The 144,179-nt window shown below is 37.2% G+C and overlaps 2 long non-coding RNA genes across 7 annotated transcripts; one reads left to right on the forward strand and one right to left on the reverse strand.

Annotated features, from left to right (window-relative positions):
* Nucleotides 1-39,061: 39,061 nt before the first annotated feature.
* LOC144306605 (uncharacterized) lies at nt 39,062-87,233 on the reverse strand. 6 transcript variants are annotated; one of them, XR_013373688.1, is made up of 10 exons: nt 86,995-87,233; nt 85,088-85,263; nt 81,401-81,576; nt 63,944-64,101; nt 63,474-63,653; nt 57,764-57,849; nt 52,199-52,990; nt 50,212-50,393; nt 44,701-45,033; nt 39,062-39,226 (listed from the first exon to the last, which is right to left on the reverse strand). It is a non-coding gene; the product is annotated as an uncharacterized LOC144306605 (long non-coding RNA). The 6 variants fall into 6 exon arrangements; XR_013373690.1 differs by lacking the exon at nt 85,088-85,263; XR_013373691.1 differs by lacking the exon at nt 63,474-63,653.
* Nucleotides 87,234-87,316: 83 nt separating this feature from the next.
* Nucleotides 87,317-110,629, forward strand: LOC144306645 (uncharacterized). Its single transcript, XR_013373741.1, has 5 exons — nt 87,317-87,449; nt 99,399-99,555; nt 104,948-105,034; nt 105,749-105,881; nt 110,192-110,629. It is a non-coding gene; the product is annotated as an uncharacterized LOC144306645 (long non-coding RNA).
* Nucleotides 110,630-144,179: the final 33,550 nt, after the last annotated feature.

Consider the following 144,179-nt stretch of genomic DNA (forward strand, 5'->3'; position numbering starts at 1 on the left):
TGTATAGTTTTTAAATCAGTTGCAAAGACTTAAAAACTGCTACACTCACGGTTGGGATATTTGGTTCAGATTAACAGGAAAAGAATTTTGGCTGAAATAGAGGAACACATATCCTTAAAATGAACTTAAACCTCATTGATATGAAAAGCAAATATCTAATACTAGTTTCATTGATTAAGGGTGGAGCATATCAAAGCAATTTCCTTCTGAGAATTGGTTTGGCATTCATTTATATGACTGATGTTTCTCACTAAAAAATCCAATATATAAATAAGATAGATTTTAACTGACCAAAGCTAGAAATCCCAACTTGGAATCTAGGTATTTCCAGGTGTTGAACATTTCCATCATCTCTGCTTTTCTGTAGGCAGCAGTTGTCAAAAATAATTGACTTCTTTTGAGTCACCAGGGACAAAGAAGTACCCTCTTAGAAAATGAGAACAAAGGAGATTGGTAACCACTTGGGTGACCTGAGTAAGTGTGTGTGATGAAATGGGTAAGGAGAGCAGTCAGTGAACAAGAGAAAAGGTGTTTGATTCCTGACCTGGATGACCCTGATGTCAGAAGACCATTAAAGGAGCTTCTTCCACCAGAGTTTGCCTAATACCAATTATTCAAACATTTTTTTTTATTTTTCATGACTTTTCCCTCCTTTTAATACTACAGAGCTAAGTGACTTTTCTATAAAAACAGAAGAGATGAACAATTTTACATGGAGACAGTGTTTAAAACTAGCTTTAAAAACATATTTTTATGACTCCTTTTTATACTTGGACATGGTGAGTTTTGAGTTAAAATAAAGGCATTTTTGCTGGATTAATTAAACCTGATATTTTGTTTGCTTATTTATTTTGACCACTTTCCTCACTAAAACGTAACCTCTGTGAGAAGAGAAACCTTGTCTGTCCTATATTTTGACAAAATCCAGCTAGAACTGTATCTTGCTCATAGGGAGTTTGTCAATAAATATTTGTGAAATGGATGTGAGTGAATAAATGAATGAATTGATTAATTAATCCTTAATTTTGAAGCATGCACTCATTTTTCAAGTATGTATTCTGAATTTCTACCTACATAATACAGAGGCACTAGTGCATTAATCCCAGATTTCCTTTCTAGAATACATTGTAAATGTTCTGTGTGACATTCTTAATGGTGTATTACAGTTAGAATGATGCTGAAAAAAATTATGATCATAAACAAGCCTTTTGGTGATTAAAAAGAGATAGAGATGTGATTTGCATTTTTATGCATCTGAAATGCAAATATTCTTGCACTTATGAGTCATCAAGAGAAATTAATGCAAAATCATTCAAGAGCTTGATTATTTTTTTAAAAGATTATCCAGGTAATTGTAAACTAATTGTGCAAATAAAACTATTCAAAATGGCAGGATTTGCTATTTATTGCAGAGGTAAGCAAAGGCTACTCGTTAGGTTCATCTTCTCTATCCCCTGAGTTCATCTCTCACCTCTCTTCAATTTAGATGGATAATTGCTCATAGACACAACTTTTCTTTTTTCTTGGATATGACTTGAGGCATCATGTCCAGAATCATTCAGAATATCAGTTTGGTTTTTAGAAAGCACATCCATGTATAGTCTGAAGAGCACTTTATAAAGGAAGATAGAAAATACAATGGGCCAAATACATACAATGATTCTATGCATGGTTCTAGAGCTAATTACAAAATCAATGGTGGGATGCCTGGGTGGCTCAGTTGGTTAAGCATCTGCTTTCAGCCCAGGCCATAATCTCAGGGTCCTGGGATTGAGTCCCCACATGAGGCTTTCTGCACAGCGGGGAGTCTGCTTTTCCCTCTCCCTTTGCCCCTTCTCCCCCTTTGCTCATGCTCTCTCTCTGTCTCTATCTCTCTCTAAAATAAATAAATAACATATTTAAAAATATCCTTGGTGGGTGAAATCCAGACATCATCATCACCCTTACTTTCATTTCTTCCACTTCTTCTTAATTGGGTTCTAGGGTGAGAAGAATGACAGGCTGCCCAACAGTTCACAATGGGGTAATGTTTTGCAACGAAGCAAACTCAGAAGGAAGCCTTGAATGATCCGGTGATGTCAAGGCAACCATGTTTAAGACAGTGAGGGCTAGGATAAAGGAGGTAGTTCTCCCAAGTGGTGGCTCAGAGAAAGGATCTACCTCAGACAACACAGCAATGGGCTTCTGAGCTTTGGTGGGCCTGCATGTTAAGGCAAAACTCCCACTTGGACCACCATGAGGATACATGCATAGAAGGTGCTTTTACTGTTTATTGTCCCAAGATGTTACTTGCATAAAATGACCTGTGTGGAGGGCCCAGAGTCTGCACAACACTCTTTTTACTCTTTATTGCTTAGAAATGCTCCTGCCTAGGATATCTCATATGCCAGGTTTCAAATTCCAAAAACCGACATTGCAACTTTCCTTGAAGATCCCTGCAAATTATCATGAAGGGAAAGCAAAATTTCTTTAGATATTACTTCCAAACCCTATTCAAACCTTTGGCTTGGCTGTTCTTAAACCAAGTCTTCACTTTAGATGAAGTCTTAAATCAGACTTCACATTAGATTTTTTGTGTGGGGTGCATAAACATAGCCATCCCTGAAGTTTCTGGCCCAGCGAATTTGGGAAAAGAACTACTGGATGGTCACACATGGCTGACAAATTCTGTCACACAAAATACCACTAACCATAAATTCATTTCACAGAAATAGTGACCAATACTTTAAGAGGAGACCTAGTGAGATAAACTATGATAGTGAACAGAAAGATCATTGCATTTACATAAGGAACTTATAATAATAATGTTATCCACAATAATCCCTACCATATACTGAGTACTCACTAAGTGTTAAGGACCAAGAGTAGTCATAAACATGTAATCTCATTTAAATGCTATTTTGGTGAGAGGAAGGAATACTGTCTCTAGGCAATAGAAGAAGAGGTTAAATGGCTGGGATAGGGAAAAAATCTAGCAGGTGATGAAAATGGATTCAAGGGCAAATTTGCCCCTGAAACACATGTTCTTTTCTTACACATGTCCTCTCAGTTTTTTTGTTTTTGTTTTTGTTTTTGTTTTTGTTTTTGTTTTTGCAAAGAGGAACAGAGTCACCATAAAACAATGTCATACCAAGGACAGACTCAAGTCATGAACATAAGCTTTGGTTGAGAGACAAGTGATACATTGATTAGTAGGTATATGTACAGTCACCATGTTTTCTCAACCAAAAATTGGGCCACATTTACTGACAATAGAATAGAGGGTTTTGTTTTATTTTATTTATTTTATTTTTATAAGTGAAGAATCTATATTATGAAAAAGCAGTGTTATCTAAGGAAGTCACATGCTAGTTTCTTTCCAATAAAATGACAAAGCAGATTTCTTAAATAAATTACCGAGGGCAGAAATCACTACTGAAAGGTGCTACCCCTCACCCCACTTTGCACACACATAGCACCCTGTGTTGAGTATAAATAGATGCCTAAGGGCCTAGGACTTAGGGCCTGGAAATCTCTCCCATCTATTCTTGCGGGGCTCTGGTGGAGGGAGCAGGGACAGGAGCTGGGTCCCTAGAGCCTGGACCCTGGCAATAAAGGGGATGATTCCTCAAAGATCTCACTACTGCGTACACAGTTCAGAGCTCCCCAATACCTTCTGTTGCTTGTGCTTCATGTTGCAAGTGAGACAGCAACAAAGCTGAAGTATGGGATGAATTTCTAAGCCTAGAAGGGGAGTAGAGTGAACAACTGCCCACTTCTCTCCCCAAGTCCCTCTCAGGCCAGGCTGGGGATCACTGACATGACCAGATATGGCTGGAGCAGAAGAGCAGCACCCTGAGCAGCCCCCAGTGGGCCCTTGCTAGCAGTGGTCCAAGGGCACTGCTGACTACTGGGGCTTCCTCAGCAACTTGACAGGGATGCATAGATCCTAATATGAATGCATGGTGGTTGGTCAGATGTGGCTTGCTTCCTGGAATACAGAGCTCACTTCTGGCCCCTCACTATGCTCAAAGCAGGGGAAGTGGAGGACACCATAGTCTTCCCTGCAAAATATGGAGCTGGCAGGTGGCTCCATTTACTTGGGGGCTTGGTATATTCAGTTAATGATGGTGTCAGTGAGGTCAGCGGCTCTGGCTCCAGGCAGGTAAGACTTGCACACTTCCTACTCTGCTGGGTTCATCAGCTCTATGGGGTTTTCTAGAAAAAAACCCTGTCTTTGCACATGTTCATGCATGAGGAGAAGGAGGGAGAAGAAGACCCCCAGAAGGATGCTTGGAAGGAGGGCATTGTCCTCAGTCACAAATGAGAGAAACAGTCATGTGGCCTCTCCCTTCAGCCACAATGGCCTCAGCCAGTTCTTGAGACAGCAACTGGAGGTGCTGAACCCTAGCTCTCACAGGCTCTAGGTCACTATTGGATTCACTGGGGGAGGAGGCCTCTGTCACAGAGCAGGGGCTCTGGAAATCAGCCCCTTGCAGTGGGTAGGCGTGTGGGCCTGTCTGGACAGAGTTGTGTGATAATCCCTCATCCACAAGCCCAGGGTTGAGCTGGAAGGGTAGCTCCAGACACCCAAGGGCTGTTCTGGCCCACGCTGTGAGTGGAGTGCTACTGTCCCTCTGTGCTCCTCTCCTGCTCCTCCAGGCTCTTGGAGGGTTGCCACAGGCTACTTGGAGCCATTTTGGCAGGACTCCTGGATTCTCTGGGTCATACCACCTAAGGCGTTCTTAACTGAGTGAGCAACAGCCTGGAGGCCCTGGCTCTGGGGTTTCCAGGCATTTCTAGGGGGGGCCCTGCCCATGGATTGAGGCTTACTGCTCTCAAGGGGCAGCCTTATCTGGAAATGGCTGTGCCTGGAGCTGAGGGCCCCACAAGAGGTCTCCGGATGGCTGACCTCATTCTCCTCCATCTGTTCCTGGTCCTGGAGTGACCTCTGGCACATGGAGGCCCCTACTCCCAGCCACCTACAAGCCATCTGCCTGGTGAAGAGCCTCTTCAGCCCACCAAACCCCAAACCTTAGCTTCGCCCAGCTGCCAGCATAGCTATTCAGCACCCACCCCACCCAGGACACAATATTTTAAATCAGACAATTGTGAATGTTCTAGGGCACACAGTCAATGTAAAGAAGTACATGACAAATAGCACATGGGAGGAAGAGACCCCAGATAGAAGGGAAATCAGTAGATAAGAGAACATTCTAAGCTGATGGTCAGTCAGGGTTATGGGATAGATGGGAAGCAGGTTGACTTGAAATATCTGAACATCTTATAGTCTCTCAAGACTCTAGCCATTCCTAAAAACAGAGCACAATGCAATTTTTTTTTCTCTTATAAGTCCTTAAATTTTTCTCTTCACATAAATTTCTCTGAGAACATTTAAAGTGAAGAAATATAATTCAGATATCTTGAGTTCACATGTTTTGAAAATCTAAACAAAACAAGTGTTGTGCTGAAATTACATTGCTTTAAAATGAGATGCGATGCATTTTATACAAAACAAAGCTAGCTGAAAACAACATAAGAATGTAATTTTCTACAAAGTTGTCTGAGGTATGAAGTGATATGGAAAATGGATATCATATAACCTTATTCTGTTTATCAATATATAATTATGAAGTAATTTACAATAATGCAGTTATTGATTTAACTTCACCCGTGTGCCTTCAGAGGATATTTATACTTTAGGAATGAAATCTAACTAAATTATTGGATGAAAATTGCCACTGAGCCATCCTAATTAGAAAACAGATGCTGATGTGCAGATCATGTTTTATCCTGGTGCTCCCCTGATCCCAATATAGTTGCCTTCTTAATAGATGGATGTTGCTGTGGCTTAACAATTGGGATTAGCTCATATCAGTTCTACTGAGGTGAGCCTCATGCTTCTGCATGTGGCAAATAGGAAAACATTCTTTATTTCCCCTGAAATCCTCTGATATCTCACAAAAATCTAAGAGTAACAGTTACAGTTGGACTGCTAACAAACTCAGTATTTGTAAAAGAAACAAGAGAAATAGGAAGGAAGGAAGGAAGGAAGGAAGGAAGGAAGGAAGGAAGGAAGGAGAAAGAGAGAAAGAAAAGAAAAGGAAGAAAGAAGGAAGGAACAAAAGATTAGAGGAAAGGAAGTGAGAAGAGAAGAAACCAAGAAAAGAAAGGCTACTTCTATTTCAAAGAAAAGAAAACACATGGTCTGTCAGGTGTAATCATATCTCACTTTGAATAATAATAATCATATAAGGTTAATATATGATAGGTATTGGGATATTGCCAAGTGCAAGGACCTTCCTATTATGTGCTATTTTACTTACTTTTTCAGTGAGGTATTATTATCCCTCAGTCATGAGATGACCAAGACTCAGAGGGATGAAAAGTGTAAGAGCAGGATTTGAACCCAGGCAGTCTGGCTGTAGATTCCAAACCCTAATCTCTAAGCATTGGTATCTCAGTAAACTTCAAGGTTTGTTGGAAGCAGAAGTGTAAGTGGAAATAAAACTGGAGGGACAAGTTAGAAATTTGAATGCAAATTACTCCTGAAGTGTGAGGAGGATAGTTGGCAACCAGCACCTGAGATTTATAGCCCAAATGTGTTGTACCCCTTGTGTCTTCAATATGAAAATATGTCACCAGGTACCCAGCACAAAGCAGGCCTAATGATTGACCTGGGATGTAGAGATGTACCCATTGTGAAATGATCAAAATAACTTCTCTTTACAAATTAAGAACAATGATGCATTAGGGGTTTAACACCACGTAACAGATTTGAACAAGCAAGCTAAAATGTAGGCTCATAAATGTAATAACTTAAATTAGAACAATAACTTAAGTGAATCCCTAGAGTGCCAAACCAAGCCTTAGTTCCAGGAATATCAGTTCCAAAGTGAAAGGCTCTGGTCAAGCATTCTTCTCAATTTAATTTTGTTATTTTCCTAAAATAATGTGGTCACATTTTTGTTGTATCTGGGGAAGTCAGTTTTATAAGATCAGATCAGACCTGCAAGAGACAAGAATTAACTTATGCTCTCAACCATTAAGAATATCAGAAGGGAAGAGGAACTCTCCTTTCCTAAAAAGGACTTTGGACACATAACACAGCTTTGCTAAGCCGCGGTTAGCAAATAATCTAATTTTAGATTTATTTTATAAATCTAAAATATTTAGATGTAAAACAGGATACCGTAATAACACTGTACAAGAAGATGTGAAAAACAAATAAAATCTTACATTTGAAAGCGAGTTTTCAGGTGCTTCACACCTAGGTACTGGATATCTATTGTGCTTCTTTAGTTTTCCCATAAAGCTTACAGTCAAAGTGTTATAGCTTCTCCTTAAATGATCCTCGATTGTAAATGATAGTGAAGACGTCCATCTTGATGTGTCATTAAAACTGTAGAATGTTATAAGGTAACAAAAATGTTAGATGCTTTCTAACATAATTGTACAGCCAAGGTGAAATCCACCTCTATTCTCATCTTAAAAATCATCAGGGGTAGGAATCCACTCCAATTCTTCTGTCCCAAATACTTCCTTAAGATTTCTATGAGTTTTTCCAAGTCGTGCCCTCTAGCAATATGTAATGAGCCTACCTTATCTTCCATATGAGAGTCTTTCTAAAGGTGCAAAAATTGCTATTGGCATTTCTAGAAAGATTTCGTTTTTCCATGTCAAAAAATATTTTTGTTTGTTTTGCTTCATTAAGAAATATCCTTTTCAAGCATACCAACATGTTATACATACTTCTCTCAGGATACTCTATTTTCTCAATGCTCTTTTCAGACACAGAGACTATCTTCTTCTTTGGACAATACATTTTACTTGCAATATTATTATTATCCAAATAGATTTTTCAGTAGTTATATGCTGGATTAAATTGCACTTACTAGCCAACTAATAATTTTTAATATTGTACCAAGTCTGATGCAATTTAAAAATTTAAAATAAACAAAAAACAAAAAAAAAGAATTTCATATATATCTCAATTACATTAAATGTTACTTTTTGTTGTCTTTCTTGTCTATGACATTTTTGAACTCCATCATCCATTAAATATTTAAGTCTTTTTGTCATCTGTGATTTTAATATTCATTATCTGGAAGGGTCAATTTTAAAGATAATTGTGGTCCTTCAACTTCATAGTCTTGGTAAAAAGGTTCAGCAGACTTAGGTCATTGCCAGATTTGATCATGGTCATAGGCAACAGGCCAACAATATGCCAAGTAGGCTACCAGGTGTGAGAAATACCACCAGGTGTGAGAAATAGTTCCCAAGAATCAGAAACAGAATGGCAGTTAATACCTAGGGTCAAACTTGGACAAGAATCAGAGTCAGGCTGGCAAAATCCAGGGAATGTAAGACAATGAAGAGTAAATTAAAGGGTATTGAGGGAACAATTAATTGTGTTTCCAATCTTAAACCTCAACATTACAGAAGTAATAGGAGAAAATGCAATATATCTGAGTCTTATCTCCAGGAGTTACATCAGATTTCTCATGGTGAAGATAAAAAACAAACAAACAAAGAAAAAAAAACAAACTAAATCTAGCTAAACAAAACAAAACCAGCTTTGTGGTATTTTAGCAGGAGAGAGGAAAAATAATCATTTGGAAATACATCCAAGGGAAAAGTATCCATTACATCAATAAATTAAAGGGAAAAAAATCATATGGTCATATCAACAGAGGAAAAGCATTTGACAAAATCCAATATCCATTCATTATAAAACTTTCAGTAAACTAGGAATACACGGACTTTCCAACTTGATAAAGAACATCTACAAAAACATGTACAGATAATACTTAATGGTTAGAAACTACAAGCTTTCTCCCTAAGATCAGAAATAAGCCAAGGATGTTGCCTGTCATCACTTCAACACTGCACGAGAAGTTCTAGTTAATGCAATAACACAAGAAAATGAAATAAAAAATATGTAAATTGGGAAGAAAGATATTAAACTATGTTTACATATGACATGATTTTCTATGTAGAAAATGCCAAAGATTCAAGAAAAAACACTCTTGAAAAGAATAAGCAATTTGCATCATGCAAGGTTTGTATAAAAAGTTAGTCAATGGATTTTCGAGATTCCAACAATGAATAGTCAGGGGCTTTGAAATTAAAAACACAAGGTCATTTACTTTAGCACCAGAAAAATTAATTACTTAGGAATAAATTTAACAAAATACATACCAGATCCATATGAGGATGACTGGAAAATTCTGGTGGAAAAAAATCAAAGATCTCAATAATTATAGAAGTACTTTATGTTCATAGATAAGAAGATTTGATATTAAGATATTAGTTCCTCCCAACTTGATCTATAGATTCAATATAATACTCATAAAAATTCCGGTTAGTTATTTTGGGGGTATGAATAAATGATTTTAAAGTTTATATAGAAAGAAAAACACTCAGAAATGCCAACACAATTTTGAAGATGAAATCAGAGGACTGACATTACCTGTCTTTAAAACTCACTGTAAATTTACAGTAATCAATCAAACATGCAAACAAAACAAACAAACTACAAAAACAAACAAGTAAATAAATGGGACAGGTTAGTAAGCCCAGGGATAAGTCCCCACAAACATAGTCAACAGATCTTTGATAAAGGAGTAAAAATAATTCAATGCAGAAAGGATAATCTTTTCAACATATGTCCAGTGCTGGAACCACTGGACATCCATATACAAAAATATAATGGCTATATATGAACCCAGATTTTATATCCCTCACAAAAACTAAAAAAGGATCATTTATCTAAATGTAGAATGTAATACTAAAATTTCTAGAAGGTGATACAGGACAGTCTAGCCAACCTTGGGACTGATAAAATTTTAGATGCAATTCCAAAGTCAGAACCTGTGAAAGAAAAGTAAGTTGGACCTGATTAAAATAAAAACGTCTGTTCTATAACTAACACTGTTAGGAGAAGGAAGACATAAAACAAAGAACAGAAGAAATATTTGCAAAACACATATTTGACAAAGGACTCGTATCCAAAATACATAAAGAGGGATCCCTGGGTGGTGCAGCGGTTTAGTGCCTGCCTTTGGCCCAGGGCGCGATCCTGGAGACCTGGGATCGAATCCCACGTCGGGCTCCCGGTGCATGGAGCCTGCTTCTCCCTCTGCCTGTGTCTCTGCCTCTCTCTCTCTCTCTCTCTCTGTGTGACTATCATAAATAAATAAAAATTAAAAAGATACATAAAGAGTTCTTAAACTCAACAAGGAAATAGACAATCCATTGAGAAAATGAGCCAAAGATTCAAACAGAAGTCTTACCAAAGAAGATATACAGATGGAAAATAAGCATATGAAAAGACGCTCAACATTATGTCACTCAGGTTTTGCAAAATCAAACGACATACCACTACATATCTATCAGAATAGCTAAAATCCAAAACACTGATGATTAAAAAACTGCTACCAAACATGGAATAATAGGAACACTCATTCATTACTGAAAGGATGCAAAATGGTACAGAAACTTTGAGGACAGTTTAGCTCCTTTTTACAAAGCTAAACATTACCTTAACATACAATTCAGGAATTGTGCTATTAGACTATTACCCAAATGAATTGAAAATTTAGGTCCAACACAAAACCTATACATGAATGTTCATATAAATGTTATTCCTCATTACCAAAAATCTGAAGCCACCAAGATGGCTTTCAATCTTTCAACAGACTAGTACATAAAACAAACTGTGGCACAGTCACACACTGAAATCTTATTCTGTAATGAAAGGAAATGAGCCATCAAGCCACAGAAAGACTTATTGCTAAGTGAAAAAAGCAAGTCTGAAAAGGCTGGATAGTGTAGGACATCATCTACATGACATTTTGGAAAAGGCAAAACTATAGAGACAGAAAAAGATCATTGTCAGGACTATAGAGACAGAAAAAGATCATTGTCATTGTCAGGACCTCACAGAGAAGGAAGAAGGCAGGGATAAATAGGTAGAGCACAGAATTATTTTTAGAGTTTTTATTTATTTATTTGAGAGAGACAGTGAGAAAGAGCACGAGCAGTAGGGAGAGGGAGTAGCAGGCCTCCTGTTGAGCAGAGAGCCCCACGTAGCATTGGATCCCAGGACCCTGGGATCATGACCTGTGCTGAAGATACTTAGTTGACTGAGCCACCCAGGTATCCCTGAAGCACAGAATTTTTAGAGCCATGAAACTACTGTGTATGATAATGTCCTGGTTATGTATTGTCAAAACCTATAAAACTGTACAACACAAAGAATAAATCCCAATGTAATCTATGGACCACAGTTGATAATAATATGCCAACATCGGTTTATTAGTTGGAACAAATAGACCACATGAATGTAAGATGCTAACAATATAAGGGAAATGGGGCAGGGGAGAGGGGGGATTCCAGAACTCTATTTACCATCTGTGCAGATTTTTTTTTTTTGAAATCTACAACTATTCTAAAAAATAAAATCTATTTTTCAGCAATTGTGTAGATGCAACCAGAGAACTTGATTGTGCGCAAGGTGGTGAAGAAAACAGTCTTGGGTTTGAATTCAATTTTGTCCATCACTAGCTGTGTGGCTTTCAGCAAGTTGCTTATTTCTGAGACTGTTTCCTTGTTAGTAGATTGAGAATAGCACTATCTTTAGTATAGGGTTATTATGTTTATTGTTAAATAAAATAGCATGTGCATATGGGTAACTGACATATAATAAGTGTATAATAGTAGCTACTACTTGGATCCTAAAGGACTTAGAGATTTTAAAGACAGAACAGTAAAATTCATAAGCATCACTTGTGAAGATCATAAAATAATGTCACTTGTAGAGCACCTGCTGTATTTTTATGGGTATTAGGCATTTGTGGAAATAAAGGAAAAAGAAAAAAAAAGACATGTTTTCTTCCTCAAATTAAGACTGATTTTAAAAACAGAAGAATTTTGTGCTCTTCATGATTTTCCCATCTTACCCCTTACTGCAACCATTAAGGAAGGAAAGGATGACAAAAGTAACTTACAAAGAGGTCCTTTAAAATACTCTTATGTGATAGTTTAAGCCCTTGCCCAGGGAAAAACTTAGTTTCTACTTTTCAACTCCACTCAAATGGGAAAGGTGCAGGGAGACTTTCACTTCTATACCTATCTGTTTTCTAAGGCTCTGCCCTGCATTTTATGGAATTATACACACCTTGAGATATAGAAAGGATTGTTTGATGGGATAATTTACGGTAATGGGCTTCACATCTATTTTATGGAATACATGTTGATCACTAAGCCATTCTACAAACTATGACCATCTGAGTAGAGTGAGGTCTTGGCAAATGGATTCCTCTATCATCTTAACTATCATCCCTCAATGTGAATAAATAATAGAGATTATTTTAGATCAAAAGTCATCCATGTTCATGGGCAAAAAAAAAAGTCACTACATATTTATCTCCAGGGCTATAGTTGTAGGTCAACTAGAGGACTTCGTGAGAGCAAATGGGTCTAGCTCATCCTCATCTTTCTGGTCACTGTTGAAATGTAATATCCTGGAGAGTACTCCCTTAAATTCAACCCCCTTATCCCACTCCCCACCACCAGTCTGGCATTTTCTGTCCCTCACTTTTACCAGTTTCTGTCACTTATACTATCAAAATCCAGTTATACATTTACTAGTTCATTTTGTTGTTTGTTTTCACTTTCCTACATGAAATTTTAAACTTTATGAGACTAAGGACCATGTGTATTTTATTCACCAAAAAATCCATAGTTCTTTCCATATTACCTGATGTGGATGGACATCAAAAATATCTACTGGTTGATTAAAGAATAAATGAACTCACAATGGTGCCATATCCAGTTGTTCTACATGGTAGAGAACATATATGTCTCTCCACTTAGGGGTCAAACAATTCAAATTATTAACTTCCACTTATTCTAAGAAGCTGGTAGTCATTTCCTCTGCCTTCAATTTGACCTTTTTTAAAAAATTCCCAAGTTACTGTTGGCTAGACCACGATGAAGATCAAAATAAAATCATCTTCCCACACATATAAGGGAAAACAAAGCTTGGATGTAAATACAAACGCAAAGAAACAAAAACAAAAACAAACCATTGACAATTCAGGATATTCTTTTCCTTGAGTATTTCAATAATCAAATATATAATAAAATGACACTAAGATTATTTACCTATTAGGATCCATTTAGCCAACAGACGTGGTGGCACAGATAAGTTAGTATAATAAAATATAATATGGCTTGATGTAAAGGTTAGAGTGGTTGATATATGAATGTGACAAGACACCGTTATTGGAAATTGAGTTTCTTAAAATTAAAACAAAAAGGTTTGGGATATTAGTAATATTTGTAGTCAATAGTAAGCAGATAAAAGTTTCATAATGACATATTAGTCAAGAATTTTCTCTTTCTAAATGACCAATGCATCATGTAGTAAAAAGTATTTTTTATGATTAACTGTTGCAGGAAAATTTTATCTGAAATCATTTGCTATTATTTAATATAGAAACCCCTCTGATACTATAAGGGAAATCTGACAATGGTGGAGGGTTTTGAAAGATTATTTTTAATATTTGGCATAATAGTCTATAATGGTTCCTATGGCTCTGATAACTCAAAAAGGGGATAAAAAAGCAAAAGTAAAGTTAAATCTTGTCATTTTGCCTTGATAACAATTAACATTTATGGAGGGTTTTTTTATCTGTGAGTTCATTCGTCCCTTGGTTTCTCTTCTGAAATTTTCCCCACTGTTTTTTGGGTCACTAAAATACCACAGTTATTATTTTGGATGAACATGTCCTAACTTGTATTAAAATAAAAACCCCTGAGATAATGACAACACTTTTGGCTTTAGCACTCTATCAGGAAATGAGTTTGTGGGAAGGAAGGGCATGGAAAAGATGAAAGAAGAAGTGTCATTGGTATGAAACTCTGAGCATAGCTCAAAGGTTGGAATCAGTGTGATATCCTTCATGGATATCAAGGAAATGGGAGTATTTAATTGAATTGACAATAATGGTATGGAATGAATTGGGAGAAATACCAAAAAATCACTGATTACTAGTATTATAATAATAAACATTTCCACGTGTTAACAGTTTAAATTACTACATAGAGATCCAATTTCAGGAATAAGACAATATAAAGTGTTTTGTCAAACTCTTTTGCTAATACATATGAAAAATGATGGATAAAACATTTTGAAAATGTGTGATGGGATAGGATGTTCTAGATTCATTTCTCCCATTCCTTATATAACCACATATTATAGGAATAATTCAGCATGTGATCCTAACAGGACTCTAAAAGGAAGAACATGGACGGACTAGGGATTTCAGGACTTAAGAAAAAACACTAAATTGAACACCTAGATTTTCTTTTTGTCCCCCAAATATGGAACAGTGGATTGAGGGGAGGCCTATAATTTGGAACTGCAAAAAGGCATAGAAAACAAGCAAACAATTAAAGCCTGATGTTTCTGGCCAACATACTCAGAAAGGGGCAACCCAGTAGATACCTAACAGGGAGGTTCATTGCTGTTCCAACACCAGTGTCAGCAAAGCCTGTCCAGGAACTCATCCTTAATCTGCCCTATAGACTCTTGGCAGAAGCGTCTGTACCATGCCCTGGGCAGTAGTAGGCCTGTTGGGCTACAGTGTCAGCATCAGCAGAGTACCTGCCCTGTCCCCAGGGCAGTGGAGACTCAATCTACCACAGCAAAAGCGACTAAGGCCAAGTGTTTCCTGAACCTCCTACCTAATGGCACTGGGATGGAGAGGTGGTATTTGCAAAGATCAGCCAAAAATCCCAGAAGATGGGGCTCCTGGGTGGCTCCATCAGTTAAACCTCCAACTCTTGAATTCAGCTCAGGTCATGATCTTGGGGTCCTGAGAGATCAGCCCCACATGAGGCTCCAAGTTGAGGATTAAATCTGTTTAAGAAGATTCTTTCTCTCCCTCTGCCCCCCTCTTCCATTGCTCACATGCTCAGTTTCTCTTTCTCTGTCAAAAAACCCAAAAAAAACAAAAAACAAAAAACAAAAACAAAACACAAACAAACAAAAACCTCAGCAGAGCCATAAGACTAAAACTGACCAGAATAGCTTGGCAAAACTAAATCGTCATCAGAGCTATAGCTCATAAAACCGATCCAGGACCTACATGCTAAAATGAATCTGCATAGAGTACTGATGACTGAAAAAGAAGATTTAAACAGGATAAATGGGCTCTTAATATTATATTCAAAATATCCAGGATATATGCAAAAAAAATCACTCATTATACTAAGAATCATGAAAAACACAACTTGAATATTGGAATTATCTGACAGTATTTAAAAGCAGCTATCATATAGACATTCAACAAATAATTTAAAATTCTCCTTAAAAATGAAAAAAAAAACAATAGAAGCTCTTAGCTAAGTAACAGACATTATAAAAAGGAATCAATTTGAAACTATATAACTGGAAATTAGAATAATTGTAATAAAATCTTTTTGGATGGGCTCACGATTTGAATGATGATGACAGTGGGTAGAGTCAGCAAAATTGAGAACAAATCAACAGTTTTTCTTTCTAAACAACAGAAAGAAAACAGACGAAATAAATGAACGACACTAACAATGAAAGGAAGATAGTCTCAAGGAATCCTGGGACAATTAAAAAAGAACTAATATTTGTATCACAGAGTCCCTGAATGAGAGTAGAAAGTTGGAGGACTGAAATGTATTTAAAGATATACTGGTTAAAACTTCCCAAATTAAGTGCAAGACATAATCCTACAGATTCAAGAAGCCAAGTCTACCCCCAAATAAGTATGAAAAAAAAAGCCATACCAAGATTCAACATAATTAAACTTTAACAAATTAAACTGAAAACTAAAAACAAAGAAAACAACTTAAAACAGCCTGATAGAAAAGATTCATTGAGGACACCTGGGTGGCCCAGCAGTTGAGCAACTGCTTTTGGCTCAGGGTATGATCCCAGATTCCAGGATCAAGTCCCACATCAGGCTCCTTGCGGGGAGCCTGCTTCTCCCTCTGTATATGTCTCTGCCTCTCTCTGTGTGTCTTTCACGAATAAATAAATAAAATCTTAAAAAAAAAAAAAGAAATGGTACATTATTGCTTATAAGGAAACATTAATTCAAATAACAGTGAATTTCTCATCTGAAAATACAGAAGCCAGAAGAAAGTGTCAAAATATCTTTCAAGTAGTGAAAAAAAAAAAAAAAAAGAATTGTCAACCCAGAATCCAACCTCTAGTGAAATTCCTTCAGAAATGCAGGGAACTGAAGACATTCACAGACAAAAGGAAACAAATACCATTTATCACCACAGATCAACCCTTAATGAATAGCTAGAGGAAGCTCTCAAAACAAAAAGAAGGTAATAACAGAAAACTAAGACTTTCAGAAAAGACAGAAGAACAACAGAATGAGTAAAAATAAGGGTAAACCTAATACACTAGTCTTTACCTCATGAGTTTCTTAAAACCTAGTTTTTGTTCAAAACAAAAACTATAATGCCATGGGGCACTCAATGTATCTAGAAGAAATACTTAGGATGATAATATATAAAAAAATGGCAAGGGCAAAAAGTATCATCAGTGAAAGCAAGTTTTCTACAGTTTCTTCAAAGTGTTAAAACTTTGATATTAATAGTCTAAACTGTATATACATATTGTGGTATCTAAAGCAAGCAACTATGGTAAGAAAGCTCTACAAAGAAGGGTGCCTGGGTGACTTAGTCAGTTAAGTGTGTGACTAATCTTGATCTTGGCTCAGGTCATGATCATGGGGTTGTGAGATTGAGCCCTGCATTGGGCTCCATGCTGGGCATGGAGCCTGCTTAAAACTGTCTCTCCCTCTCCCTCTGCCCCTCCCCCTGCTTACACACATGCTGTCTCTCTCTCTCTCCCTCTCTCTCTCTCTCTCTTTAAAAAAAAAGAAAAAGCCTTGACAAAGAGATATGCTGAAGCCATTATAGTTAGATAAACCTGAAATCCCACCCAAAAATCAAGTAACATACAAGAAGGCATGAAAAAAAGAAGTGAAGGAATAAAAAGCAGAGAGAACAGGCTGAAAAAAGGCTAAAAAAGCAGACTTTACCCCTATAACATCATTAATAACTTTAAATATGTGTGATATAAATACACCAGTTAAAAGACAGGCATTACTATGGATTTAAAAAGGAAAACAAAAAACTGTGAGTTGACTATTTACTATGTAAAAGAAACTCACTCTAAACCTAACATATGTAGGTTGAAAGCTAAAGAATGGAAAAAGAAATATCATGCAAATATTTTTTTCCAAATATTAATTTTAAGAAATGGCAAGAATGGCTATATTAATATTAGCTACAGTAGGTTTCAAAGCAAAGATAATAGGGACAAGTTGGGACATTGCATATTCATAAAAGACTCAATACACCAAGAAGCTAACAGTGGTCCTAAATGTGTATGCATCAGATGCAACAGAATTTCCAATTGCATGATGCAAAAATTGAGAGAACTGAAAGGAGAAATAGACAAATCCAAAGTTATCATTGGGACCTCAACATCTTATTTTTAGCACCTGGTAGAACTATTAGAAACTTTCAAGGTTGGGATAACTGAAAAACATCATCAACCAACAGAATCAAACTGACATTTAAGGAATGCTTGATCTGACAAAACCAGAGTAAATGTTCTTTTCAAGTGTCCATGGAATATTCACCAATAGCAACCATACCCTAGGTCATCGAATACATCTTAACAGATTCAAAGGGATTGGAGTCATACAGAGGATATCCTTAACCAAAGTGGAATCAAATCAGAATCAATAGTAGAAAGATAGTAGAAGTTCTTTTAACACACTGAAATCAAATAGCACATTATTAAATAATACATAGGTCAAAGAGGAAGGCTCAAAAGAAAGTTTAAAATACATATAACTACAGGAAGATTAAAATATTTTGAAATCTGTGGGGTGCAGCTACAGTGCTGAGAGGAAAAGAGCATTAAGCACTCTCATTAAAAAAGAAGAAAGATCTCAGGGTCACCTGAGTGGCTCAGTCAGTTAAACATCTGACTCTTGATTTCAGCTCAGGTCATGATCTCAGGGTTGTGGGATCCAGCTCTGCATGCTCAGTGCAGAGTCTGTCTGAGTTTCTCTTTCCTCTCCTTTTGCCCCTCCCACTTGTGCTTATGCTGTCTTTCTCTCTTTCTAAAATAAATAAATCTTAAAAAAAAGAAAAAAAAGATCCCAAATCAATAACCCAAGTTCCTACCTTAAGAAACAAGAAAAGAAAGAATAAAGCAAGTAGAACAGAAATAAAAATGAGAGCATAAATAAATGAAAATAAAACAGAAAAAATGATTAATAAAACAAAAAGCTTGTTCTTTAAAAATTTCATAAACTTCTAGGAACTGATAAAAAATAACTTGATAAAACATCAGTAAATTGAAAAAAAAAAAGAAAGAAGACTCAACTTCCCAATGTCAGAGATAGATCAGGGGACATCATAGCAAATCCTGCAGCCATTACAAAGGTAATAAGAGAATATCACAACCAAATTTATGGTCAAAAATTGGACAGCTTTGAAGAAATGGGCCAATTTCTTGCAAACTATACATTATCCAAACTCAGTCTAGATGAAAGAGACAACCAGAATAGTTCTAAAACTTCTAAAGAGATTGAATTTGTAATTAAAAATCCCTCAGAGAAAAAAGTTTACAGGTCCACATGGTTTCACTGAGGATTTTTTAGAACAATTCAAAGAAGAATTAATACCAATTTTACACAATCATTTACGTAAAAGAAAATGGAATGCTTCCTAAGTCACATTATTAAGCTAATATTACCTGATACCAAAGCCAGACAGAGAGCATAGCCAACAAGCAAGAAGGAAGGAAGGAGGAAGGAAGGAAGGAAGGAAGGAAGGAAGGAAGGAAGGAAGGAAGGAAGGAAGGAAGGAAGGAAGGAAGGAAGGAAGGGTGAGTCGAGGGAGGGAGAGAGGGAGGGAAGAGAACCTCAGCCTTAAACTTACATGGTATACAAAAGTTAACTCAAAATAGGTTATAAACAATTAGAAAACATTAAAATATTCAACTTTTAAGGGAAAAAATGGGAAAAACTCTTGGATACTTTGAACTGGACAGAGTAGACCTCATACCAAAAGCAGAACCTATACCAAAAAATTGATAATTTGGACTTTGTCAAATTTACAAACTTTTGCTCCACTAAACACCCAGCTAAGAAAATAAAAATACGGACTGTAACTTAAGGACCAGTATACACCTAATTGGAATGGCCCAAATAAAAAATTATGGTAACACCAAATTATGGTAAGTGTGCAAAGAAACCAGATGACTCATACATAACTGGTAGAATGGTACAGTCACTCTGAAAAACAGTTTGGCAGTTTTTTTCTTCAAAACTACAAATGGCCTTGGCATACAGCTAGCAACTGCGCTCTCGGGACTTCTATCCCAGAGAAATAAACAATTTCACACAGAAACTTGCACACGGATATTTCTAGCAGTTTTATTTGCAACACCCTCACACTGGAAACTGCACAGATGGTCTTTAATGATGGTTAGACCAGTTGTGGCACATCTATACCACGGATTACTGCTGATTTGCTTAGTGTAAATTCCACAGTGATATTTCAGGTTACTTATTTGAAAATTTTATCAATTTTTGTAACTCAAATCGAAACCAGTTGTGGTGTTCTCCCCTCCCTTCTCTTCTTACCTGTCTTCTGAAGCATTGTAAGTTCAGTTAAACTGTGTTCTCTTATTGGCTAATTCAATATCTGACCAGAAGCTTATCCAAGATTGCTCTGAGATACTGTTATAAAGCATAGATAGACACCGCCACAGGGCTGTAAAAAAACAAGCATCAGGATTCCAATGTGATAAGTTAACTTAGAAATTGTAATTTGCTATTGAAACAGACACATAAACATTTTAATATTGATTCAAAAATCTCTCTGCTTGTATCTGAATTCTTTGATTTAATTGATTCTTAAATTTGGTAAAATCAGTTGTATAGATATGTATCAAAAATGTACTAGTTTGGTATTTCAATATCCACTCCTATCCTTTTTTGTTTGTTTGTTTCTAGAAATAGAAAAATCAGTATACTTTTTTGGCATTTGACATGATCAAAGAGAACTATTCATAAACATAGTGAATATGGTCCAAAGGACCCCAGTACTCTCAAAATCCTTCTTCTCTCACCAAAACATGGTTTACCTCATATTCTCATCATGCTTTTTTTTTCTTCCTTTGGGTTAAATCACACTCGGTGATAATTTAAATTGTATATATATTATTTAGAAAGGCCCAAATGGTATAGTAAAAATATTACTCGACCAGACAATTCTAGTTTTAATTCTGCTACAATTGTGTTATATGAACTTGCAAAAATGCCACTTCACTCGTAATTCCCTTTGTGACAATGAAATGGAGCAAGTTAGTGGTATGCAGGCTGTTCTGTTGGCCAAGGAACATTTTGTTCCACTAAAATCTTACATGAGAGGCCAGAGCATAAGTGATTTAGAAAGGAGGTGCCATGGAAGCAGTGGACTTGGAAGCTCAGCCTCCCTCCTCACCCTCCACCGGCCCCAGCAAGAGCTCCCATGGCTCCTCAGAACACATTTTAAAGACCTCTAGATTGGAAGATCTCTAGGAATCCTTCATTGTTTCAAATTGTATTGTGATTGTTTAGAGAAAGGATAAAAAATAAATGATTCCGGAGGAAATGCATGTAATTTTGAAGAAATAGAGTACAGCCAAGGTCCTATTGGCTGTACTCTAGCCTTAGGACCTTGGCTAATAGGACCTTGACTGTACTCTAGACAAGGTGCTAAAGGAGATGAGAAGAAGGGACAGATGGAGAATTGACCATCTTGTGCTTGCTCCACCGTGGCCTGGCCCGTCCTTTGCTAGAGCTGCATGGCATCACCCATGGAGACTGATTTACATGCTAGCATTGCCTACGAGAGCACCTTCAGGACCATGTCATGTCCAGGCAGAAGAAAGACTATACACACAGAGAGAAGGCAGTTGCCAGAGATTGCCTTCCTCCATGTCTCTACTCCGTGGAAAATTCTTCCAAGATGGAGATTATACAGCTAATTGGAAGAGCACTGGATAGTAAAGAGTCAACAAAACAAAACAAACAAAAAAAGTTTGCTATAACCATCAGCTAAATATCACCAGATGTAAGACAGTGATGGGCAAGCCTGCTCTTGATCAATCCTATAACCATAATGGTGCTGGCCAAAAGCAGACTACCAAATTGTTCCAAACCAGGAGGCTTTGGGCCATGTAGAGGACAATGTTGACTAGTAACACCAGCTGGTATTTAAAGCTGGAGATGATTTTGGCAATTTCATTTAATTCAGGCTAGAGATGAAGACTTAGTATCTAGCAGATACAACTTATTTCACTAATAGTAGAGGACAGGAGTTGCACACACCTGGATTATTCAGTTCTTCTGAGAGAATATTCTTATTAGATGAAAAGCTCACTACAAAAAAGATGAAAGACAAGATTTATGGGCAAATTTTTATAATTTAGGAGATGAAGGACTGAAGATCAATGACAAGAATATATTTTGTGACAAGAGTGGTCATGCTTTTAAACTTTATTGGCAAGAGTAAATATACATTTGACTGTATAATTATTTCAAATTCAAAAACTGTCTGCATATATTGGATTTTAAAAGCTGACAATTTTCAAAATGTGTTTGATGGAGTGTTTATAAGTCCAAAATCTTTTGATGTTGATGGCTATCTCACTGTGGAAAATTTTCATTCTCACTATTAGTATTAGACAGCCAAGGAATTTTGATTAAAAAAAGTCCTAACATAATTGGCACAGTGAGAATTAAAGCAGAGTGTAAGACACATGATATTTACATAGATGAATCATGGAAATGATCTCTGACCAGCAACTTTTTTTTAAAGAAGAGTGATATTCCCGTGCCATAAAAATAAGATTCACTTAGTAAAAGATACTTTCTGTAACATCTCCAAGTCTTGACCCTGTGAAATCTATTCTGGTTGTTCTTCTGTCAAGATAGTTTTTAATTTAAGGTCCCAGACAAGGGGTGACAGGAAAACAATAGAGCAGTGTTTCACTGAGGGTGAGGGGTTTGGTTACATTAATCAAAAATCAAACGAAAAAGAAAAGAAAAGAAAAGAAAAGAAAAGAAAAGAAAGAAAGAAAGAAAGAAAGAAAGAAAGAAAGAAAGAAAGAAAGAAAGAGAAAGAAAGAAAAGAAAGAAAGAAAGAAAGAAAGAAAGAAAGAAAGAAAGAAAGAAGAAAGAGAAAAAGAAAGAGAGAAAGAAAGAAAAGAAAGAAAAGAAGAAAGAAAAAGAAGAAAGAAAGAAAGAAAGAAAGAAAGAAAGAAAGAAAGAAAGAAAGAAAGAAAGAAAGAAAAAAAAAAGGGGGGAATCCCTGGGTGGCTCAGCAGTTTGGTGCCTGCCTTCAGCCCAGGGTGTGATCCTGGAGTCCTAGGATCGAGTCCCACATGGCTCCCTGCATGGAGCCTGCTTCTCCTTCTGCCTGTCTCTCTCTCTCTCTCTCTCTCTCTCTCTCTCTCTCTGTCTCTCATGAATAAATAAATAAAATCTTTAAAAAAAAAGAGAGAAAGAAAGAAAGAAAGAAAGAAAGAAAGAAAGAAGAAAGAAAGAAAGAAAGAGAAAGAAAGAAAGAAAGAAAGAAAGAAAGAAAGAAAGAAAGAAAGAAAAGAAAAGAGAGGGAGGAATAGAAAAAGAGGGGAGGAAGGAAGGAAGGAAGGAAGGAAGGAAGGAAGGAAGGAAGGAAGGAAGGAAGGAAGGAAGGAAGGAGGAGGGAAGGAGGAAGGAGGAAGGATGGTTCTTTCCTCTCTCATGGAAAGGAAGTCCGCCAATAGACAGCATAGGACTGGTATGATAACCCTAAAACCTGCAAAACTAACACTTGTTATCTCTGTCATCTTCAGCATGAAGCTTCCACTTCATGGTCCGACATGGTTACTTGGGCTCTGCTGTCCCATCTTCAACCGTGCCCCCAAGAACGAGTGAGGAGTGCAAAAGCTGCGTCTTCCCACCTTGACAGATGCTGTCTGAAGTTGCACACACTGTATCATCTTCCATGTCACTGGACAATATGTATTGAATGACATGAGCACGTCTGATTGCAAGACAGCCTAAAAGATGCCATTCTTCTCCTGGGGAGGAAAAAAAAAAATGAGGATCCTCTTACGAGGGAAAATCAGCAAAGAGATACCAGTGCAGCAATCAGAGGTCTTAGTGAAAAGGTAATTGAGAAGTAGGCCTTATTTTAAATTTTATTTCCAAGATGATAGTAATTGTATTTTAGATGATCTTTATATAGATAGATCCTATTCTCTAGATCTTCATCCATTACAAATTTTAAGTGGTTCCCATTGCTTCCTATGATTTCTTTATTCTGATATCCTCACTCTCAAGTTCTTTATTCTGATCCATCTCTAGAATAGATGGATTATATCTCTAAACTGGGAGTGCAATCCTTTCTGAGCGCTCGCTTGTAGAAGAATATTGGTTTTTCCTACAAATGACCTCCTGACTAAATACATTATTTTTCTCCCCTGCTTGGAAACCAGTCTTCATTTCCTGCTGCTTTTTGGCTCTCTGGAGAAGTCTACGGCTTTTCTTACTTTGGACCATGGTTCTCAACCATGGCTGCACAGTCAAATCACTAAGGGAGATTTTTTTCAAATGGAAATGCCTAGGCTCCATCCTAGAATAATTAACTCAGAATCTCTAAGGATGGAGCCCAAACACTGGTATTTTTTAAAGCCTCACCCGTTGATTTTAATGCATAGCCAGTGCCAAGAACCACTGTTTAAGAAATAAGCTTTTTCTTCTTGCCTGGTGTTTGCAGAGGTTTTTTCTTTCTTAGAATTTTTTTAAAAAAATTGAATATAATTGGCATGTAACATTACATTAGTTTCAGGTATACAGCACAATGACTTGATGCTTGTATATATTGCAAAATATCTCCAATCACAACAGTAAGTTGACACCCATTGCCATACCTAGTTACATTTTTTTTTCTTCTTCTGAGACCTTTTAAGGTTTATAACACCCATTGCCATACCTAGTTACATTTTTTTTCTTCTTCTGAGACTTTTTAAGGTTTAGTCTCTTAGCAACTTGCAAATATTCGATACGGTATTACTAACTATGGTCACCATGCTGTACATTACATCCGCAGGACTTACTTATTTTATGCTGGAAGTTTGTAACTTTTGGTCCCCTTTTCCCTTTGCCTATGACTCAACCTTTGCCACATAAGCAAGATCATATGGTGTTTGTTTTTCTCTGACTTATTTCATTTCACATAACACCCTCAGGGTTCATCCATGTTGTCACAAATGACAAGATTGCATTCTTTTTTTATGGCCGAATAATACTCATTCACGCACATACTCACACATTACATTTTCTTTTTTTCTTTAAAGATTTTATTTATTTATTCATGAGAGATTTTATTATTTATCCAGAGAGAGAAAGAGAGAGAGAGAGGCAGAGACACAGGCAGAGAGAGAAACAGGCTTCATGCAGGGAGCTGGATGTGGGACTCAATCCCCAGTCTCCAGGATCACACCCTGAACCGAAGGCAGGCACTAAACTGCTGAGCCACCCAGGGATCCCCTACATTTTTTTATCTATTCATCCATTTATAGGATGGATATTGAGGTTGCTCACACATCTCAGCTATTATAAATCATGCTGCAATGAACATAGGAGCGTACATATCTTTTGAGTTAGTGTTTTCATTTTCTTTGGTTGGATACCTAGTAGTGGAATTGCTGGATCATATGGGTAGTTATATTTTTTATTTTTTGAGGAAACTCCACTGTTTTCCAAAGTGACTGCCCTGATTTATGTGCCCACCAGCAGTGCACATGGGTTCTTTCTCATCCACATCCTCACCAACACTTGTTGTGTCTTCTCTTTTTGTTAATGGCCAATTCTAACAGATTTGGGGTGATTTCCTTATAGTCTTGATTTGTATTTCCCTAATAATGAAGGATGCTGAACATTGTTTAATATACCTGTTGGCCATCTGTATGTCTTCTTAGGAAAAAGGACTATTGAGATCCTCTGCTCATTTTTAACCAGATTTTTATCTTCTACTGAGTTGTATGGATTCCTGATATACTTTGGATATTAATCCCTTCTCACATATACGATTTACAATTATTTTCTCCCACTCGATAAGCTGCTTTCCTATTTTGTGATGGTTTCTTTGCTGGGCAGAGGCTTTTTAGCTTGATGTAGTACCACTGGTTTATTTTTTATCTTGTTGCCTTTGCTTTTGGTGTCCAAAACAAAAACAAAAACAAAAAACAAACAAAAAAACATTGTCGAGGCCAATCTCAAAGAACCTTACCACCTGTTTTATTCTAGGAGTTTTAAGGTTTTAGGTTTTATATTCCATTCCATTCCAAGTATTATATTCCAAGTCTTTATTTCATTTTGAGTTAATTTTTGTGTATCATGTTGAGATAACAGTTCAGTTTTACTCTTTTGCATGGGACTGTCTGGTTTTCCAACATCATCTATTGAAAAAAACTGTCCATTCCTCATTGTATATTCTTGGCTCTCTTGTCATAAATTAATTGATCATGGATTTCTTTCTGAGCTCTCTCTTCTGTTTCATTGATCTCTGTGTCAAAACAGAACCATACTGCTTTGATTTCTGCTTTTGTCACATTTGCTTTTGGGTAATTCTTAATGACTTATTTTGTAAATGTAAAATAAAATGAACACATTTTATTTATTCTTGCTTTACTAGCAGTGATTTAGAGAATAAATAAATAAAATTATGTGTGTATAACCTAAGTTAGCTTTAGAGTTTATTTGCTTCTTTGTTGAGGCTAGTAAAGACAGAATTTGTAGTAATAATACAAACTGGTATTCACTTTTGAACCATGCAAGATTTGCACTTATGGTTTAGGAATGTGAAAGGGGCAAAAATCTTGTTCTCATAAGTTGTTTTCATTTTTGTCTATAAATTAGTAATTAATTAATAATAAAAAGGCATTTTCCAAATATAAGTTAAATATTACTATCCTGTTCAAATTCCTTGTGATTATCATATTTATTAACTTGCTGAATGGTATTATACAGCCTACCTCCTCACACTTTGTTTAAGTATTTATTTTATTACCTTTCTTTTGAAATTTAGTAAACCATAGACCACAAAATATAATGATAGCAGATTGAGATCCTGTCTCTCTAGAGTTGGGCTGTTTGTATTTTTAATTTGCAGGTTAATATTTTCTTTATTTTTAGTGCAAAAGAAATTCAAAATCCGTATCAAAACCAAATTTATGGTAGAGGCGATTGTTATAGAATTTCAAAAGCAAAATATATAAATGATTCCAATGGAAAGAAATTTTTTGTCTTGTCTCACCTAGATTGATTCCTTAAGAAGCTTCTATTTGTTTAATCCTTTGGTAAACTCGGACCTGTGGAGTTTACCTTTTTTTTTTTTTTTTAATTTTTATTTATTTATTTTTGTAAATAAAAAACATTGGATAATTCTTCCAATTTTCTCATGTTCTAAATTGAATCAGTATTATAGATATTTTCTGTAAAAAGCTAATGTAATAATGCAATAAACTATGTATAAAAATGATACATTTTCATAATATTTAAAGTGACTTTCATATTCAAATAATATATGATGCATGTATTAAAATATCAAAATACAGAAAAGTATACAGAAAACAAAAATCCCTTATCCCTTCATGTATATATCATATGGGCTATACATGTTAACTCACTAGTATTACTGGTGATCTGCTTCTGTATTGGTAGTAATTGTTAATGTTCTGTGCTTTGCTCATTGATTTGGATTATGCTATATAATTTTGAAAAGAACTTTAGTAATGTTAAATGATTTCTGGATAATCTTGTGTTAATTACCACTTTATCACTGCAGATTTCTTTCTTTTTTTTTTTTTTTTTTTTTTTTTTTTTTTTTCAGATTTCTTGGTACTACTCTGCCTAATGTGCAGCAGGCTGGACGTGCAAGAGAGTTAACAACTGGATGCAGCTTTCAACTAAGAACCGGCAGGAGTAGATGTATAACTCCTCACCTCTCAGGTGAGATAATTCTTTTTTTTTTTTTTTTTGAGATAATTCTTAAGCAAGTGTTTTACCTTGATTTCCAGACTTTCTCCTCCAAATAACCCCCAGTCTCCCATCATGCCCTTCATTGACTGTGTTCCCTTTCCTGCATCCCTCCTCACCCACACATACTGACATTTCCTGCAGTTTTCAGATCAATTACTTGCACTCCAAGCCTTGGCTCAGAGTCTATTTCAAAGGGAGTCGTAATTAAGAGAAAATTCTAAAACAAAAATGGAATGTATTACTATGCTATAATCCAAACAACTTAAAAATTTGATAAGTTTTACATTAATATATTTGATAAGTTTTACATTAATATATTTGTGAAATTAAAACCTGTGACTACTTAGTAATATTACTTGACGTGCAATTTCAAGCAAATACTTAGTTTTAACAATGCCATCTAGCAAATTATGTAGTAAAATGCTCATATAAACACTGCCAGGTTGAGGGAGGCATATCAGCCATCCGTAGGAGAGGCTAAACAATAGTTCTGCTAGTATTGTCTCTTTTCCACGTGCAGAAAAGTGAGCATGAGCATAATGCTTTGTGACTTCCCAGAAGGTCCTGGAGTTACAAAATATACAAAGCAGTTGTCATAAGAAGAATTTATAATTCTGTGAAGCTTTATGACTGCTTTACCCAAAATGCATTCCCAAAGGTTATGAAAAAGGTGAAGACAGATGGTTCAAAAGATTATTCACTTCTGTGATGTATGTTCCTTTAGTATTTGTCACTAAGCATTATTTTATTTAATTATTAAGTCTGTCTGGATTTCTTACAGATTAATTTGTTTTTTCCTTTTAAAAAGCTCTTCCTCCTCCATTCCAAATGGACTAGTAAGCCATCATTCCCTAAGTCACACATGAGCCCCCCCTTTTTTTAATCCTAATGATTTATCCCTAACCAAAAATCAATTCAAGAAAACATTTATTTTAATAAAAGATAATAAAAAACAGAATTTTAGGTGATTTTCAGGTTTGAACAAAACCATCTTGTTATTGCTTCTATCTTTTTCTATAACTTTAGATGACTTTGAGCAAACACCATAATTAACTTGTTTCATTATTATGATTTTCTTATTAGTAAATACAACTTAACTAAATTACGTAAAAAAATCTCAAAACCTGAAAAATAAGGTTTGTTTTTTATTTGACCCTGGAGTACAGATCTCAGAAAGGTTGAGGAGGATAAATTTAGCTAGCTATCTTTCACAGAAACCACCCACCAATGCTAACATCTGGATTATATGCTGCATTTTCTGGGTTTCTTTCTTCTACCTCCTTCTCCTTGATCAGTTTTGTATTAGACCTTTATGTTTTCATTATAACCTGGCGGCAAGAGCTCCCTTAAATAGAAAGAGTGAATGAAGGCAATTTTTTCCATTAACAATATATTTCCCTTTGGGGTCTCTGGCACATTATTGTTCTTTTTTAGAAGGAGCGAAAACCCCAAGAAAACTGTCTTCAGTTGTGAAGCATTATTATAAGTCCTATCCAAAAGCCTTGGGTTTTGTTTTCCTCTGATGAAAACATCCTAAAATATTCCTGTAAATGAATACAATTCAGAGCAAACATCTATACATTTTTGAGCAAGTGTTGTGCTAAAAACATACATTTTTTTCAAAGAGTATGTTTTCCTGAGAAGTCAATATGAAAAGTCTGGAAGAACTGAAGTTTCAAAGTAAGGTAAAATATTACTTAAACACATTTTTTGGAAAGACTACATCTTTTCTTGGAAATCACAAAATATTATATATAATTGCCCAGGTGAATCTATTGTATTGGGTTTGTTTGATTGTGATCTGTAATGCTTTAAAACACGAATACACACACGCACACACACACACGTATGTTATATATATAATAAACATATATAAAATAGATTCATGTCCTAAGACTATATATATTATGATATATATAATAGTATATTATTAGTAGCATATACTAATATAATAGTGTATAGTATATACCATAGCATAATAGTCTTAAAACATTAATCTATTTCACAACTCCATGGCTTACATTTTAATACTCTTATCCATATAACAGTGGAACTTAATCTGTTCCTCCACTTATTTTCTCAACTATTTCAACCTCTTATTCCAATGCCTTTTGGTATGAGATGCAAGAACTACAAATGAAAGAGGGAACCGTCTTTAATGGGTACTTAAAATCCACAAGGTTATTCCACATGGGTTCTTCATTTAGCCCTCAAAATAACCCTGATGGCTCTATGGAATCCTTCCTGTATCAGTTGTGATCTTTTCAGCCAAAAGTAGTATAACCCACCTTACCTGTTCTGTAAACAATGCACAATTGAATTGGCTCAGGTAATTGTAAGTCCACAAATTGAGTGTAGGATCCAGGGGAGATTTGATCTTGAATCTTTTCTCTATCACCCACTCAAATCTAATCTTCATTAAACTTCAGCTTTGTCTTCTGGCTGTCTTCCTTCAAAAGTCACAGATGGCTAGGGTAGCACCTGGAACAACATGCTTCTAGATTTATATACGAATGGAGAGGCTTCTGGTGACTTTCTCTTAAGTTTTGCAACAACGGTCTTGGAAGTCTCCAGAAAATATTTTGTTTTATTTCATTGACAAGAATTAGGTCACATACTCATTACTGAAAAAAATCACCAGCTAAAAGGGATAGAGTAAGTCTAAGGGCCACCAAATTCTCCCCTCACCTTACAGCAATTTCCCAAACTATTTTAAAGCTAAGCAGTAGGGCAAAGATGCGGGGGGTTTCTGGCCTGTTGTGGACAGTGTTCCCTACATATCTTAGCTCACAGAAGGAAAACAATGACTCTGAATTTTGACATACTTTGCACATGATCACAGAGTAGGAAAACTTTGGAGTTTGAGTCTCCCTTTGGTAGTTCTCATGAATACATTACTCTTTCCATTGCATCATGTGAAAATATGCTACCACATTTTGTGTGGTGTTGTGTTGTGTTTTGTTTTGTTTTGTTTTGTTTTGTTTTGTTTTTTTTAATCCAGTAAATTCAGGAATGCCTCGGTGGCTCAGTTGGTTAAGTATCTAACTTTGGCTCAGGTCATGATCTCAGGGTTCTGGGATCAAGTCCTGGGACCAAGCTCTGTGTCAGGCTCTGCCCACAACAGGGAGTCTGCTTTTCCCACTCCTTCTTCCTCTACCCCTCCCTTCACTCCTGCTCTTACTTTCTCTCCTTCAAATAAATAAATAAAATCTAAAAAAAAAAAAAATCTAGTAAATTCAGTTATACAGTCAATATGTGGAATATGAAACATAGCAATATTTTAAACCAATGTTATATACAGCCACAACAATTTATGTTAGAAAGTAAAATATGGATAGGAAAATAATCTCTCAAGACACTAAATAACCACTCAAAACACTGCAAGCTTGAATGGTCTTTTTCAGAAAATTGAAATGCTAGTGTGAGCTTTTTATGGACACTACCACTTAAAATCAACAATGGCTAAAAGTTTAAGAAATTCCTCTTTGTAATCAGCAGTCCTGGTAGGCAACAGCAGCATGGATAGATAATGCTTTGTGGATAACCTGTTATAGGAAAGAAAAGGCCAATTCCTTTCTCCCTACTTTACTCTAATTTTTAAATTCTGTTGAAGTTATTATTTGTTGTAACAAAGGAGTAGAGACGAGGGGATGAAAGGGAGATCAAGAAGCATCTCTCAATATCATACTTAGTTTAAAATAAAAAATAACCCATGGAAGTCATTCACAAATTGATAGTTTGGTTCTACATTTAACTTACTGATAATTTCTAGTGAGAAAAATACAAAACAAAATCTATAAATGAATAAATTAGAAGTACTGTGTGTCCTACCCAAGGATCTCCAGAGGAAAGTGTTATGGCTTAGCTTTTCTTGACTCTGTCACTTCCTGGCAGGCCAGGGTCCATCAGCTCATCTAGGGACAGCCTGCAGACACAGAGGTAAATGTTCAGAAATAAACATATTCCAGTAAAGGTTACTTAATGGCTTTCCATGGATTTCAAAAATCACTTTCCAAGTATGTTGAGCCAAAAAAAAAATCTGATAATTTATGTTACCCAGATGTTAAGAAATCCAACAGCTTTCACTACTCATAAATTTAACAGCATTAAGCACCTGCTGGCTCTAAGCAACAACTCCTGCCAAGAAGGAAGGAAGGAGTTTTGTGATACATTACTAGGCTCCTTCTCTTGCTATCCAAGCTTCACACCCTCCCAAGCCTCCCACAGAGAGATCCTTAGGCTCCACACACCAAGAGCAGCAGCAACCCACTGCCAAATTTACCTTGGATGCAGGAAGTGGGAATCAGAGTTGGGATATGGCTATTTCTAAACCTCAAGGAACTCTAGCTGTTAGCAAAAGCAGTAAACAAGAGAGGTGTTAGAGTGAATTTAGAACAACAAAGATTAAGCCTTCGAAAGTAGAATAAAACATTAAAGGTTAATTTTTATCTTATTTCTTTGTGAAAGCCTTTGAATACATGCAAAAAAAATTTAGATATTTATTTATTTATTTGAGAGAGAGAGAGAGAGAGCAGAAGCAGGGCAGACAGGGAGAAGCAGGCTCCCAGCTGAGCACAGAGCCAGACATGGGGCTCCTTCCCAGGACCCTGAGATCATGACCTGAGTCAAAGACAGACACTTAACTAACTGAACCACCTAGACTCCCCAAATGCAAAATTTTGAGAACTATATAGTCCAGAGCTTTACCTTTTCCCTCTGCCAAACACATCAAGATATGTTAAAATTGTTGGATTCAGGCTGCACTCATTTTGTTTTCCATTTTCTTTCTTTGATGGAAGTGCTAATGAGCGTCTGAATGGCCATAACCTGGACATCTGAGAGAGGCTGGATCAGGAACATATTAAAGACTGGGGTAGTCCTGGCTGATTCTCAGGATCTAGAAATGGACTAAACACATGGCAAGGAAGCTGTAGATCAGTAATAATGTAGAGCTGTCTGTAGACCTTTCATGCATATAACTGCCAGACCTGTCTTCCCCTCTGTTCTTCTACCAAGTAAGTGTATTCAGACTCCACTGGATGTGTTTCACCAAATTGATTAGTGGCAGCCCAGGATCTTAGCCATAGGGTTGAAAAGGAGGTATTAGTGGCCATCATGTACCTGCTCCACTGGATGGGCCCATACTCCTAGTGAAGATAGGCATTATTTCATGAATGGGGCTCACCATTTGATGCAGTAGTTGCCAGGAGTAAAGATTCAGGGTGATATCCTTAATACACTTTCAGAGCTCTTCACAGTACACACCCATTCCCTAACCTTTTCCCCCTCACTCTCTTTCTTATGTTCAAAGATATTACTATCTTAGAGCACATATCACTTACCTAAGAGTCTTCACACCCTTGACATGCCTAACCTCGTTTACCCAATCTACAGGGAGCACTTCCTTTTCACTTTTCACTCATGATTAGAGCCTACTTATTTTTGAACTTTTTCTTCATTTATTTATAAGTATCTCTCTTTTCCTCATAGAAGATTTTGTTAGATTCTACCCTCCCAAATGTTTGAGTTTGTAATTTGAAAACATTTTTTTTCACAGAGATTCTAGGGGTCACAATGGATCCCCATTCCACTGAGCCATCACCTTTTCTTTTTCATCGATGAAGTGGAACACACAAAGTGCCTGCTAGTGATGCTGAAGGAGATGAGGTGCCAATCTCTAGCTGCCTGATTCTAAAAGTATAGTTGGAGAAGCAGAATAATAACTCTTCAAAGTGAGAGTAAACAAGGGCTATTCTAAAAGTAAAACAAAATGCAATGAGGTAACAAGAAATAAAAAGATGCAATCACTTTTGGAAAAAATGGATACAATAATTTTCCTCTGAGAGATCATCTGTTAATTGATCATAATAACTAATATTTTTGAATGCTTGCAGTGTGTTGGGCACTATACTAAATACATCACATACATTATATTTGTTCATCCTCACACCAACACTATGAAGAAACAGGCTCAGAAAAGTTAGTTTGTCCAATAGCATACAGTTGAATTCGGATCCGAACCCAGTGAACTTTAAATGACTCCAGGATACTGCCTCTGTGAATAGGTAGAACATGGCCAACACGCATATCTATTAGAATAATTTCTTGTAACTATTCCATTTCTTCACAGATGCAGCTTTGAAGATTTGCAACTGGTTAAAGTAGCAGCTTTTATTCTATGTATTGCTCTTCAGTGTAATGAGATATGAGCCTGTACTGGCAATGTTATTTAATGTGATTTTCAGTAGAAGACTCTATATAAATTATCATCATTAATCATTTCTGGAAAAATGAGCACTGAGTGGGTGAAGTTTTTAAGGAAACATTATCTTGGGCTATTAAAATATAAGTAGATTTGTATGCACAGAGTTATAGGTGTGGGGAGAGAAATATAAACTTAACCAGCAAATGAAATCCAAGTTAAATGTGTACTTCCAGGGAACCCTGGAAGAGTTGAACTTTTAATTTTAAATAAATTCTGTCAAGCTATGAATTTTTAAGACTAAGAAAGAAGTTTAACAAAAGTGATAGGAAAGCATTGAGTCCAATTAGTAATAATAAAAAGTATTTCAGCCCAGATATATCCACTAACTTACCTATCTCACAATTTCCTGTTAAGGTAGACCATTATATCTATGAAACCCACACAAACTTATAATGAAAAAAAAAATGATCAGAGGTAAAATAAAACAGAATTATTATAAATTAGAAATATATATGCAAAAAAATCCATAGAAGACATTGAAGACATGCATAACATAAAATAATTAAAAAAAAAAAACTTTTGCAAAAATGTGAGAGAAATAGACATAGACTAGCAATCAAGAAGTTTAACACTCTGGAATAGAGCTACCAGAAAGAGAATAGAAAGAAACTGAAGTGGTGGAAATAATCAAAGAAATAATAGAAGAAAATTTCCCAGAACTGAAGACAACTAGGAATCAGCCTTAAAAGTAAACAAGTTCTCTGAGTAGTCAGCATGATAAATGAAAGCAGACCTGTATCTGGAAATAAGCCAGTAAAATCTTCAAACACCAAGAGTATATAAAAAAATAAAAAACTTCTAAAGACTAAATATAGTTTACTTACAGGAGATTAGGTTTCAAGTTACCATTAGGTTTTTCAACAATGACACTAGTTACTAGAAAGTCATGCCTTCAAATTTTTAGGAAAATAGAATAAATTTGTACTCAAAACTGTGTAGTCAGAGGAACTAATTACTGAATGCAAAATAAAAGCAAAGACTTTTTCCAAAATGTGAAAACTCAGAATTTTACCCCTTTCTGTTCTATTTTAGAGAAATTAATTGGGGAATTTCTCTGGCAAAATGGGCAAGAATCTTTGATCATTTAACTTTTCATCTGTGTGCATTACTTCTATAATCATTAAAAACGAGCAATGGGAAAGAGAGAAATTAAGTAAATTCCCAACATTCATAAAACTAGAATATGTAAGAAGATCCAATGTAAATCATATGTGTCAATCTTTGTCCTTTGGAAAGTGGTTGTCAGAATAGAGTAAAATTCAAGAGACTTATTGGGGGTGGTTCTCATGAATGGTAGAGAGAGAACAGGAGCAGTGGAGACAGTCTTCAGAAAATGTTCTGATATCTGTGAAAGGAAGATAGGTAATAAAAAGGATGAAAGAGAAGACTCATAGTATGATATAAGTCAGAGAAGAACTCAGCCTACTGGAACCTCCCAATGAGATGGCTCATGGAGGGGTCCTGCATGAAGCACAAATGTTCAGGTGCTAGTGTACAGCTATATTTGGTCATTGGCTGATAGCTGCCCAGGGAAAGCATGGCTGAGCTTGACTGTCCTGCAGTCCCGAACCCACTGCTGCTGGAGAGTGTCAGCGAACTATACTCCTCACAGCAAGTTCTGTCAGAGGGAGGTCTGGGCAGCACGCCCAGCAATGGCTCCTACTCTGGAGTTCATATTCTCAACCACTGCCCTGTTTCTGCTTTAGCCTATGGGTAATCATTCAAGATGGGGTGATTAGACACTCAATATAAGGTGAATGAGTACTGAATGTATTTTTTTCTAATCTGATGCTGGGATTTCTGAAAATTTACTATCAGGGATTAGGTAAATTAATATCTTACCTTAGGAAAGATTTGCAGTATTCTATAAAATATATAACAAATGCCTATAAACATAAGGAGAGAGGAAGAGTGGGAGAAAGAGAGAGAGTATAAATAAAGAAATCCAGCTACAAAATAGTATGCTACAATTATTGTGGAAAATGAGACAACATAATTACTTATACACGTATAGACGATGTCTAAAACACACACCAAAAAAATACCTGACACTATTTGCCCAAGGAGAAGGAAACTGTGTGGCTGGAACGGAGAGGCAGTAGACATAACTGCAATAATATATACTAGCTGAATTCCAGGGCCATGAAGCTGCAACTGGGTTACATAATATTTTGATGACTTTTTGATAAATGACTGTAGAAAGTTTCATCTGTTAGCAGTGGCTTTGTGTTCATGATTATTATCAGAGCATTTGAGAAAGAGATTTCACTCCTTGCTACTTGTCTTTCAGGTCCACACTGTCAATACTTGAAAACACAGTCCATCACTTCTGCTAAGCATGCCTTCTTTATCTGTGCTATCAGCTTTCCTCCATCCTCCAAGGCTAGAATGTGCCACAGGCTCTCCTCCTTCACATCCTGCAACAACTTGCTGCCCCATCTCTCAAGTCATCTCTAAGATCCTAAGATCTCACTCTCTTTTTCTTGCCGTGAGGACATGTGTCATAATTTCACACCTGTACCTTCTTTGACACATGCCTTTTCTCTCTAGCAGGTATGTCCAAGTGTTGGCCACATGCAGAGAATGTCTCCATGTGAGTCATGGTGTGCACTAATTACTCTGAGTGTCTCCAAGTGCAAGTGGAGACCGGTTACTATTTCACTCATACTTCATAAAAACTTCCACGTGTAAAAATAATACTATGTAGACACAACTTTGTAAACATGATGAGTCCTGGGTGTATGCCAAAGGCAGGCCAGGGTTCTAGAGTTAAGCTGGCACCAGAGAAAACTTGTTCATTACTGAAAAGCTATAACTTGATAGCCTGACATTTAAGACATCATGATTATGTCAGTAAAAGAGTTGGCCAAAATTGTAAAGGTTACCCAACTTGGACAAAAGAAAAAATGCCAGAACTCCTGATGCTTTATGGATAATGGGAAACGTCATTTTGCTATAGTAGTGACTCCATTATAAATATTACTGATTTATTTTATTGTTGCTTTGAGTCTTTCAGTTCCCTTCATTATACCACCAAAATCTCTAGCATTGAAAAATGTACCTTAGACCACAGAACCAAATTAAGGGGGGAAGTGGGGGAGAGAATATTACTGGAATTTCGAGTACTAGAGCCAGGACGTGATTTCAGTTATGATAAGGGCAATCTGAAGGAACTCTTAATTCTCTAATCATCACTCAGATTTTGATTTCCAGACCTTAAGCTTTTCAATACACTTGTAGACTTAAATAATAGTCCTTGGGAAAGTAATGCTTTCTCTGAGTCCCCTTATACAGAAAGAAAGGAACCTGGAGAATCATCAGGAGTATATTCAACCCTGATCATATGACCTATCTCATTTAATTGTTCTTTTGGTAAGACTTTTTTTCTGTGTTCACTCACCCGCTTTGTTCCCCCAACAATTAATTCATTCTCCCAAACCATCAATATGAGTATCATAAAATAGAATTTATAAGAGTTCATCCTCATATGGGGAAATAGATAAAGCATTCCTTTCAAGAACTTGAGATTTCCCTTGCTGAATTTTTAATTAATAACAAATCTACAGGAGCTTCAGGGCCCTGAGTGTCAGAGCTCTGCTCCAGTTTGCCTTCAGATTGGAGCAAAGACATCTGGCAAATGCTTGGCTGAAATGGCACTTTGCTTCTGCTTCTCAAGTGTGTCTGGAAGTTTAAGACGATTTTTGTTTTTCTGTGATCTGAACTACTTTGTCAGGGTACGCATCCAGCTGTGCCTAGACCCTCCCCAAGTATTCCCAAGGAAGCAGGAACAGTCGGATCCGTGGGACAAACTGACAGATGTTGCACACTCTCAGAGCTTGCACAGCTGAACACCTGCATGAGAAACACACTGCAGTTTATGGGTACAGCCTCGTCAGGTGTCAGTTTTGGGTGACAGAACTGCCTAGCATGGAAAGTCTAGCCTATTGGGGCAAAAAACTAACTTGGATGGAAAAACAGCCACCCCTCATCTTCTTTCCTCTCACTCTCCAATTCAGAATCTCAGTGATCTCCATTGCTAAGGGATGCCTCAGGAATGCCCCAAAGCATTGGAGGCACCAGGCAACCAGGTTGCTAAGGATTATGTCCCTTAAGAGCTAGGCTAGCCACTCCAGGTGTCCCTTTATCTGTACATTCCTAGAGAGAACTGTGCTTTCTGGACTGGGGGTAAAAATGTAACACAACCAAGATGAAAATTTTCTGCTGTGACCTAAACTTTTTGGGTTTGATCAGGCACTAAAGATGTCAAGACCCAAGCTGGTTTCAACTATCAGGATCTTGGTTTCCAATTATGGAAATCCCGCGGAGGCACATAATCACACACACACACATACCCATGTACAGGCATGCACACACACACACACATACACACACACATATCTTTTTTTGCCTCTACAATCCTTGATAAAAGAAAGAATAAATTAAGGAACATTCTCTGAAGAAAAACAAAATGGCTCACATTTTAATTTAAAAAATGTAACAATATTTCCTGAATTTTCCATGGTAAGTCAGAAAACTACATTCTTTACAGGTAGGGACTGGTGAAACTTACATTTTCATAAAGTTTTTGTTTTATTTTTCTTTTCAAAGAAATACTGTTGGTTGAACCCCCATATCACACAGGATTTACACAAAATAAATTTCTATTCATCTTGGATTGTGTGTTTCTGAAACACATTGCATTTGGAATTCCTTTTGCTGATGGGGTTTCCAACATATTTTAGCATTAAAAAAAAAAAAGAACACTCACCATATATTTTTACCCTGAAAAGTCAACATAATGCTAGCAATAAAGCTAATTTGGAGCCAATTACTAAGTCAATTCAAGGGGAAAAAAAAAGACTTGGGTGGTATAAACTCTGGCTTCTCGAACTGATGGGAAACTCAGTTATTGACTCTTTTCTGTTTATACCATGAGGAAGTAGTTCCCTGAGTTTTTAGCAGCATTAGAGATGAATGTGTGTGTGTCTGTGTGCCTGTGTCTGTATGTGTGGAAAGAGAGAGGGAGAAGGAGGTATTGATGAGAGAGAGAGAGAGAAAGACACACACACACACACACACACACACAGAGACACATACAGAGAGAATATGGCATTTAATTTAGTGATCAGTCAGTTCTTGGTTTCTCAGAAGATATGCCTTCTCTCACAACTGATGCAGAGTTCTTGAAGCCAAACTCAGCTGAAAATTCAGATATGCATCTATCATAACACTTGAAATCCAATCTCTGTTCCTTTTCTTTTTTCTTTGTAAAAAGTCATTACCAAACATATTGACTTTGAACCCCAGGGACTGAGAACCAGCAAAATTTGGAACAAGGATAATAGATAACAGGTTTTTGTGAGTTTGCTTCCCTCTCGGTAATAAAGAGAACGAAGAGAATGAGATTAAAGATGAGAAATAAAAAGTGAGCTGAAGCCCAAGACCAATGACCTCATCCTCGCACAAATTAGTCTGGCATACCCTCTTAAATGGAAAAATGTCTTGGAATTTTCAGAGACAACTAGATCTTCTTTTATGTAGGAAATAGTCATCATGTATGACAAAGAGCAGTTGTTTTGCGTGATGCTTTGTGCTAGAGAAATAACAACCTAAATCACAATAGGAGTTGATGTTAAATGATAGAGAATGATTTTTATTTGAGAAATGTGGACCAGTACCACTTAATTTGTTGCTGAAGAGGACTTGGTAGCTTTGGCTGCACTCCTCATCCTGATGGCTCCGATGTAGGGTCATTTTGGCATCCCCACGGGCAACCATCTCTTTACCCAGCACATCTCGTGCCCCGCTGATTATTCTTGGCCTATTAAAAGATAGAATTCATCAGTCACTTTCAAAAAGTATTAGTTTTCTGTTTCAGATAACACTAGGCTGTTCTTGTCCTCAGGGAAGTCAAGCAGAGGGGTGTAAGGTTGGCAAATATTCCAGAAACCATATGAAGGACTTCAAAGACAGGCCTCAGAAACTAGCCCAGCCTAGTCAGCCCCTAACATCTCCCTCTTAACCATCAACATCTCCTGATTTTGGCATGAAAGGATATTTTGGCTACTAGTAAAATGTATTCTCCTCAAAGTCACCATGAACCTTTTTGGGGCAATTTAGCCGTTCACATAGGCTGGGAGAAATGTTTATGCAGTGGCATTTGAAGTGCAATCCAAAAGTTTCCTAATCAAATATTTTACTCCTAGGAGACACTCAAATTCAATCATTCAGAGATAAATGCTGAGAAAGCCATGTTTAAACATCATTCTTAGCTTGCCAGTAGAATATAATCCTTTTTAAAGGCTCATTGTAACACTGGGGAAAAATTTCCCCATCACCCATAAATACAACAGCTGCATATAAATCAGATAAACCAGTCTATCTAAAGGAATTGTATGGCATGACATTGGAAGAAAAAAGAGATAAGATTTAAAGTAGGTGGAAATGGTTTCCATGTTTTGATTTAAGCCTTGTTATTCTCTGTTGTTTCCATCCTGTATCTTCAAGTTCTCAAATCTTATGCAGGCTTTATCATTTTTATACCAAGTATAAAATATCTCTGCAATGATGTCAGAGATGACATTCACTATGCGAGAACTCATGCTTCCAAATATTTTTTAAATTTGAGTGTTTTGTTGTTGTTATTTTAACACGTTTTCCTATGACAAGGCCCAAGAGTTTTTTCCATCGCTTCTTATCATTTCCTGCTGTTCTAAATCAAGACATTAAAGAATGTCTTACTGGCCCAATGAAGATGGCACAGTCGGGTTTCACTGTGTTCTTCCAAATCCTCCAGCTTCTTGTGTTCTATTTGATCATAACCTTTAACTTCTGTCCTTCCTAATTCTATTTTATGTAACTATTTCCAATAAAAAGGTAAAGTAAAATATCCTATTGCCAAAGCAATAGCAATTATAATGATATAATGTACTGAATTATTTCTAAAATTAGTAATTCTCAAGGTGGAAAGGAAGGAAGGAAGGAAGGAAGGAAGGAAGGAAGGAAGGAAGGAAGGAAGGAAGGAAGGAAGGAAGGAAGGAAGGGAATGAACACTTATTAGAGGAACAACTATTTAGTGTATTTATTTGAAGTGTGGAAGTCTTTTTATTTTATTATTTTATTTTATTTTATTTTATTTTATTTATTTTATTTTATTTGTGGAGGTCTTATTTTAGACAATAGGAAGCAAACCCTGTAATTATTTTTTTTTAAAGATTTTATTTATTTATTCATTCATGATAGACACAGAGAGAGAGAGGCAGAGACACAGGACACAGGCAGAGGGAGAAGCAGGCTCCATGCAGGGAGCCCGATGTGGGACTCGATCCTGGGACTCCAGGATCACGCCCTGGGCTGAAGGCAGGTGCTAAACCACTGAGCCACTCAGGGATTCCCTCAAACCCTGCAATTAAAAAAAAATCACAGGGTACCTGGGTGGCTCAGTAGGTTGTGTCCAAGTCTTACTTCGGCTCAGGTTGTGACCTCAAGGTCGTGGGATCCAGCCTCACAGCAAGCCCCACCTGGGAGTTTGCATTCAGTGCCGAATCTGCTTGAAGATTCTCTCCCTTTGTCCCTCCCCCCACTCACCCTCTCTAAAATAAATAATTTTTTAAAAAATCACATATAAAGGGTGTGGTTTTTTTCTTTTAAAAATTAGCATGTTAATATAAAGCTAACTCTACAGAAAACAGAAAATGTGGAATTTAGTACATGTTTTCCTATGATATATCTTTCTATTACCCATATTTCTGGCAGGCTTTAATTCTCAGAGGAAATACGATTTTTAAAAAATTTTTACTGGAGTTTTAAGGTTGATTTAACCTCAATTAAGCTAAGTCATTATTAATTATCATAGAATCGAAAATTTTAATACATACTCTTCCTCGATTCTTTTTGTTTATAAATTCTGAGCTCGAGTACCTCAAATTTTTGGGAAAAAAATCTTAATGACCTGTCTAGATAAATAATTAATATTTAAAAATAAATAAAGGCTGTTTGCATGTGAGATATTGTTTTATAATAGATGTTTTAATCTCCATTAAGGAGTATAAAGAACTACCTGTGCCATTTCCTGCCTGAAGTGAGAGTAAGGTGCGATTATACTCAATGTAAATTAAGATGTCTTGAGAGCATGGAGCTTTAGGTAATATATTAAATTAAGGTTCTCAGATGTGCATTTAATTAAGATATTTAATTTGAAACGTCTGTGCTCTTCTGTAATTCCAATTGATTATTAAGAATAGATTTCTTTAGGATATTAAAAAGGTGAGTAGAGGAAGATATGGAGTAGAATGACCTCAAAAGTTTATTCAGGACGCGGCAATTGTCAAACCAATGTAGGATCTATCTCTGCCCTGCCTAGCATGTTCTTTGTGTGATCTGAGGCTGCTACTCAAACAACAGACCCATGTAGATATGGGCCAAATTGAAAATGCTTTCTTAATTGACTAGTGAATTTCTTCCCTCCAATTTTCTGGATCAGTTATTTATTACTTTTGCTTATAGCTGAAAAAAATCATTGGGAATATTGCTGGGACCATCTACGAGAAGACTTTTTACTGCCCTATTCAGTAAATACTCATTGAGAACCTATTATTTGACAAGGAGTCTATTAGATACACTAAGAGTTAGAGAAAATGATTTCATAGCATTTTGCCCCCCAAGTAGTTTAGTCTAATTAAGAAAACTCTCTCTCTCTCTCTCTCTCTCACACACAAACACACACATAGACACATGCAGAGAGAAAGAGAGAGAAAGTACATTCATCAGATAATAACATTAGACATGCAAATGCCAAATAACTGTTGTAAAAATCAGGACCTCAGAAGAGGTGGAAGGAATTTACTGGGTTGTAATGGTCAAAGATGGCCTTTCAAATGAAGGAATTTTTGTCCTAGACTTTGGAAAGAAGGCCCAAGATAATAGTACAAGCAAATGTTTTGTGACCTTCTACTCTGTCTCTGGAATGCTTCTAAGTGCTGTCCAGGAACTGTGTCTTTTAATCCTGAAGATAACACTCTGAGATTGCATGTTTCATGTCCCCATTCTGTAGATGAGAAAACTGAATTACAGAGTGGTTCAGTCCCTTGGCTGCTGTCCCAAGCCAGGCAGCGTAGAGCCAGGATGAAACGTTCAGAAGTCAGGTTCCAGAGCCTTCCCTTTTGGTCACCTCACAGGGCTTGCATGGGCTCAGAGAAGCAGAAAGACCATGGAGAAGCATAAACACACGTGCTAGGAAGATTTCAGCGTTGGAATAAATGGTCCAGTACAAATCAGGTTTCAAGGAATTGATCAGAAGATATAGTTATAAATATAGGCCAGGGCCGTGAAGACTTCAAAAGGTGCATTAAGGTGATGGGGTTTTGTCCTAAGGCGGTGGAGAGTCACTGAAGATTCTCCAGTTCATTGCTGACAGGATGAAAGCAGTCCTTTCCAAGGCTTGTTCTGGCAGAGAGGGCGGGATGATTAGATCCTACATGGAATGCTAACACCCATAAATTATTTACTACTGGCACCCCCTTTAGCTTGGTATTCCTTTCTACTGTCTATGCGAAACCAGGATTTTACTTGTCTCTTCCCCAGGCATGATTTTTCTCTTTATCTTTTGAGTGCCAGCCTTCGACCACACATCGGTCGTTTCTTCTTTGAAACAGAGAGGCAGTGTTGGCCTTTGGAAAATTGTGAAAACCTGGGTTTAATCCTGGATATCAGAAATTACTAATGTAGGAGTAAAGAGGGTGAAGAGGTTACCCCCCCCCTTCTCTGCTTTAGTTTCCTTTTACAAAAGTCAAGAAAAAAGTAAAAGGAATGTCCTGATGATGAAATGCAAAGATGCAAGTGAGAGTCTGAGCCTGGTAAAACCCTGTAAAATAATAGCAGCCAGCCCCGGTTTGCTGCTTCATGTGCAGTGAGTGCTGTGCTGAGCACTGCCCAGGCTGAGAATGTTCTTCTCAAGCCTTCCCTGAAGCGCTTCCAGGTAAGTAGGGCGGGGAGGATGGGCAGCGCAAGTTACCTTCCTTAGCTTCACAGAGCGCGCAAAAGATAGAGCAGGGATTTGATTGCACTTTGGTCTGAATTTGAAGACTGCAATCCCTTCTGTTATAAACAGATGGCCTCTTAATTGCTGCTACTCCTGGTTATCAGGACACTCCCCCAAACAGCCTCCTCTTTCAGAGTGACTCCCTGCCTCTTCTTCACTGGACTCATAGCACAACTGCTCTGCCTTTCACTATTTTGAACAGTTTCCCCTTTAATATGTATTTCTCCTGACTCCAGATTATTCTTCCTAAACTGCTGTGTCCACCACTCAAAATCTTTGAATGGCTTCCTGCTTCCCATTACCTAGAGGAAAGTGCAAAAAACCCTTTCACGTGAAGGTTAAGATCCTCAAATAGACCCAAATCTCGATCGGTAGCTCCTGTGGACATAAACTCCCTGTATACGGAGCAGGTTCTCTGTTTCGCTGCTCCAGCACACCTTGACTTTCTAATTGGTGATTCTTAGCTTGTGCCATTCCTCCCACCAGGTATTTCCTCCATTCCTGGCCATTTCTATCAAATGCCTGAGCAACATAGATACTAAATGCATCAAATCCTTTCATGAAACTTATTAAGTCACTCTTGCTAGATGAGAAGATCTGGAAGGGCAGGGGGCTAAGTTCGTGTCGGTCACCATTAGTATAGTCCCAGTGACTGGCCTGATACGTAATCAGCGACATAGGTATAGACACACACACATATACATATATACATACACACACGCACACACACATATGTAATAAATAATGAATGAACAACCAACTGCTCAGAGTTATGATAGCTAAATTAATTTACTTTAGGATTTATTATTTTTTACCCTCAGAAGGGCCCCATAAAAGTGTCTCAGTTTACAGATAAAGAAGCCGAGCATCAGAGAATTTAAGAACCCTATCCAAGGTCACTCAACTGTCTGCTAAGTGATCCCCAAGTCTATGTGATGCAGAAGCGACTTGTACTCACTATAGCATGCCAGGCTACCACTTCCTGTGGTGGCTGGCAGCGTGCAGAAGGAAGGATTCTCCTATCTTAGTCTCAGCTCCTCATACTTAAATAACTATTACAGATTTGAGGTCCTTCCAGACAATCTCCTAGTTTAATACTTGATGATTCTGTACATCTGTCTATGAAATCCAGAGATGGTCTCTTAAAGCCAGGACCCTTATACAAGATTATAGACACAGCGCATGAACTTACATGCACGCACGCACACACACACACGCATACACACACATCCTTTTACCCCTGCGTCCTCACTTACCTAATTTCATGCTTGAAAATGGAAAGCGAGTCTTCTTTTCCATTCTGTGTTATCACAGTGACCGTTTTAATTTGCCAACACTCAACAGGAAGCCCACAGGAACTATCACTCTGCAAGCACCACACTGATATCTCAGAGACGCATAACTCTCTTTACTGATTTAAGTTTCTTTTCACCTCTTACACGCTCCAGGGCTACAAAGATAGACCAGTTTGCATGAAGTAGGGGAATGGGTTGAAATCTCTGGAGACTAAGGTATGAAGGTCTTCTCTTCCTGGTGACAAGCTTAGGACTCAGCCTTGCCAGGAGCAGGAGGATCTAGGAGAGTCCCTGCTAGGAAAAAAAAAAAAAAGGCATATTAGCCCTGCTATTGATCTTAGGCCATGGGGTATAGATTTGGAGATACAAGTAGCCTTTAATCTAATAACAGAAAACAAATAACTTTGAAATTATGGAGACTGTACAAAATGGTGCAAGAAGCAGTTCAATCAAATAGACCCAACATGTAACATCTAAGTACAGAGAGCATCAGAGAACATCACCACGGGCAGGTGGGTCAACTTAGACCCCAAGAGCCGACCGGCCAAAAGGCAGAGGCCACTGAGAATTTGCCAAGAGATGCTGATTTTTTGTACAACAAAAATCCATTAAGGACACGGGGAAAGAGAAAGAGAGGAAGGAGGAGGGCAGCTCACTGGCAGGCACAAACATAATTACAGCTATTACATTTTTTTCCTAAAGTAGTTACTTGTGGTGCCTCCAAACTAATGTGTTTTTATGTTGCAGCCTGTTGTGATTGGGGCAGGCTGCTTGACATTTGCAAGGTTCCATTGCTATTAAAAAGAATGATGTTATCAAGAGGAAAGCGAGGCGACAAAGCAAAATTAATTAACGCCACCATCTAACAAAGCAAAATAAATTAAACGATGGTTGACTTGCATTGTGTACTTCTAAACGGTTACTGAGGGAAAACCAAAGCTTTTTAACTCCCTCTGCTCCGAGCAGAGCACTGTGGCAGAGTGGGCTCCAGTGCAATCAAGACTCTGTATGCTCCATGTTTGCACACAGGCAGGCAAAGGGGCAAGCCATTTATATCCGTCAATAATAAAACTGTTGCTTTTACCTTCTACGTAGAGGGCAGCAGATGAAACATGGTAGGGAATGTTTTCCTTAAACCGGTATTGCCTTCAAGCACACTTAAAAGAAATATTATTAGTTTTGCCACACATCGAACATAAATGAGGGCAATGCAGCCAATAAATTTTAAACCAATTGGAGTCCTTTATGTTTTCGGATTCCTTGGGTTCTGGGATCACAATGCTCTATCACTTTGCACATGCCAGTGGACCACTAACAGCCAGAACAAGTTGCCCAAAGCTACCACAAAACAATAGTGGCTTCTGAGAAAAATCTTTGATGGCAAGGAAATGAATACGGTCGTAAGTCAGTCATGAATGGAAATTTATAGAGTGTGACCATAACTGTGCTACGTATGTAGAAGGACATGAGACATTTAAATATAAACCACTGCCCATGGGGCTTATAATCTGGTGGGAATGGTGAGATACGCCAGGAGCAACAAACAGAAAAGTTAGTCATATATATATAAATACATGTCCAAAGCGAGACAGTTATATCGATGCACTTAGAGAGATACAAATAGTTATACTGCTAGATCTAATAAAGCATTCACATTTTTGAAACAAACTCATTTTTGCATTTCTAACATATTTTACATTTTTATTTTATTTTATTTTATTTTTTTTTTTAAAGATTTTATTTATTTATTCATGATAGTCAGAGAGAGACAGAGAGGTAGAGACACAGGCAGAAGGAGAAGCAGGCTCCATGCACCGGGAGCCCGACGTGGGATTCGATCCCGGGTCTCCAGGATCGCGCCCTGGGCCAAAGGCAGGCACCAAACCGCTGCACCACCCAGGGATCCCATATTTTACATTTTTAAAGAGCACTTTATGTGATAGTATTTGATCACCACAATATGGCTGACCACAGGAATGATAGAATTAAGAATTGGGATGACCATTAGTATTGCCGTTTTATGGAAGATTGGTCAGAGGCATAGTTGAGGTCAAGCTACCTATATAGAATCATAAAAATAACAGTTGGCTATAATACTGCACAAATTGCTGATTTGTTATGAAATTTAAGTACCAGTGAGAAGGAGTTTGCCCTGAGTTGAGAATGTCAGGGTATTTTGCAGAGAAGAGAGATGCTCCGAGAAGGAGACACAAGGTGCTCTAGCCAATGGACACAAGCAAATGTAAGATCTTTCCTCGCCTTGGCGTTCTATACTGGGGATCCTTCCTTAGAGAAACTGTACTGATCAGAGATTACCAACTGCTGCCTACAATAGACAAGGTTTTTAAACATTCCCACAGATATAACAGGTGCTTATTGTTTTTTTTATCAGTAATCAAATAGCTTTGATTACTTAATAGGTACATATAAAATTCACAAAGACCAAATTTCCAAGTAAAAATGTACCTGTAAATATTTGCACATTAGTAAGAATAAGCTTTTCGTAAAGTCCATACAAATAACTGCAAACTACAGATCACCGATGTCCCCATTCCTCAGGAAATGTCAGTGCCAGCCCTCATTATCCATTGTACTTATTGCCAAAATAACACTACCTTTTAGGGGAACTTATTTTCAAAGGCTATCATGCAAGGAAACAAGCTGTAGAGTTTCTATTGCCCCACTGGGAAATTTCTAGAGTTTATTTATAAAGTAGACTTCTTATGCTTATTGCAATAACAGAAAAATAGACACATAATACCTCCAAGTATGCAGGTTTTTACCTCTCACCAGTAAATCAACTGTGGTCCAAAGAGAGTAAACAGATATAAGGAGATACGAGTATCAATAGATTATCATCCCTAAATGGCACTCAGGAAGCTCAACACCTCTGACAATGTATTTTAGGAGTTAAAATTTCAGAATAGGCCATGTTTCCCAGAAACTTGTTTTCTCCAGCCAAGATATGTATGTAGTTTCCATCTTAAATTATCTTCATGTATGTATATGTGTGTACATAAAATATAAAACACAAATAATGTCTGTATTTCTGTATTTCTTTAAATTGATTTGTCTTTGGGTCTCATCTTCTCTCTTTCTGGGAGAGGGAGTTTGTGCTAAAAATGCATAATGAAGCTGATTGACTCATTAAAAATGTGGTTTAAGGAGATACGATGAATCTGAATACAATGGTTTTTGTCAAGCCAGTCTCTCTATGTGGTATGGGGGTTAAAGTGAGAAGACAAATGTGACCTAGTTTTGACATTTTTAGCTCCTATTTTTAGTTCCCAGAATGCCTTGGTTGTATTACCTATAAACTGGAAATAGGGGCGCCTGGGTGGCACAGTTGGTTAGGGGTCTGACTCTTGGTTTTGGCTCAGGTCAGGGTCTCAGTGTCATGAGATCAAGCCCCACATCAGGCTCCCTGCTCAATGTGGAGCCTGGTTAAATTTCTCTCTTTCTCTCTGCCCCTCCCACCTGTGCTCTCTGTCTCTAAAACAAATAAATAAATCTTTAAATAAAAATAAAATGAAATGGAGATAAATACTCTAAAGAATTCCTTAGTAGTTTGTACAATGGAATTTTTATTAAGCATCACAGGCAAGTGTAAAATACTGACAAAGCATTTGCCACTCTGATGCCGGTTTTGTGTCTGATATTCTCATACCATCAAATGGAGGACAGTACATATTCGTCTGTATTTCATATTTATTTCTATTTCTTGAGTTTGAGATATTATGTGATATCACAATGATTATGTAATTTCATAATTACATTTTGATTAGCCAAAGATTATGATCCACTGCTCTTATTTGAATGTAGAAGAAGTACTGTAAAGAGGCCAGTTGTGCTTGTACTTAGCCCTGCTTTATCCCCAAACAAGTAGCTCAACATTCTCTTGTACATGAACTCATTCACATATACATGTACTGATACTTTCCTACGGTGCATTGTATAATTATATTCATTCACTCATTCACTCACTCATGAATTCATTTAACAAGTTTTAATTGAGTGCCTATTACGAACTGTGACTTGCATGGTGTATTAGTGTCCTAGGGCTGCTAAAACAAATTACCACCAACGTGGCGCCTTAAGACAACAGAAATTCATTCTGTCACAGTTGTGGAGGCTGGAAATCCAAAATCAGGATGTCAGCAGGGCCATGCTCCCTCTAAGACTCTAGGTAGAAGCCTTCCCAGCCTTTTTCTTTTTTTTTTTCTAATTTTTATTTATTTATGATAGTCACACAGAGAGAGAGAGAGAGAGAGAGAGGCAGAGACACAGGCAGAGGGAGAAGCAGGCTCCATGCACCGGGACCCTGATGTGGGATTAGATCCCGGGTCTCCAGGATCGCGCCCTGGGCCAAAGACAGGCGCTAAACCGCTGCGCCACCCAGGGATCCCCCTTTTTCTTAGCTTCTGGTGGTGGCCGCAAATCCTTGGTGTGCTAGGTTTGTAGTTGCATTTCTCCAGTATCTGCGTCTGTTGGTACATGGCATTATCAATTGTGTGACTTTATGTGGCATTCTGCTCTTACAGAGACACCAGTCATATTGGATTAGGGCCCATCCTAATCAAGTATAACTTCACTTACTTAATTACATTTACGAAAACCAGATCTGTTTTCCAGATAAGGTAACACTCAGAGATACTGGGGTTAAGACTTCAGCCTATTTTTAGGGAGGAGATATAATTCAACCCACTGTAGAGGAGTATAAGATTGAGCTCTATATAGAACTAGTCTGTTTCCTTAGTTAATGAAATATGAGATATACAGATATACAAATATACAAAAAGATAGTTTAAAATAACTATACATAAGTAATATCAATTATAAGAAGTGCAACAAATGACAGCACATGTAAAAATGATTTTTAAAAATGATAAATAACAGCATTTAGTACTCATAGTACTCATAGCAAGGAAGAATAATCTACGATTGTAGGATAGTTGGTCTAAGTCTGGCATCATATCAGGCAAGAGTAATCTATTATTGTAGGATCTGTCTAAAGTCCAGGATGTCTGGGTACAGAAAGATGAACTAGTTGATTACTCCAGGCTACCTCCCTCCTGCTGTCCTGTCCCCCAACCCCTACATGGCACAGCCGGGGGGTGGGGTGGGAGTTGCTGCTGGGTGGGTGTCCCACCGCCGGCCCACAGTGCTCAGTTGTAATTTTATTAAGCTGTAATATCTATTTTTGTTTTTTTTGTGTGTGTGTGCACGCGTGTGTATGTGTGTAAATATATAAATAGCAAGTTTCATTAAAAATAAAGTATTTTAGCTCAAGTATTCATTGCTTTTTAAAGTAAAGTAGAACCAGGAATTTTACTATCACTAGGAAATAAAGATGCACAAGGCAGTAGTACAGTTTTAGAGGGTGGAGCTTTTGTAGAATTTATGCTAACGAGGAAACAGTGCTAATGGTAGAAATATATTAAGATTGAAATATTTCGGATGCCCTGTACTTACCCACTCTTCAAGGGTTGCTGATATTTGGAGACATCAGGAAAGAGACACATATTCTTGAAGATATTCTAAGTTCTGATTCGTGAGGATGAGGAAGTTTGATCCACAAGTGAAGTTTCTAAAGCTCTGAAGATGACGCCAGGGGTATTGTCCTGTAAGAATGAGTTACGCTCTCCACGTGGGGTCTGTGATTTGAAGAGAGGTACAGAATCCGTTACAGCCAATTTGTATAGCCACGGGAGCCATTAAAAATGTTAAGGACCATATAAATTGAGAACATTTGTCCCAAGTTTGGGACTAGCAGCAGAGCAAACTCCTATTCAAAAGGACATTTGTGCTATCTCTGTCCTACTTTTCAAAGTAAGCATCAGTGCTGTGTTCTTGAAACCTAGATTGCTCAGGTGTGCTAGCACAATACTGCAAGTTTTCAATGATTCCCGTGTACGTGCTAGCTTTGTTCCTTATGAGTTACAGGTAAGACTGCTAACTGCAAATGAATCTATTTTTAAATGTACTCTATTGACTAGTTGAGAGTTAAATATGTTCACTCCTGGTTTCCTGCATCATCCTTCTTGGAAAAATGCAAATTTGGCTTGCTGTAAGTCACTGTTACACTGCTGCTCACTGTTTGCTCACTGTTTCCAGGGAAAAGCACAGGATATAATATAGGATAATGTATATTTGAGGACCGTAGAGCATTATACGCATTTCCATTAGCATCATCTTGGCCCTGTGCTTTCACATTAGTTTATTCTTCCATCGTCAGTAAAAATTAGACGAGGCCAGTATTACTCTGTCCTTAAAATTCTTCAATAATATTTTTAAAAGATTTTATTTATTTATTTATTTATTTATTTATTTATTTATTTATTTATTTATTTATTCATAAGAGACACAGAGACACAGGCAGAGAGAGAAGCAGGCCCTGTGCTTTCACATTAGTTTATTCTTCCATCGTCAGTAAAAATTAGACGAGGCCAGTATTACTCTGTCCTTAAAATTCTTCAATAATATTTTTAAAAGATTTTATTTATTTATTTATTTATTTATTTATTTATTTATTTATTTATTCATAAGAGACACAGAGACACAGGCAGAGAGAGAAGCAGGCTCCACGCAGGGAGCCCGATGTGGGACTCGATCCTGGGTCTCCAAGATCACATCCTGGGCTGAAGGCAGCACTAAACCACTGAGCCACCCGGGCTGTCCTCAATAATTTAATATTAGCAATTCATCAATGCTTCTACTGAGAGCTTTCATTCTAACTACACCCAAAGATATTTTGAAAACTCTCCAGGTTTGAAAATGCAGATAACAAATGTGTCATTTATGATTGCCTCACTTAATTCAGCCCTACCTTATACTTCAATTTTTAGTTTGCTTTTTTAAAAAATTTTATTCTAAAAAATTTTTTTTACTCTTTGGGGAACTAATTATTATCAAAGCCTGTTTTTTTCTGTATAAACTATTTTCTAATCAGGGCATCTTTTGAATATGAAGAATGCTTATTCTCTATGAAAACTTCACTTAACAGGAAAATAAGGTTTCAAGCTTGGCTGAGACAAGTTTCCAATGGATTTTTTGTTAATTGATTGATTTTGATAAGTCAGTTTGATTTATGGCTTAGGCCTATGTATTTTGGAAGAGGATTCCTCCCCCTTTCAAAATACATGTGCACAGCTACCCTGTAGTGAGTTAGTGAAAGGTGTCCACTTATACACAGCAGAAAGGGGATGTAATGAATCAGAAAGGGATGTGTTTTATGCAGTAAGCACTTTCCACACTCTTTCCTGCACTGCTACATTTATGCTGAAATGGTCCATTTATTTTAATCCTAAATAGGGTCCCTAGACAAGAGCTGAGAATGGAAGTGAAGTAAAAGGAAAAAGAAAAGGATTTCTATTTCAGAACAAACTTAATTCAGAACAAGGGGGAAAAAAACACAACCCTCATTTAGCCCTTGGTAAAATTGAATTTTTATGGTACCTACTCTTTCCCACTATAGGAATTTGCTTTCAAAGCTTCTCCCCTACCCTCCAATCTTGATGGACTTGCAACGAAATAAATCATTGCCATTCTCTCATCACATGGAGGTTTCCATCACAGCTCTGTATCTTGGAAGAATGGAGGAAGGTCGAGTTAAAACCATGTGTGAGGTGCAGACCTTCAATTTGGGGTTCTAAAAAGTGGGTGTCAGCAGCTCCTACAAAATGATCTTGTATTCACCCCAGTAGGGTCCATATGTGAGCCAAGAGGATGACCTTCCAACAGCCCCTAAAACAGCCCAAATCACAGTCAGAAGAGGGAGACACTTGAGACAGACATTGAGAATGTTAGCATTCTAAGCCACCAGCCCTCTCTGTACTCTCCAGGAAAGTTAAAAACAAATAAAACAAGCAACCTCACCCAATTAAGACAGATAGATGCAGACAGAACATACAGCAGATTCAGGACCTGGTTGTGCCTAATTGTCATGAGATGGACATACTTGTAGCAAAGTTATAATAAGTTGCCTACAGCTACTCAGTGGTTAACTACTAAAATGTATTTGTTAGAGTTAATTTGGAAGTAAAGTAACTAATTCACTTAGCTCTATGGCTGCATTTGTGCATGAAGTGGACTTCTGTCATTTTGGTCTTCCCAGCACATTAACTCATCCCAATCTTGAAAGAATCTTCATTGTGAGACTATTTATGGAAGAAGTCATGCTTTCCTATGTAGATGAAAAATGAGGCAAATGCTCCATCTCCTCATACTGAGAGTTAAGCTGCAGGCATGCGACCTAGAATAGAACACTTAGATGTTTCCAGAAAGAACTTTGAAACTAGAATTAGTGATATTAAGATGAAGTGAGAGTTAGAATCCAATAATAGTATCAGCATATAGCAATAAAAGTGGCAGTACAGTTTTGAGTGGTGGTTGCTGTAACGTCCAGAAATAGTGGTTAAAAAAAAAAAAAAAGTGCCAAGAGTAACATCCTGACCAGGTTGTTTCTTTAGTATAACACTTTTGTTTCTACCACTAAGTGTCTTTTTTTGCCTGCTAGTTTTATGGGCCTTTCAATGATCTATATGAGCTACTAAGTAATGTCCTAACAAGTTAGTTTTCAGACTTAGTATAGTCACATTCTGTTGCTAACACTCATAAAACCAGGGCATGAGTTGTAGAAAACAGAACCTCAGAAACATGTGAAAAGTAAGACATTGGTCATCTGTCCATCTCCTAGCTAAGGCAAAAGGCAGTCAAAGTCTCGTCAATATTACAGGATAGTAATATGAAAGCCAGTGGTTCTCAATACATAACTTGGAATCAAATTCCCTACAGATGAAACTTTGAGACACCACATAGTGCAAAGAGCTGCAAAAAAAAAAAAAAAAAAAAAAAAAAAAAAGTCTAAGAGTTTAAGAACACAAGGTAAAGTGGCTGGTTAACAGCATTTGATAGCTTGAAGGGAGAAAAATAACAATTTCAAATCCCCATACTACATGCAAACGCATACAGTTTACCAAACTATTCTATATTTTGTGACTACATCCTTGATATTTCTAGTATCAAATTCAAAGTTCTACTCTGTTGGTTGCTCAATCAAAATGACAGTTGAATTCCCATACTTAGCATTTCTCAGTAAAAATGAGGGCATTATGGGACATCTGGGTGGCTCAGTTAGTTGTCTGACTCTTGATTTCGGCCCAGATCATGATCTCAAGGTTGTGAGGTTGAGCCCTGTATGAGGGTAGAGGCTACTTAAGATTCTCTCTCTTACTCTCCCTTTGCCTTGCCCCATCCCTCTCTCTCTCAAAAAAATAAGCATAAAATCAATAAATAAGTAATAAGGTCATTGATTAGGGATGAACAGAATGCCTACAATTTGAAAAGCATCTTGAAACCCTAAACCTAATGAAAAGTATTTGCCTGAAAAAACATCTCATCTTATATGATGATTCTCCACTGAAGAAGGAAGCCAGTGTTAATGGCCCAGATCCTTGAATATGTCCATATCTGTAATCAAAAAAATCCTAACATGCCCCAAGAGCAAAAATGAGTAGGAGATATCCTATATATACATTCAATCATTCAATACGTTCAATTATTATTGGACTTGGGTGATTTAAATTATTGAAAATCTGTTTAATGGGTGTTGGAGCATATTCTAAATATGCTAGAAGAAACAAGTGTAATCCTAAATCCAACATGACATTCTAGCTGGGGTAGAGTCTTGAGTATATACAATAGGTCCACTGTAAGCAATATAGTGATAGCTCCCTCTAAGCAAAGGCAAATTGCCAACAATGGGTTGGTGTGATAAGGAAAGAGAGTTCACATACAAGAGATGCCATACAGTATTTGTCTTTCTTTTGGCTTTCCTCACTTAGCAAAAAGCCCTCTAGGTTTAATCACATTGTTGTACATGGCAGGATTTTCTTATTTTTCCTGTGAAATAATATTCTATATTTATATAATATTAATTATATAGAAACATATAATTAAATATATATCACATTTTCTTTATCCATTCATTCATTGGTTGACATCTAGGATCTTTCCATATACCTCAGCTATTCTGAATGCCACAGTGAACACGGGAGTGCAGATATAGGGGGAGACACAGGGCAAAGGTTACAACTTGCAGTTATAAGATGAATAAGTTTTGAGGATCTAATGTATAACATGATGACATATGCACATCTATATATAGATTGCACACACACACACATATATAAATATATAGTGACCACTGTATATAGTGATATATATATATATATATATATATATATATATATATGTGTGTGTATAACATCTATAATGGAATACATATTACCTAGCCATAAAAAAGAAGGAAATCTTGCCATTTATGACAACATGGATGGACTTAGAGGGCATTATGTCAAGTGAAGTAAGTCAGACAGAGAAAGACAAACATCATATGATTTCATTTATATATGGAGCCTAAAGAATAAAATGAACAAATAAAACAAACAGAAACAAACCCATAAATACAGGGAACAACTGGTGGTTGCCAGAGGGGAGGAGAGGTAAGGGGATGGGCAAAGTAAGTGAGAGAGATGAAGGGGTACAAACTCCCAACTACAAAATAAATAAGTCACTGGAATGGAAAATACAGCATAGGGAATATAGTCAATAATATTATGCTTTGTATGGTGGCAGATGGTAACTAGACTTAACTCTGGTGAAACTTTCATAATTATATAATTGTCAAATCACTATGTTGTATACCTGAAACTAATATAATGTTGTATGTCAACCACACTTCAGTAAAAAAAAAAAAAAAAAAAAAAAAAAAAAAACATTTAAAATATCTTATAGATTTTTTAAAAGATTTTATTTATTTATTCATGAGAGACACAAAGAGAGAGAGAGGGAGTGGCAGAGACACAGGCAAGGTGAAGCAGGCTCCATTCAGGGAGTCTGATGCAGGACTCAATCCCAGGACTCCAAGATCATGCACCGAGCCAAAGGCAGACACTCAACCACTGAGCCACCCAGGCATCCCTCTTATAGTTAATAATACAGTATTGTATACTTAAAATTTGTTCAGAGTAGATCTTAAGCATTCAGAGACAGACACACATACAAACACACACGCACACACGCAAAGTTAATGTGAAGTGATAAATGTGTTAACTATCTTGGTAATCATATCAAAATACACATGTGTAGCAAATCATCACATTGTATACTTTAGATATATACAATTATATTTGCCAATTATTTCTCAATAAAACTAGAAAAGAAAAGGAAAAGAGAGTTCAATAATTTTGGAGAAGAAAAATGTGGAACTAGAAACTCATGCTACCTTCTTGCCACCACTCCCAAATAAGGAGAAATAAATCAAGGAGAAAGGCAGCACTTCTGAACAGCATTTTAATGACAAACTTCTCTATGTCTTGTAATATTACCATTCATATGTGCATTTCCTAATTTTAATGGAGTGACAAGTGTCCAGAATGTCACATGCCTAATGGACATCCTTTAATCACTAAATGCAAAGTACGACTAATAGCCATGGACCAGGACTGGTATGGGAATCAAAATGTCTGAAATGTCTTAGTTACAGTTTCTAACTTGAAAGCATTGTGTTATGTCAGTGGAAGAAGTTCTTTCATGATTACTAAAGTCTCTAAATTTGGAAGAGCTGAGAAAGTCCAATGAAAAGTTCTCTAAACAGATCATTCCTTCAGAGTGAATATCAGCACTTTTTATCCTTCAGATTTTGCAAATCTATATTCCTACTCATGGAAAAATAGTACTGCATACTATTGACAATGTCAGAATATATACTTCATTTTATGAGACTAGACTCCAAGTTGAGAAGCAGCTTTCTCCCTACAGAGACTCTAACTGAGTCTTTGGTAGATCCCGTCACCATTCTACGGCCATCTACTTCTGGTTGATGATGTCTTAAGACCCTGAATTCCATGAGCATCATCCCATTGCTCCAGTTCTTTGACTATAAAGTGAGTTCCTGCCTGGAATTCTATATTTTATGGTTGTGTACGAGGTAGGTACTCAGCAGGTTCATGGGTGATGTTGTTTACAGGTACACAACCTATATTTTATGATTGTGTACAAGGTAGGTGCTCAGTAGGTTCATCGGTGATGTTGTTACAGGGAAATGGGAGGGAATACAAATTTAAATCCACAAAAATCTATATTCTTGGAAGGACAAAGGAAAAGAGAATAGGATTAGATAAAATCAATGTGCTACTGATTACCCTGGAGGGGGGGTATCCAAGAAGGACCTTTGGCTCTGATATTGCTTGTTGCAGATTACACAGGGAGATAGAGTAATCATGTTGGTTAAGTTTACAATTTGTATCATTGAGCCCATGTCTAGCCTCTAACAATGCCACCATGTCCCTTTGTTCATGATATAAACATTGAAATGGCTGGAGAAGGGAACTGACAAGACCATATAGGATAGGCCCCATATTTATTTAAGTCCCTTTACTTTAGGGGATTTTTTAATACTAGCAGAAGATATCAATATTTTCAATTTTTGGACCCACTCTGAGAGGTCGACTCCCATAGCTTTACTTTTAGATCCTTGTTGTTAGTTTTTCAATTTTGTTCTAGAATACCAGGTGAAACCATCAGTTACTGTCAATGAACCAATGCAGAAGCTAATCCCCAAGTGATCTCTCTCTTTCTGCAGATAAAGTGGCTGAGATGTAATCATTGACATTCTGTTCAATATATTTCCCTTCTCCACAATCATCTTGGGTCACTTCTGAATGTGGCTAAAATACTATAGAAGACATTTTGTACAGAGACAATACCACTGCCTATCTGTTGAACTCAAAATATTTTGAGGCTCCCAGGAGGCTGCCCAGTAGGCCATCAGTTATTTAAGAGAGTGTAGAATTGTGATAGGAGTAGATGTTCTGGGACTGTGAACAACATGCATATGAAATTTCCTTGTGTCTTCCTGGCCAGCTCACTTCCAATACATATAAATCCCTTTGGTTAATGACAGAATGGTTCTGGAAAGAAGTGAATTTGTGAACAAATCGAGTATATAACATCTAGGTCTTACTAGTCAACTCAGATTGCCTGGTTACTTGGTATCCCAAGATCAGTTGTTCAATCTCCAACAGGACCCAGTTAGTTGGATGTCAAAAGCTATTTAAAAAGAAAAAATAGTTATTTGTTGAAACAAACATAAATTTACTATACAATTCTAGGGTCTTTTATGCCTATTCATCTATTTTTGTTGTATGGATCCTATTTGACATAAGACAATGCTTCTATGTTAGAGTCTGTAACTAAGACATTTCAGACATTTTAAACTCTTAAGCTATGCAAAAGCTAAAGCATAATGCTAGTCATATTCTTGTCCTTTGTTATTGATACTGACTAGCAAGGAGAATAAGGATTTCTGTGCACAGTGCAAGGGACATGTAAATAGAATCCAGAGAAGCCTATAGGGTATTTCATCATACAGCTTTGCTCCTTGGCCAAAGATAATGGATCATTACAGTCCTCAAATTCACCCAATGGGTTTTTAACACTTAAGCTTTCATTTTCCATCTCCTGAATAGGAAGTTTCCTGGGGGTTGCTCTTGTATCCATCATCCAGAAGGAAACAAGGGAAGCGAAATTTGGCAGACCTCAGAAGATCCTGCAATATTATGCGGCACCCTGAGCTGTGATGACACTTCAGGGTTGTCTCAAATTGTGGCAAAGGAATTAAACCTTTGTACACTCCCTGCACTGAATGATCAATAGAAGCAGACTACTCCTGGGGCACTTGGGTGGCTCAGATGGTTAAGTGTCCACCTTTGGCTCCGGTCATGATCTCCAGGTCCTGGAATTGATCCTGCACCCTGAGTCAGGCTTTCTGCTTACTGGGGAGCCTGCTTCTCCCTCTCCCTCTGGCCCTCCCCATTGCTCATGCTCACTCTCTCTCAAATAAATAAATAAAATCTTAAAAAAAAAAAAAAAAGAAAAAGAAGCAGAGTATTCCCAGGAAGAGAGGATAACTTTGATTAAGAGGAGATAACTTCTCCCAGGAGAAGAAGATTAACAATTCTCTTCAGCTGAGAGTAATTCCCAGGGAGGAATGTGACTGAGACATCAGAAACCAACATTCCCAGGTCATTGATGAACAGATGTCTCAGTCCTGAAGGGGGCAACTAAGTAGCACACCATAGCATTTACTACATCCAGGTTCTACAGTCCCAGTACTATGGTGAGGAGATACTGGTTCTATGGCTGTGAGTGAGCTAAGTCCATTCCCACCCCCAATGAAACTCATCATAATGTTTTTCCTAAGAACTCCTCTTATTAGAATGATTCCATTCCACTGGAAAGGGCTCAAGTCTCCTAATGCTGAAAGTTCGAGTGAGATTTCCTCAAGTAGCTCTTTTTTACTTTCTGCAAGCTTCTGAAAACACTCAGATGGGATCCCTGGGTGGCTGAGCAGTTTAGCGCCTGCCTTCAGCCCAGGGCGTGATCCTGGAGTCCCAGGATCGAGTCCCATGTCAGGCTCCCGGCATGGAGCCTGCTTCTCCCTTTGCCTGTGTCTCTGCCTCTCTCTCTCTCCCTCTCTCTGTGTCTCTCATGAATAAACTTATTTATCTTAAAAAAAAAAAAATGAAAACACTCAGACAAGGTAGTTTACATCAGTGGGAGGTCCTTAGAGATGGCCTCACCCAATCCCTTCACTTTCAGATGCTCAAAGACACAACACAACTTCCCCAAAGTCATATGTCTACTAAGCACTAGAATTGGAACCATAACATTAGTTGAGTGTTCTATGTCTTCCCAGAAAATGATGCTGTGGCGCTAATGCATTAATATGTAACTCATTAAGTTCAGAGGTGTATGTCCTGTGTCCTCAACGAGGCTGCAAATGGAGATATTTCTTAAATATTTTTATAGGAAAACGTGTAAAGCAATGGGAAAAATAGTGAAAGCTCATCTCCACTAAAAATTCCACCCAACCACCTTTATAGAGTTAAACATTAATACATTTTCCAGTTCTTTCACGCTGCACACTGGTGATTTTCTGGCTATAAGTTATAACAAAGTTTATCATTCAAATGGCCCCCTAAAGTGCAAGTTGTCTTAGAGGAATAAATAGTGTCTCATATGTCTGTTTTTTTTCTGGTAAAAGAAGAAAAAAAGAAAACTGAATAATATGAAAAAGAAACAGGAGGAAAAATTAAAAACACAAGTAGCAATGGTTTTAGCCCCAGTGGAAAACACACATTTATTGGGAAGAATTCTCAGCAGGAACAGTAGAAATCTTACATTTTCTAGTTCAATTACAACATCAGGATCTTTGATATTGGTAAGAGGCTTGTTTCCAAGAACTTTGATGCCGAATCAATACAGTCCTGAGTGATGCATTAAAAGTACTGCAGAAAATGTCCTACCATTATTAATAAATTGTTCTATAGCCTTCAATGTATTTTTTTCTTACACATTTAGTCATTGTTTAAATTACTGTTTTACTGAAACGAAATCATGAATGTTGGGGATTTAGGAAAAAATAATGTTGCAATTTATAATCCAGACAGTCCGGCTGCTCAGTCTACAGATTTCTACAGAGGGATTACTTGAACCATCAATTTATGAAACACAATGGATGCTCCTAGGAAAATCTCAGATCAGCAATTTGTTATTAAAATGCATCGTGTAGTTATTTGAATTCAAATTTGGGAACACCATCCAGATATAAGCTGAATGTGTTTATTTATTGCTTTTAATGGGGTTGCACTGTGCCAGGCAATACTCTCCTGTGTTAGATGCTGTTTGGCCTTTGGCAAAGGAGTGAATCTATTCTACTTAATACAGCACATTAGGAGGCATCCCTCAGCCTTCCCAAAACTCCTCGAGTCTCTCCTGATGTCAGCCATCTCTTTATTATGAAATGAGACTTTTCAGTCCATAATTAGAAATAAGGCTTAGAATCACATGCCTCTAAGATGGAAATGTATGGACGGGAACTTCTCATGGTATCTTGGAAGTAATGTGGAGAAAGGACCCAGAGCCGCTACCCTGAACCTTGAGCAGAGACAAGTGCTTTGGTGTAATATTCTGTATATATAGTAGTAAGCACTGAATCAAATTATCTTGCAGAATTAAAGAGTAGATATAGACGGGTGCATCCATGTTGGTTGAAGGTCTGTATTTAGAAAGTATTGCTCGGAGGGAAGATGTTACTCTATGGGAACTCTAGTGATGTGCCACAGGAAATCTACATGTATTTGGGCATCATAGTTCTGATTTCTGATAGAAGATGATTTGAAGGGATTCAGGATGGACTAGTTAGTCATTATTCTCTTCTAGCAGCCATTCACAAACAGATACTATGGATTTTACATTGTAACAGAAATTTGATCTTAAAATCATTGACAGGGAACCTGGTAATGTTATGGCTAGATTGGTTGGAGGAAATGGTTGGAGTATTAAAATGATTGGAGTATTAAATTGTCTTGCACAGAATCCACAAAGAAAAACAAAATATATTTGACTCTCCTTAGAAAAGTTTGATTAGAGCTGGTCTTAATTTCAGACAAATACACAAAGCCTAATTGGATCCCCTTTCCATTAACGCAGTCAGTTTTCTTTAATTTACAAAGACTCTTGGAAGAATACCTTAGAAGCCACCTGTTTCAACGTGACATTTCATGGATGAGAAAAGAGAGGTTCAGACTTAACAACGGTCACACATCAGCCTAAGTGGGCACAGAGACACTTATAATCTCGTCTTGCACTAATTCATTCATACCTACAAAATCATCCACGTTGCCCACTTACAAGGAAGGCCTCTTTGTCAGCAATTAGCTAAGAGTAGACGAGTTAATTAGGAATTTATGTTTAAGGGTGCACTACTTAATCTTATACCTTGTATTTTATTGATACTTTATAAATGCATAATTATACAAATATTTTACATTTATATTATTTATACAAAGAACCAATGTTCTTATTTCTGTGGGTCAATTCTATTGGAGAAATGTGAGACTACTTACTGTCATTCTTGATGGAAGAGAAGCAAGAGAAAATGGGTTATCAAGGATCCCAAGTGGACAGAAGAACTCTGCCATCTGACTTTATTCAGCCCCCTCCATACTTCCAGTTCCCTGTCAAAGTAATTCTCCAACTTGCTCATGCATCAGGAAGTTAGGAGGTACTATCATCTCCATTTTACAGACAGTAAACTGAGGCATTGAGCAGTAAAAGCATTTGCTTCTAGGGAGACTACACAGGCAAGGTCAGCAGAACACACTACTCAGAAACAGAAGGAAGTTTAAGTGCTTACTGGGACCATAGTGAGTCTAGACAAAAAGGTTTCCTGGCAAGGGTGATGTGACCTTAATAGAGACTTTCTGCCGGAAGTCTAAGAAAAGGAAATCTTCTGGCTTCAGAAAGGAGACATGGACCCGTAGTAGTTCTGAGAGTAATTCAATAGAAATGTTGTTTGGGGATAATATACTTTGAAGAAAATTTTATGAGTGAAAGAGATGCTTGCCTTTGGGTTACTAGCAATTTAACATGATGAGATTCCAGAACTGCAACTTTTAATAATGCTGGTGAATGCCAATTTTGTCACTTCATTTTGACCTTATTAATAGTACATTATTTCTTATTCCAATCCAATTCACAGAACATCATTTGACATCTTCCATGTTCCAGGCCTATTTGATATACTGGAAACTCAAAGTTGCAGAAATCTCAGGAAACCTCAGGCTAGGACAAATGTACCAGTCCAGACCCTCAGAATATGCCACAATGTTCCATTTATGTTTAAACCACTTATGTTTAGAATTCTGCAATTGGAAAAGAAAATAGAGCATGGGCGCATAGCAAAGTGCTACATAAGCATTAGAAAAATAGGAATGCTCCTACTAAGAATGTAAAAGAACAAGTCCTAAAAGCAATCTGGGGATGAATTGGCAAAAGTGAATGCAATCATTCATGGGAAAAGAGGTTAGAGCAGAGGAGGCATCTTTGTGATGGGTCCTTCACATGAGCAGGGTCCTTCTATTCATGAGCAGGGTTTCAGGAGATCAAACTGGGCTCTCCCAGGAAGGCTACAGGCTACTGTTGCTGCTGTTATTCCAGATTGACATAAGCCCCTCTTTGGAAACACATACTCTTTGTGCATTTAAAAATTACCTTGCAATCGGCGGTACATTTACCCCTTTTGGGATGACAGGCAGAGTTTGCAAATCTCTTTTCCTTGTTGCTTAATCCCTGGATTTTACCTATACTCTGAATGCAAGTAATGCACATTAGTCAATTAATAGGCTGTTAAATGACAACAGTTCCGGGCAATTTAATTACTGTTGGTAAAATAAGAAATGAATGATTGCATGTCAGTAACCAATTCCAGTTCCTTTCCTTGGAACAGATTAACTTTGAGTCATGAGAGTTTCTCTGGAAAAATTGATTGTTTCTGTGAACACATTCGTTGCTGTTTTAGGCATTACAGAAACCTAAGTCCTGCGGTGGTTCTCATCTAGATGGGGTGTAGGAAAGTTATAAAAATGTATTTATTTCCCAAAAAATAACAATAGTTATTTTCCAATAAATTAGAATTGTTGGCAAAGAAGTCAAGAATGAGTCCTTTGACTTCCTGTCCGATGCTGTGTCCCAAGGCCCTGTTGTCAATTCTAGACCATTCATACTTTGTTATTGAGTAAAATCTAGAGGATTATCAGATATCTAGAGACATATCAATATAAGGGTAAGTGCATTTTAAGTCCATTAAGCTCCAAATTACAATCCAAAACCTTTAGCTCGATCCATCAGCGTGATTCGACTCCAATATTTTTATGTGTTTGATTAGTATGCCGTCTGTCTTCTCCACACTAGTCCAAGTCTGATGGCAGGAGTGACTTTATCTGTTTGGTTCACTGCTTTTCAGAGAGATGAGTGTAATGCCTGGCCCCAAACAGATGCTCGATACATACCTGTTGAATAAATTAGTTGAGTAGAAGAAAAATAACAAAACAAAACAGCTGAGGACAAGGTATCAGTAGATACTTTGACTTTAAAAACTGAGTGCATGTGGAATAGAGAAGAGTGAATATCTAAAAATAAAATACAGGAACAAAGGTAAAATTATACACTGTAGTAGTGAAACAGAATGGGATTGTATTACACAGACTATCAATAAAAGACAAATTGGATCTAAAAAGTGCAAGATGTAAAATAGCTCAGGGAGAGCCAATGCAGCTATCAATTTTCCACCCCTACTCACTCAAAGATTAGAAGAGTCATTGCTTGCATCTTGGTTGATCATCTTGGGTGATAAATGCATCTTACCAGCAGTTAGGTGTGTTAATACCTCAGTCTACAGATGCTTTCCTTAGAGCAATTAGGAGTTTTGAAATACAGTCACCTTCTGCAGTCCTGTTCCTAAATATTTATTGAAAAACAAAGAAGATTTGCAGTTACATTTAGAAAGGATTATAGGGTTTATAGTTTACTGGGGTCAAACTACAACACCCATTTTCAATGATTGGATCATCTTGCCTTACAATTAATTACCTTATTGTACCTGGAGGTAGGATTCTTGGATAAAGTGCGCAGATATATTCCCAGCTATTTTATTATCCTTTTCAAATAACATTAATTCTCTGAAAGATCCCTGCATACTAGGTATACTGCTGGAGTACCACAGTATTCCAAAAAAAAAAAAAAAAAAAAAAAAGGATGTGAGTCTTTTTTTTTTTAAGTTTTTATTTAAATTCCAGTTAGTTAACATACATAAAAATCCTAGAGGTGAACACTGGTAGCGACCTCTCCATAGTAACTTCTTTCTAGACAGAATATGTCTCCTGAGGCAAGGGAAACAAAAGCAAAAATAAACTACCAAGACTTCATCAAAATAGAAAGCATCTGGACAGCAAAGGAAACAATCAAAACTAAAAGGCAACCTGCAGAATGCAAGAAGATATTTCCAAATGACATACCCTATAAAGGGTTAGTATCCAAAATATATAAAGAACTTATGACACTCAACACCCCAAAGATGAATAATCCAATTAAACAATAGGTAGAAGACAGGAGCAGACATTTTCACAAAGAAGACATCAGATGGCCAACAGACACCGGAAAAGATGCTCCACATCCCTCATCATCATCAGGGAAATACAAGTTAAAACTACAATGAGAGGCTACCTCACAGGCAGACAGGAGTTCCCTGAGTTGGATCACCGCAAGAGTCTTCTAATTGATCTCTCAGCCCGCAGCAAAATTCTCATCCAATGTGTCCTCCCTATTTCAGAGTGATCTTTCTAAAAATGCAAAGTTGATCCTTGTTCCATTGCTTCAAATCCCTCCAGGATTTCTCATAATTTACAAAGAAAATCCAAAAGACCATCATAGTAGAGGGGTCCTGCCCAGCTCGGCTCTCCAGGTTCATGTCCTGCTCCTGCCATCTCTCTCCCCATACATCGCAATGGATGCTTCTCTGAATTTGTTAGTCACTGGCTGTGATACCTGTCCTCCTTCCTAACCAGGAAACCCTGTGTTCGACTAGAAGAGCCTAGTTGTAGAAGGCATGGACTCTGAAGCTCGATGTCTGGGTTCAAACCCGAGCTTAGCTGCATAATAGTTGTGTAATTGGGGGCAAGTTATTGGAGCTTGGTTTTCTGTGTCTGTATTTCTCTTCATCTGTAAAATGAGGATAATAGTAGTGCCTTTCTTATGAAGTAAATTAAAACAGGTAAGAAATCCCAGACACATAGTAGGAACTCAACAAATGGCTATAAGAATCCTCCCTCAAGTCCAAATCCATCATCATTGCCTCTATGGAGGCTTTTCTGGTCTCCCCACGGTCCCTCTCTACCCTCTCTGCCTTCAGTAGCCTGCTGTCTCTGAGCTCTGAGCCACCTCTGCTGTTGCTGTGTGCATCACTCTCCAACCGAAATCTTCTCTTTAAAGATCTGTCTCCCCAAGATGGCATGATTGTGTATTAATATTGGTACTCAGAGAACCTAGCCCAACATGCAACTGATCTAATATAGAAGGAACCCAATAGGGGTGCCTGAGTGACTCAGTCAATTAAGCATCTGCCTTTGGCTCAGGTCATGATTCAAGGGTCCTGGAATCAAGGCCCTGCATCTGGCTCCCTGCTCAGTGGAGAGTCTGCTTCTCCCTCTCCCTCTGCCTGCAGCTCCCCCCACTTGTGCTCTGTCTCTCTCTCTGTCAAATAAAGAAATGAAATCTTTTTTTTAAAAAGAAGGACCTCAATAAACACTTTGGTGGAAATGAACGGACAAATAACAACAAAAAGGTAAAGCCCACATGCTAACGGGCAGGTCCTTGCAGTCTTGCTGACAGCACATACCCTCGAGTCTCATGGCTGTGGAAGGGATCCAGGCTAGAGCCAGCTGTGATTATATAAGGTCTTCTCAGGTCAGAATGATTTCAGCAAAACCTCTAACTTTTTCGCTTGGCTTCATCAAAACTGATGAGGGAAGCTGGGTGGAAGAGAGTCACAGAGGGATCCCTGGGTGGCGCAGCGGTTTGGCGCCTGCCATTGGCCCAGGGCGCAATCCTGGAGACCCGGGATCGAATCCCACATCGAGCTCCCGGTGCATGGAGCCTGCTTCTCCCTCTGACTATGTCTCTGCCTCTCTCTCTCTCTCTGTGACTATCATAAATACATAAAAATTAAAAAAAAAAAAAAAGAAGAAGACAGTCACAGGGACCTCCTGTTGGGTTTTAGGCACTTGCTCCTGCTGGGAGGGATCTCTAACTCTTCTTTGGGGCTATTTTCTCACGTGTGGTAGCCTGCCTTCTTTAAGGGCCAGGTATAACTGCCTCTGATAAGGTTGGCAACAGCGTGGATTAAGTGCTGAGTACACACCTGTCACTGGGCTTGGTGCCATACACACCTTATTTCTTGACACTATGGAGTTAACCTTTCTTCCTGAATTCCAATCCATCCCAGCTTCGCTGCTGAGTAATTCTGTTCCTGGGCGACTTACCCGGCCTGTCAATGCTGTTGATCTCCAGACATAAAATGCAGAGAATACTGATAATTATATCTATCTCATAGTACCAACATAAGGAAAAAAACAGATTTATTTTATTTTATTATTTTATTTTATTTTATTTATTTTATTTTATTTTATTTATTTTATTTTATTTTATTTTATTTTATTTTATTTTATTTTATTTTATTTTATTTTATTTTATTTTATTTTATTTTATTTTATTTTGTAAAGAACAGTGTCTACTGCTTAGATTGTGCTCAGAAAATGTTGGTTGTTATTACTAGAATTATCCCCACTTTACAGTTGAGGACACTGGACCTTAGAAAGGATAAATCACCTGCCCGAGATCATAAGGCTGACAGAGCTGACCACAAGGCCAGCCACTCTTTCTAATATTACTCACTCCCATCCTTCTGAGACAATGCTGAGACATTGTCCCCTGTGTAGTGTCCTGCTTGGTGAGGCACACCATGTGCATAAGCAAAAATCCCTGAAATCTGTCCATGCAATTTTTAGATATATTTAAATTTTAAAAATTTCCTGTTTATCTGCAATTTAAATTTAACAGACTGAGTGTCCCATATATGTATTTGTTAACTTCGGGCACACTGCTAGGTGTGTGTGTGTGTGTGTGTGTGTGTGTGTGGAGTCAGTTGGGCTATAAAAGATACAACTCTTAGGGAAAAAGAGTACCTTGCACCTTCTCATTGCTAGGACTCTGAGGACGCAGCTTCAGTTAAGGGACAGAACATGAGGCAGCTAGCCTGTGTCTCCCTTCTTTTGTGAAGTGCTCCGAGGTATCAGTGAGCATCTTTGGTGCTAAATGAGGCGACATGTCAGAAGACACTGAAGTAGACTGGCTGAAGATGATGAAGCACGCCCATAAAATGAGAGAAGAGGGATCTGGTTTCTTGAGAGTGGCTCGCGAATCACCTCAGCTCAACATGTGTCAGATGGCTTCATTTCCTGTTGCGGGATATTGTAATCATGTTTACCTTTCCCCTTGACTTTAGAGAGTTCACATTCACACTTGCAAATTGAGAAGAATGTGGTAACCTGTTGGCCTGCCTATTAAAACAATTTTTCCTGGTGTCTGGGTCAGGGCTTGGTCAAGTGAAAAGTGATACCCTCCTCAAGAGATCTACACACTCCGTCTCCTGAACGTTCTCACACAAGATTCATTTCATTTCTCGTAGGGAACTTGAAATTTTCCCAAGCACCATACAAAGAATCCATACTGCTCTTATTGCAGAAGCTTCATCAAGAACTATGGCTACACTGAATAGGGATCCTGATAGCCCCTTCTCTTATTCCAGAAACCCAGACTCAAGTAGATATAAGATGATGTTATTAGGTATGTCATATCCAGGGTGAAGAGTGGCATCCTTCAAAGCCTGAGCTTTGGCTTCAAAATAGGCTTGTGGGCTGATAAAACATGGTGTTCACTTCAGTGTTCTCTCTAACTTGCCACACTTTGTTCTTAGTTCAAGGATTCTGGCTCTTACTCTGAGCCTTGCTAGTAAGTACCCTGAGATGTTAACTCTTTAATCTCTTCACTCTACCTCTGTTCATTACATGACTACTCTTAGGATTCTCATTTCTTGTAGGAGAGCCTCTAAGATTTATTCCACAGGGGTAGAATTCTGAGAGGTCAAGTTGCTTTGGTCCTCTGGCCACTTGACCTACCCTTCTCAGGGCAAAGACTCTGCTCTTGCAGGGATAAGGAGGGAAAACTCTCAAAGGGGAGAGACTGACTATCAGAGCCATTCTAAATCTGGACTGTATTACCATTAAAGAAGATAGACTGACCGCTTGGGCTTCCTCCCCCTCCTGATCATCTGTTGTCTTTTTTGAGTCCAGATGGAAGCAATGTCCATTATTTACAAATATTTTGAGGTAAATTGAAGACCAATTATTCTTAACCTTTGTATTCTACTATCGCTAGTATATCTAGTCAAGTATTCTGAACAATTTCTTGGTCTACATTTCTTGGTTTGAACAATTTCTTGGTTTAAATGGTTTCAATATTTTAAAATTTTGCTTTGAAAGAAATCAGACTCAAAATCTGAAGCATGTGGGTAAATATGCCATCAATTAATGAATAATGTTATGAAAGATGTTTATTTCTCTTATCCTGTCATCTCTTACATTCCAAATCCTCTACCTTAGCTTTCTTTAGTTCTTTACAAATTGGATATTCATATCAAAGCCTTTAAAAACTGCTTTTCTGGGAGCCTTTTCCTCTTCAATCTCTTGGCATGAAGATTTACCACTTATCTTTTGTGAAGAATGAGTTTCCAAGGACTTTATTTGGAAACATTGAGATTGTCTCTGGTTTCCTGAGTTTCTCCATATTCCATTCACAACTATTAGCCAAACCTTGAAGGTTTCTCAGACAATATCAGGCTACACAAAATAGATGGAGGCGCCATTTGTTCAGCTGACATCTGCTGACCCAATCGTGGGCCATAATTCGTAGAGTAAAAAAAGCAGAGGGCACAGAGGCAAGGACAATAGAAAATTGCCCTTCTGTGACAAGGTAATGACCTTGCCTTTGTTGTGGTATTTGGGTTGCTGCTGCCATGGTGAATTGAAGAAAATGAAGAGGATGGTGTCAGGCAAAGAAAAGTAGAATAAGTTTGACTTGAAAAAGTGGGGAAAATGTGCCTGAGATATACTTTTCTAAATGCTTAAATACAGAGTCTTTTAAAGTCATTTCATAAAGCAGAGTTGATTATTTCAGTCTCCAGCTTATAAAGATTTCTATTAGGTCTTTGTTTTTAGTAGAAGAAAGTCCAAACACTTGCATGGCCAGTAAAGCACTTCAAAGTCTCGCCTCAGGTTCCTTCTACAGATGTATCTCTTTCAGCATCTCCCTGTTCTCCCATGTTCCACTGAGCATTTCTTTTTCACAGAGAGGTTGCCACTTCCCAGCTAAGCCTTGGTTGCCACCTTCTTCTTCTTCTCCTTCTTCTTCTTCTTCTTCTTCTTCTTCTTCTTCTTCTTCTTCTTCTTCTTCTTCTTCTTTTTTTACATTTAAACATGTTATTTCATTTTTTAAAAGTTTTTTATTTATACTATATATTATATGTATATAATATCAGTGTTAAACCATCTCTTTTCTGTTGCCTTCCTCGGTAACAGACATCACTGTGGGCTATATCAATCTGTTTTCATATCCATTGCCCCTTGTAGGCTCTCTTAACAACAAGAACTGAGTGTTTTCAACAGCGTCCAACACCAAAGGAAATTCCACCATCAATACAACTAAGAAACTCATCATCACACCCATCCCCTGACATTTTTTAAATGTGGATTCTGATACCTACAATATTTTTTTTTTCTTTCCTGGAAAAATTGACAATCAACACCAAAGAACATGTGTCAAAACAGAGCTTTGTACCTATTAATTTACTCATTCTACAGATACGTATTGAACGTCAACAGTACATCATGCCCAATTTCAACCTGAAATAGTCAAAGTAATTTTTTAACACATCAGGTCTTTTCATTTGGATATCCAGATACATGCACCCCAGGGACGGTTCTTGTTCCTTGAACCCCTCCCATTCAAGAGGATCATCTTGTTCTTGAAGACAGTGTGAAAGCCCAGCACCATGAGCAGTGTCACACAAATACTGGTGAAAACAGGCAGGAAGCTGAATTGTAGACAGCATGTTCCTGCTGCTACATCAATCCAAGACCCTAACATGATTCGTCACAGAAGTATAAAAATACATGTCACCAAGGTGTGGATTTTGGATAGAGCTAATGAAGTTTTCTACAAAGTTCAAAAGATAAAAAAGCAGAAAACAGGGATTCCTGGGGGGCTCAGTAGGTTAAGCATCTGCCTTCAGCTCAGGTCATTATCCCGGGATCCCAGGATCCAGCCTGGCTTTGTGTTCCCTCCTCAGTAAAGAGTGTCTTTCTCCCTCTCCCTCTGCCACTCCTCATTTCTTATGCATGTGCATTTTCTCTCTCAAATAAATTAATAAATAAAATGTTTTATTGAAAAAGCAGAAAAAATTAAAATATATTGTCAAAAAGAAGAGTAGAGAAATAAAATTTGCACTTTCAATAAAATATTTGGGAATTGGGCTGACATTATACTTCTGGAGTGATCTGAAATTGATAAAGCAATCCTAAATTAAAGATATCCTAAGTCAGAAATAACATTTAATACACTTAGCCTATCAAACATCATAGCTTAGGTAGCCTACCTTAAATATGCTCAGGATATTTATATTAGGCAACAGTCAGACAAAATCATCTAACACAAAGCCTATTTTATGAGAAAGCGTTGAACATCTCATGTAATTTATCGACTACTGAAAGCGAAAAACAGAATGGCTGTATGGGTACATGTGGTTGTAAGTGTATTGGTTGCTTACCCTCCCAATCACATGGCTGACTGGGAGCTATGGTTTGCCTAAGCATCAAGAGAGAGGATCAGACTGCATATTACTTGCCCAGGGAAAGAGCAAATTTCAAAACTCAGAGTACACTTTCCACTAAACAGGTATAGCTTTTGCACCACCATAAAGCTGAACCATTCATTCTAAGTTGGGACCATCCATAATATGAGTGACAACTTCAAAAAGGCTTCAAGCCACTGGCCAAAAAGTACAAGACAACTCATCGAGTACAAAGTGCATGCTCCAAACAGTGAGAATAATGTGGGGGAAAGCAGAGGATGAAGGGAAAACGGGATTGTCAAAGAAAACTTTGAGGAGCACATGAGACCAATATAAGGGATGTAGGAAGCTCCAGCAGTAAGAAGGGACATGTTGAATCCAAGGGCACTGCTCAGGGAATCAGCCAGCTTGAAAAGAACAGTACAAGTCTCAATCTCTTGCACTCAAAGAGAGCAGTCAAATTCCAGATGAAAACTTTTCCAGTCAACATTGGCCCTTTGACCTTCGGCATTTGTACCTTTCCTGTTCTTCTATTATCATAAAAAAATCCCGAATTATGAAGCCTAAAAGAATGCACGGGAACAAAACCACATGTTTTTTATTAAAACCTGAAAGCTACCACAGCAGCAATTGCTTAGATTGGTTGCTACATTTTTATAAAAATAGTCCCCAGTTCTGTTAACTTGTTTACTTGACACTTTCTGTCATGCTTTTTTCTTTTCTTTAAATATTTTATTTATTTATTCATGAGAGATACAGAGAGAGAGGTAGAGACACAAGCAGAGGGAGAAACAGGCTCCATGCAGGGAACCTGATGTGGGACTTGATCCCAGGACAAGGAGGATCAGGACCTAAGCCAAAGGCAGACAGATGCTCAACCACTGAGCCAGCCAGGTGTCCCTGTCATGCTTTTTCAAATCAATCTCATGTTTAATTTAGTATATCTTTGAGTTTGTTACAAAGTGGGATATGAAATGAAACTGTCAACAGTTTGTAATGTGGAGACCCATGACCTTGCATGGAAAAAATGCATAAATTTATTTTTCACTCATCTTTAATGGAAAGTTAGGGTTCCCATAGATTATGAAGGTAGGCAACAAATCTCAATAGTATTAGCAGTCCTGTGACTGTGTCTCACCAATAAAAATCACAGGGAGTCTATTCCATCAGACTTAACTGAGGTTACCTTAGAATATTCCTTATGCTCATCACTGCTTTGAAATTATCTTTATAGATTTCCCCCATAGGTGTTTTTATTAAATGCATTGATGACAAAGCATACATATAACCATATGATAATTTTAAAATATTTTGTTAATGATTTTAATGTAACTGGCTTCCTTGGTAAGCCTCTATATTTTATTGTATACATTTAAAGGATGGTTCTCAAAAGGGTGCTGAGCGCCTCCCCAGGCTGCGTAAGGGGACCATGCATAAGGTGGTTGTCTGTTACATGGAAATAACAAGGGTTCCTTCCTCATAGGGTGGTTTTGGTGATTAGATAAACTAATATTTATCAAGTACTCTGAAGAGTTGCTTGAGACACAGCTCCCTTCAACCAATAGTTACCATTATCATCTGAAGGAAAAATAAAGTCCTAATGTATCTAATGCTACTCTTTGAAAGACATGCAGAGTGACTGAAATTCTCTGTCTTCCTTAGAAAGAAAACTTAAAAGGGGGCTTAGACTGGATCCAGTCAGTTGATAGGTGAAAATCCTTAAGTGATGACCAGGGGATAGATTTCTATGTATCTTGAAAAAAGAAATCCTCATCTTAATCAATTTCCCCAAAACAAACTCCTTATACTCCATCTGCTAGTGACAAAGCCTGTCAAACAAAGCGAGGTAATTAAAAACAAAACAAAACAAAACAAAACAAAACAAAAAAACTGGATAGTGTAACCATGAAAAGCGAACATGTGATTTTTTATCCTGTTGTTTTTATAAAATCAAGTTAAGCTCTGCTTTTCCCCCCACTCATCTTTGTTGTCATAGTTGAGAAATTTAGCATTTAGCCTAAAATGTTTCGCATGATGAATTATTAAAAATCTTTAACTGCTGGACACCCTTCTTGCAGTATAAGTGTGTTTTGTTTTGTTTTGTTCCTTAAAAAAATTACCCCGTGTTTTGCTGTGAGGGGAGACAGCTAATGAAAAATGGGCCAGAATTATTGTGAAACAATTGTCTGTAGTGTAATCAAGTCTGCTTCTGCCCTCCAACTACTCCAGGATATAATGATACATGTATCATTAAGCAGCTGCTATGGATGCCTGAGGAAACTGGTAGAAATTTGTACCTATTGTTTTCCTTTATCCAGCTTCTCTTCCCCCAGCATCACCCATATTCTCTCATCTCCCTCATGCTTTTTGCAAAAAATTTATGAAATACAATCATGTCTCTTTGCATATAGAAATGTATGCATATATCTTCATATATACACACATAGATATATGTATATGGGTTTTCCCCCCTTTTCAAAAGCAACAATAAAATATTGCATTCTTCTGGGAACTTTTTGTAATTATGGAATGCATAAAGTAAGCTTTTTAGGATGGTGATTTTTAACACAGGAAGCAGGTCAAGAGAGAGTGTGTGACTAATGTTTAATTAGAACAAGCTTCTAAAATAAAGCAATTATTTGTGAAATGGCTCCTCATTTTATGTAGCAGAAGGGCTCAAGCTTGATCTGTCTCCACTGGCCTCTTCCTCCCTCTGTGTGTGTGTGTCTGTGTGTGTGTGTATGTGTGTGTGCCATTAGTCATCAGGCAATTCTAAATGGGGTCTGAATCAACCTTCTTAGTGCCACAGTCCTCCAACCCAGATTGAGATAGAGTGGCACAGATTTGCCCAACATCCCCCTCATGATAATTACAAGGTAACATTGTTGGACTTACAGGTGGTCACATTTATTTTTCATTTTCTGTGATGTTCCCATAATACCAAATGTTGTAGAAAGAAGCAAAGTGGGAAGGAGAGTGATAGAAAGCAATTCCATTTGCAGTAGATTCCTCTTTAATAGGATGTAGCTTAGAATTTACATATGAAAATATTTTCCAGGGAATGTTTTCTATTTGCCTATATTTTCAATGGTATGATAGGCCCAGGATTAATCAAGTATATTCTATCACCAGCATACTGTTAAAATGTGTTCTCTATTGTGCTATAACATTAATATAAGCATATAAATATATAAGCAACTAAAAGCAGTAATCTTAGTTTAATGGATTAACAAAGTAACATGTTTTTGATAACGACATTAACAAGATATTGCCAGTGGAGAGCTTTCAATGTAATATTACCGCGTAAATGTATTTGGGGGAATATTAGTGTTCTCTTAGGGCTGATTTTCCTTGTGCATTTATATTTGTGTTATGTATCTGCAGCAAAAGCACACCTATTATGTGCATACAAGTGCCTTTTTATTTCTATAAATGTGTGCCTAAACCAACATGATTCATCTTCTCACCGTATAAACTTGGGGCCCACTTGGACAACTCATTTAAAACTCCACATAGTAATACATTACAGGAGACAATATGGGAAATAAGCAATGTTTTACATGATTTGTACTCTGCCCAGTGATTTTCAGATCTCCAGGTGGACAAGTGAAAATCCCCCCAATATATAATTTATTTTTAATGCATAATTTAACATATAAGGTAGAGGGGAGGCAGTATTTTTCAGCAACATGCAGTTGAACTACAATTAGGTCCTCATATAAGGAGTATATTAGAATATGTTCACACATTCAGTATCAAAAATCATCATATGAAATTCTATTCTGTTATTATTGTTTAAATAGTGATATCCAGTGGTAGGAAATTATGGAACCATTAACTCAACCAAATAAAGTAAATATTTAGACATTTACTATGCCTAGGTCCAAAAATCAGCTTTAATACTTTTGGAAATGAGAGGGCTAATATATAAGGCACATTCTTTAAATTGTAATGTGGAGACCAGAAAAGTAGAGAAGAGCAGAGGTTGGTATGAGAAATGCTGCCAAAAAAGTCTCTGTTCCAAATGCACACAGCTCATGGTTAGAATAGAGGAAGATGTCCATCTTTGGAGGAGATTCAGGGTTCCGTTCAATCATCCTCTATTCAAGAAAGCAAGTAAGCTTCAAATGCAGACCAGCCATGCTTAGAAATTCTTAGGTAGCTGTGCTGGACTGCTCTAAGGAGCTAACCTCTTTAGCTGCTACCCCTCCTGCGGGTTGATAGTGGTTTCTCCTACCTATAACTTCTCCAACTGACATCCAAGGAAGCAGCAAATACTTCCAAGGCATGAGGAAGTATGCTAAAGCACCATTCTTTGATTTTTTTAAGGATTTTATTTACTTACTTAGAGAAAGAGAGAGTACACACAAGTGGTGGGGAGGAGCAGAGGGAGAGGGAGAAGCAGACTCCTGGCTGGGCAGGGAGATTGATGTGGGGCTCAATTCCAGGACGCTGGAATCATGACCTGAGCAGAAGGCAGACACTTAACAGACTGAGCCCTCCCAGGCAACCCACCATTTACTGATTAAAAAAAAAAAAAATTCTCGGGATGCCTGGGTGGCTCTGTGGTTGAGCACCTGCCTTCGGCTCAGGTTGTGATCCCAGGGTCCTGGGATCAAGTCCCACATCCGGCTTCCTGCAGGGAACCTGCTTCTCCCTCTGCCTGTGTCTCTGCTTCTCTCTATGTGTCTCTCGTGAATAAATAAATAAAATCTTTTTAAAATTTTAAAAAATAAAAGCCTCTCTTTTCCTCTTATTTCAAAGTATTATCTCAATTTCAGAACTCATTATTACTTGCTTTGAAATTTCCATTGGTATCTAGGTATCTGAGAAAACATAAATGTGATATATAATCAGAGGGCTTTAAAATACTGTCATATGTGAAGTAAGACATAAGTGAACTTAAAGCATAGGAAATATAATGGCTACAGTCATTTAGATCTCAAACTTTTGGAAGTCAGATCTTGTTATGCAAAGTTGAAATTTGAGTCAGGGTATACTTCACCTGGACTTCGAGCCTAAGAGTTGGTTTGAACTTCAGGGTTCAAACTACATGGCAACAGACATTTCTATAGAATCACATCCCAAATTTCCTGCAAGACTTGATTAGTCTGAAGAATTGAGGGGCTCAATATATGTTAACAGATTTGAACTTTTATGGATACAGTGAAGCTTTGATGTATTATAATTGAATTCAAGAAATTACTAAAGCAATAGGTTGTAATGGAAAGAAAAAGGTCTAATTGCACTAGTTGAAAATGTATTAATATATTTTCTAAAATTACTGACTAGTAACAGAACTGGGATATGTGCTCTGAGCCCAAATTGACCTAAACCTTGCTCTCATTCCATTAAAATGTAGATCCCAACTATAAAAGTAAAATAATTAAGGACAGGCTTTAATAGTTTCTTCCCCTCCTCAAGCCTACTGAAAGAAGATGGAATACTGTGTCAAATTAGCTGGAATGTCATTCAGATGTTAGAAAGATCTAAACACTAAGATACATCAACATTCAATCTTTTGTGGTTTATGGAAATGGAAAAACACACGCACACACACATACACACAGACCAAATAAGTCCTGGTATTTGGACCACAGCAGTAGGGGATATTTAGAAAATCCTCCCAAGGAGGCAATTTGGCAAAGACCAAAGAGCAGAAAGCAGCCAGCCTGGGAACCAGGTATACTTGTGGCAAAGGGTGCCATCAGAAAGGCTTGGCTCTCATCATAGAATTCATTGCACGTGGTCCCAAATGAAAAGCTGTATTTGTAGACAAATGGTACATTTCAGAGAAATTACATCTACTATAGCTATGCAAGAGTTTCAATCTAACTCACCTAAGAAATCATGAATTTTAGTACTTTTTCACACAATCAATAAAAATTGTAGGAAGTGGAACTTGGGACTGCATATTAATCTTGCATCCAGCTCCTTGCTCGTTTTCAACAGCAACTATTCATCTTGTTGAGCTTATAGAAGTGATTTGTTTCATCTGTACACTCCATGCACAGCTAAATATAAAATCAACTTCTATTTAACAAAGTGGACTAACAGCGTGAGGCCTATCAGGATAGCCTGCAACCTTGGTGTAACGTTGCAAATGCCTGCAACATGTCAGCACTGAGGCCAAGCCATTAGATTGTTGCTTAATAATGAAGCCTTATTGATAGGTGGACTAATAGGAATTTTCCATCTTAAGTTGCTGACAGACCTGGCTCTGGTTTCTTTTCCAAATGCTGCCACAAATATTCTACAGGGTGTTGAAGTTCTTCAATTACTTAATCCACTTATTGGAAATCAAGTTAAAATTATCCATTAAGCAAATGACTCATTCTCATTCAGCTAAATGAGGAGTGTAAATGGACTTCACCTTTTACAGAAACCGAATGCTGCCATGGTACGTGCTTTACAAGTCTTCCTCTATCCTACTGTTCCTGCCTTTAATAATAGGGCTGAGACCCTTGGCAGTATCAACATAGATTGGAATGTTGGATGCTTCTCTCAAAGAGTCTACTTAACTTGATATGGAAATGATTTGCTGCTTTCAACCCTGAAGCAGTAGTGAAGATGAGTAGACCACAACCATTGTCAACTCAAAACCCAGCTGGGCTTTCTACATTCATCATACCCCTCAGATTCTCTAATTTATGGCATAATCACTCCCTCTCACATGCACATTTATGCACGTGTGTACATTCATGCGTACATGTTCATGCATGCGCATGCACACACATATCCCCCAAAAAGCCTTGGTTCTTAGCCATTTTTCTTGCCAGGAATGGTGCTGTAGAAGCAATTGTGATTTCCAGCTATAGTCCAAAAGATACGGGGGTTTATACCAGGATGGATTGATTTCACAATGACAATTTTAAGTAAATGTGAGGATTTATCGGTAGTAGATATTGTTATAAAGCAGTAACATAAACAATCCCCAAACTTGGAGGCTTATGACAAGAATTTAGTTTTTCTCACCATTCTGTGGGTTTTCTGGCAGTTCTCCTACTAGTTTTGCCTGGGCTCACTCCTATGGCTATAGATAGTAGCTTCAGAATGGGCTGGCCATATTTTTTAATCTATAGCAATAAAGGTGTTGAGAGAATTGTTTCTTGGGTTAGATGAAAATTCCTGACTGCTCTTTTTGGGGGTACACTAAAGTGGAGGATTGGCATTGGTCCTTGACATCTTTTGTCAGGAATGTGGCTTTAATATGCTTCTTAGATATTGGCATTTGAAGAACTTCACACAGAAATGAGAAGTCTGGTGTGCCCTTAAGAAGAATTAAGGACAGATTATAGCTTTACATATCTGTCTTTAGTTAAGAGTAGAAACTGAGAAGTTAGCACAGACTTTGCCACTGAGAAACCGTTTAATAGAGATTTGTTGAAATGAATACGGGAAGTAATGAGGTCACCATAAAGGTAACTTATTGATCTATAATAGTTGTTTTTTCAAATGCAAATATTATGTTTATCAAAATCAGATTTAACAAAAATGTATTGTGTAACCAACATGTATCCAGTAAAGTCTCTGTATTTTTACGTACATCGTCCCACTTTTTTCCAAAAGACCAACCTACCTAGTTCTATATAATAATAAACATCAACAGGGACATCTAAGAGAAAGAAGAGTTTAATCAATCATTTATCCGGTCCTGAACGTATTACATTTCCAATCTACTCAACCATGCTTCAGACTTGCCATCTCTCCCAACATTTGGATCAATTTCCAGGCCCAATTTTAAGTTTACATTTTATCGTTTCTTATGTTAATAGATAAGATACAAAATTTATCTTATTCCATGAAATATTTTTCTTTCATCTTGCCTTTTCATTAAAAAAATTTATGTGGTTTACATAAGAACATTATATTACTCCATATGTTTTAGTCTTAAAGATTGTCTTTCCAATTGTAAGAAGCAAAACAAAAAATCTTAATATTCCACATTATGAACTCAAAAGAATTGCCAATTTTAACTCAAAGGAAAATCAAATTAAAGAGCAAAATTGTATGCCTATTCTAAGTGAAAATAAAACTAAGTATTATAGAGAAGGAAGAGAGAGCAGAACACAGAGATATGCCTTTCTCTTTTTTATAAAGATTTATTTATTTGACAGAGAGAGAAAGCATACATGAGCGGGGGGAGGAACAGATGGAGAGGGAGAGAAGCAGACTTCTCACTAAGTGTAGAGGCCAACTCGTTGTTCCATACCACAAATCCAAGATCATGACCATAACCAAAACCAAGAGTGAGACACTTAATGCACTGCGCCACTCAGGGACCCCAGAGATATGCCTTTTTTTAAAAGAAATTCACCACTGGAAACCATTAATAAGGATTGCATATATATATGTGTATTTGCTAAAGAATCTAAGACAATACAGATCATTTTAAAAATAGAATTTGTGTGACACCAGTTAATCACTTCAGATATGTTTGTCTCAGGGAAAAAAACATCAAACATTAGCATTTGGAAGAAATCATTGGTTGTTATGTGTGAAAACACAACCATCAAGAGACATTAAAATGATCATTTATATGTGCTCAACTCACTTCAAACAGAGATATATACATTAAATATTGTTTACATTTCTTAAAAACTTTGAGAACAGGAAAATAAAAAGACCCAGAGGTGATCAAAATCAGCACATGTGACACTTCAAAATTATTTGATCACGAGAACTCACAAAATTCTATCCGGGAAATTTATCCTTCTAAAACAGCTGATTCTAGGTTTTAGAGTAATTGAAGGCTTCTAGAGGTTTTCTAGAGATGCCCAAGCAGATGCAAATTGCTTAATTAGGTTTATATGTATTGAGAACCTGAAGGGCTTAAGTAACAGTATAACTATCTCAAATGCAGGAGCAACCATGGTTGCCTTACAACCTCCTTGTTGAGTGGAGAGAGATAAAGCCACATATAGCTACTGCAGACCCTAAGAAATGAAGTTTTTAGGGAGGGATTCCACAGACAAAATAATTGACTTTTAATCACAGTAACCATTGTCTTCTCTTGACATTTAATAACTCTCTTACCCAATAGTTAGTCATTCCATTCTAAATGTTAGTGGTAAAGTTGAACCACCAAGACACGTCTTATCTAAAACTTTTTACAGATGAAGAATTTCATTAAATTTTGAAGTGAGGAGAAGAAAAATGCCCTGACCTTCATTAAATGTAAAATACATTATAGTTCAGTAACAACTTAATTAAACACTATGGCCACTGGCTAAAAAATCAGTTGTCAAACTTCCGCCCCTTAAAGATTCTAGATTTGGTAGACATGGAATGGGGGTAGGAATTTGCATTTCTAACAAGTCTACAGGTGTTAATGATGCTATTGGTTCCAGGACCAATCTTTGAGAACCATTGGACTTCTGTTCCCTATAACCTACCGGTTTTCACTGGCTTTCCATTAGAATCACTCAGAGAACTTTAAAACTATAACATTTGGACCCCAACCAAGACTAAGTCCAGTGAGTCTCTGTGTCTGTTGCTGGGTTCAGAAAATGGCATTTTCACATGATTTCTAATGATTTCACATGATTTCTAATGTACAGGGATGAGATCTACTGATATAATTCAAGGCTGTTTTTTGTTTTGTTTTGTTTTGAAGTCTTTGAGATTATCACCCAAAACAGTCTATTGCTTTATCCTTCTGCCTTAGGCTAGTGTGGGAGCCTGAGCTTCCTACCTCTGGCATGTTGTTGCCCTAACTTTGTCTTAGAAATATAATTTTGAGAACTCTTGTGCTCTTGTCTTCATTTTTGGTTAGCTGCATCTGCACCTACAGTCAAGATGCCAATATGCTCATTTGTATGTGTGTGTGTGTGTGTGTGTGTGTGTGTGTGCAACTAGCCTAATGACCTAAACTGACTCCAGATTGTTCTTTGTTTTTGGGCATTTGGTGTGGCATTTTGGCTCTCCAGGAGACTAGTCTTTCTTTCTTTCTCTTTCTTTTTTTTTCTTTCTTTCTTTCTTTCTTTCTTTCTTTCTTTCTTTCTTTCTTTCCTTTCTTTCTTTCTTTCTTTCTTTTCTTTTCTTTTCTTTTCTTTCTTTTCTTTCTTTCTTTCTTTCTTTCATTTTTAATTACAATAACTTTATAATTAGGTGATGGATTTCTTTATATCTATTGTAAAACCAAGTTAGAAATTGGCTGGAACCATTTATTTAGCTAATTCCTTCCTCTCCTGAGACACAATTTTCTCATCCAGAAATGAGAGAAAATAACACTGCTAAGATCAGAGTATTGTAAGAATTTACTGAGGCATCATAAAATAGAATAAATGGAAATACCTTCTTGTCTTGAACCTAGCACCAAGTAAAAATTCAGTGCCTGCTAAAGTTCTTTCTCCTTCTCCATGGCCAAAACTGTTGTCCCCCTTCAGTTAGTGGGTGATCACGATGGGCTCAGAGTAGGCTTTAGAGTAGAGATAGCATTTGAAATGTTAGTGGTTTGAGGATGGTAGCACCTAGAAAATCCCAGAAGAGGAAGGTTACTACTGCCAGTGTAGCAGAGGTGATGTGCATCTGGGGAAACTGTAATCGGACACTGGAATGGCAAGAAGACCTGATTTTGAGCAGATACATATGCTAGGTATGTGGCTAATATCCATTTATCTCTCACCCTGTGCCTTGCAGCAGCATGTTAAGAACTTGACATATGTCACTCTCATTCAAGTATCACTATAACCTGTGAATCTTTACCCATTGTGGAGAAAGAATCTAGGCTTACAGAGGTTATACGGCCTGCCCCAGGTAAAAAAGTTTAAAACTTCAGAGTCACACTTCATACAACAAAAATCCATGCAAGTTTAGATTGATATTCTATTTGAGAGAGAGAGAGAGAGAGAGGCTCATTAGACAGAAAAGTAATACAATAAAAGCAGTACTTTAAAAAAATGGCACATCTGACCATGTTGGGCTGTTTTTCCTAAAGAAGAGGAAGAAAAAAATAAAACAGGAGCAAGGAGATCATCTAGATGGCTATCTAGATGTCAGTTTTTGAGAGGATTACTCAACCTTTCATTCATTCTGCACTGAGTGTCCGCTATGGGCACTGAAAGAGTTTTCCAAATGGGTAGCTGCTTTCATGGCTGCTTATAGTTTAACAGGGGAGCTAAAAAGCAAATAAGTAAACAGAGAAAGCAAATAAAAGAAAATTATATGAGGCTATAAAGGAAATGGATATGGAGATATGATACAAAGAAGCACCTGAGGTAACAGTCAACTGAGTGTCAAAGGCAGAGAATAAATTAGCTATGGTGAAAGTTGGAAAAATAATTTTCCGGGTAAAGGAAAGAGCTAAGAAAGGCTCAGTTGTGTTCTGGCAATAGAAGGGAAACTTATATAGGTCATGAGGAGCAAAGAGATGGTTTAGAATGAATTTGGAAAAATAAGGCAAGACCCAAATTACCCAAGACCTTATAGATCTAAGAGCAAAGAAGAGCTTTTGAAAGAATTTGAGCAGTAGGTTAACATGGCCTCACTTATTTCAGAGAAAGATGTTCTGGTTGCTGTGTCGAGACAACTCAAAGGAGAAAACAGAATAGTAGTCTAAAAGAAAAATTGACAACTCATGCAAGACCAAGATTTCAGAGGACTAAAGGAGTGGAAAGAGGGGTGAAAATAGTAAGAATCCAGGTCGCAGCAACTCTGGAAAATGTGAATAGATTGTCTAAAATTCCTGTAAGGAAGTATAGCCAGGGAGGCAGGAAGATAAACTAAGGGCTGATCTTTAGGGGGAAGATTCATGGGGCCCACACACTAGGACACTACAAGTACATTAAAAACAAGCCATATGGGCAGCCCCGGTGGCTCAGCGGTTTAGCGCCACCTTCAGCCCAGGGCCTAAACCTGGAGACCTGGAATCGAGTCCCACATGGGCTCCCTGAATGGAGCCTGCTTCTCCCTCTGCCTGTGTCTCTGCCTCTCTCTCTCTCTCTCTCTCTCTCTCTCTATTTCTCTCTATATATCCCTCATGAGTAAATAAATAAAATCTTTAAACAAAAAAATAAAATAAAATAAAAAATAAAAACAAGCCATATGTATTCAATGGAATGCTTCTCAACGAAAAAAGAAGCATACTATTGTTATATGCAACAATTCAGATGAATCTCAAAGACATTCTGCTGAGTGAAGAAAGCCAATCTCAAGTGATTACATACTGCATGATTTCATTTGTGTCTCAAAAAGACAAAACTATAGTAATAGAGAACCAATTTTGGTTGCCAAAGATTAGGGAAAAAGAGAGGATATGACTTCCAAAAGCTAGCACAAGGGAGCTGTTTGCAATGATGGGATGATCATGTATCCTTATAATGCTGGTGATTACCTGACTCCATACATGTGCTAAAATTCATAGAACTGTACACAAAAATAAAGATGAATTTCATTGTATGTTAATTTAAAAATAAAAAATGTGGAGACTCTTAAAAAAATAAAAACAAGCCATAATATCTCATATTTTGTAGCACTTTTAAATTTACAAATGTATTGCCTACTTGAGTTTTCCCAACAGCTCTACAAAGTAGATATGATGGTGATCATTCTTGCTTACAGATGAGAGCAAAGAAGTGATCTCATATTAGTACGATTCCCAAGACAATGACAAGAATAGCCCAACTATGCCACCATCTAAAGACAGCTATGCCCTACTTCTCTAGCTAGATCACTGAGGACTGGAAACATGTCTTAGATTTACTGACTTTAATACAGTAGTTTCTCAACCATCTCAAGTCATTTCAATGATGAACTTGATGCTATAGTGAGGACATTGAATTGCAGTAATTCTTTTCTACTCTCTAGTCCAAAAGTTCTCTAGGTATGGTCCCCAGACCATCAGCACAAGAGCCATCCAGAAGTTGATAGAAATGCAAATTCTCAGGTCCTTACTACAAACCTACTGACTCAGAAACCGGGCGTGGGGCTCAGAAATCTGCACTTTAACCAGCCCTCCAGAGGATCTTGATACAGCTCAAGTTGGAGAATCACTGCTCTAGTCTAATGCTATTTCCCCTGACAAGGAAAGGGGAGAGATAAGAAGGTGAGCAGCCAAGAAAAGGATTGAGGATAACAGTCTGATAAGGCACAGGGATGCTGGGAGATGTAAAAAAGGAGAAAAGAAAGGCCTTTGGGAGGAGGGAGGAGCCCCTTTCGGTGCCTCAGTGGGTCACAGTGTACTTTAGATCACATCTGCAGCATTCCTGTTTAGGCAAAGGACATATTTCTTGGTGGGATAGGCATTCACAAACTTTAAAGGAAAAAAAGACAGGAAGAAAGATAAGAGCTCCTGCAGCCATATTTGTTCCACATGGCCCTGCTTCTCCCATGTTTGACTAGAGCTGGATATTTGACTCAAACTTGACTAATCACATTATATATCCCAGAGCATAAGATAGAAAAGAGCCTAAGGCTGGATTGGAGGCAAAGGAATAGTAAGTGATCTTTCTGTTCCCTTGGACTAAGAGACCTAGTGAACATCACACCATGGCATGAGCTACATTAATGCTACATTTAATTATTTTTGAGAAAACAGCTCCCCAGTGGAGGGAGAAAAAAGAACTCAATGCACATTTAGAGAACAAAGAGGTCAACAGTTGTGTGGCTCCTGAGACTTTCCTGTTTGTTTTCACATCCTATCCTGGGCTTCTGGGAGCTATTTTTGTAGATTTCCAACAAATGCTCCATTTCTACTTGTTAGAATATTTTTCTACTCCTTATTGCTGAAACATTTCTGTTATTTGGGAGCCAAAAGCTAAAATTTTATGCCTATATGGACATTTATTTAAAGTCATGTTGAAGCCTGTGTTGATGAAGAAATGGGAGACCCATACTGTTTTGTCACAGAAAAAGAAAAAGCCCCTACACTTTTGTCTAAGCATCTATATTTGTATGTGGTTTTACATCAGACCTAAGAGCAGCAGCTATTAAAAAAAGGGAGAAAAAATAAATTCTAATAACTTTTCTCCATCTCTTACTCACGTGAGTTGAAAATGGCCTAAGCTAATAATAAAGCTTCCAAATTTCCATTTCTTCAGCAGAACTTGAATGCACCTGGAACTCTCTTTCAAGTTAATAGGAGCCCTAAATGTAAGCTGGCTATGCAAAGCGGCACGAAAAGTTGGCACTCCATCACAAGTGTTCTCCGTATGCGAGCCCTTGGAAGGTGTGGTAGAGCAAGAGCAAGGTGTTAATGCTTAATGTTCAATTTCCTTCTTTCATAGATTCAAACTGTACCCACATGGTCTCATAAAATGCTTAATTCAAATTTCTCTGAAATTGAAATGGCAGGATTCTTAATTACCATACTAGTGGAAAAAAAACCTATAGAAACCCAAAGCAAATTATATTTTAGAAGTGAGGATGATGGATTACAAAGGTCAAGATTAGCATTTTTCTTCTTGAACATATATTTAGGAAAGTGTACCCCAATCGTTTATTTACACAAAAATCTTTCAAGAGCTCTTTGGTGCCTTTCTGCTTTTAGTAATCTGACACATTTGTCATGCATCCACTAGCTACCTGACTCTTGTTGATTCCATCAACAATAGCCTTCCTTTTCATTGAACTATAAAATTTCCTTGTGGAGAGAATTTCTAATTTCATGACTCCAAAAATTGGTAGATCTTGACACACCCAAATTTTGAATCATTCTATAGCCTTCAGAGTGCTTCCGTGTGACTATAACTATAGTTATTACTCATTCAGTATATTCCATAATGTCTTTATTAAGCACCTATCATATGCCAAGCGTTGAGCTGGTTGATGAGGGAGACAAAGAAAAATTTAAAAATGCTAGAAGTTTTAGATGGACTATGGCAGAACTGAGGGAGGAACAAGGTGTGACAAATTGTTTATGGGAATTAAAGTGTGGAGTGGACAGTGTTTTCGTAATTGAATCTATGTTAATTATTGAGAATTTGGGTGCATTTGTCTGGCTGATAATCTATAGATGCCTCAGGAATTCATGAAGTCTGGTTCACTTAAGAGTGTGTTTGGTCACCACTTTGGGTTTGGCCAATATTCTTAGGAAAACAAATGTCAAAGGACGAAAGACATCTTATTTAGTAATTAGGATAGTTTTTATTTTTAAGTGGATGGTAGTAATAAAACTGTAGAGTCAAGGAAATAAAATGAGCAAGCAAGAGTGTGAGTTTGTATGGGATGGTCAAGAGTTATCAAGTGTGACAGATGGCGAGATTAAAGACTGCCTCCATTGGTCAACTTGTCTAACATTTTGGCCATCACGTGAGGCAGATTTGTTTCCAAGTCTAAGTCTAAACATTTGGTTCAGGCAGAGGAGACGGGAGTGGGGATCAGTCCGAGCAGGTATAGGATAAACAATACAGTTTCTGGGGACATGGATTTTACCCAAAGATTAGGGATTTAAATGTTAACCAACTTAATCTGATTCTGATAAAATATGAGACTTACAGACGTTTTACACTTGACACAATCTCTTTGGAGCAATTGCTTTAACGGGCCACCAAAAGTTCATACACACAAACACACACTCTACTAGTCTAATTTCCATGGCCACTGATGGAAAAGCATGAGTTTTTTTTTTTGACAGAATAGCAGCATGGCCAATGGGATATCTTGGGAAGATTAATCTGATTCCTCACCACTATGATTAACTATGGGGACATGAGACTGGAAACAGAGAATGTCCAGGGAATTTGTCAGTAATGTAGATAGGAGATAACACAGACCTATATATGAGAAGCAATGAGGAAGAATCCACAGGACTTGGATTCAGATACTGGAGGCAGAAGCAGAAGAAAAGGTCAAAGTTCCATGACTTGGGACTTTGTTGCTTAAACCTTGCTACACTCTTGAAAGTCTGGCAGATTCCCCAGTTGCAAAACAGCATTCATTCTATGCTCTACCTCTTTCTGGTTGATGTTGGCTCTGGGATCTGCCGAGGAAGGTGGCATATGCTTTGTTCCTTGAGGTGCATTTTGAAAGGCCTCTGTGAGACACCAGAATTCTGTTTTCTATGTCTGATGAGCAGCACACCCCAAACCAACTTAAATTTCATTTCTTGTTCTTCTGGCAACCTCAGCTCAAAGAGCAAGAGGGGACCAGTTTCGCTGCTCACTTGAACACAAGAAGCCGTTGGAGCCCTGGAAGGAGATGTCATTAAGGCTCTTTGTGATGCAGGTTATGAGCTTCTGGGTCACTCAGGTGCCCAGAGATTCTGAGGCAAAACCTGCATTCTGGACTGTGTGCAGCTCCTCTGCAGCAGTATGCAGCAACCTGCAACTTCCACAAAACTTTCAGAGATGAGGCTTATTATGTGCTGTTCCAGTTGTCTTCCTAGGGGTAAATGCTACTCTTAAAGGTACAATTAAAATATGTAGTTCACTTTATTTTATAAATAAAGTAACAGAGTTGAAAGAGAGAAGCACGTGGAGGGATATGGAGACAACTAGAGAGAAAATATGCTTAAATGATTACATATTAATTTAATCAGAACATTTCCGTGTAGCTAGAGGTCTCTAAACCTTCTGTAGCTGCAGTATTTTCTTCCCACCAACAAATTTAGTTTGGGTTTCTTGAAGTGTTTTCCATAGAGCAGCACGAAGCTTCATAAACCAAAACCACAGTGAGCTATTCCAACACGTGACAGCTATTTGGGCTTTTTGGTGAAGAATGGTTGATATAATTAGGATCCATTTCTAGTTACTGGCATGCCAGGCCAGGGGCAGAGGGCACTTTTCTGAGTGGGGAGAGGAAAAGCCGAAGGCAACTATTAGAACAGACTATTATACAATTTTGAGCTAACATATGGAATCAATAGCCTACATGAGCAGCTGTGCTTGGCTGTGGAAAAGCTTGAAATAGTGTAGTGGCACTGTAACCAATAAAAGAGATTACTGACTAAAGAGAAAGCGTGTGTATGGAGAGAGGGGCTCCAAAGCAGGATTAAGACATGCATTTATTCTCAAGCAATAGGGTACTAGGAACCTGTGTCATGGTTTTCTTCTTGATTGACAGTAGAAACAGAGAAGATCCAGCCCTGGAAAAAAAGGCTTGAAACCCGGGCTATGTGGCTAATTTCTGACTCCAGCTCAAGAGCAGCACAGAACACTGCTCCTGCCAGAATTCAAAGCTAAGCATCGTGAGGCTTTGCTAACACACAATGCAGCCTGTTTGAATTCTACTATTTGGTGGAAGTGCTGAGATCTCATAATATATCCTAAAGTTATACATGATGGGGAAAGAAAGACTAGAAGAAAAGCATTAGAACCTAGACTATCCAAAAACAGAATAATCTACTCCCTTAGAACCCAGCTTGGTCTACTGACACATTTCACTGCTGACAAAGAGAAAAATACTCTTAGTGCTGCTGCCAAAATACAACACTAGTTTTGTGTGCTTTATTTATTCACATGAACATCCATTTGGGAATCAAGTAGCTAAGACTATATTCCCTACGTGCGCCATGACTCCTGACGGATAGTATCATTTCCAAGAGCTTACTCAATCCCTCCATTTTGCCATCTGTAAACTAGAAATAATAATACCTCTAAATGACCCAGAAAATTTACCAAGATGGCAAATACAAATATAAGAAGCTATGGAAAGCACTTTAAATTTCTTCAAAGGGAACTGAATATGCATTTCAAATATCATATGTATTATTTCTAGGAATAATAATATATGTATATACTGTTCTTCTACATCAAATAACTGCTATTTTTTTTAAATGGTGCTCTTTGGTCCTGATTAAAGTGTTCAAAACAATTTGCATTCTTTAAGCATAAAATCTGTTTCTGTCTAAGCTGATAGACAAATTATTTGCATGACTAATGACTGCCTGAGTGGGCTACACTGTGATTTAATAGTATTTTTTTTTTTCTGTGCCTTTTGAGCGAGACTCATGGCCATGTCAAGCCAAGAACTCTCACTCAAATGAGAATCACATTTTTCTACCAAATGGGGTATTTTCCTTGCTCAGACAAGCAGAAAGCTCTGCACCTGTGTTTAAAAACTCTAAAACTCAGAGGTTGTAATCACACTCGTGAGTGAGAGAATATTGCCCATGTTCCAGGGTATCCTTGATCCTCTCCATCAATTTTCTGTTGATTTCTTGCCTGAAGCCATCAATGAGGAACCTCATAAGCCCGAAAAAATACTAAACACCAGAGAATCAGTAAACAGGTTGTTAAAAAAATAATTGAAACTCCCTTTTCCACTGCCCATTCGCAACTTTGCACATAATTACACCTCATTGTGCACCTCTGAAGCATGGACAGAGCACAGAGTATCTGCACAATTTCATAGGTAATTAAAACATTGGTCATCAAATCATAAATTACTGACATAAAGGCTGACAAGTCCAGGTCATGGCCAAGATTCTAATCTACACCTTCAGATTCATCCTTATCCTGCAAACACACACTGTTTGGGGCCTTTGTGGAATGCTAAATACTTTTCACATTTGCTATTAGAGCTAAGGATGCATTTGCTAGTTCTAACAATATTTGATCCTTTTTGATGCAACATATGCATGCTCTGCTGCCTATGATGATGAATGCACCTAAGGATAAGAGCCACCTGAAAGGGTCCTGGCTCTGGGAATGTGAAACAATATAACCCAACTGTTTGTCCAAGGATACAATAATAATACACCCACAAAAGGCTCATGTCACACTACTCACCTCTCTCTTTGCTGTTTAAATATCTTATTATTATTTAAAAGAGAGAGAGGGTTAAGCTTAGTAACTGTTTACTCTAATTGGGGCATTTTGCACTGAGTTGATAAAACTCCTAAAGGCTGCATATTTCCTTGTCCAACTTCATGGTTTTCCTCTGGGTCCTCAGTTCATTTGGACTCTCATAGAAGAACCTTTGATTGTAAAAATGTTTTATAGCTGTAATGCTAGAGACTCAATGTTTTTGTACCAAGCTCTTATATTGAAACCTGATCTCCAATGTGATTGTATTAGGAGGTGGGACTTTGGGTAATAATTTGACCATGAGGGCAGAACCTTCATGAGCAGGATTGGTGCCCTTTAAAAGGGACCCCAGAAAGTTCCCTTGCCTCATCTGCAATGTGAGGACACGGAAAAGAAAGCCATCTATGCACCAGAAAGGGGACTCCTATCAGACATGACTCTGTTGGTACCTTGATCTTGAACATCTACCCTTCAGAAATGTGAGAAACAAATGTCTTTTGTTTATAAGTCACCCTCCTTACAGCAGCCTGACTAGGACATCTAGTAGAGTAAATGCACATGATAGGATTTCTTCATTGAGGGGCCACCATATGACAGTCACTGTGCTGTGGGCTGGAAGAAAATAATGAAAAATATAGAAAGTGTCCCTGTTCTCAAGGACTTGATAGTCCAGCTGGGGCTTGATCAGAACTTGAAGATGACACTGACTCTATCATATTTGATTTATTTGCTTTGTTTTGTGTTCTTTTTTTTTTATGACATAAATCTGCAACTTCTGAGTGGAATGCCTTTGAATAATAATACATCCATTAAGCAATTATGTTACAATACTAGCTTTTGATTAATTAATTAATTTAAAAATGCTAGACTTTGGGCACTTGATGAATATATTACCTAATATTTATATCTAATATTTTTTTCTTCAAGTGCTTTTAATGTCTAAAGGAATCAGGGATTGCTAAATTAAGTGGCTGTCATGAGCTTTGAGTTTTCTGCAAAGACTTCTCAGCACATTCCGTACCATCTGCAGCTCTGACTCCATTAACTTCCCACAGGACATTGTGCTTCTCTTCCTATTTAAATCTTACTTAAATCCCAAATCTCTTGGAGACCTATTTATTGGTTTAACAAATATTTATCAAGTCCTGACTGTGTCACATGCTATGCCGAGATCTAGGGAAACAGAAAATGGACAAGAGAGCAGTGGACCCTGGAGGTGTTCCTGGTTTATAATTATCTATAGTTTTTGCAGTGTTAGCATAACGATCTCAGTTTGGTAACACTTGATAAACTCGATTGCCCTTAATTAAAAACCTTTGTAATTCCAGAGTTGTGATATAAGACAAAGAGGGGAGGTGGTGAGAGTCCTGAGGGAAAAATGATCTAGTTACTCCAGCACTTGAACTTGGAAGAAAATCTTCAGCAAGGGATAAACAACAAAGGAGAGGATTTGGTCTCTAACTCTTGCCAGTCTCTGAGTTCTAAGATCAAAGAGTTACCCTGTTTGAAGCCCATATGTTGTACTTTCTTAATGCTGTTAAGCGACAGAAGGGGGAAAGCCTCATACAGTTTAAGAGTAAATATATCTTTAAAGATTTTAATTGTTCTCAGTGAAAACTGGATCCACTCTAATGATAAAGCATCATCATTTCACTCATCATTAAAGCATTTTATGAACATATGTAAAGTAAATAAGTTCCGTCTTAGAGCTATATTAAAAGAAAAATGAAAGGACAACTCTGTAGAACCTCTTCCTTCAAGGATACACTATCCATTTTTACCTGTCCCTTTTCATGTATACATGTAGCAATAAAGGTTTTCCTAGGGGGATGACACTTATTTGTTATCTCACAATATGGCTTTGCATATTTGAAATATTTAAAATGCAAAGATAGGAAAACTGTTCTTCCATAGACATTAGAAAAATTGTAAAAACCAGGAACATTGAAAATGAATGACAATAATTTCTTTGCTGTCTGTTCTACCTACTTTCAATGGCAACAATGAAGTAGACCATGAGAACTAATTGGAGTGGACCTTCCTCATCCCAGGCAAATGGAACAGTCTTATTATAGAAAGATTATGATGAATTGCTCCACAGTTTTCTTGAATTGAGAATTTTAAAAAATATTTATTTATTTATTCATGAGAGATGCACAGAGACAGGCAGAGACAAAGGCAGAGGAAGAAGCAGACTCCCTGAGGAGAGCCTGTTGTGGGACTCGATCCCAGGACCCCAGAATCATGCCCTGAGCCAGAGGTACATGCTCAACCACTGAGACACCGAGGCATCCCTTAAATGGAGGATTTTAAAGGTATTTAGCCACTTTAAATGTGTATCTTGCTGTCCCTCTCTGTGGGATTTCTGTATCAGAGTTAAGTATATCTTCTTTGTAAAAGATCACCCACTATCTATAGAAAAGTATTGAACTACTGATCAGAAGACTGATTACACATATGTACCAATTTGTTCACTCAGCAAATGGGTGATAGGATTATGAATATGAATAAGATATGGTCACTGATCTGAAAAGCCCAAAGATTAGTGGGTAACTGCTGTGTGAATTGATAATTACTATGCAAGGTGTTAATCTGTGTGGCAGCTCTACAAACCTGTAAAAATAATCTCACTGTGTAATATTGAATCTGAAGCAATTTATTTGATGATATAGAATTTTCAGCACTATGTCACCCTAATCAAATTTTCCTTTTTGCAATATTTAGGTGTTTTATTCACACAAATAATATGTATCAGAAAGATACATGTAATATCTTGAAAATTTTTATTTTACTACATTTAATTCATTGATTTAATATAGCTTTATCACTTATCAAAACTCAGTTTAAACTATTATAGACTAAAACTCTACCTGAGTATTTGTAGAATGTAACTCAATACATTCAGCATTTATTTGGTACCTAATATGTACAAGCATATGTTTAAGGCTGTGACACATACATTGGTACAGAAACTTCTATTTTTAAGAATTATTTTTAAAAAGAATTATTATTATTTTAACTGTAAAAAGAAAAATACCCATTCACAAGATTACAGGTAAAGACATATGAACGTATGCATTTAATTTTGCTATCTTATGAAACTCCACCAAAATTATACTAAAGGGGTTGTTTTTTTAAAAGGAAAGAAAGAATAGGAGAGAACCAAAAACAAAAATAAATAGATAAATAGGCAGATAGACAGTTACATGATACATACATGCATGCATGTATACATGCATAAAAGCTGGAAAACAGAGGATAAATAATTTAACTTAGGTGAATCCTAAGCCAGCAAAAATTAAAGGTAAGAACAAATGAAATTTACAAAGCAGAATACCTAAGTGTGTAGGGATTTAGGATTCCAAGGACCTCTATAAATTTGTAGAGATTGTTTTAAAATAAGGAGAAATGACAAAATGCTGCTTCAGAAGCAGTCCAGCCTCAAATAGCACTCTTCCACCACATTTTGTCAGATTTCTCTCCCTCCTTTCAGCCTAGATGAACACTGGATATTTATTCTCTAGAGTGGTTCTCTGTTTGGGTGAGTAAGACACATTGATAGTGGATTTGAGAGTTGACAGCTGAAAGCATGGAGCCATAAGTGAACACAGACACACCATATATGTACCCCTCTCCCTCAAGAGAAGCAGCTAGGCCTGTATTATCCAGTCAGGAGCCTTCACTGGGAAATCTAAGACCCAAAAAGAGTGACTCTGAAAGTTAACAAGTTCCAGCCCTGTGATCACAGTTTCCAATTTAATCCTCATTTAAAAAAAATATTTTAAAAAGCATAAAGTTTAACAGATATTAGAGAAAAAACATTGACATAAAAGTAGTGACTGAATACAAACAAGGCAACAACAAATTAGAGAAAATCAGGTTGTGCAAGCAGAAGAGATCCACTCCCCCAAAAAGCTATTGTTAATACCCCTAGAAAAATTCAAAAAGATATGGCATCTAAGGAAACAAGAATAGAATGCTATTAAGAAGAGATGATGAGAAAACAAACAAAAAAACTCTCAGAAATTTTACATGTCTATACAAAATTAGTCAAAAGAAAAAAATTGAAAAAGAGGACTACAAGAGAAAGAATGCCTATGAAGTAGTAAAAAAGGGAAAAGATAAAAATACAAGAATAAAAGACAAAAATATTAGAGAACCAGATCAGAAAATCCAATATCACCAAAAATAAAGTTTCTAAACATGCAGAAGAAAAAAAAATGGAAGGAGAAAATCATCAACAAGACAGTTAAATATGTTTTCCAGAAGTTGATAGCACAAATTTTCAGATTAAAAAAGCCTACAAAGTCTCTGAGACAAAGAATAAAAAAGAATAAGCAATTTGGCGTGTTGCCATGAAATTGTAATAACAGTAGAATAAAATAAAATACCAAAATTGCCATAGAGGAAGCAATAAAAGGTCACACAAAAAGGGTCAGAAATCAGAGCAGCCCTGTAATTCTCTCAGTAGCAGAATAGAAGGTAGAAAACAAAGCATAACACTTTCAAAATTCTGAAGAACAGTTTCCAACCTAGAATTCTATACCCAGGTAAACTATCCATCACAAGTAGGGCAAATAAAAGTGTTTTCATGCATGGAAAGCTCAATAGTTGAACTTCCATGCCTCTTTTTTCTGAAGAAACTACTAGAGCTTGTAGTCTACTCAAATAAAGGAACTAGATCAAGAAAGGAAAACCATGTGTTGGGGTGGTCACAGCATGAGGTGGGAATTAGCATGCAATCTTGGGCAAATTGCTTTCTCTCAATAAACTTAGCTTTCCATTTCTGTGAAACAGAGATAGCAATAGATAACATGATATATTTGTTATGGGATAATGTGATATAATGGATAGTGCTCTTTAATTGAATTAACATTTTGTTAATATTGATGATACATCCCTTTTCTTTTTCATAAGGCTCTCTTTTTAATGGCCTTTGATGATTATTATTTTATTAGGCAAATTCCTCTAGTGAGCATCAATTTATCCTACAAACCCTGGTTTTAGGTTGAAATTATATCTCAATCTATCATACAATAATATTCAGAAGTGCTGTTCTATGAAGATATCTCTTGAAAATATATTCCTTTAATGACAAGGGTCATTTATATGTTTTAAAAATATTGCAAATGAATTTAATATGTTAACTAGTTTTTGTTTTGTTCTGCTATTATATTCCAAATCCATCCAGTTTTCAAGGACAAAGTCTCCAGGATGTATTGCATAACAAGACTCATATCAGATTAATTTTTTTTTCAATTACTCTTTTTTCCTGAAAATATTGTGAAACAACATCATGCTCAGAGCTGAATACATGTTTCTGTTACCCTTCCTTTCTTTTTAATTTTTTCTGGAGCCTACTTCAGGATATTAGAAATGAAAATGTAATAAAAAATATACAAAAGACAATGTGTTTTTCAAGGAAATTTAATCTATATGTTCTGATTCATTTCCAATTAGATCATCAAAAGTTACTTTATGAGGACCATTTTAAATCTAAGGAGACTCCTGCGCCATTTAAGCTTTATTTTATTTTTATTAAAAAGTGCACTCTCAGTTGCCTAATATAAATTCACCCTGAAGTCGGACACAAACCCCATTCTGCTGCCCAAATGGGTTTTAAATGGGTGGATAGTGTCAGCACTCTGTCCTCAGGGGATTCCAGACCACAATTTGCATTTCATGCTAGTACAAACTTCTCTTGGTGAGCAGTTTCATCTCACTTGATAAGTGAATGCCTTTTCCAAACATAAGAACTTAGAGCTAATTGTGAACTCCTTCTCTTCTCTTTGTTTTGCCAGACGCTTGAACACAGACACATCCCTCATTCCCTGATAAATACCAGGTGTCATTCATTCCGTCTTAGGGAGGTAAGTTCACAGTTGCTGGTCCAGTGAGTTACTCAGGAGTTCCTTAAGACTCCTGTGGGGATACCCAGCCACTGTGAATGCTAAAGACCTCTGATCTCTAGCCAGATGCACCTTCCTCCAGTCCTCAGGGCGCTGGTTTTAGAATGCCCAGCTCCTCTGTTTCTTAGTCCTCTGCTTTCCCAGAGGCTCATTAAGGACAAGGATCTCCAAAGTTAATTGTACATAAAGCACAATACAGGATCCAGTATCCAACAGATTCTGCCTCTGGATATGGTGACATTCAAAGCCCTGAGCCATAGGGATTACAGTGCAGAAGTGGAAAGGGATGTTTGGCTTCAGCACTAATTACAATCATCCACACTCTGTATCTCAGTTTCCCTCTTAGTAAAAAGCCATATACTGTGTTCTCATTCTGTCTTTTTTCCTTTTTCTTTTTTTTAAGATTTTATTTATTTACTCATGAGAGACACACAGAAAGAGGCAGAGACATAGGCAGAGGGAGAAGCAGGCTCCCTGTAGGGAGCCCAATGGGAGACTTGATCCCAGGACCCTGGGATCCTGACCTGAGTCAAAGGTGGGCGGGGATCCAATGGGCCATTCAGGTGCCCTATCTCTGTCTCATTTTCAATGGTTTTATGATACTTTAAAAATAATAATAGTATTATTTTTGTGCTGCCCTAATGTTTCCTTCAAAAAACTCTTGTATTTATTTTTACACTATATTCTAAGAGAATCTGGAAAACTCTCTATTTCCACCACCAGGCTGGCCTTGTCAGCATTTCATGCACTGAACATCTCCATCAAGCTACACTTTCGAATATGGGAAGTACAGTGATAATTGAGGAATTCCAAATATCGTGCGCCTGGTCAAATTACCATATTCTGTTCAGTTTTGTCACTGAGTATATTTTATCATATGCTAATTCTCTGAAAGCTCTTTGAAACCGTAGGGGCTGTATGTAGTGATTCTCTCTTGAAATAGAATTTTGGATTAAGTAGATTGTTCTATTTTACTATTGCTACTATTACCTTGCTGCCTCCATAATAACAGCAGTAATAACAGTAATGAGCTAACTTTCGTGGGGTACTTAACACATCCCAGGCACAGAGCTGAGCTATTTACATGCCTTATCCCCATGTGTCTGTCACACATGCCTTGAACGTTATTACTCTTTTGCTTTCACGGAAGATCAAAACAAGTCCTGTAAAGTTGAGCAAATAGCTAGATTATTGTTCAGCAAATATTCTCACTGTCCTGCTTACAATGGACAGAATGTATTTTCCCTGCATGTTGAGGTTGAGCTTGGCTGCAGAATTTGGTTTGGAACAGGGGAAAGTTAGGCTTGAAATGGGGCTGTCACAGGGAACTTTCCTGTTGGGCATCTGTCCAAGCCAAGCATGTGTTCACGTGTCTTGCTGCTTACTAGGTGTCTTGCTTACTAGGTGTCCTTACTAGAGACAGTGCATCTGCAGCTCTTGACATACATTAACTTATTCAAGCCTCTCAACAGCCCCATTATACAGATGAAGAGATGGAGGCACAGGACCGTAGGTAACTCACTGGTTTATGTAGCTGTTAAGTGGTAGAGCTGGACTTGGTCTCAGAGAGTCTGGCTTCAGCATATACACACTTAGTCACTATTGCTGACCTCAGATTGGTTTCTCCACATGCAAAAAGCCCTTGCAAGAAAACCAAGTTACTTTAAAAACAGGAGTGAAAAATAGAAGAAGAGGACATCAGAGAGGGAGGCAAACCATAAGAGACTCTTAACTCTAGGAAACAAACAGGGTTGCTGGAATGGGGTAGGTAGGGGGATGGGGTAACTGGGTGATGGGCATTAAGGAGGACATGTGATGTAATGAGCACTGGGGGTTATGTGCAACTCATGAACACTAAAGTTTACCCTTGAAATTAATAATACACTGTATGTTAATTAATTAAATTTAAATAAAATAAAAATTTAAAATATGTATATATAAATAGAAAAATAAAAACAGGATCAAAGTATAATGGGTTCAAAGCTGCCTATGATGCTTTTTACAGGGAAGTCACTCTGAACCTCAACATTCTCATCAGCAAATAGTATATTTGCAGTTCCCCACACTGGAGGCTGTTTTGAAAAGTAACAGAGGTGATGCACAGACAAAGAAAATCCAGGACACACTAAATACCTTAGCTATTATTATGATACAGGGTAATTTAATCAAGTCCTCATGCAAAGCTCTGTTCATCCACAGACTTGATCATGCTCCAGGACAAATCCTCCTCCATTCCCCCCCCCCGCCCCCCCTTCATAGCTATAACCAAATGAATGAAGCAGGTATCATTTTGCACTCCACTCTTAGATTTGTAAAAGGGCTTAACTCTGTTAGGAACCATTGAGAAATCTCACTGCGAATTTCCAATCTTTCTTTATATATCCACGGAAACTCGGTCAGCTCTTTCGGCAGTGCTATCTGTGCCTTCAGCAGCCCATTAAAGACCAGCTAGTGCATCTGAAAGTTCTTTTACTCAATCAATGAGCTTGTTGCCATGGCAGGCTAACACGAGGTGCCATTGATGATGACTTGATTTCCTCTCGCATCTGAAGTGGAAAGGGAGAAGACAGACTAAATGAAATCCCATCCATCTTAATGAAATACAATTATATTCTCCTTATTAATCATTTAAGAATCAATATGTCTCTTCTTGGTGAACCTCACCAGAATTTGTCATTCCATGCCAGGCCTCAATACATCTTGTCTTGTAGTGATTTTTATAAGTTCAGTCACCTGTGTCCCAGGGTAAATAACAGTGTTTTCTTGTACTGTGGAGAGAGGGCAGGAATGGCAGTGACAAGGTGGATCACAGAAATTCCCTCCGAATGTTAAGCAGCCTGCTGAATATTGCCTTCATGTGCATAATTTAAAAATGTACCTTGTTTTATTTTTAAATAGCATGAAGGAAAATGGATTACCTCAGAAAGGGGCTTATCTGAGTACCATTAAGAGGGAAAAACTCTTGGGTATTCTCACCCATTGAATGCTATAATCTTGAACAGGCTTATCAATATATTATAAAATACACATAATGATAAATATAAATATACAGAAAGAGAGAGACAAATGAGAAAGAATTTCTACAATACGTATACATTCTGTTACACTGTACATGTGATGCATCAATGTAGCATTTTCTTTTGCAATATTCACCTATTAAAATTGCTATTGTTGATACCTTCTTCATGTGGATCCTGAGGCTGGAATGGGACTTTGTGCAGCCATAGCTGCCTAATAGCCATTGTTTAATTAATGAGAACAAAGAAAAAGAGAAGTGCGGAAAGATATTAAGAAAAGGAAGAAGAGACAGGAATTTAGCAGGCAGGGAAAACAAGTGAGGAGGAATAGGCTGTTTTAAAAATTAAATTGGTTGCATGAGTGAGAAATAAGTGGTAGGTGGTTTGTGTTTCAATAGGGAATTTTTGCTATTCATGCTGACTTTAAGTATTCCTGAACCTCTATTAGTGAGGAATTGGATAATCTGAATAATTTTCAGAATGGGAGGGAAGGACTCTGGGTTTTCTGTACAGGTGAAAAAGGTGAACACAGATTGGGTATTTTTCACACGTAGCATACATACTCTCTTTATATCTATTTTTATCTGCATCTTTACCTGTATCTATAGTCTTAACAGGACTAAATTTCTTTCCCTTTATGATTAAAAAAAAGCCACAGTAAAATAATCTCTTCTGTTTTCAGACTTGGAGCTTTACGTGAAAGATCTGAAAATAAACACCTCACAAAGAAATATCCTTTTGTGTGGCTGAGTGGTTTCTCAGAATCACCCTCCATGAACAATGTAAATGCAGCTGCTGAAGCTTGACTTCAATGCACCCGGAAGTCAATAAACTTTGAGGTCAGTGATTTTAAAAAGTAGCTCAAAAGTCCCGAAGGGTTGGTGCAGTTAGTTCAGTTACAGCTATTGGTCTTGAATAGGTGACTTTTATAGGTCCCATACCAGTGACTCTTAAGGGTCTATGAAATACTTCCCCTCCTTTCTCCTCTTCAGCCACTATTCCCATAGCACCAAAATTCACCACATACTGTGCTAATGCTGGAGAATATGAATCAGTAAGGGGAAACTGGTTCAATGATACCATTAGTCCATTAGTGACCCAAGAAATGTGTGAATGAAACAATGCAGGATGCCTTTAACCTTTCATTCCCTTCTGGGCCACCTTCCAACTTCCTTACGAAACACGGAGGTGTTCTGTCCTTCGCTGATTTTCCTGACTACAGCTACTGGACTCAAAAATTCTCTTCTTCCATGGTCCTCTCTCAAATTCATGCTTATAATAGATACGTACTAGATAAGAGGACAAATTTCATCTCAGGAAAAGGCATAAACTATGGGAGAGAAGAGTGTTGGAAGTGACACTCTAAAATCTGTGCTCTTGCTCAGACGTTTAATGGACGGACACTCATAGGTCTCCTCCAGGAAGCTCTCTCACATTTCTTTGGACTAAAAAAATGTCAAAAACTTGAGTTCACCATAACCTTCCTGTTGGCAATTTGAGGTCTTTACAAAAGAGATTTTGAAGAAATTAGAAAAGGAGGAAAAATGGCCTTAGAATTTAATGATCCCAAGAGGAACAAATTTGGAGTCCCCCTATAAATGATTCTGTGGAGTTTTATGGGGAGTGTTATGCAAATATTTACAGTTGGATTCAGTCTTATCAATGGGTAGTGAAACACAAGTTTTCAAAAAAGGAAATTAATTTTTAAAATATTTATTTTTGAAAAAAATGCTTAATATGCATTATTCTCTTTAGTGCCTAATTTATCCTCCCATCACTAATATGTGAATCCCTCAGTTATATCGTGAGAAAAAAAAATGTACCATCTTCTGAAAAAAGTCATGATTGGAAGGAAGGATCTTCTCAACACCTTCTCACAGCCTGTACACATCCTGTACAATAAAAGGATTTTATTGTTGCTGGCCAAAATGGGGGTGGTGAGGAGCTAGCTCATTTTCTTGCACCAGCTCCATGAGGTCAGAGGATGAAATTTGTTTATCTCTGTACCCAGTTCCTAGCTAATAATACATCGTGATAAGTTAATAAACAAATAGCAAACTACTCCACGTAAGGCACTGATAAGTATAATCCCTATACAGCTGATGTGTCTATAATCAGCAATATTCTAACATGGGACAATCCATGCATTAATTTTATTTTGTTTTTAGTATAGACATAGCTAGCCATAAAGCATTAAGATAAATCTAGATCTCCATTCCCATTCGACAAGAGAAAAAAGGAGAGGTTCCTAAGCTCCAGTATCCACCAAAAAAAGAAAAAAAATTCCGAGAGATATTTCTTTTATTCTCCATAATCCTAAACCTTTGAACTGCTTTATTTGCAGGGTTATAAGACTACAGTTTGCCTTCTGCATGGTACCCGTCACTGTAGCTAAAGAGCACGAGTTTAACCTACAAATGTGGTGCTGTTTTCCGATTGTCCCAAACAATAAAGGAGGTTTTACAATTGCAAGTGGTTGAATGTGGTCAAACAGGTCCTTGTTCACTGTCAGTTTCCACTATTCTTATGTTTTAGTGTACGTGCAAGCCTTCTTAATCCACAGCTCCAAAATCAAGATTGGTAGGGAGAAAATCCAATTGTTTAGGGTCAAAATAAAGACGTTTTTCAAATGCCAAAGAAAGAGAACAGGGGTTTTCTGCTTTGATGTTAATACCATGCCTTTTGTAGTTTTCCTGTTTGTTTGTTTTCATCTTCCACTGTCAACAGGGCACCAGATTTTATAGGCAGCTTAACACAGAACAGATGTTGATTAAAAGAGATGCGGTTTTGAGTGTGACATTAAAAAAATATCATTCTCTCTTGTCTAAATGCTACAATCTTAATGGCTTTAATTTTTTATTAACTGATATATAAAAGAACAATAAGTATACATTTTATCTTAACTGAACCATACGCAGCTCAATAGCTGGACCATGAATAAGGCAAAATATGTTCACGTTGTAATATTTCCAAAAAAAAAACCAAAAAACAAAAAAACAGAATTTTCTACTTGTGCAAATGACATGTGTTTTCTGGCCAAGGCTCGTAGCATTTTCATTTACTTTATAAATATAACCTGTTTAACCATAGCAAAAATAATACTAAATGCATTTTTTAGATTCATCTTTAATATATTCTCAAACAGGGTATTTCTTCTAGTTTAATCAATGATGGCATTCCAAGAGCAACATTTGGAAACAATAAATCTGGGATAAATGTGACAAAGATAAAAGTAAAGTAGAAACTTGAAAGAGAAAAAAAGAGAGAGAAAAGCTCCAATGACTTTATAGACACCTTCATGAAAGAATTAAAGAGAGGCTGAATTTGGCACAGCTGACCATTCAGGTGCTAGAGGCATTTCCAAGAGACTGAGCCAAGAAAATAATGCATTCCTACTTCCTCTGATATAGGCTTAAAAGCTTTGATGAGTAGATGAGGCAAGACACCTGACCTCAATGGTCTGCGACACCAAAATAAATGGATGTGGAAGGCAAATTTTGCACACCTGGAACCAGAAATCCTACAAAAGCCATAGCAAAGTGCTTATGTGATCAATATATTTGCAATGTCTGACACTAAAACGTATGCCACATACCTTGAAATGTTCTTCTAAACTCAGATCAGAAAAGAACATATGCAGTATTATTTGTCATTATTGTTTGATATCAAGATGTTCTACCTACAAGTTAAGGGTTTTCCTGAGTTAGCTCTGGCCAGGCCTCCATGACCATGAATCAATCATCAGAAGGTCACTAAGTGCTAATACAGTCTCTGATAACATTGACTCTCATCTTTTCTGGGCACTCCAAAACCACATCTGGGTTTTTAGATTTGTTGGATAGAAGATAGCTTATTTCAAATAGTTAAAGCAGAATCAATGCTAAAATGACCAATTAGGATGAATATCAGTTTAATAATTTCATTCTATCAGTCTTCTACTTGGAATATGAAAATAAATTGCAATCCATAAGATTCTAGCATAATCCTTTTTATTTGCCTTATCCATACGGTATACACTTTATTTAAAATGAAGAGAAGGAAAGATTATATGTAATATTCATTCCAAAGTAATAAACCAAGGTTAATAGTATACTTGGGAACATGATCTCACATTTCAGGGTAGGATTTAAAAATTTGAGTTTCTTCAAAAGGAACTAATGGAGATGTGCAGAGCAAAGCCATATTTCAAAGGGCCTTGCAGACTATATATGTGTGTGTGTGTGTGTGTGTTTACACACACACACACACACACATACTCTTTTTAGTCAAAGGAGAAATATAATCTCTTTAAAGGAAGAAATATAGTCTTTTTAGGTTACTTGGGATATATCCCTCAAGTTATTTAAGATCTTAGTTTTCTTTTTTTTTTTTAGAACACTTTGGATATAATTATAATCATGATATTTTTGGTTTTAATTTATTGAAATCATTCTTTTCAAAATAATATTGAAATGACAAAAATAAAGCATAACTTTCTCTGTGTCTCAAACTCTTATCAAGAAATGCAAAACACCACTACAAATATGCTATTGTCATTAGCATGGCATGATTCACATGTTGGAGGAACAAGAAAATGAGAAGACTAGCTGCAGACTGGGAGAAAATAATTGCAAAGATATATCTGAGAAAAGACTGCTATCCAAAATATAAAAAGAACTTTTAAAACTCAACAGTAATAAAATAGTAGAAAAAAAATGATTAAAAATGAGCAAAAGTCCTGGACAAGACATCTCACCAAGGAAGACATACAAATGGAAAACAAGCATATGAAAACATGTTCAACATCATATGGCATTAAGGAATTACTAATTAAAATAAAGAGATACCACTACACTTCTATTAGAATGACCAAATCCAAAACGTTGACAAAATGACATGTTGATGAGGTTGTAGAGCAAAAGAAACTCTCACCCACTGCTGGTGAGAATGTGAAATGGTACAGTAAACTTTGGAAGACAATTTGGCAGATTCTTATAAAACCAAATACACTCTTACCCTATAGTGTACCCTGGAATTTACCTAAAGGAGTTGAAAACTTATGTCCACACAAAAATCTGCACACAGATGTTCACAGTGGCTTTATTCATGATTCTCAAAACCTGGAAGCAACCAAGATATCCTTCAGTAAGTGAATAGGTAAAATAAACTAGGGTATATCCAAACAATGGAATATTTTCAGCACTAAAGAGAAATGAAAGGACACGGAAGAGACTTCAGTGTCTATTGCTAAATGAAGGAAACCAATCTGAAAAGGCTACATATTGTATAATTCCAACTATATGACACCTGGGGAAAGGCAAAAAAGATTAGTGGTTGCCAGGGGTCGATAGAGCACAGAAGATTCCTAGGACAGTGAAATGTACATACTGTGTGTGATACTATAATGGGGAATGAATGTCATTATACACTTACCAAGATCCATAGAATATATGACACCAGAGTGAAGACTAACATAAACTATGGACTTTGCGTGATTATGATGTGTCAACGGAGGTTCACCGATTATGATAAATGTAGCAGTCTGGTGTGGGATTTTGATAGTGAGGGAAGCTGTGTGTGTGTGGGGTCAGGAGTATATGGAAATTCTGTATTTTCTGCTTAATTTTTCTGTAAGCCTAAAACTGCTCTAAAAAATAAAATCTACTAAAAAATATTAGGGGGAATGGTGCACAGATGACTGTATGTGGTTATAGCAGCTTGTCATTTCAAGTTTTGATGAAGTATTTACAATTTTATTGGGTTGCATCACAAATAGAACAGTGACTTATATTTCTTAACTTGGATTGCTGATTCCATGCACTTTTGACAGTCCTGAAAAATAGCTTTTCTATATCAATTGTTGCAAAATGTTTTCATTGTGGAAGATCACCATGAATCAGTCCCTAACTATGAACCCTAACTACCCAGAAGAAATGGCTAAGAGCAACTTTGATAAGTAGAAAAATTGTGCTATATTTTCTTTTTTTTTTTTTTTTTTAATTTTTTTTAATTTTTTTTTATTTATTTATGATAGTCACACAGAGAGAGAGAGAGAGGCAGAGACACAGGCAGAGGAAGAAGCAGGCTCCACGCACCGGGAGCCCGATGTGGGATTCGATCCCGGGTCTCCAGGATCGCGCCCTGGGCCAAAGGCAGGCGCTAAACCGCTGCGCCACCCAGGGATCCCTAATATGAAGGATTTACAGTGTCTTCTTGAAGTTTTGACCAGTTATCGTAACTGAACTTTTATAGATAGAGATTCAGGCTGCTGCTACCAGAAACTGCACAAAGGAAAGAAAAAAGGAAGACATCTGAGTGGAAGTACATAGACTTTGACAGGTTAGAGAATCACAGAACATTGTTGCAAAAAGGGCTCTGGGAGAGATGCTGGCCCAAAGATCCTCTGGGAAGATGTCTTTACAGCATTTGGAATTTCCTTCAGATGATTCATAGGGCGCTAGAAACTATAGTGGGAAATTTCATTCGCATCTGAATCAGTAAAGGTTTGGGAGAAGAGATCCCCTTGTTATTAGAAATCACAAAAGAGTCCATGATGACCTCAAGATGGTTAGAAACTACCATCTCGATGGCCCTGATTTGTAGAAGCATCCTAGAGATGGGCTAAACACACTCAAAGTCACCAGTGTTTAAATGGGTGTTTAAAAAGTTTGTTAAAAGTTTGTTGTATTTTTCATAATCTGAGTAACTGATAAAATGTTAGAAGAATAAAAGGAGCTTAAATATTATAGACATATTATTTAGATATATGGCACCAACTATTTTGTTTTTAACAAATACAACATTGCCCAGAAACTATTTTCTCGTGGTGTGAATCCGTTTGGTGTAAATATTAAATTCTCAAACATGTTGCTAGAGACGGAATATTTATGTCTCTCCCAAAGTCTGAGTTGAAACTTAAACCCCAACGTGATATATCTGGAAGTGGGGATCTTTGGGAGGTGATTAGGTCTGAAAGTGGAGCTTTCTCACTAATCTCATGAATGGGATTAGTGCCCTTTTAAGGTCACTAATATATAATATATCCTTATATAGGACCTCGGAGAACTCCCCCAACCCTTCTGCCATGTGAGGACACAGGGAGAAAACAGCCATCCATGAACCAAAAAGAGTGGCCTCAGCGGACACCAAATCTGCCAGGGACTTCATCCTGGGCTTCCCAGCCTCTGTAAGAGTAAAAAATAAATTCCTGTTGTTTATAAGCCACCTAGTATATAATATTTTTGTTATAGCAATCCGAACAGACTAAAACACACTTATGCTTCATTTCTCAGTTATCAGACTGTTTTTCCTCCATCAACAGAACTCTTATGAGTGTATAAAGTCACATTTAAGAGTTGTCAAATATCCCGTATGTCACAGCCCACCTGCCCATACTGCCAGAATTCCCAATTACCCTTTATTTTTTTTTAAAAAAAGATCTTATTTATGAGAGACATAGAGAGGCAGAGACACAGACAGAGGGAGAAGCAGGCTTCCTGCAGGGAGCCTAAGGTGGGACTCGATCCTGGGACCCCGGGGTCATGCCCTGAGCCAAAGGCAGATGCTCAACCACTGAGCCATCGAGATGCCTCCTCAATTACTCTTTAATGTTCCTTTTGAGTTAAGCAGTATTTTCCAGTCTGTTCTTTGAAACTCAAATTTCATGAAATTCTTCAGGACAAAGAAGTTTCCTATCAAATACATTTAAGAAATGTTGATTTGAATATTCCTGGCATATGTACCTATATTAAAGCCCCTAACAAGATCTGCGGTTGGGATATTTCACTAAATTTAACTAAGCTTAACCCATCACTTCTTAAACCTATTTGAACCTATTTGAATAGGATGCCTGAGTGACTCCGGCAGTTAAGTGTCCGACTCTCGATTTCAGCTCAGGTCATGATCTTAGGGTCATGAGATGGAACCCCACATCAGGCTCCATGCTCAGTATGGAGTCTGCTTGAGATTCTTTCTTTCTCTCTCTCTGCTCCTCTTCCTGCTCACTCATGCACTCTCTCAAATAAATAAACACAATCTTAAAAAAAAAAGGAAAAGAAAAAGCAATGCCTAACGTGATTTGAAAAACGATGAATTAATGAGCAAAAAGATCCTGATAAAATGCAACCATGTTATCTGAAGAGGGACGCTATAAATTATCATAGCTAGGAATACTTTTTGAAAGTCACACAGTAGAGACACCTGGTGTGGCTCAGCAGTTGAGCATCTGCCTTCGGCTCAGGGCATATTCCCAAGGTCCTGGGATCCAGTCCCACATCGGGTTCCCCACAGGGAGCCTCCTTCTCCCTCTATCTGTGTCTCTGCCTCTCTTTCTGTCTTTCATGAATAAATAAATATATTTTTTTTTAAAAGTCACACAGTACAGACAGTGAGGGAAACGGACTCTGAAGGGAAGGAAATCAGAAAAAAAAGTTTAGGCCTTCGCATTATAGAGATTCATCATGAGTGCTTCTCACAACTGCCCGGGACCAGACATATAGGCAGTGATTCCCACAGAGACTTGCAAGGATAGAAACACCACCCAGGGGATGCATGAAATATGCATATCCCCAACTCTACCTCCACTCGGCCCGATTCAGGAGCATGATTGTGGTGTCTGGAACCTTGCATTTAAGGGAGCACCCTAGGGATTTACAAGCAGGTGGTAGGTAGACAAGCTTTGAGAAATGTTTGAGGATGAAGTGAGAGAGAGAGAGAGAGAGAGAGAGAAGAAGGATAGAGAAGGAATAGCAAGAACTGAGAGCAGTTGCCTTATCTCTTCTACTGCTCAGAAAGTTCATGCATAAAACCTTCCCTGGGCTCAAAGGAGTGGATTTTGGGTCTCTTGCCTTTGCGTATCCAGTTCCTAAGGCAGCACACTCTTCATTCCAGCCTCAGTCCTAGGTGATCTTTCCAAGATGATACAAAAGCTCTTGCACAAGCTGGTTTATTGATACCAATATTTTCATTTAAGCGCTTGATCAATACCCGACAAGTCTATTAAAGCATACAAATGCTTTCTCAGGGAGACCCATGAAAGCCCCCCCCTCCCCCCGCAGCCCCAACTCCTTTTTGAAAGCTTATTTTATTATTATTTTTTAAAGAAACACAACTTTTCCAAATTTGTGCATCCTTCTGATTCTGGTTTTCGAAAGGAAATGAAATTTGTCACGCCGCCATACATCATTTCCCTCACAGTACAATGTCCCATCTGTGTGTCAAGTACAAAAGAAAAGCATTTTGTGAAAAATTGCTAAAGAAGTAATGATTTTTGTCCTCAACTCTTTGTTTTGCCTTTCAATAAAGAAGGCGACATGTGCCACAAATGATGTATTATTGTTTAGGTACGAGCCCAGTAACACAGTGCATAAGCAAAACCATGTTTCACAGCAGAGAAACTATAGTTTACTGCCCCTATGGCTCTGATGAGAATATAATGTTCTACAGTTTATAAATGCTTTGAGGTCAATACATGATTTGCTTCAGCTTGTTCATCCAATGAGCAGGGGATCCAAAAATATATCAAGCTCTTAGACAGCCCCCTGGAAGCTGGGCTGAGGCAGCAGTGATGGAAAGGTTCTATGGAAGCCCTTCTGTCAGCTGGAGATGAGATAATTAGATCCAGGTAATACATTGGAGCCCCAACAGGGAGCCGCCAAGCAAACATGTCATCTTTATGGGCCTTTCTTGTCCTGCACAGCGACTGTAGCCTCAGACAGGAAAGCATCGAGGGATTCGTTGATGCCCCACAATGCCCCACTGTCACTCAGTCACCCTCATTATCTAGGGGACACTTCCACCTGCGGAAACCCACCAAAAACAACAAAAAGAACAATCAAGAATGATTCTTTTTAATTATTTGTCTTCATTTCTCTGCTCTCTCTTTTTTCCTTTTTTCTTTTCCTTACAACATACCTTTAAGTAATGTATTTGATTTGAAACTCTTTTTAAAAATATATTTATTTATTTGAGAGAGAGAGGGAGACTGGGAGGGGGCAGGGAGAAAACCCTTAAGTAGACTCCCTGCGGTGCATGGAGCCCAATGTACGGCTCTATCCTAGGACCCTAGGATTATGACATGAACCGAAATCAAGAATTGGATGCTTTACTGACTGAGCCACCCAGGCACCCTGAGACTCTGTTTATATAGATTCTGCAAAATGTCCGTATCATACTTAACATAGTTTTCACCTTGGGGATTCTTTTTAAACTACAGACAAAATAGTCACTTTTTTCAACTCCTTGAATTAACTTCAAGGCACCATGTTTCCCTTTCAACCATGATTTCAGTTGGTAGTCATTGTCATTCCTCCTGTCTCCATGTTATTCATACTTCATGTTAGGTATTGAGAGACTAGAATTGGGTCAGGGGCAGTGCTGAATTATGGGGTTACAGAAATAGGATGAGCACACTGGACCAAGTTACATTGAAGGGGATTTTATGGTAATATTTTAAATAATAAACTGATTACATTTTAAAAAGTCCTACGAAAGAAAAGCACATGGTACTTGCCAAGAAAGATGATAATAGAGGTGTTTCATTGATTTGAGGGGGCAGGGGCTGCTTTTCTGAGGGCATGATGTCAGATAGAGACCACATGTTTAAAGAGTAGGACTTAGGTAGGTGAAGGAAGATGGAGAAGGGAGTGATAGCCCATGGAAGGGGGGGACTTGATTTTTATATAGATAAAGCTAAATGCAAAGGCACAAAGTAGGGAAGGCTACCACCACCATCATCACCACCATCGTCACTACTACCAGCATCATCTCCACCACCATCACCACCAACACCACCATTACCACCATCACTACCACCACCAGCAGCAGCTACAGCAGCATCACCACCACTGGTATCACAAGTGTCATTATAAACATTACAGTAGAGCTACTGGGGGCCATAATATTCACTTTATAGAAATCACCTCTAATGCCTAGCATAATCTGGAAAAAGAAGTATCTATTTCCAGCTCAAAAATAAGGATAATGTATGTCTTCTTATGGTTGTAACTTGTGTAAATCAACTTGATGATAAATGGTTGATTCTGTATTTTAACCAAATCAATGTGATTCTGAACTTTATGAGCTCATGGTATTAATGCATATTTGAGTGCAACAGGTTTCTAACACTGCTTTCAAAAGGATATTATTGAATTTTAAAATCTCGAAAATGCCAACCAATGTTGCATAATCAAAGATATTGATTTAAGCTCTTCATTACTATCATTTGATTTGAAAGTTAATATAAACTTTTTCAAAAACCAAGTATAAGGAGGAGTTTGATATCACTAACTAAATACAAACACACATGAGATGGAGATTGTGATTTGTAAAACTTAAACTTTAAGCAAAATGAGGTCAAAGTACCAAATACACCTCATTAATTAAACATTCAAACACATAAACTTACATATAGAGGATTTTCAAAATGATGTATTATTTACAGTCTTAAGCAGAATATTATCTGCCATATATAACTGTAATTTTTAAATTTATTTTTAGTCCAATGAGAACTGGAAGGGGAGGTGACTTATTTATGATCATTTCATCTTAATGATTCATGACAATTTCTTGAATACTTACCACGTCTGAGACATGGAGTTACACCATGGGGCTAAGGAGGTGACCAGGATGAGGTCCCTGCAGTTGAAAAGTTTATCATCTATCACAGTGGACAAGATCAATTCAGACACATTCTTTATGATGTGGTATTAGGATGAATTTGCAGCATGCTGTGGAAATAGAACAAAGGAGCCCTTGAGAAGCTAACCAGGAAAAGAAAAGGAATATCACACCCATACAAAGAGACCAGCTTAGGTGTGGATGCAAGGAAATGCATAGAGCTTGAGGAGTGGAAGTAGTTTGGTGCATTAGAACATAAAACAAAAAGAGGACAATGACTGCAGATGGAGAGGGTTTGAATATGGAAAGTTATAGATATCATGGTAAGTTGCTTAGACTCCATAATAGCAGACACTGGATAGTCTGGCATGGAAGTGGGTGGGCCGTTTCTGTTCCTTTGGTAGATGGAGGAGAAGAGCATAGGGGTGTGGAGGAGAGGTCAGATTTGCAGAGCGCTAGTCTGAAGTCATGCTGTCTAATTCAGAATCTGGTGCAGTCACCCAGTCACAGAATAAGAGCAAAGAGAGTGGAAATAAAGGCAGGATAACACACTGAGAGAATATCAAGAGGTAATGCCAGTAGGATTAAAGAGTTTTCATTTGGGTGATTAGGTAGAGGATGGTGCTTGATTTGAAGAAGGAATGGAGAAAGAGAAGCATATTGAAGAGCAAGGGCATAAAGTGTTGGTGGGCATTTATATTTTATGTGCATAGGACTTGCAAAAATCCATTAAGGAGGCAACTGGCATTGTGAATATTAGTCAAATATCAGTAGGAGGGCCAAATAATACACAGAGATCTTGATTCCATCTGTTACTCATTCCAAAACAATTTGCTTACCTTCTAGGGTCCCTGAGTTTCCTCTAAGTTGCATTTTCTGAGGTGGGGTAGGAGAGACACCTATAAGACACAGAAAACCAGAAAACATGCAACGAAGTTTTCTCTCAGCCCTTACCCATATTAAAGACTGAATAATAAATAACCGAATGTCTCTGTATTTGGCTCACAGTGATTTCATTTTAGAATAGGGGCAGAGCTTATAAAACAGTTGAGGGTACCAGTTAATTAATAGTCAAAAATAAATAGATAAATCTACCCATAACCTGATTACATACTCTTTGGACAGTCACCAGCCCTGCAGACATTTGGAGTTATAGAACCCTTTAAAAATAAAATAAAATAACTGGAGTCACCATCCCATGCACAGTGGGAGAATTAATGTTCTCTCCAAGATTATAGTCAATGGCTCAGAGCAATATAGCGCAGTGGTTTAAAAGCAAGTTTCTAGAGTCAGACTGTGTTTGAATCTGTAATATGCCATATACAGCTGTGTAATTTAAATAAGTTGCTTAAATTTTGTGTGCTTTAGTTTCTTATCTATAAAAGGGAAATAATATTACACAAATCAAATAGGATTTGTGTAATATTATTAATAATATCAAATAGGATATCCTATTTGATATGATATCAAATCCTAATCAAATAGGATTATTTGGGGGTTAAATTAGCAATGCATTCAGAGTGTTCAGAAAAATGTCTAGAGCACAGTAAAAGTGAATGCTAGGCGTGGTGTTCTCCCGTCACGTCTGTTCCCTGTTTTTTCCGAATGCTGGGTTTTAGGTCTCAGTAGCATTTTCTTGTCTTTCACTAGTCCTTTGCTGACTTCAGACTTCCCAGCCCCTATCAAAACCTCTTCTCACTTTCTGACCCAAAGCAAATTATCTTCTCTTGTCCAGAATGTCCTGGAATGGAACTTTGGAGGAGGGAGGCCATTTCTGCCATAACCATCACACCCAGTAAGGTATTTTCTGAGATAATAGGGACATTCTCTTCCCAAGAAGGATTCTGAGCTGTTTAATTCTCAGACCAGTATTTACTTCCTTCCCTCAGGAACAAGTTTAGTGACCTCAATCCAAGGTTATTTTTATGAGACTGGCCTCTTCTGTGTGCTTGATGATAGATGCCCCTTCTATAGCTGTTGATATAATCTGTGCATGAGCTACAGTTTTATAAAAATAAATTGATTGAGATGGAAATCTGTGAAGTTTGTAAAACTGTGTATTTTTGACAAAAGTTACATTATAAAAAGGACAGAGGAGAGATATGGAATAATTTATAAGGATGATCCCATGGGGCCGTAAATAAATTACAGAGTAAAGCCTGAGCCAAACTATCTTCTATTAAAGTCTCTTCATTGTTATTCAAGTGAATTTTCTCCCTCTCCCAAGTGGAAACTATTTGCACAAAACAAAAATATTAGAAATAGAATCCTAGGAATTTGGGCAGTGAAAGAAAACCTTGTTAAAACTTGAGAGTAGAGTTGGCTTTAGGCATAATTGTCAAGATTCTCTTCGTCACCTTTCTGCATCCCTCTTTAGTTCCTCTTTCTTTTCAAACTCTCTTCTCTCCCAGATGTCTTTCTTCATCATCCAGGGGTCAGAGTGCCTTCGATTATTAATTCAATCCGCAGGCAGTGCCTACAATGTGCTAGGCACTCGGTACTGAGAACACAAATGTAAACAGAAGAGGAGGGCACCTGAATACCTCAGTTATTTAAGCATCTGCCTTCAGCTCAGGTCATGATCTCAGGGTCCTGGGATTGAGCCCCTGAGTCTGGCTACTGTCTCAGTGGGGAGCCTGTTTCTCCCTCTCCCTCTGCTCCCCCCTACCCCTGCTCCTGCTCACTCTCTCTCCTCTCTCTCTCAAATAAATAAATAAAATCTTAAATAATAATAATAATAATAATAATAATAATTAACAAATAAAAAATAAACAGGAGAAGATTCAGGCCTTCCTGGAACTTACTTCAGGCTGTTCATCAATTTGTAAACACCTATTACCAATACATAAGAAGAAAACAAGGTACAATGAAAGATACAGTGCCAAAACAAAAGACACGCGCGCACACACACACACACACACACACACACAGAGGCCAAAAAACAGCTCAGAAACACAAAGTAGACAGTCGTAGTGGTGAGGTTTATCGTTATGCTTCCTTGGTTGGTTTTTAATTTATTTCTTTTTGTTCTCTAGGCTTAGGAAATGAGCCTCTAAACTGAAAACCAGTCTCCTTCCTCAGTGGCTTTCAGATAACTGCATAGACATCATTGGCTTATAATCAGTAGATTTGCCAATCCCAAAGAAAGGAGCTACTGTTTGTATATTCATGTATATTTTCAGCATTAAATGCAAGAAAAAAAGAACTTGCGATTGTTCATTCAGCAAATCATTAGCCACACACACCAGAATTAAAACCAAGTAGCATCCACAAGAACACAACTCGTTTATTTGCAACAAATTTCTAAAAATCATTTGTAGGAATTAATTGGAAAATCACTAACATTTCCAAAGAAAAATAAGCAAAATACATTAAAAGACAAACCACGGGGATCCCTGGGTGGCGCAGCGGTTTAGCGCCTGCCTTTGGACCAGGGCGCGATCCTGGAGACTCGGGATCGAATCCCACGTCGGGCTCCGGGTGCATGGAGCCTGCTTCTCCCTCTGCCTGTGTCTCTGCCTCTCTCTCTCTCTCTGTGACTATCATAAATAAATAAAAATTAAAAAAAAAAAGACAAACCACAAATAATAAATACAATCAATAGACATTACTTATTATTTACATTAAATACATTACATTGAATTAATAAAATATGCCATTTTCACCTATAAAACTAGAACAAAATGTAAATACAGTGCATCCTCATGTGGGAACATTTCACTAACCCATGCTAAAGTTAGAGAAGCAAGAGGATACAAAATCATTGTGATACTATCTATGTCTGTCTCAATGTAGTATCTCAAGAGTCACATGATGCCAGTTTGCCCTATTTCTGGTGACTTCAGCTGTAATTCTTTGGTTAAGGAGGTGTCTGCTAGTTTCTCCATGCTAAAGTTGCTATTTTTTTTCCTTTGTAATTAACAAGTGTCATCTAGAAAAATATTTTGATATATTTTGAAATATTTGACATGTAAATATCATGTTCTCATCAGTATGGCCCACTAGTTTTAACATCCATTGACATTTCCTGGTCTGAATCAAGTATTTTGAAAATGGTTGCCCACTAGAAGTTTTCTTTTTTTTTTCTTTTTTTTTTGAAGTTTTCTAATTTCATTACTTCTTCTACACTTATCAGTTGGCATTCATAGTCGTAGTATTTTTAATGTACATGTATGAAATACATCATCAGAAAAAAATAATAAATGCCACTAAAATTATAAATTGATGCATCTTTTTTTCTTTTTTATCCATTACCTATAAGTGGCTCAGAATTCTTCATCATTTTATGAATTTAATAAATTCCTGGTGACCTTCCTGGATATCAAGTTAATTTTTTTGATTAGCCAATAAACTGACTAAAAAGTGAGAAAACTCAGTCACCCAACCTCACTTATACCAAGTCATCTACTAAATACTGTTTTCTCTTGATTGCTTATGAGATGACTGTTTTGTCTTTGATTAAAAAAAAAAAAAGTCTTCAAGACAGAAAGAAGGATTTCTAACCCAAAGCAAAATATATGTGATATACATGGCATGACAACAAAGACAAAGGAGTAATTAAAAAGAAAACAAACAAAAAACAGCAGTTAGAATTTATCTTTAAATTATTTCCTGGGCTCAAATTGTAGGGCACAGTTCTAACTTAGGATGAATGTCAGGGCAGCAGTATAATCCCTGAACTCTGAGATTCTTCTGGCCTCTATTCTGGGAGAGCGCAATCTCCATATGGGGAATATGCTATGGCAGGATATTGAGATGTAAGTAGAGCTACAGTGTTACCGTGGAACTAGGAAAAAGTCTTGGTATGCCACCAAGAGATGTGGCTATCAATGGGATTAAGCGCACACTGAGAAACTGAGGATCTGGTAAGATCTGCATGACTTGCTTCCTTCATTATGAGAGAACAAGTGGTGAATAAAATCTGAAAACATACTCACTTAAAATGGGTCATTCTCTCATTATTCTGGTCTCCCAGGAAGAGCATCACTTCCCAGAGAGGGAGGTCTTAATGCTTTTGTTTTCATTTTCTTTCCTCATACTGTTTTGTGTGCTCAGGAGAGAAATATAGCAGCAGAGGTAGATATATAAATATTTTACTTAATGTTCTTTTTTAACCGTTTACTCTTTGAAGATAAGCTGAGGAGGGTCATCAAAAAAGATCTATTATACAGGATGATAAAGTAAAGGGGGAGGAGAGTTCTAAAGCAGGAAGAGCACGTCAATGGCATCTGGTGCACAACTCTTACCTGAAAGAGAAAAATAAAGAAATTGAGGTTCAGGGAATGAGTCCTGCAAAACTCACGGCATGAAGTCGAGGTAAGAACTGAAGTGTTTTGGCAAGTACTGTGAGCCTCCTGAACTGCCATCCTTAGGGCTCATGTGGGCCATGCCCACCTTCCGGGCTTTGCAAAGAAATACCAGCTGGAATGGATCTGCTGCGGTGAAGATTTGAAATCCCAAGAGTAGGGTTGCCATATAAAATACAGAATGCCCAGTTAAATTTGAATGTCAAATTAAAAACTATATTTTTGTATACATGAGAGACATTTATAGTTAACAAAATTGTTGTGCATCTAAATTCAAACTTTACTGGGTAGCCTGTAGATTCTTACTTGCTAAATCTGGCAACTACCTAAGAGCCACACAATCAAACAGTTACAAATAAGAAGTCAAGCAAAACAGTGGTATAATGTGTCAAGGGAATTTAACAAGGAGTCCCTAATTTACAAATTTCATAGGTTTGGGGTGATAGAACCATGATAAAATTTAAATTTTCTATGTTTTAAAATAAAGACTATTGGGCCCCTGTGTGGCTCAGTCAGTTAAGGGTCTACCTTCAGCTCAGATTATGATCTCAAGGTCCTGGGATTGAGCCCAACATTGGGCTCTCTGCTCAGTGGGGAGCCTGTTTCTCCCTCTCCTCCCCCCTGATGCTATCTCTCTCTATCTCTGTCACTATCTCTATCTATCTCTCTCAAATAAATAAATAAATCTTTTTAAAATAAATAAGTAAATAAACTAAAAACTATTAATTAACCATAGAATAACTTCAACCATATTACCTTGTAGATTCATTATAAACATTTATTGAAATTTTACATGTAATATAATTAAGCAATCCCTGAAAAGGAGCATTCATGAAATACATTTATAAACGTAAGTGCATTGCATTTTATCCATTGGATAAACAAAGTATTATTCCATTGGAATACAAAGTATTCCATTTTATAGATGATGAAACTAAAGCTCAGGGAGTTTGCGATTGAGGACTGTTTCCATAATTTGTGTGGGGTTTGTTTTTTTGATTGATCGGATTTTGGGTAGGGTTTTTTTTTTTGTTTTGGTTTGGTTTGTTTATTTGGTGGAGCATATATGTAATCTAAGTCTGCATGACTCTAAAACCCCAAATCTTAATCATTATGCTATGAACAGAATTCTTACATTAAATTATTTCCAAAAAGTGGAATTATGAGTTATTTTTAATTTGTCCTATGTTTTTACATTTTTCTATAACACACTTTTTTAATCAGAAAAATATTATAAACATTTATCTTGCAAATTTGGTCAAATAAAGAATACACTTAACAATATAGTCATGTTTGTTCCCTCTTGCCTGGGAAAGGAACAAGAAGTGACTTTAACTGTAGAACAGAAAAGAACATTTGGAACAGAGTCAGATCTGAAACATAAAGTATAAAACAAGCATCAGTGGATTAAAACAAATTTAAGCAGTATTTCCAATCACCTTTAATGGATTTTTTTTCAGATTTTATTACAGTAACTGTAATGCAGATGGTTGGTACAACTGGGAGCTGGTTAGCCGAAGTCACAGCTGAAATACAAGAAAACAACTGGAATAGAAATTAGGTATCCTGGCATCTAGACATCATCTGCAAGCATAAGAAAATTTCTATTCCAAAGTAAATACTAACTTTTGCAACTTGAGAATATCATGTAACTCCAAAATGAGAGTTTCTTAAGTTTTGTACCAATACTTCTGAAAGTCTGAGGTCCTCTTGCTTTACGTTTACTTATCCATGAGAGCATATTGTTTTAGTTTGTCTTGAGAATAGATTCTGGGCCTCACCTCTCCATTCCTTTGGGATTTAGATGTATCTCATGTTGGACAAAGAGATGATGTAAATTTGACTCAAGGGTCTTTTTACTTCTTTGCGTATTTCTCATGATGCCTAATGAACCAACCATTGCTAAAGACAAATACTGTCTAAGTGTGTTAATAATTTCAATACTACTTAATTTAGCAGACTGTTCTCAGGCACACAGAGAAAATACAAAACAGAATTTAAATGATTCTATTTTGGACCCATGGTATGTGAGTTGGTTGGAAGTGTGGCCTGAGAGTGGGATGGAGACCCTGTAGACCAAACCATCCAAACACTTTCCAAAGCAATGTGTAGTCTGAATGAATCCAAATGTGTCAGACAGTGGAAGTAATGATGTCAGAAAGGGTGTCAAAATAAAAGCAATCTCAATATCCAAGCAAATTGAGAGAGTATTTATCTTCAGAAATAGGAAGGTACAAAATGAATTCAGGAAAGATCAGCTGACCATTCAGGTCACTGTCCATGTAGAAGCAGCCAAGTACTATTCCTATTGTAGAAGCTTTAAATGGCGAACATTCCTTTGGTATTTGTCCTCTTAAGTCTGACTGATACAAATACCTACAAATATATATTAAAGTGATATATGTCCCTGCTCCCAGTCAGATTAGGAGGCTTCATTCTTAATTCAGTTTCTGACTTTAATTAGCTGCAAATTGAAACCAACTTGATCCTACCAAGTGGACAGTGGCCCAAGGCCAGCCTGATAAGGATATAGCCATGTGATAGGTCTGAGTTTTGATACTGTAGGGCTGAATACAGAGTTACTTTACTACACCAGACAAATAGGTGAAATCCAGAAGGGCAGACAGGCAAAGGCTGTGAGGGAAAGCCAAGGGTCTTTGAGGAGAGATGAAATTCAGATGCTAAACCCAGAAGTTGGAGTGAAAAAGTAAGGTTCCAAAGTGAGGTCAGAGCCAAATGATGATGGAATGGAAAAGCTGGTGCATAGTACAGAAGTGGGTGGGATTTGTGTCCAGTTACAGAGCTAGCATGAACCTTCATCATCTGGCATAAGTCACATTCTTTCTCTGGGTCTGTTTCTTCACTAAATTAAAAGAGCAGATATTTCAACTTCCCTCCATTCAGCTCCAAAGTTATTTAGAGAATCAAGTGTGATCAAGTCTCCTAAAAAATAAAGAGTGAGGAATTCCCCATGTAAAGTAATAAAAATAAGCCAAATTTGGAATACTAATAAGGCAAGCCATTTAATTACTTTCACTTTTTAAACACAGTGTAAGCTAAGAAATCTTTTCATCCCCACTCACTGTGCCTCTACCTCTTCACCTTCCATCACCAGAATGTTTCACCTTTCCTGCTAGACCAAATCCATTCCTATAGACTTACTTTGAACTCTGTCTCCTCATTCATTCTTTCCTTCCTGCAATGGACTGCTCCCTTAACTCCTTCTTCTCTTCAACTTTTTCCTCTCTTCTGGGCCCTTCAACTCAACATACAAAAATGCTCATTACTCTTACCTTAAACAAAAGTTTTCTTTTGCTCACATCTAGTTATTTTATCTCTTCATTTCTCAATTTCTTAAAAGGATTAGTCAACAATCATAGTTGCTTTAACCACTGTAATATGGCTTCTGCACTCACCTTATTGGGACAGTTCTCCCTAGAATTCAAACGAATCATGAAAACCACTATAATAGTAAAGAAATCATGATTAAATTATACTCTGTGGGAGGCACTATGAGAATATCTCTGTAGCAACTCTAAAACATAAACAAAATGATTTATTTCCATTTTACAGATAAGGACTTGAGACCTATAGTAGTAAAATTACTTGTCTAAGGCCACAGAATTAGTCAATGTTGGAGTCAAGACTGGACCTCAGGCCTACCAAATTACAGATTCTCAACCTAGAGTTCCCTTCTAAGCTCCAGACCCATTACACAGTTTCCTACTGTCTATCTTCTCCCAGTACAGCAATTTCAACAAGTCCAAGATCCAACCCATAATTTCCTTTCTAAATCTGCTCCCCTTAGCCTGGCTCTCTCCCATCGTGCACCCCTTTGACAGGCACCACTTTGCATAGATTCCTTCTGAAGGTCAATCTCTTCTTATTCCCACAAGTGAGCCTTGTGCTATTCTCGATCTTGTCTTATCAGAGGAGCGTCCTATCATCACATTCCACAGTATTTATCGAGCAGTTGACACATAGGAGAAAGTTTGAAACTAGTAATACCACAAAATACAAAACACAGTTCCTACCCAAAAATGGGACCTATTGAGTCAGAAAAGATTATTCAAAACAGGTGGTTTAGTTTAACCAGCTCATGGTTTGAGGTCCACTTTCTGAAATCTCTGATAAATGAGCATCTTAACTTTGCTTGGGCACATCCATTGAAAAGTTACTTGGAAAGTCTATAGACCAGAAAACTTTTTTATACTGAGCTGAACTCTATCTCTTTTTGTTTTACTCCCTGAAATAACAAATAATAAATTCAATACTTTCATCCTTCTCTTTTTCGTCAATTATTCAAGGCATAAGATAGCTTATCCCTCCAATTAAGCTTCTGGATATCTTTGTAATTCTGATAGGCCCACTGTATTAATAATATACCACATTATCATAATTATAATGTATTATTAATTAAACCTTACTATAAGGCAAGAACTGTGCTAAGAGATGTACATATATAGATGAAAAAGACGTAGCTCTTGTCCTCAAAGATGTTATAATGAATTTGGAGTGATGGTACGTCTATAAAAAAAAATTAGACATTTTCAGTGGCAAAAACTGCAATAAATATCATGTTAGTTACAATAATCTGCTCTCGAGGAGTCTTTTGTCAGCTATGATGACACTCAAAATAAGTACAAGATCTGGAATGATCACAGTCCAAGACAATGTGATAGGTATTTTTACTTTTCAAACTCTCTCTTAATTTATTTATAGTATATGTAAATATACTTATGATATACATTTATTTTACATGTCTATCTCAATACCTATCTATCCATCTATCCATTTATGTCTTGTATGTGGAATGCTTGAAAACCAGCTCCAGCTCTGAAGCATACACTCTGAATATCCTCAATCACCCTTGCCTATCAATACCAAGTACTGGTCTTCAGTGATTCTAAAACAAAAGGTTTACAAAGTTAGTACTCTATGCATATAGCAACATGCATGCAGAAAATGAAATGGACCCTCACAATTAAATATCCCTTGACAAGCAGGATATGAAGAATAAAAAAATATTGAGAAATTAAAGGAAAGACTTTCTGCTGTCATTACTTTGCAAATCTACCACAAAGATTTGTATGTAAAAGTTAGGTGTGAAATTCCTCTGAAGAAACCTATTGTTCGGAATAAAATGTCAGGGCAACTTCAAATTCTCAAATGATTATCTGCCAAAACAAAACGAAGAATGCAAACAAAGTCATTCCTATTACGGTGCAATGGAAATTTATTTTAGTTTATAGGAAATAAATTAAAACAATATCAAGATAATAAGCCTCAATTTTCTCGTAGAGAAACATGTTTCCTTAATATAGACATTATAAACATTGGCAGCATACTCAATTTTGAAAAGTAAATAATAAACACAGTAAGATATTCATTTGTCATCATTCTTCTCTTTCAAATATTAACCACACAGTAATGTCAGGTAAACTACACATAAAAATATGAGGACAAATTTGCTAATGATGTGTAACCACCACATAATATATTTAATGAACTACAATAAAAGGTACATATTGCCATATCATAATTAAATTATATATTAAAAATATACTCTTCTTCTGTTCAGCTTGAATTTCCTAACTAAAAATACACATTAGCAAAGATCCGCGATAAAGACCCTTTTTGTTTAATTTTTCTTCTTTGAATCTCTTCTTTCTATCTCTGTGTCTTGAAAATCCAAATAATCGTTTTGAAAATAAATAATAATAGGATAATCATTATTTTTGCTTTGAAAACATACCTCAAAATTTAAGTAGCCTTTAACAACTGTTTATTTTTCAGTTGTGTCAAATGTTGCAAACTGAAGAATTTGTGGTTCTTTGCACAACTTAAAATTCTGGAGTGAAGGAACACTATTTGGGACATACTGTTCCCATAGAAAGAGAAAAAGCAAGAGAATTGTCAAAAACACTCAATGGCTCATCCAATTTCTACAAGTGTCATACGACTACCCGTTCACTTGTCATTGGCAAAGCAAGTCACATGACCAAACCCTACTTCTGGAGCCTCGAGGAGGTACGAACAGTCATGTGGCAATGAGCAGGGGCATATCTTTTTACAGAAAGGGAAAATATCATTGAGTATATTGGCAGTATCTACCGGAATTATAACTCTTCCATTTTAAGGGATTTTCAGACTGTGTAAACTGCAGTGATTATTAAGGGAACTTTCAATAAAACACACATGTACATTTTATGTGTATCTAGTATAAAATGTATCTAGCCAGAATAATAACCCAAAATCCTGCGGGGTATTTTTTAAATATTTCAAATGTATTACCATCTTTGGGAACTTATGTATGAACAACACTTGTCCACCAATCTCAAAAGTGCAATCCACCAACAATTTTATGAAGTTACATATTGGGATTAGAATTTGAACATAAAATATTCCAAATAGCATCTCAATTAGGATTCAGTCTATCCCTGCCCATCAAGATGCCAAACTTGACTGAATACATAAAGTACTTTTTGAATATACTTTTCTCAAAGAGCTCACACTCAGAAGGGAATCAGGGCACATGAAGGCAGAGCTGGGTGCCCTGGTCACACTGAAGAATATCCCAGCATTCACACATGATGGCAGAGGCATTCCTCCCCACTACGGAAAACCACCATGCTACTTTATTTGTTTATTTATTTAGAGTGGGGAGGGAGGGGAGAAGTAAGGCAGAAGGAGAGGGAGAGAGAGAATCTTAAGCACACTTCATGCCCAGTGCAGAACCCTATGTAGGGCTCGATCTCATGACCCTGGGATCATGACCTGAGCTGAAACCAAGAGGCAGACACCTAATAGACTAAGCTACCCAGGAATCCTGCCACCATGTTACTTTAATGGCTGCCCACCATAAATACACTCATCAGTTTCAAGAAAGGTGCTCCAATGCCACTGTCCAGTCTGACACTCTGAGGTAGGTATCTGCCTACTTCATTAGGCAACTGGATCACACATGCTTAACCACCAAGCCACTTGCAGCTGAAGAAGCCAATGATTAATCTGAGTTAGAAACAGGTGCTTATGATATAAAGTAACAGACATCTACATCAACTCACGGATACTCTTAGAGTCCTTTTATTTATGGGCTATATGGAAGAGCCACTGTTCTGTGCCTGTGTGACAGGTATAGGTAGGAGATGTGGATTTAGAATTAGATGATAAAAGAGGCATAATTATAACTTTGAGAAACAATTTGAATACTTTTTAAAATTACTGAGAACATTAAGGCTGTTGTAGTTTGCAAGTTAGAGCTGGCAGGCACAAGCTGAAGTCTCTTAATAGCATCAAAAACAAAAAAGAAAAAAGATGAAAGGTGTAGAAATATATATATATATTTTTTTTCTTTTCCTTTTCTAATCCTGCATGCTTTAACGGCAAGATTTGATTTAAACATCATACTCAGGACAGAAGAATAGACAAATGGTTTAGTAACATCTGCAACAAGGTGCTGCTAAATCTTCCGTATGCATCTTTATCACAAACAATCTTATTTTTAAATGGTTAGTAACTAGTCATAAGATTTCACCCTGAGCTGAGAATATAAGATTTCAGTCTAGAAGCAATCTTTTTTTTTTTTTTGGTAAATATTTTTAAATATTCCACATTGTTTCCAATACAAATAAATTAATAACTGGAAGATTGCAAACTGTTCTTGACTTTCTTTGGGCAGTCTTATGGTCTGGTGAGAGGGAGAGAAATAGTTTGACCTCACATCATTTTTCATCATAATAGAAGTTCTGCTGTACACACTCTTGGGCTCCTACAAAATGATCTGTTTATCTCGAAAATTTGTGGATATAGACTCAAAGATTAGCGGGGGCCTGTTTAAGACTAAGTTATTTTGGGATTGGCTCTTCTGCCTTAGAGATTTGAATCCTATACAATTGCTCTATACTAGAGATTATGTTAAAAAGCAGCTCACAGGCCAGTCAAACAAGGCTAGAAGGTCAAAATTAACACAGATACTTTTAATCTTTGTCCATATTATGTCAACGATAATAAGTGAGCCTCATTACTTTTAGGGGCATGCTCAATAGCAAAGTGAAGCAAAAAATATGTATTTTTATATATTTATTTTATATTATATATATTGTTTATATATACATATATATGTACATATATATATATATCCCAAAATAAGTACATTCCGTAGTTCAACTGAACTCAACAGAACATCCTATACCTACATACTTTCTTGCTTATCTTTAAGAACTCAGATGAACAAATGATGACAATATATCCAACCATTCGATTCCACTGAGACAACATTTTCCCTCTGTCTTCTTGCCATTGTCAAGCAAACTTTGAATGCATCGTCAGTAAGTGCTATATGAAAAACCTGGCTGAAGATATCGTAAAAGACATATGGACAGGAATCCAAATTTCAGCCCCCCACACTGCACTTGCTAGTTGAAGGTTTGTACAATTTTTGTTTGTTGTTTAATCTCCAAAGCCCTAATTTCTTCCCCTATAAAATAGGAGTATTGAACAAGAGTCTCTCTAAAATATTTTCAGCTCTAAAAATATCGGTTTCTATAGTTCTACATGTTATTTCCTCTAGGAATTAGAAAGGGGAAATATCAAGGTTTTAGCATCAGAGATACCATGAAATCTTATTTCTTCATTTGTAAATTGACCTATGATAAATGAACTAACTGGCCATGGCTCTATATAACTGCAGTCATTAAAAGTTTGTCCTGGGTCCATCTCATCGTCCTGGATAACTCCCTTATTTGTTCACAGCCATATTCCCATCATGGATATAGAATCTGCCATATAGGATGAGATCAGATTATGCATTGAATAAATAAGACAACGGAGAACAAACATACTCATGCCCCTGTGGGGTGCTGTCTTTATTTAGCACATGCAAAAATCAGAAGAGAGCACATACCCACAGCAATTCAATGAAAAGGAGGTCTTAGTCCACCAAATTGTTCTTTATGTTAAAGTGTGATGCTTCAGACTTACTTGGGATATCTGGCTTTGCAGGCTTTGCAGGACGTACCCCAGAAGCATTATGTCCAATGACACTTTGGACAGGCCACATTGCTGTGGACCTTCTGGGATGCTGGCCATTCAGACCCCAGGTCTGCCACAGAAGGGACAGTCGGAAGTGAGGGAATCCTCCAGGAAAAATCTGTTTGCAGATGCAAAGCCATGGATCCTTCTTACCTGTCCACACTAGGAACTCTGCATCTGTTTCTCTGCACAAAGAAAAATACCACCAACAATGCTTAACTGAAAATCTGCCTTTCTTGAGTTCCGTTCTCCATTTTGAAGCCAGCTATTACCAATACTCAAGCATAAACAACACCCTCTTCTCCCCACTATGATCAAAAAGTTCAAGAGGTGAAATCCACTGCTCTTTTTTGTGTTGTTGCTTAAATGACAATCCACTTTTTTATTTCCTGATCAGAAAATATATGAAGGTGACACGTTAAGTTCTTGTTGCCTTGTTTCATGTCCAATGTCTTCTGAGTCATACACGTATTTATTATATGTCTCAATATGTAAAAAGAAGAAAGAGGGAAAGAAAGAAAAACTAAAAGAAAGGGGGGAAAAATCTCTGTTTCAAATAATGAGCATGTGCACCTTTTTGCCTCAGGCCTTCATACACAATTTAGCCAGGAAGCCAGGGTAGATCATGATTTAGCTTTTGACATCTCCTGCCTTCAGGCCAGGGGAGACTAATACCGATTTCTGACTCTGAGCACGCCACAGGAAAAAAAGTGAGAGAAAGAGAGGCCTTTTATTGACTAAATGATAAAGAGGTTTGTAATGATAAATAACAGTCATTTTATTGTGGAATTCCCCAGAAAAGATGCATTCTGCAGTGTCTGAAGGAGCCTAAAAGCTGAGGTTGGTTCCCTACGGAGCCGAACCTGTTAAACTCCAATTTTTACAGCCAGGGATAAGGGTCACAAATTGTGGGGACCTCTGGCTATTAAAACCATACACGCACACTACGTACCCATGCTTGTGGCCTGTTTCTTGGCTCAAGGAATATTATCCAGGGCTGGATCCCAGGGTGATTGGTGGAGGGCGTGTCTGTCTGTCAGTCTGGGATCTGTATGTCTGCATCACCTTCTTCTGGCTCCGCACACTCAGGTTCTGATGCAATTCAGCAGCTTCTCTGCTCAGGCTGCTGGAGGAATCACTGCCAGTTTTGATCGATAGTTTAATTGTAAACTTTGCGAACAATAATGGATAATTTGGCTTGAACCGTCCATTATGAGCAATGTTGTCTCGGAGAAAGCCTTCAAAATTAAACAAGAGTTGGGCCACATTATTGCATTTGTACAACACACCCACAGTTAAATAAATCCCCCTTTACAAATGCTGTCTTGGCATTCTACAGAGTTCGATAAACATAGGCGCAGGCAAAGAAGGAAGAGAAGAAAAAGCAAAGAGACCAAAGTGAAAACTACTGGCCTACTCATTTCTTCTGAAACTCGTTGTTGTGTATAATTATTGTGATCATCATGATAATTCCTTAAGGTACTCTTTGAATAAGGAAACCTAAGTGGAGGAATAATTTTTCCAGGGCAAGGGTTTTTTTTTTTTTTTTTTTCACAGGAATTGAGGTCGGTGAAATTTTAGAAGGTGGCAATTAAGAAAAGGTGAAATGAAGAAAATTAACTAGGTTATAGAGGAAAAATTTGTATAATAGCCATAGCATGGATGGTTAGTTACCATAGAATGGACTTCCTGGGAATTATGCAAGACCATGTGAACATCAGCTATTTCTTTAAAAAGAAGCTCTGAAAGAAAAACACACACACACACACACACACACACCAAAAAAAAAAAAAGTAGGAAGGGAATCACTCAGAAACACTCAAAGTTTAAAACTCCCAACTTGGGGCCCCTGGGTGGCTCAGTGATTGAGCATCTGCCTTCAGCTCAGGTCGTGATCTCGGGCTCCTGGAATCGAGTTCCATATCAGGTTCTCCATGCAGGGAGACTGCTTCTCCCTCTGCCTGTGTCTCTGCCTCTCTCTCTGTCTCTCATAAATAAATAAATAAAATCTTAAAAAAATAAATAGAACTCCCAACCTGGAACCAGAGTGTTCCTGGTGACAGGGTAGGGTTCAGCTGCAAAGTTCATCAGGCTTATCTTGATGTCTCCTAGGAGCATTTTCCCAAGGAAATAATCTAGCGAGAGATTGAAAAATATTACCATGCCAAATAGAGGGGCTCTATAATGTGGGACAAAGAGAATGGGAGCTTGAGAGACACCTGGGTCCAAGGGCCAGTTCTGTGACTTACTAATTATGTGACTTGGACATATTACTTAAACCTATCTGTGCTTCAGTTTACCCTGCTTTAAATGAGAATAATTAGCATTTAGTTTATTGAGTTATTGTGAACAACCAATAAATTCATGAAAAGCACTTAAAACTGTGGAAGGCAAATAATAACTGCTGGTTTGAATAATAATTCTAATCGTTATTTGCAAAATGGGCTGAGTCATCAGTTTGGGGCAGCCTATTTTAAAGTCTTTGTGTTTCTAATTACACAGATTTGATCCTTCCTTTCGCATGGATAGAGGACAGATTTTCCTTAGAAACAATTTTGTTTTTCAATCCGTATTTAATGCTGACCTTCTTTATGAGACAGGCAGCAAAGTGACCATGGATTATCTGCTATGAGGCACCTCATGTCATTCTCTGAATCCAGTAATGTCACTTGAGAAGCGTGATAGTAAATCCCCTTGTAGGTCAATGGTACACTTTAGGCTTCACCAGTCCCAGTCCCTTCTATTCTGTCCTTTTAACCAGCTCTCATCCACTCAACTTGTTCTTCACAATCAGGGAAGCCCCCAGATCCCTTAATTAATCCCAAAATGAGGAAATCATATATAATAGGCTTGGTGCACTTTGGTTCTAATCAAGTGCTCTGGAATCAGGTTGACCTACCTGGGCCCAGCTTCACCACTGATGCACTGTGTAACCTTGGCTGTGGACACAACTACTCTGGGCTCCAGATGACTTATTTGTCAAAGGAGGATAATGATATCTTCCTCTCAGGATTGTGATAAGGATTTAAAAGCAATCAAGTAGGTGAAACATTTACATATAGCAGTTGGTGGTTGTTATGAATAAAATTATATTTTTACTCAGGGGTTCCTGGGCAGCACAGTCAGCGAAGCATCCGGCTCTTGATTTTGGCTCAGGTATGATCTCAGGGTATTGAGATTGAGTCCCAAGTGGGGCTCTGTGCTCAGCAAGGAGTCTGCTTGAGATTCTCTCCCTCTGCTCCTCCTTTTAATTCTCTCACTCAAATAAATAAATAAATAAATAAATAAATTCTTCAAAAAATATATTTTTATTCAATAAAGTATTCTACTAGTCAGCCTCTGACACAGTGTTCCCTTTCTTCTGTAATGGCTCTGCATGATCCTTTGGCTCAAGTTTATCCCTTGTGCTCTGCTTCTCCTAATGGGTGGGTCTTCTGCCTGTGGCTACATTCTAGAATTTCTATAATGATAATATGCCCACTGCCCCAGTTTTTGTTTAAAAAAAATAGAGACCTGGCTCACTCTTTTTAGAGGTCATGTCATTAGTGCCCCAGAAGTCTATGTCATAGGTAACTAATAATAAGATAAGACAAACTCATGTTGCCCTTACAGTGCTTAGATACGTAAAGGTGAGGATCCTTGGCCACCGATGGTCAAAATGCTCATGGAAGATAAGTCTCTAGCTACAAAGAGCTACTGTGAAAAACTGAATTATGTACAGGAGAGGATCACCACATGAGGGAAAGTCTGGAAACCACACTATCTATGGAGCCATTATAAAGAAAAAGAGGAAAAACGTGGAGGGGAGCTTATAGATATCTTAAAGGGCTGTGATGTGGAAAAGTTGATGTGGTTGGAAGCAATACCAATAGAAAGAAAGACATCTTGTCAACACAGCATTAGCATCGATGAAAATGCTACCCAGAAAGAAGAGACAATTCTGTTCCTGGAGAATGTTTGCTGTGCCAGCACACAGGCTGAAGTCCAGAGTATTATTTTAAGGAGAGGTATGAGGTTGGATGATCCCAAATTCTATTAGACTGCTCAGACTTTACCATATGACCATGCTTCAGGGAATCAGTGCCTTAGAGTGTTTTGTTGAGTCTCAGAAGAGAGTCTGTAAAATGAATTTGACAGCTAGGGGCAAGGAGCATGCAAATATCTTCTCCATCTCTTAGCATCCCAGCTATGGCTTGGGTACAGAAGTTTTCTTCCTGGACCATCACAAGGTGAAGAGGGCAAGGAGACACCAAGGTGCATGGAAATCAAAATAAGAGCTTCCAATTCTGTAAAGTGTCCCTCTATCTTTTTTTTTATATACATTTATTTTTTATTGGTGTTCAATTTGCCAACATATAGAATAATACCCAGTGCTCGTCCCATCAAGTGCCCCCCTCAGTGACGGTCACCCAGTCATCCCCATCCCCTGCCCACCTCCCCTTCCACCACCTCTAGTTCGTTTCCCAGAGTTAGGAGTCTCTCATGTTCTGTCTCCCTTTCTGATATTTCCCACTCATTTTTTTCTCCTTTCCCCTTTATTCCCTTTCACTATTTTTTATATTCCCCAAATGAATGAGACCATATAATGTTTGTCCTTCTCCGATTGACTTATTTCATTCAGCATAATACACTCCAGATCCATCCACGTCGAAGCAAATGGTGGGTATTTGTCGTTTCTAATGGCTGAGGAATATTCCATTGTATACATAGACCACATCTTCTTTATCCATCATCTTTCAATGGGCACCAAGGCTCCTTCCAAAGTTTGGCTATTGTGGCCATTGCTGCTAGAAACATCGGGGTGCAGGTGTCCCAGGGTTTCATTGCATCTGTATCTTTGGGGTAAATCCCCAGCAGTGCAATTGCTGGGTTGTAGGGCAGGTCTATTTTTAACTCTTTGAGGAACCTCCACACAGTTTTCCAGAGTGGCTGCCCCAGTTCACATTCCCACCAACAGTGCAGGAGGGTTCCCCTTTTTCCACATCCTCTCCAACATTTGTGGTTTCCTGCCTTGTTAATTTTCCCCATTCTCACTGGTGTGAGGTGGTATCTCATTGTGGTTTTGATTTGTATTTTCCTGATGGCAAGTGATGCAGAGCATTTTCTCATGTGCTTGTTGGCCATGTCCATGTCTTCCTCTGTGAGATTTCTGTTCATGTCTTTTGCCCATTTCATGATTGGATTGTTTGTTTCTTTGCTGTTGAGTTTAATAAGTTCTTTATAGATCTTGGAAACTAGGCCTTTATCTGATACGTCATTTGCAAATATCTTCTCCCATTCTGTACGTTGTCTATCCCTGGCAACCGTGACTTCAAAAACATCATCATTTTCTTTTCTTTTCTTTTCTTTTCTTTTCTTTTCTTTTCTTTTCTTTTCTTTTCTTTTCTTTTCTTTTCTTTTCTTTTTCTTTTCTTTCTTTTCTTTTCTTTTCTTTTTTTTCTAGAGAGGGAGTGGGCAGGCAGAGGCACAGGCAGAGGGAGAAGCAGGCTCCATGCAGGGAGCCTGACACAGGACTCGATCCCGGGACTCTAGGATCATGCCCTAGGCCAAAGGCAGGTGTTAACCATTGAGCCACCCAGGGATCCCCAAAACATCATCATTTTCATTAAAATTTACATCACAAAAGTAACCTCACTATAAGAGTCTATATGTAGAATAAATATGAAATTGTTCCATAAAATATTTCAAATACCCTTCCAATTTGAGAACTCTTAAAAAAATCTCCTTTGCTCTATTTGAGAAAATCTTCACTTCAGTACTTATTTTTCTTCATTCCAGAAAGCTCTATTTGTCTGTTATTTAAGAGCTGAATCTTCCTGTTGATGGACATATCAAATGCCTTCCATAACCAGATTTAATCTTAGAATATCTTCCTCTCTTCTTCTCTTTGTAGACATTTGATTTAGCATCACCCACACAGAAACTCAGGATGGATAAGCTATTCTTTGCATTGCTATTGACAAATACTTACTTGTTATTGCAATAGACTATGACAATAAGTTATTTGCTATTGACCAAATTTTGACAGTGCCATAAAATATTTTAACTTGAACTGACACGGGAGTAGACGATCACACAGTCATTCCTCCTAAATAGTACCCAGGGGGTGCCTAGATACTCTTTTCCCAGAATAAAGAACCCTCCAGGGATTTGGGATGAAGGACCATTACTAACAAAATGTAACTACTCTCTAAGGTTTTTATGAAACATATTGTATTAAAAATGCATGTAAAATTGGATTGTTTGAAAGCATGCCCTGCTGTTCTTGATCCTTTATAAGACAACAAATTAAGGTGCACATTCTAGGAATGTTTGCTAAAAATACTTCTACATGGCCTCCTTACTTGAGTGACTGACACATTTGTGAATCTAGTAAATTAAATCCTGTAGTCAAAAGTCTTCAACCTGCAGTCAACCAAACAGCAGCCTGGTGAACATCCTCAAAGCCTCCAGGCCATGCAGTTTTGGGGTTGAATACATGTCTTGCCTTTCATTTATGAATGCTATACATTTCCTTCTTTAAGTTAGAATTTTGGAAATCTGTTAATTTGATTATTCCTCCCAATGGTGAGTTTTGGTTTGTTTTGTAATTAATTGAATTTAATTAAGGCAGAGTTCTGAGATAATCTTTTTTCACTTCTCCCCTTTCCTCTGGAACTTGAAATCCAATGGCTGGTTCCTCCATAGCTACAGAAATTCTCACATCTGTGGAGGTCCCCAAGGATAAAATAAATGTCTGTGCAGATCACACCTGAACACGCTTGTAGAGTCCTGGGTTCCAGTCATTGGAATGATACTGAATTTTGTCCTGATCTTTGGACATTTCAAAAGGAAATTAAGCTTTCCATATTTTAACTTCAGTTTTTGATCATGAAATAGCTTTTCTGGAGATAATTGTGCTCAGGTACTAGATGTTGTATGTACATTTGAACAAAAGCAAGTATGTCACAAATAGCATACGTCTCTCTCTTTAGTGATAGTTATTGGATGCCATGACTTAGAAAGTTAGTATTTAAAAAAAGAAAAAGAAAGAAAGAAAGTTAGTATTTAGCCAGACACTGAGCTCCTGAGTGTCATATTCTTTTTAAGTTGGCTTTTCTCACTCTGGCAGGGAAAAGGGAATATCTTTATGCTTACACTTAAATATTCCGCAAAAGAGGGGTTAAGTATAATGCTACATCTAAATTTGGACAAAGTCTGATTGAGTGAGATTTGTCCTTGGCCCTATTTACTTTCTTTTTATTTACCATTTTACACTTTTTGAGTTTCTGTCCTCCTTTCTTCCTACATTCCCTAGACATCTACCCTTCACTTCCATTTGATAACTTCTTCCTTTTTTTTCCTCTTTCCTTCTTTCCAGACTACATGTAATTTCTCAAGGAAGGGTTAGAGTGCCTCCTTCACAAAATGCACATAGTACAGAATGTTGTGGACTACTTTGGGATGTTTATAAACACCAGAGATGCCTTGATGGCCAAAACCTATATTCTTAACAGAAAAATTAAAAGTCTTCTATGAAAAGAGGCCTCATATAAATTCATTGTGAAGTCCAATTACTGCTAAAGGAGAATCACAGGGGCACCTCGGTGGCTCAGTTGGCTAAGCAACTGCCTTTGGCTCAGGTCATGATTTCAGGGTCCTGGGATCAAGCTCCATCTTCAGGTTCCCTGTTCAGTGAGGAGTCTGCTTGTCCTGCTCCCACTCCCCCTTCCCCCTGCTTGTGCTCTCTCTCTGCCTCTCAAATAAATAAATAAATAAATCCTTTAAAAAATAAAGGAGCATCACAGAGATCATACAAGTAACATCAAAGAGTTTCCTGGGGAAATCTAAAATATGAATATATTATAAATTAATCAGCTCCCAAAATTTCCTGGGAACCAACCGACTGCTTCTTGAGTCCATAAAGCATAAGAAAGGAGGTACTATCAACTGGAGAGCTTGACTTAATTTTATTCACTAGGTGTATACTCAGTGCTGAGTTGTTGAGATATGTGGATAATATGGCATTTTCTCTTACGGAGTCTCAGTCTAAAGGGGCAATTGATGAATCAATAAGTAATTCTCATTCATTGTAAGGGCCTTAAATGAGAGGTACTGGGAACATGGGTATACCCAGGAGGGCTCAAGAATGACTCACTCAGGTGTGAGTACCAGCAAAAGTTACCTTGGTGTCGCAGACTGAATATTTCTACCCCCTGAAAATTCATATATTAAATCCTGAGGCTGATGGTATTAGATGGTGGGGGCTTTGGGAGGTGATTTGGTCATGAGAGTGGAGCTTGCGCCCTTATAAAAGAGACCTCAGTTATCTCCATTGCCCCTTCTGCCACATGAGGACACAGAGAGAAGATGGTGGTCCAGGCACCAAGAAGCAAGCTTCCAGCAGACACTGAATGTGCTGACACTGTGAGCTTGGACTCCCTAGACTTCAGGACTGTGGGAAATACATTTCTGTTGTTTGGTTATAAGTCACTCAGCCTATGGTATTCTGTTAGAGCAGCACCAACAGGCTTAGTCAAGGAAATAAAGAGTGCCTGTGTTTTAGGGGAGGAGTAGCATGGAGAAAGAAGGAAAAACAAGTCCAATACCTCACTGTGTGAAACAGCATGGTATCCTAAAGAGCAAACAACTGAATAGACAACTAGTAGAGAACCAGGTTTGAGAGATGTAGAGGTGGAAATAGGAGTAGATACTTTGACAGATGATTCTATTTGACATAAAGATATTTGAAAAGTTAAAAATCTATGATGTGGAGTCATTTGTGGAATTTTTAAGGGAGCAAATGTCATAATCATATTTACACTTTACTCACCTATCCCCAACTGCCTATCAGAGCCATGTGAAAGGGCCCACATTGGGAACAGAGAAATGAGGAAAAGACAGATTCAAAAAAGTTAGCTGCCACTAGGTAATGTTGCTTTTACATCTTAACTCATTACTAAGGACTATGTTTGTGTGTGTGTGTCTGTGTCTGTGTGTCTGTGTGTGTGCTAGAAAAGAATGCACTTGGAAATACAAAGAAAGTTTCTTTTCCTTTCCTTTCTTCAGCTTCATCTGACATCTTGGACCTAAGTCTTGTCCTTTTATTTTTTTTTTAAACGTGTTTAAAGCAGCTAAACATCCTTGACAGAAACAGCTTTGATGTGTAATGTTCCATGATTTAAATAACGGCTTTCTTCCACATTTACACAGGACTATTCTGAGAAGTGGCAATTACAGGATTATCCACTACTTCAAACATGAATTCTTTGAGCATTGCTCTAGCCTTTCTTTCTTTAGTTAGTAATTATGTTTTTAAGACACCTTCACTTTGCTTCACGTTCTGAGTAATGGGTGCTGGGCTCTATTTTTTTTTTTCTTCTCCAAATGTTTAATATAAAGCTGGATCTGTGCCATTCTGAGAATCCCGACCAGAAAACAATTACCTTCTGAGGTTTAATCATATTGTCCAATAAGCTGAATCTTCTAAGTCAACTATCTCAGAAAAAGGAGAGTAAAACTTAGCCTCTTCACAAGGAAGAAAGAATAAACCCAAACATAGATTCCCTTTAAATTAATAGAAGATGTAGGACAGCAGGTCATTCTTCTATGAAGACCCCTCTTGAATGTCTCCCAGGGCTCCTCAAACCTCTGCAAGTCACTTCCAGTCAAGACCTAGAGCATCGTTTCATTTTGTTTTGTTTTTTAAATTTTTGGCTTTGAATTGACTATAGATTCAACAAAGTTGCAAAATAATACAGAGAGGTTCCATGTACACTATTACCCAGTTTCTGCATGGTAGCACACCTTACATAACTACAGTACCATATTAAAACCAGGAAATTGGCATTTGTATACTGTATGTGTTTGTGTGCTATATTCCATGCTCCCATATGTATACATTGCCATAACGACCATGCAATCAAAATACAAAACTGTCCCATCACCACAAAGATGTCCTTCCAGCCACAGCTTTATAGTTGCACCCAATATCCCTTCCCCCCAATATCTAAGCTTTGACAATCAATAATCTCCATCTCTATAATTTTGTTATTTCCAGAATGTTGCAAATATTATAATGGAATTCTACATATATATCAACTTATATGACCTTCTAAAATTGCCTTCTCCATTCAGAAATAACATCCTTGAGATCCATCCAGATTATTAAATTATTAATAGTTCGTTCTTTTCCTTTTTCCCTTATAAATAGAAATACTTTTTTAGAGAAATTTCAGATTCACAGCAAAATCGAGCAGAAGGTACAGAGCTCTTATATATTTCCTGCCCCTACATATGCAAAACTTGACCCACTCTCAATATCCTATACCAAAATGGCACATTTGTTACAATAAATAAAACTACATTAAAACAATATTGTAACACATTTGTTACAATAAATAAAACTGCATTAAATAAATAAATAAATAAAACTACATTAATATCACTATCATCTGAAGTCCATACTTCACAGTAGCATTCACTCTTAGAGTCTTACATTCAATAGATTTTGACAAATGTGTAATGTCATGTACCAGGTCTGTATCTAAATTTACTTTTTTTTTGCAGATGAAGGTCTGATTGTACCTGCACCATTTATTGAAAAGACTGTCTTTTCTTTATTGTATTCCCTTTCCTCCTTTGTCAAAGATCAGTTCACTGTATTTACTTGTCTTCACCAATATCACATTGTCTTAATTACTATAGCTTTATAGTCAGTAGTGAAGATGCGTAGTGTCAGCTCTCCAACTTTGTCTTATTTAATATTATGTTGACTTCCCTTTCCATACAAACTTTAAAATAAGTTTGATATTTACAAGATAATAAGACTTTAATTGTAACTGTGTCGAATCTACAGAACGAGTTAGAAAGAACTGACATCTTGATAATATTTAGTCTTCCTGTCCATGAACATGGAATGCCTCTTCATTCTTAGTTCTTTTTTTTTAATTTATTTTATCAAAGTGTTGCAGCCTTCCTCATATAAATCTTGTATGTATTTTGCAAAATTTATCCTAAGTATTTGATTTTTGGGAGTGGTAACAAAAATGGTATTGTGTTTTTAATTTCACATTCTTATCTATTCATTGCCAGTGTAAAGGAAAATAATTAACTTTTGTATACTAACCCGTGTCCTGTGACATTGTTATAATCACTTACTAGTTCCAGGAAGGGGTTTTTTGTTCTTGATTCTTTTGGATTTTCTACATAGATAACATGTCACTTGAAAATGAAGACAATTTTATTTCTTCCTTATCAAGTGTATACCTCTTATTTCTTTTTCTTATCTTATTACATTAGCTGGTACTTCTAGTACTGTGTTAAAAAGGAGTGGTGGGAGGATATAAACATGCCTTGATTCTAATCTTAGCTGGAAAGCTTCTAGTTTCTCACCATTAAGTATGATGTCAATGGTAAAATTTGTAGATTTTCTTTATCAAGTTGAGGAAGATCTTCTCTTTTCCTAGTTTGCTGAGTTATTTTTGTCATAAATGAATGTTGGATTTCGTCAAATGCTTTTTTTGGTAGCTATTGATATAATAATGTGATTCTTCTTCTTTAGCCTGTGATGGAATTGCATTAATTGATTTTTGTTTATCAAATCAGCCTCTCATATCTGAGATATATCCCACTCTATTATGGCATATAATTATTTTTATACATTAGTCTGGGCAATTTGCTAATATTTTGTTGAGGATTTTTGCTTCTATCTTCATGAGAGACATTGATATGTAAATTTTCTTTTTCATATTATATTTTTCATTTTTGATATTAGGGTAATATTGGCCTCATAAAATGAGTTAGAAAGCATTCTCTCTTGCTTATATATTCTGAAAGAGACTGTGGAGAATTGGTATAATTTTTTTCTTAAATGTTTGGTAGAACTTACCAGTGTATTCATCTATGCCTCATCTATACTCATCTATGCTTTCTTTTTTGGAAAGCCATTAGTTACTGATTTAATTTTATGAAAGATATTGGCCTGTTCAGATTGTCTATTTTTTCTTATGCGAGTTTTAACAAATTATGTCTTTTAAGGAATTGGTCTATTTCATCTATGCTATCAGATTTATGGCATAGAGTTGTTCACTGTATTCTTTTACTATCCTTTTAATGTCCATGGGATCTATAGTGATTTCCCTTCTTACAATTCTGATATTAATAATTTGTGTCAGGAAGCCCTGGTGGCTCAGCAGTTTAGCACCATCTTCAGTCCAGGGTGTGATCCTGGAGACCCGGGATCGAGCCCCACGTCGGGCTCCCTGCATGGAATGTGCTTCTCCCTCTGCCTGTGTCTCTGCCTCTCTCTCTCTGTGTCTCTCATGAATAAATAAATAAAATCTTTAAAAAAATAATTTGTGTCATCTCTCTTTCTTGGCCTGGCTAGAGGCTATCAACTTTATTGATCCTCTTCTGAGCAGTTTTTTAAGCAAAACCTTCCCCTTGACCACACTATAGGGCATTTCTACAAATAGTATGTCTGGTCATCAGATGTCAGGCAGCCTCCAAGGGATGATAGCATTGAATTACAGTCAGCATTGCATGTGAAAACTTCCTTCTATAGGAAAAAAAACCTGTCAAACTCATTCACAAATGTCTTCTCCCATTTTTAATAGTATTTCAGTAAAAATAATAAGCAAAGTTAAAGAAGAAGAACTATGCCACCATATTAAGTAAATGTCTATGACTAGTAAATAACCACTGCCTCCTCCACACTTGAGTTCAAGACTAGACACATTCTATTAACATTAATAGTATACTATTAAAGATCATGAATAACTATTTAAGTATAATATGAAACTGCTATGAACCAAATACGGTTGCTATTTAGCATCCTAGTAACTGGCTCAGATTAGCAACATCTAGGATTTTTAAATTTTTGCTTTCAATTCTATAAAAGAGCCAAAGGCCTTGTACTTTGAAGAAGAAAAACACACATACACATTTACATATGCAAAGAAATAACAATTTCATGGGCTTGCTTCAATAAGACTGAAGTAAAAATTATGGAAAACTTTGAAAAACTTCAATTGTTCCATTTTCACTTAGTGAGAAAAGTATATGAATAAATAGATGTGTTGGAAGTAATACTGAAGATAGACTTTTGTTAATAAATTATCCTCAGAAAATTCAAAGAAACAATCAATAGAAAAGAAGCAATCTATTTTTTCAATAGATTGTACTTGAATTATATGCCATCAGAGAACACTAATAAATAAAATAATATTTGCCTTTGATAAATATGCTTGTATATCACTAGTTCTAAATTTCATTTAGTAACACAAAGCCAGTGAACACTTTTATGGATAAAAACAAAAACTAAGCTCTGAGTAGATCATAGGTGCAAAGCAGGTCTTAAATTATTTAAGTTTTTCTTTGTAATTAAAAAATGTCTAAAGTAATTAAATCATAAATTCTGCTAATAGCCCTCCTCAGTCTAGAGTCAGAATGATGTGGAAACACACACACAGCCTGAGAGTCAGGCTTCCTGAATGCTGGTCTCTCGGCTCAGCCGCCAATTTTCCTGGCTCTCTGTCTTCCTGGTCTATAAAATAGGAAAATTGAATTGCATGATCATCAGCCTCCTTTCAAGTCTAAGTTACTTAGGATTTTATGCCACCATCTATAATATGAAATAAATTCAATCCTCAAATAAGGAGAAAAATAAACCTGCATAAGTGTGCCTCTATAGAACATTCAGAAAAGTGTAAGATTTTTAAAAATTTTATTTTAATACAAATTTGGAGTGATGGAAAAATTGCAAAAGTAGCATGGAGAATTCTCATTAACTCTTCATCTAGGTTTTCCTGATATTACTGCATGGCCATTAAAAAGTGATTAAAACTAAGAAATTAACATGGGTACAATACTATATTCATTGAACTACAGCCCTTATTCAGATTTAACTACTCTTCCCACTATTGTCTTTTTTTCTGTCTCAGGAACCAATCATGTATTTAATGGTCTTTTCTCCTTAATCTCTTCCAGTGTCCAACAGTCTCTCAATCTTTTTGTGTGTATGTTTTATGACATTAACATAGTCTTTTGAAGAGTACTGATAGTGTATTTTGCAGAATGAATCCTAATCTCACATCCCTCAGTTTGGATTTATTTGATGTCTTATGACCACATTTTTGGCAAGAATGTCATGGAATTGATGCGTCCTTCTCAGTATATCATATTAGAGGTACATGATGTTGATATGTAATCCATGTTTCTAATGTTTTGATGGATAAATAAATAACCTTTATACTCTTCCAATAGCTTCTGAAGCTTAGATGTAAATACATTTTATTAGTTTTTTGATCAAACAATAAAAAATATGAAGTTACACCACTCCTAAATCTGAGTAAGTGCAAAGAATAGATAATCTCTTAGAAGGATGTTTAAGCATGGAAAAAGAGGGAATGGAAATTTAAAAGAGATGGGAAGTTGCTTACAAACTCACAAAACTAATTTGAGGTTTCTTTGTATAGGAAACAATTATATTTATGCTTAAATGCATAGTCTATCAAAAGCTTAGTGGATGAGCGCCTGAGTGACTCAGTCAGTTAAGCATCTGCCTTTGGCTCAGGTCATGATCTCAGGGTTGTGGGATCAAGCCTTGGCTCAGGCTCCCTGCTCAGCAGGGAGTATGCTTCTCCCTCATCCTCTCCCTCTGTGATCTCTCTCACTCTCACTCTCTCTCAAATAAATAAATAAAATCATTCTTTAAAAAAACTAACAGAAATACAAAAGGAATGGCAAAATAGAAATTTCATGTATATTTGTGAAAGAATACTCTTAATGATTTTTCAATTAAAATAGTGTGGGGGAGGCACCTGGGTGTCTTAGTTAAGTGACTGACTCTTGATTTTGGCTTGGGTCATGATCTCAGGGTCATGATATCAAGCCCTGTGTCTGGCTCTGCCCTGGGCCTGGAGCCTGCTTGAGATTCTCTCTCCCTCTCCCTCTGCTCCTCCCTACTGCACTTGCATGCTCAATTTCTCTCTCTCTCTCTCAAAAATAAAAATAAATAACAATGTTAGAGTAGTTTACTATTTATCTTTAATTACTGTAAATCTGTGTATAGTCATTTTTATTTTCCTATTCTGTGTGTACAAAGCCCTCAGAATATGTAAGACTGTCCAAATTAATAAATCAATTTCCTTACCAATTTACCCAGTGCATGTAAACATTATTGCATAGTTATTTTTCTGCCATGAAGCGGTCTCCCTACTATAGATTTCCTCCCTATCTTTTTTTTCCCCTTCTCTATAGAAAGTAAGTATAAACCAAGAGAGCAAAGTATTTCATACTGAAGTCAGAGAAGATTGGATCTGTGCTGCATCTACTAGAATATAATTTAAAACAATTAGGCAAGAAAGAGATTGATAAATCCTGAAAGTGAAAGAATGCCCGGAAAGAGAATGGAGAAAGAAATGGAAAAGACAATTGAAGAAAAAAATATTCAAGTGGGAGTTTAAGAACAGCAGGTATTTATCACTGCATCTAAAGTTAGGAAGGCAAGTTTTCTGGATTAGAAATACTAAAACTCAGGGGTGCTTGGTGTCTCACTAAATTAAGCATCCAGCAATCAGTTTCAGCTCAGGTCATGATCTCCAGGTTGTGAAATTGAGCCCTGCATTGGACTCTACATTCAGCAGGGAATCTGCTTGGGATTCTTTCTCTCCTTCAGCCCCTCTTCCTCCAAAATAAGTGAAATATTAAAAAAAAAAAGGAAATACTACAACTCAGAGTTTAAAAAAATATATCTTAACGGGGGGGACCTGCACTCCGATGTTTATAGCAGCAATGGCCACGATAGCCAAACTGTGGAAGGAGCCTCGGTGTCCAACGAAAGATGAATGGATAAAGAAGATGTGGTTTATGTATACAATGGAATATTCCTCAGCCATTAGAAATGACAAATACCCACCATTTGCTTCAACGTGGATGGAACTGGAGGGTATTATGCTGAGTGAAGTAAGTCAGTCGGAGAAGGACAAACATTATATGTTCTCATTCATTTGGGGAATATAAATAATAGTGAAAGGGAATATAAGGGAAGGGAGAAGAAATGTGTGGGAAATATCAGAAAGGGAGACAGAACGTAAAGACTGCTAACTCTGGGAAACGAACTAGGGGTCGTAGAAGGGGAGGAGGGCGGGGGGTGGGAGTGAATGGGTGACGGGCACTGGGGGTTATTCTGTATGTTAGTAAATTGAACACCAATAAAAAATTAAAAAAAAAAAGAAATGAATTCAGGTGTGCTTGAGGGAAAAAAATATTTTTTAAATGCTGACTTCTGTAAATTAAATTTAAGTAGTAATAAAAAGTATTCAGAGATGAAATAGCAAAATTATAGGAAAAAACAATTGTGAAATTATTTTTTAAATTAAATTTTATTTCATAGAAATATTAAACTTTTCCCTAACACATGGCTTAAACTCACAACCTCAAGATCAAGAGTCACATGACTAAGCCATAATGGGGAGCCCCCATTTATGAAATTCTTATGTCATGAGGTACATTTTACAGTTCTTATTTTCCATTTGATAACCTGAAGAGAAACCTCCTATGAGAAGCTCTTTCATTGGGGCACCTGGGTGGCTCAGCGGTTGAATGTCTCCCTGCAGTTCAGGATGTGGTCCCCAGGCACTGGGATCGAGTCCCACATCGGGCTGCCCTCAAGGAATCTGCTTCTCCCTGCCTGTGTCTCTGCCTCTCCGTGTCTCTCATGAATAAGTAAATAAAATCTTTTTAAAAAAAGAAGCTCTTTAATCTAAGCGACAATTTGTATTCTTTTTCCCAAGAAGAAAATCCGATGTTATCTCTGATTTCCTTTTTCTTTGTCTGTTTTTTTTTAATCATATTTGTCTTTTTTGACACAAATCTTCATCAAGAATAGAATGGGAAACCACAAAATCACAAGTATAAGGACAGTTACTAATCCAATAGATATCTTCTTTTGCAAATTAGTCAGAAAAAAACTTTTAACAAAACTTTTCTTCTTTCTTTCTTTCTTTCTTTCTTTCTTTCTTTCTTTCTTTCTTTCTTTTTTTCTTCCTTCCTTCCTTCCTTCCTTCCTTCTTTCCTTCTTTCTTTCTCTTTCTTTCTTTCTTTCTTCCTTCCTTTCTTTTTCTTTCTTTCTTTCTTTCTTTCTTTCTTTCTTTCTTTCTTCTTTCTTTCTTTCTTTCTTTCTTTCTTTCTTTCTTTTTCTTTCTTTCTTTTCTTTCTTTCTTTCTTCTTTTTGTTGTTATTTCAAGAGTAAAGAAGTTGACTCTGACTCTCCACTGTCATGTTCTGACTACCCTGGAGGCACTGTGTTCAGGTCTGGGTGTTGGGATTCAATAAACCTTTGGCCAGCAAAATTCTGAGTAACAGGTGAAAATTTTAAGGGTATTTAATAGGAAATGGAAAAAGAGTAGGAATATAGTAGTCATTTCTAAATATCTAAAGTATTGTCAGGTGGGACAAAGGTTAGATAAATTCATTGAGACCCTTGGAAAGCAACAAAAGCCAAACAGGTGAAAATTACAGAAAGGAAGATTTCACCTGAAATTATGTCTGACTTTCAAAGGAGATGGTTCTGATCCCATTACTAGAAATATAGAGAAAATGAAGTGACCTCTTATTATGAATGTTATAGAAAGCACTCATTCATCTGGTATGGGTGTACTAAATAATATTAATGTTTCCCACTAAATCTAAGACCCTATATGTGTAAAATGGTTATGTAAAGTATATTAAAATATTTTAAATGCCTTAAATGTGCTCTTTTATTTAAAAAGCCCTCAGTCCAGGACTCTGGAAACTGATGAATGAAGCCTTTTGCAATATATGAAATTATCCGAGCTTCTCTATTTTGAACCTCAGGATTTTATCAGTCATTTGTATATAATGTGATAGATAATAGATAGATGATGATGATGATAGATGATAGATGATAGATAGATAATAGATTAGATAGATAGATAGATAGATAGATAGATGATAGATTGATAATAGGTGGATATAGAAAGTTATTCAGTTACATATTTACATATGTAGTTATTCAGGCTAGGAAAGTAAATGAAGCAATCAAAAATCAAGATTATAATTTCTACTTCTCATAGCTTTCTGTTACAGTTTTTGTCGTGTTGAAGCAAGAGTATTTCCTAAACAAAGACTTGTATTGTTCATAAGCAAATGCATTTATGATAAACTCTAGAAGAGTTCAAAGACAGTTACTTTTTTGTGAAAAACCCTGTCCTATTCCCATGTAAATCTGTTCTATTTGTATTTTTAAAATAGTCACATACTGGTTCCATGTTTCTTCTACTTCCGTTTCTGGAAAAAAAGAATGTCAGAGAACACAAATAAATAGGGCTGAGAAAGAAAACATAAGAATGGCAGGGGACGATGAAGAAAGACCACTTTCCTCAATGTTGTTATTCCAACCTTTTAGGTTTTTGTTCCCTCATTGATTGAGGATAGGTAAGAATGAGACACTACCAGGGACCAGCATGGTCTCAAACCATAAAAAGAGTATGATCTGATCGGGACCAGGGTTTCAATTAAAGAAAACCAGAAAGGGAATATAGAATCAGCAATGCACTGTAAATCAAAACTGGTGAACACAAGTGGGACATACAAGGCAGTGGAAAATAAATCAGCTTACAAAGAAGATAAGATAACCAGAAGAAGTACTCCCAATGGTGCAAGATGCAAGGGCTTCTAAATCTGCAGTGCTCAGCTACAGAGTCCTGGTACAAATATTTAAATTGAGGAGGAAAAAGGGCAGGAAGATAACTAAACGTAATATGGCTTGGATGTCACCAAAATTTAGCTTACCCCTATCTCTCATCTACATGACTAGGTTATAATGATGGTAATGATAATAACAGTAATGGTGACGAACAAATTAATCAATTAACATAGATATGCCCACGGAAGTGGGCTTTCCATTTTGAGTATTTTCTCTTATTGGTGCCTTGGAAGAAATTAAAATATTTTTATCTATTTTTCTTCTATATAGCATACACTCTTCCAAGAAAGATGATGAAACTTTAGACTAGGAATCCATTTTCAATGACTCATGTGGGGGTTAGTAAAATTTTTATGTCTCCGAGTTTCAAAGGACACCATGCACCAGCAACCATTCATTAAGTACCTTAAAAGCACCTGGCTTCACCCAATCCACCTCCATGCCATGACCACAGGTATCATTCAAAGCTTGGAACTGATGACATGCTCCCAGTTCAAGGCTCCAAAACTCTTCTCACTGGGATGGTGAATCTGCCTCTCCAGCCTCATCTCTTACTTAGCACCATCTCTTTCATATTCTATTATCCATGCTCTTTGAATTTCTTGTGTTTTCCTTAAACATGACCTCTCACCCTGACACGTATGCAATACCCATGCCCTCAGTATAAGGTAATTCCTCTGCTTTCTGTATGCCCCTCGCTTACCTTTTTAGGTTTCTTTCTAAATGTCCCTTTCCTGGACTTCCCTAGACTCTTAACTGGATTAGACAGGCTTTATGTGCTCCTAAAGTACCCCATACTTCTCCTACAAAAGCACCTATC

Source organism: Canis aureus, chromosome 37 (genome assembly GCF_053574225.1).
Source record: "Canis aureus isolate CA01 chromosome 37, VMU_Caureus_v.1.0, whole genome shotgun sequence".
NCBI classification, from domain to species: Eukaryota; Metazoa; Chordata; class Mammalia; order Carnivora; family Canidae; genus Canis; species Canis aureus.